The sequence below is a fragment of the Nomascus leucogenys genome, chromosome 23 (genome assembly GCF_006542625.1).
Source record: "Nomascus leucogenys isolate Asia chromosome 23, Asia_NLE_v1, whole genome shotgun sequence".
Classification (NCBI taxonomy): domain Eukaryota; kingdom Metazoa; phylum Chordata; class Mammalia; order Primates; family Hylobatidae; genus Nomascus; species Nomascus leucogenys.
This window is the reverse complement of record NC_044403.1, coordinates 552,074-696,252: the sequence shown is the minus strand read 5'-3', so window position 1 is coordinate 696,252 and position 144,179 is coordinate 552,074. Positions and strand designations below refer to the sequence as shown.

The following is a 144,179-nucleotide window of genomic DNA, read 5'->3' as shown; positions in this document are numbered from 1 at the left end:
TTTCTGGTTGACAATTGGTTGAGTTTATCTGAAGGCCTGGGATCAATGGAAAGAAAATGTTCAGATTAAGATAAAGGATTGTGGAGACCAAGTTTTATTGTGCAGAAGAAGCTCTCAGATAGCTGACTTCAGAGAGAGCAGGTTGTAAAATGTTTCTTATTGCACTTAGAAGGGTGCCTGGCTCTTAGCTGATTATCTCCTGGATCTGGAAAGGAAGGAAGGAAAACAAAGGGGGGAAAGGGGATTCTCTACAGAATGTGGATTTTTCCCACAAGAGACTTCGCAGGGCAATTTCAAGATATGGCAGAGAAACATGTTTTGCGGTAAAATATTTTGATTTTCTTCCTTGTTATGCCAGAGTCGGATTGGAAAGTAAGTCACAATATACAGGATTGAATAAAACCCATCTGATGAGAATTGATGATTTGTAGGGCATGACTCCCCAGACCGCTTAGATAGGAATTTGGGCAAAAAAAAAAAAAAAAAAAAAATTAGAGCTTAGTCCTCATATATCACTATAGGGTACATTCCTGGAGGTAAAATTGCTGGATGAAGTTAACACCATTAGTTGCCTATTTAAAAAATGTCCCCCTCTACACACACACACACACACACACACACACACCATTTTTCATAATAGAACCCTGCTTTTATTTGAAATAGCCATGTGTTCAATTTAAAAACTCACTTTCCCATCCTCATTTGCACTTGTGCTGGTCATGTGACGCTGCTCTTAGCAATAAGATGAAGGTGGTGGTTTCTGAGGATAGTATCCTTTTCAGAATAAAAAGACAAAGCTTATTTGCCTTCTTCTTCTTCCTTTACTTTATATTCCTCTTTCTGCCAGGAATATAAATGTGACTCTGGTGTCACGCGCGTCCGTGTGAAGAGACCACCGAACAGGCTTTGCGTGAGCAACAAGGCTGTTTATTTCACCTGGGTGCAGGCCGGCTGAGTCCGAAAAGAGTCAGTGAAGGGAGATAGGGGTGGGGCTGTTTTATAGGATTTGGGTGGGTAGTGGAAAATTACAGTCAAAGGGGGTTTTTCTCTTGCAGGCAGCGGCGGGGGTCACAAGGTGCTCAGTGGGGGAGGTTCTGAGCCAGGAGAAGGAATTTCACAAGGTTAATCGCTCAGTTAAGCTGGGGCAGGAACAAATCGCAATGGTGGGATGTCATCAGTTAAGGCAGGAATGGGCCATTTTCACTTCTTCCGTGCTTCTTCAGTTACTTCAGGCCATCTGGATGTAAACGTGCAGGTCACAGGGGATATGATGGCTTAGCTTGGGCTCAGAGGCCTGACGTGGGTACAGCAGCTATCTTGTGGCCATGAAACAGAGGCAGAAAAATGAAGACCTATGCACTAAAACGCAGGAAGTCAACGTAATATGTATTAAAATACACCGCAATAAGTGTCTTCTCTTTCCCAAGTCTCGGTGCATAATTATGTCAACGAAAAGAGTCAAACTCTGTAAAATATTTGAAGAAATTTATTCTGCCAGACGTGAGTGATCATGGCCCATGACACAGCCCTCAGGATATCCTGAGAATGTGTACCCAAGGCGAATGGGGTGCAGCTTAGTTTTATACATTTTAGGGAGATATGAGACTTCAATCAAATACATTTAGGAAACACACTGGTTCGGTTCAGAAAGGCGAGACAACTGGAAGGGGGCTGCCAGGTTGCAGGTAGATTTAAACATTTTCTGGTTGACAATTGGTTGAGTTTATCTAAAGACCTGGGATGAATAGAAAGGAAACGTCTGGGTTAAGATGAAGGATTATGGAGACCAAAGTTCTGATTTGCAGAGGAGGCCTTCAGGTAGTGGGCTTCAGAGAGAATAGGCTGCAAAATGTTTCTTATCAGACTGAATTCTGTGTTGATATTAATGCCGGACAGGTATAACGAGGCATGTCTGATCCCCCCCTTTCCATCATGGCCTGAACCAGTCTTTCAGGTTAAATTTTAAAAGTGCCCTGGCCAGGAGAAAGTCCATTCAGATGGTTGGGGGGCCTTAGAATTGTATTTTTTGTTTAGAATTATTGCACAATTCTACTTTCATTTATACGGTATTTTATGAATTACAAGTTTGCTTTCACAAACCTTTTTCTTCCACCTCACTTTATTTTTACAGTGTCTCCCATCCACATGACAAGTATTGGTACTCTTGAAAAAAAAATCTCCCGCAGTACTAAAAGCTAATAATTCATTGATGACTAATTTTGACTTAGTTTGCTTTCCTTCTAACAACTAGCTGAGATGAGCTACTCTAAAAGTATGGGATATAAAGTATGGGAAAAGTAATCTTGTAACAGAGTGTCTTTTGGGAAGGGGTCCATACCCCAAAATAGAAGTACAGGGTAGAGTCCTGTGAGAGCACCAAAGGTCAAAGAAAAGATGCAGTAAATGGGAGGGAAGGAGGCAGAAGGGATGTCTGTGTGTTACTAAAGTCAACTTTTATCTATTCTGAAGTTTTGCACTATAGTCTGTGGGAAATACATTTTCTCTGCATTACTCAGTGTTCCTGCAAACTCAGCCTCTTGAACCACAGATATTGATCTACTATGAAAATGAGAATGCTTGCTTTCATATCCCCCATAAATATTTGTTCCCTACAACCTTCATTATGGAGACATTGGCTTCCACTTAAAGGATAATAAAACTTCTCTTATCTTACCTGGAGGCAGAACCTTACATTCCAGGGTAGGGAACTTCCCCTCCTCCCTAGAAAGATCTGTAGAGAACTATCTCTCCATGAGTTTGCATGTCAAAAGTGGAGAAAAGCCTCAAAGAGGCTAGTTTTATCTTCCCAGTAGAGATAGATATTTAGATTCCAAAAGCTGAGAATCCACAAAATCCTTTCCTTTTTGTTCCTAAGGAAAATGTGTTTACCTTAGGGAACAAAGCTTTTCCCTCTCCTTTGAGGAGAGTCTCTTTCCTATATGAATTCTCAGGCTTGAGGACAACTCAGCAATGTCACTGTGGCTACTCTTACTGCGGTGAGTAAATAAAGCTCTGATCTTTGAGTCCGATACCTGATGTTCCGTCTAGTATCTATTTATTTATCATCTCTATGTGTTTATTTATGACTATGCAAGTAGGGTAAGATCTCACACCCATCACAGTTTCCTTTTTTTTTTTTTAAGAGACAGGGTCTTGCTATACTGCCCAGGCTGGCCTGAAACTCCTGCCTCTAGCAATCCTCCCACATTGGCCTCCCAAAGTGTTGGTATTACAAACATGAGCTACCTTGCCTGGTCCCATCACCGTTTTTGATTTGACATAATACTCCTTTAAAAAACTGGTAAATTATGCTTGCTTCAGCATATATACACATATATGTATATATACATTTGTGTATATATGTATATATGTGTGTGTACATGTGTGTATATGTATATATGTGTGTATATATATGTGTACATATGTGTGTTTATATATATATATATATATATATTTTTTTTTTTTTTTTTTTTTTTTTTTGAGATGGAGTCTCAATCTGTCGCCCAGGCTGGAGTGCAGTGGTGCAATCTCGGCTCACTGCAAGCTCCGCCTCCTGGGTTCACGCCATTCTCCTGCCTCAGCCTCCTGAGTAGTTGGGACTACAGGTGCCCGCCACCGCGCCCGGCTAATTTTTTGTATTTTTAATAGAGACAGGGTTTCACCGTGTTAGCCAGGATGGTCTCAATCTCCTGACCTCATGATCTGCCTGCCTTGGCCTCCCAAAGTGCTGGGATTACAGGCGTGAGCCACCTCGCCCAGCCTAGCATATATATTAAAATTGGATGATACAAAGAAGATTAGCACGCCTCCTGTGAAAGGATGACATGCTGACATGGAAATTCGTGCTCCATATTTTTTCTTAATTGGTAAATTACTCTTTAATAGTGAATCACCCAACATTGTGGGGGTTTTTTTGTTTTTTTTTTTTTGTGTTTTTTTTTGTTTTTTTTTGAGACAGAGCCTCACTGTCTCTCAGGCTGGAGTGCAGTGGCATGATCTTGGCTCACTGCAACCTCCACCTCCTGGGTTCAAGCGATTCTTCTGCCTCAGCCACCTGAGTAGCTGGGATTACAGGCCCATGCCACCACATGCAACTAATTTTTGTATTTTTTAGTAGATATGTGGCTTTGTCATGTTGCCCAGGCTAGTCTCAAACTCCTGGCCTCAAGTGAGGCCCACCTCAGTCTCCCAAAGTGCTGGGACTACAGGCATAAGCCACCGCTCTGGGCCTGTATTTCTAATATATATGTACAAGATCATTTATGTAGTTTACTGCCCCAAATGGAAGAAACGGAGAGGCATTTAGAAAACTTAAATTGATGAACATTCTAAAAATCTATTTGCCTGTGAAGACTAAGCCCTGATTTTTTTTTTTTTTCATCTTGCCTAAATTCCTATCTTAAGGGTCTAGAGAGTCATGGCCTACAAACTATAAATTCTCATCAGATGGGTTTGATTTAACCCTCTATATCGTGACTTACTTTCCAATCTGACTCTGGCATAACATTATGTGACAAAGAAAAAGTCAAAATATTTTACCCCAAAACATGTTTCTTTGCCATATTTTGAAATGGCCCTGCAAAGCTGCCCTTTGTAGGGGAAGATTTGCATCTGTAAAGAATCTCTATTAACATAGCTAGATCTTTTTCTTCCAGGCCCTGCTAATCCTGAAGAGATTATTATATACATGTGCTGCCGAAGGGAGCACTCCTGAAGAGATTAACTAAGAGTCTAGCACCTTTTAAGGTCTGAATAGGAAACGTCTGTCATCTATTCTCTCTAAGGGCAGCCACTATAAGAGTTCAAAAGAAACTTGGTCACCACAATCTTTTTTTTTCTTTTTTTGACATGGAGTCTCACTGTGTTGCCCAGGCTGGAGTAGAGGGGCACCATCTCATCTCACTGCAACCTCCACCTCCCAGGCTCAAGTGATCCTCCTGCCTCAGGCCCCCTAGTAGCTGGGATTACAGGCAGGCATCACTGTGCCCGGCTAATTTTTTTTTTTTTTTGAGATGGAGTTTCATGCTGTTGCCCAGGCTGGAATGCAATGGCGCCATCTCGGCTCACTGCAACCTCCACCTCCTGGGTTCAAGCCATTCTCCTGCCTCAACTTCCCGAGTAGCTGGGATTACAGGCGCCTGCCACCACGCCCAGCTAATTTTTGTATTTGTAGTAGAGAAGGGGTTTCACCATGCTGGCCAGGCTGGTTTCGAACTCCCGACTTCAGGCTATCTGCCTGCCTCGGCCTCCCAAGGTGCTGGGATTACAGGTGTGAGCCAATGAGACTGGCCTAAATGCTGGGATTACGGGTGTGAGCCGCTGCCCCCGGCCTAAGTGCTGGGGTTACAGGCGTGAGCCACCAGGCCGGCCAAATCTCCATAATCTTTTTTTCTTTTTTTTTTTTTTTTTTGAGGCAGAGTCTCCCTCTGTCACCAGGCTGGAGTGCAGTGGCGATCTCGGCTCACTGCAACCTCTGCCTCCCAGGTTCAAGCAATTTTCCTGCCTCAGCCTCCTGAGTAGCTGGGACTACAGGCGCGTGCCACCAACCCCAGCTAATTTTTGCGTTTTTAGTAGAGACAGGGTTTCTCCATGTTGGCCAGGATGGTCTCCATCTCTTGACCTCGTGATCCGCCCACCTCGGCCTCCCAAAGTGCTGGGATTATAGGCGTGAGCCACCGCGCCCGGCCCCCACAATCTTTTATCTTAACTTGAACACTTCCTTTCTATGGATCCCAGGTCTTTAGACAAACTCATCCAATTGTCAACCAGAAAATGTTTAAATTTACCTATAGCCTGGAAGGCCCTCCGACCAACCCCCTCCATACCCCCCCACCTTATCTGCTTTGAGTTGTCCCGCCTTTTTGGACCAAACCAATGTACTTCTTAAATGTATTTGATTGATGTCTCATGCCCTCCCTAAAATGTATAAAACCAAGCTGCACCCAACCACCTTGGGCACATGTTCTCAGGATCTCCTGAGGGCTGTGTCACAGACCATGGTCACTCATATTTGGCTCAGAATAAATTTCCTCAAATATTTTACAGAGTTTGACTCTTTGTCAACACTGTGCACTTCAAAAATGTTCATGTCATAGAAAACAAAGTTTGAGGAACTGTTCTAGATTAAAGGAGCCGAAATAGACATGAGAACTAAATTAAATACGTGAAGGGAGAAGGATCGTTACAGAAGGCATTATTGGGACAATTGGCATAATTTGAATATGGACTATATATTGATAATCACAGTGTATCAATGTGAAATATCCTTAATTTGGTGATTGTACAACAAGAGAATATCTTTCTTCAAGGATAGACACTAAATTATTTAGGCATGTTGGGTTGTGATATCTATAACTTAATTTCAAATGCAGAGAGAGAAAAAAAGCAAATGTGGCAAAATGTTTACTAACAATTAGTGATCTAAATGAAGGGTGTTTCAGTTCATTGCACTACTATTCTTGCAACTTTTCTCTAGTTTATACTGTTTTCAAAATAAAAGGTTTTGTGAAAGAAGGAAAAACATTCCCATCAAGAAAAGCCTAGATCTGATGCTGTGGCTCACATCTGTTAATTCCAGCAATTTGAGAGGCCGAGGCAGGCAGAACACTTGAGGCCAGGAGTTCGAGACAAGCCTGGCCAACGTGGTGAAACCCGGTCTTAACTAAAATACAAAAATTAGGCTGGGCGCAGTGGCTCACCCCTGTAATCCCAGCACTTTGGGAGGCCGAGGCGGGTGGCTCACCTGAGGTCAGGAGTTTGAGACCAGCCTGGACAACACGGAGAAACCCTGTCTCTACTAAAAATACAAAAATTAGCTGGGCATGGTGGCAGGCACCTGTAATCCCAGCTACTTGGGAGGCTGAGGCAGGAGAATCGATTGAACCTGGGAGGCAGAGGTTGCAGTGAGCCGAGATCATGCCACTGCACTCCAGCCTGGGTGACAAAGTGAGACCCTGTCTCAAAAATAAATAAATAAAATAATAAAATAAAATACAAAAATTAGTTAGGCGTGGTGGTGGGTGCCTGTAATCCCAGCGAATCTGGAGGCTGAGGCAGGAGAATTGCTTGAGCCCCGGAGGCAGAGGTTGCAGTGAGCCAAGATAGTGCCACTGCACTCCAGCCTGCATGACAGACCAAGACTCTGTCTGAAAAAAAAAAAAAAAGAGAAAAGTCTAACGTGTCAGGCACTGAGCTAAGCATAAGCCCTAGAGATGAGTAATGGATGTGATATATTCCCAGGCCACAAAATCCAACAGTCTAGTGAAGGAGATATACAAGTAAATTAATATAATGTGACAAAATAAAAAAGGAAGGCTTTTTTTTTTTTTTTTTTCAGAGACAGAGTCTTGCTCTGTCGCCAGGCTGGAGTGCAGTGGCACGATCTCAGCTCACTGCAACCTCTGCCTCCGGAGTTTAAGCAATCCTCCTGCCTCAGCCTCTTGAGTAGCTGGGACTACAGACGCAAGCCACCACACACAGCTATTTTTGCATTTTTAGTAGAGACGGGGTTTCTCTATGTTCGCCAGGATGGTCTCCATCTCTTGACCTCATGATCTGCCCCCTTGGCCTCCCTAAGTGCTGGGATTACAGGTGTGAGCCACTGCACCCAGCCAAGGAAGCCTATTATTTTGGAGTATGATTATGGACGTTTTCTTCACTTGGCCTCTGCAACATCATTGTCTTTATTGATTGATTGATTGAGATGGAGTTTCGCTCAATTTCCGCCTCCCGAATTCAAGCCATTCTCCTGCCTCAGCCTCCAGAGTAGCTGGGATTACAGGCATGCGCCACTACACCCGGCTAATTTTGTATTTTTAGTAGAGACAGGGTTTCTCCATTTTGGTCAGGCTGGTCTCAAACTCTCGACCTCAGGTGATCGATCCACCCACCTCAGCCTCCCAAAGTGCTGGGATTAGAGGTGTAAGCCACCGCTCCTGGCCGTCTCTTTTTATTTATTTTCATTTTTTTATTTTTGGAACGGAGTCTCACTCTTGTTGCCCAGGCTGGAGTGCAATGTCGTGATCTTGGCTCACCGCAACCTCCACCTCCCGGGTTTAAGCAATTCTCCTGCCTCAGCCTCCTGAGTAGCTGGGACTACAGGCACACAACACCACACCCGGCTAATTTTGCATTTTTGTTTTTGTTTTTTGTTTTTTTGAGACAGAGTCTCGCTCTGTCGCCCAGGCTGGAGTGCAGTGGCGCGATCTTGGCTCACTGCAAGCTCCGCCTCCCAGGTTCACACCATTCTCCTGCCTCAGCCTCCCGCACAGCTGGGACTACAGGTGCCCGCCACCAAGCCCGGCTAATTTTTTTTGTATTTTTAGTAGAGACGGGGTTTCACTGTGTTAGCCAGGATGGTCTCGATCTCCTGACCTCATGATCCGCCCACCTCGGCCTCCCATAGTGCTGGGATTACAGGCGTGAGCCACCGTGCCCGGCCTAATTTTGCGTTTTTAGTAGAGACGGGGTTTCTCAGTGTTAGTCAGGTTGATGTCGAACTCCTGACCTCAGGTAATCTTCCCGCCTCAGCCTCCTAAAGTGCTGGGATTACAGGCATGAGCCACCGCGCCCGGCAGGGTACGTTTTTTCTTTACGCTGTATATAAAAGTTTGAGAAACTATCAATTGTTTATAATCAAGAATGAAAACTCCAAAAGGCATCTGGGGTGAGGTTGAGGGTCTGCACAGAGATTATGGAGGAAGGGGACCTCCAAAGCTGTCGCTGGATTCAGGCACTCAACAGATTGGAACACGGCGTAGAGATTTATGGTAGTGTGAAGGTGCTTTATTTCTTATGAATTACTCAGAGATTTTACTATATTTTAACCTGGGGCGGGGAACCCTTCCTTTTTTTGCTCTTTTGAAAATAAGGTAGATTTCTTCAGATGTGGAAAGTATCAATGGCCAATCCGATAGCTTTTCGTTATTTTGTTTTTTTATTTTTGGAGGCAAAGTCTCACTCTGTCTGTTACCCTGGCTGGAGTGCAGTGGTGCAATCTGGGCTCATTGCAACATTTGCCTCCTGGGTTCAAGCAAGTCTCCTGCCTCAGCCTCCCGAGTAGCTGGGACTACAGGCGTGTGCCACCATGCTTGGCTAATTTTTGTATTTTTGGTAGAGACAGGTTTTGCCATGTTGGCCAGGCTGGTCTCAAACTCCTGACCTTGTGATCCACCTGCCTCAGCCTCCCAAAGTGCTAGGATTACAGGCTGAGCCACCACACCTGGCTCACTTTGTGGCATATTTCTAAAAATTAAAAAACTCACCTGACAAAAGAGATACTTTGTGGCCAGGCACGGTGGCTCACTCCTGTAATCCCAGCACTTTGGGAGGCCGAAGTGGGTGGATCACTTGACGTCAGGAGTTCGAGACCAGCCTGGCCAAAATGGTGAAACCCCCGTCTCTACTAAAAATACAAAAATTAGCCAGGTGTGGTGGCAGGCACCTGTAATCCTAGCTACTTGGGAGGCTGAGACAGGAGAATTGCTTGAATCTGGGAGGTGGAGGTTGCAGCAAGACGAGCTCGTGCCATTGCACTCCAGCCTGGGTGAGGACAGTGAAACTCCATCTCAAAAAAAAAAAAAAAAAAAAAAAAGAGAAACTTTGTGATTTACTCCATGGAACAAATATCATATAGAACTGTAACATTTAAAAGTCAGATTTCTGTTTCTAAACTTTAGGTTTATACCTCTTGGCAGATGACTAGATGATTCTTTCCCCATCCCAAGAGTAAGATTCGGCCAACTTGTGTGTGTGTGTTTATCACATGTGATTCCACATTTCAGTTTGTTTCTCTATATTTTTTGTATTTTAAATTGGACAAGTATTACTTTTATAAGAAAAAAGATAATTACTAAAAATAAATGAGAAATACATACACCTGTAGAATTTGCATAGTGTCAAGTAAATGATAAGGGTAGAAAGAGTGCAGAGAAAACAAGGATGAAAACGAAGGTGGCTGAAGAATGCTTTGTGAAGGAGGTGGGATTGAAATGAGCCTTGAAAGCCCGGGCGCGGTGGCTCACACCTGTAATCCCAGCAACTTGGGAGGCTGCAGCAGGTGGATCACCTGAGGTCAGGAGTTTGAGACCAGCCTGGCCAACATGGTGAAACCCCGTCTTTACTAAAAACACAAAAGTTAACCAGGTGTGGTGGCGGGTGCCTGTAATCCCAGCTACTCTGGAGGCCGAGGCAGGAGAATCACTTGGACCCGGGAGGTGGAGGCTGCAGTGAGCAGAGATGGCGCCACTGCACTCCAGCCTGGGCGACAGAGCGAGACTCCGTCTCAGAAAACAAAACAAAACAAAAGCAAACAAAAAAACCAAACGCCGAAACGGGCTTTGAAGAACGGAAGGGATGCAGATGAAAGAGAGGGGAGAGCGCAGGGCGGTTTGGCCGTTCGTTGGACCAGGGTCGGTTCTTCGCTCGCGACCGCGGCCCTTCCTCGGGCAGCAGAAGCGGCGCGGAGGTCGGGGAAGTGGCCTGAAACTTCGGCGTCGGGTGAAAGAAAATGGCCCGAACCAAGCAGACAGCTCGTAAATCCACGGGTGGGAAAGCCCCCCGCAAACAGATAGCCACGAAAGCCGCCAGGAAAAGCACCCCCTCCACCGCCGGGGTGAAGAAGCCGCATCGCTACCGGCCCGGGACCGTGGCGCTGCGAGAGATCCGTCGCTACCAGAAGTCGACCGAGCTGCTGATCCGCAGGCTGCCCTTCCAGAGGCTGCTGAGGGAGATCGCGCAGGAGTTCAACGCCGACCTGAGGTTTCAGAGCGCGGCCGTCGGTGCGCTGCAGGAGGCCAGCGAGGCGTACCTGGTGGGGCTGTTCGAAGACACCAACCTGTGTGCCATCCACGCTGGGAGAGTCACCATCATGCCCAGAGACATCCAGCTGGCTCGCCGGATACGGGGGGACAGAGCTTAAGTGAAGGCCGTTTTTATGGCGTTTTGTAGTAAATTCTGTAAAACACTTTGGTTTAATTTGTGACTTTTTGGGAAGAAATTGTTTATAAGATGTTGCATTTGTACTTAAGTCATTCCATCTTTCATTCCATGTTTCGCTCAGGATGAATGCCAGAAGCGACTGTTCACAGACCTCAGTGATGTGAGCGCTGTTGCTCTGGACTGACAAGTTGCTCATATGCAGAAGGGATGGGTGATAGTTCTTGCTTCTCATGATGCATGTTTCTGTATGTTCATGACTTTCTCGGGTAGCTATTAAGGTACTAGAATTGATAAATGTGTACAACAGGGTCCTTTTGCAATAAAACTGGTTATGACTTGATCCAAGTGTTTAACAATTCGGGCTGTTGAGTCTGACCATACATCTCTGTGATAGAATGTGGGCTTTTTCAAGAGTGAAGATACAAACCTGAACCACAGTGTAACTTAGTTTCCTTTAAAAAAAAAAAAAAAGTAAACCTGGCAGGTATAGAATACACTATGTGCATTTATAATAGCTATTTTATATATTGTAGTGTCAACATTTTCAAATTAAATTTTTTACATTCACAAGTGGTGGTGAGTCTTGTCATTAAGGTGTGTGTAATTTAGAGTCCAGTTGGTTTTCTTCTGACTGCACTTGTTCTCACAGTAGTAAAATGCTATGGGCATCTATACCTTGCATAACTCCTCATTCTACATGTTAACTAACCCTCTAGCTGATAACGCAAACACTAACTGGGGGATTTTCTTTATAAGGGCTCTAGAAAAAAATACGAGTTATTCACACCAGCATCATCTGTTAACGAATATTCTGAACTAGTTAGTGCAGCTTTTCATCGTGTTGTGTGGTTGGTCTCATAACTAGGTTGAGTTTTTCTCCTCTGCTAAGAGGAAACAGTACCGAAGTTCCTTTTCTTGTGGCATTTGTATTATAAAAACTGGTGTGGGGGAGGAGGCCAAAGCTCCGGCCCACTGGACCTCTGCCAGCGAAGATGGTGTTGGGTTAGGTCACATCTGGTTACTGTCCTGGGAAAATCATTTTTATAGAGATGGCCTTCCAAGTGGTTTTAAAATTTATCCTATTGAAGTTTTTAGGTCAATTATGTATGTTGACTAAATTTACAAATAAACTTGTTTATCCAAAAAAAAAAAAAAAGAGAGAGAGAGAGGAAAAGAATCAGAAATACTGGAGAGTAGAAATGCAACAGAAGAGAACTGTAAACTTTACGTTGGGGGAAAACAATTAGTTTGTCTCAAGTGTAGTATTTATGCAAAGGAGAAAACTTTAGGGATGTGGGGCCCACATTGTAAAGAGCTTGGAATTAGGATTTAAGGAATTTTATACTCTATCCTGCAAAATTCAGAGACAAATTTGAGAACTGACTAGCATTTTAACTTGCAAAAAAAGACATGTTAGTACAGAACTAGCACATCTAATTTTTTTAAAAGTATTTGAACCGTAACATGGTGAAATCCCGTCTCTACTAAAAATACAAAAATTAGCTGGATGTGGTGGTGGGCACCTGTAATCCCAGCTACTCTCAAGGCTGAGGCAGGAGAATTGCTTGAACCCAGGAAGTGGAGGTTGCAGTGAGCCGAAATCGCACCATTGCACTCCAGCCTGGGTGTCAAGAGCAAGACTCTGTCTAAAAAAAAAAAAAAATCACAAAGTCAGGAGATAGCTCAGATTGTTATACATTAGTCAACAATTCTGATTGGATAACTTTGGGGTCAGTCTTGATAAAAAGAAAAACAATATGTTTCTGTCTTTTGCATAAAAAATAACTTTATGGCTTATCTTGGAATTCAAGGCTTTCCAAATATTTCTGGTTTTCGTGGCTTATCTTAGAGTGCAAAGCTTTCAGGAATGTCAGCCTTTTCCAGACTATGGTACAGGATGGGCTTGATTAGTCAATATAGTGGGCAGGGCTAGACATGATATTAGTTTTACAGACTAGAGTTCACACTAAACGTCCATAGGCTCCCATAGGGCCACCAGGTAGAGTTGTGCAGATTGTACAGGCTGTGCACTGCACAACTTTTTATGCTATGTGCACAGTGCCCTCTGGAGTTATAAAATGCAAAGTCGGCTGGACGCGGTGGCTCACGCCTGCAATCCTAGCACTTTGGGATGCCGAGGCGGGCGGATCACAAGGTCAGGAGTTCGAGACCAGCCTGGCCAACATGGTGAAACCCCCTCTCTACTAAAAATACAAAAATTAGCTGGGCGTGGTGGCGGGCGCCTGTCATCCCAGCTACTCAGGAGGCTGAGGCAGGAGAATCATTTGAACCCAGGAAGTGGAGGTTGCAGTGAGCCGAGATCGTGCCATTGCACTCCAGCCTGGGAGACAGAGTGAGACTCCGTCTCAGGAAAACAACAACAACAAAAAAAACAAATAAAAAAAAACAAAGTCTACTCAGCCATACCTGGAAGCCTAGAGGCCAGGCAGGTGACACAAATCAGTGAAACCTAGGGTCCATTGAAAGGATTCCAACAAATTTAAAAATAATGGTCAGAGCACTGTGGAATTGTAGTAAAACAAATTTGTAGACTATGTTCAGCCTTGGAGCTCAAGTTTGGGACCTCTGCCATGTAGGGTAGAGGCAGTCAATATTTTTGTCAGGGTAATGATGCAAAGAGTTATGTAAAATAGATTACCATAGAGAAAAGAGGCTACAAAGAAATAAAAAAGTCAGAAAAATATTTCAATAATCTGGGCTGAGGAAACAGGGTCCTGGCCGGGCAAGAGCTATGTGGATAGACATAGAAAGAAAAGAATTAATAGAATGTAGTGATCAGATTCAGGTTTGATTCTGAACCAAATCAATTCAGACTTGATTTCTCATAAGACCAAAAAAAAGAAAGGGAGACCAGAGTAATGCAAGGTTTCGAACTTGGGTCCTTAGGAAAATACCCGGAAGAAAAATATTTACCTTGGAAATAATTTCAGGTTAAAAAATAATCTTTTGACCAGGCGTGGTGGCTCATGCCTGTAATCCTGGCACTTTGGGAGGCCGAGGCAGGCAGATCACGAGGTTAGGAGATGGAGACCATCCTGGCTAACATGGTGAAACCCCTTCTCTACCAAAAATACAAAAAATTAGCCAGGTGTGGTGGCGGGCGCCTGTAGTCCCATCTATGTGGGAGGCCAAGGCAGGAGAATGGCGTGAACTCGCGAGGCGGAGCTTGCAGTGAGCGGAGATCACACCACTGCACTCCAGCCTGGTCAACAGAGTGAGACTCAGTCTCAAAAAAAAAAAATCTTTTAGAATATGATAGTAAAAAATCATGTTTTGAAAGCTTATGCAATGCTGGCCAGGCACGGTGGTTCATGCATGTTGGGAGGCTGAGGCAGGCGGATCACTTGAGGTCAGGAGTTCAAGACCAGCCTGACCAACATGGTGAAACCTCATCTCTACTAAAAATACAAAAATTAGCCAGGCTTGGTAGTGGGCGCCTGTAATCCTAGCTAGTGGGGAGGCCGAGGCAGGAGAATCACTTGAACCCGGGAGGCAGAGGCTGCAGTGAGCAGAGATCGAGCCACTACACTCCAGCCTGGGCAATAAAGTGAGATGCCATCTTAAGAAAAAAGAAAAAAGCACTGGGCACAGTGGCTCACCTCTGTAATCCCAGCACTTTGGGAGGCCGAGGTGGGCGGATCATGAGGTCAGGATATCGAGACCATCCTGGCTAACACAGTGAAACCCCGTCTCTACTAAAAATACAAAAAATTAGCTGGGCGTGGTGGCAGGCGCCTGTAGTCCCAGCTACTCGGGAGGCTGAGGCGGGAGAATGGCGTGAACCTGGGAGGCGGAGCTTGCAGTGAGCCGAGATCGCAACACTGCACTCCAGCCTGGGCGACAGAGCGAGACTCCATCTCAAAAAAAAAAAAAAAAAAGGAAACAGCTTATGTAATGCTATGGCACTGCTCATAATAAAAAATACGTGAGAAAAAAGCAGACAAGAGGAAGACAAAAATTGGAAAAAAAATGCAAAAACATTAACAAAATGTTATTTCTCAGCAATGTGATCATAAGTTATAAAAATTTTCTTCCTTGTACCATGTTTCCAAAATTTCTACAATGAATGTGTTATATTTAAAAATAGAAAAAAATACCTTTAAAGATCCTAGAGGCTTCCCTTTTACATAAGCCATAAATTCAACCTTCATTATTTTGTTTTTGTGGTAACCATTTGTGATAGTAAGTGCTAACAGGCTTGGCTTTTTGGTTTTGGAAAAATTGGTCCTTTTCTTGTGTACTAAATAGAAAGTCCTTGTAATCTCGAGGAGATAAAGATTTAATGTTGCCTAGTGATATAGATTTGTTTTAGGCATTCTTATTCAAAAACTAACTTCAATTGTTTTAATGATTTTTAGAAAAGATGGTTTTCCTTTTTTTTTTCTTTTTTTTGAGATGGAGTCTCGCTCTGTCGCCCAGGCTGGAGTGCAGTGGCGTGATCTTGGCTCACTGCAACCTCCACCTCCCGGGTTCAAGCAATTCTCTGCCTCAGCCTCCCAAGTAGCTGGGATTACAGGCACCTGCCACCATGCCCAGTTAATTTTTGTATTTTTAGTAGAGATGGGGTTTCACCATCTCTGTCAGGCTGGTCTTGAACTTCTGACCTCGTGATCTACTCTCCTTGGCCTCCCAAAGTGCTGGGATTACAGGTGTGAGCCACTGTGCTCGGCCTCTTTTTTTGGAATTAGCTATTAGCCCTTCCCAAGTTGCATTCATAGCTTAAAGCCTATCTGAGCTTTTGCCAAGAACATAAAGATTTAAGCAAAAAGGAATAACAGTATTATTCTGTTTAAGGCCAGGCATGGTGGCTCACACCTGTAATCCCAGCACTTTGGGAGGCTGAGGTGGGTGGATCATCTGAGGTCAGGAGTTCGAGATCAGCCTGGCCAACATGGTGAAACTCCGTCTCTACTAAAATATAAAAATTAGCTGGGTGTGGTGGTGCATGCCTGTAATCCCAGCTACTTGGGAGGCTGAGACATGAGAATCATTTGAACCCAGGAGGCAGAGGTTGCAGTGAGCTAAGATGGCGCCACTGCACTCCAGCTTGGGTGAGAGTGAGACTCTGTCTCAAAAAAAAAAAAAAAAATTCTGCTTATAGTAGTATAAAGTTTTAAAAGATGGCTTCACATAGTCCTGGCATGGTGGCTCACGCCTCTAATCCCAGCACTTTGGGAGGACGAGGCGAGTGGATCACCTGAGGTCAGGAGTTCGAGACCAGGCTGACCAACATGGTGAAACCCTGCCTCTACTAAAAATACAAAATTAGGCGGGCATGATGGTGCATGCCTGTAATCCCAGATATTTGGGAGGCTGAGGCAGAAGAATTGCTTGAACCGGGGAAGTGGAGGTTGCAGTAAGCCAAGATCATGCCATTGTACTCCAGCCTGGACAACAAGAGTGAAACTCCATCTAAAAAAAAAAAAAAAGGCTTCACATATATTTGATGCCAGGCTCATTTGACCTTTAAGAAGAAAAACAGGATGTAATTACAGCAGATTTTTTTTTTTTTTTTTTTTTTTTTTTTTTTTTTTTTTTTTTGAGACGGAGTCTCACTGTCTTCCAGGCCGGACTGCAGTGGCGCAATCTCGGCTCACTGCAAGCTCCGCCTCCCGGGTTCACGCCATTCTCCTGCCTCAGCCTCCCAAGTAGCTGGGACTACAGGCGCCCGCCAACACGCCCGGCTAATTTTTTGTATTTTTAGTAGAGACGGGGTTTCACCGTGTTAGCCAGGATGGTCTCAATCTCCTGACCTCGTGATCCACCCGCTTCGGCCTCCCAAAGTGCTGGGATTACAGGCGTGAGCCACCGCGCCCGGCTTACAGCAGATTTTTTTAAGCTCTATTTTGTGGAGAAGACATTAAGGCTCACAGAGGTAAAGTCTCCTGCTCAGTATCACAGAGTTATCAAATGGTAAAGCAAGAATTTAAGTCAACATCTTTCAAGTAGTACAGTTTTTCTTACAGACTCTGAATTTAAAACCACGAGGACTGTCCTTGGCCCACAGCACTGGACCTCCTTGCTGTGCTGACAGCTGAATCTGTTCATCAACTCACCACCTTTGCCCAGCTCCACGACCTGGTCAAACCCCAGGCTATCACTGTGGTACAGCGGCTCCAGCACCCAGTAAAACCCAAAATACAACAAAGGAGAACAGAAGGTAGCTAACAACTCTAATTTCTTTAATGCACATTTGGTATTTTAAACTTTGCATCATGGTTTCCACACAAGTCCTTCTTCAAAAGACTACAAGAGTCAAAGTCTGAGATAAATAATGAAAATTATAGGAAATTTTACAAGTTTGATGTAATAGTTCACATTCCACCAGCAGAATAATTTTTTCTGTGTGAAAATCTTATACTTAACATAAATGGTTAAATTATGGGAGCACAATTCCTGATAACCTGAAGCAGAACTTGAAGAATTAGCTTCAGTTCCACATGGTTACAGCCTCAAAATTAGTTTTCCCTTCATACTTCTTTTATATTATCCCATTTGGCAGTTATGCCCACTTGCTGCAGGAATTTCTCATTGTTCTGTGATCAGGGGTATTCATTTGTTTTAACTCATGCTATACAGTTCGTCATGCACACATGATTTTTACTTTGAATTTAATTTTGGCTGGATACAGTCTCACACTGTTCTTCACTCATGCTTGGGTTTTTTGTATGTATCATTTTCTTCTGCTAAGATGATTAACTTCTCATGTATACTGTTTGGGTATTTGTTTATACTTTTATGCTATTACCCACACTTCTTTGTTCAGTAAACCCTTCTTACTAGATAACTTGGATATACTAGCAAATAGCTCATTTATCACCCTACTAATCACTTTAAAAGCAATATTGCTTTCTATAAAGTTAATACTAATGTCACATACAATAAATATTTATCAAATGAATGATTAAAGGGATATCAGCTAAGAAAATAGGTATTATAGCTAACTTTGGAGTAGGATGTTACAAAAAGTAGGAAATTCTAATTTTATATATGTATTTATATATACATATATACATTCATGTAAACACATATTTATTTAAAGATATATATTTAAACAAATATATATATCTTGGAGACAGGGAGTTTCGCTATGTTGCCCAGGCTAGTCTTGAACTCCTGGCCTCAAGCAATCCTTCCACCTCAGCCTCCCTAAGTGCTGGGATTTTAGGTGTGAGCCACTACATCCAGCCTAAAATATTTTTTGATGAGCAATAAAAATGGCTTAAGTCTAGTCGTAACTTACAATTTGAAATATTTTAGGATACCAAGCCTAAGCAATAAACTATAAACTTGAAGAATAAGATTTTACAAAAATGACCCTACATGGTAACTTCTCAGAGGAAGCAGTCTACCCTCCTGTTCAAAGCCAATCCCTCCTGTATTATCTATTTCTGTATAACAAATTACCCAGACTTCACAGCTTAAAACAACAAACGTCTATTATCTCACACCATTTCGGATTTGAGGAATCTGGGAGCAACATGGCGGAGTGGTTCTGGCTCAGAATGTCTCATGAGAGTTACAGCCAGATGTCAACCAGGGCTGCCATTGTCTGAAGGCTTAACTGAACTGAAAGATTCCCTTCCAAGCTCCCTCATGCGGTTGCCGGCAAGAAGCGTTAGTTCCTCACCATATGTGCTTCTCCACAGATGGCCCCTGGCTTCCCCCAGAGCAAACGATCAGGGAAGAGAGAGAAAGCAAGCGAAAGTCACCAAGACAGAAGCCACAGTATATTTTATAACCTAACCTCAGAAATGACATAATGCCATTTCTGCCATATTCAATTAGTCACTCAGACCACTGCGGGAGGGGCTGACAAAAGGGCATGACTACCAGGAGGAAGGATCAACGGGGGCCATCTTGAAGGCTGACTACCAAACTTCCCTTGTATTCTTTAGGATCTTCTCCCATCTCTTCAGGAACTTTGCTGCATCCATTACCCTCTTGCTCTTACAGTTTGACTAATTCCTCTTTACTAGTTCCCCTATCTTGGTTCTGGATACTCTGAAACTATATTCTGAGGTTTCACTCTATACCTTCTTGTTTTCCTTGACTCTCTTTTGCCTTGACTAGAGTGACACCATTCTTCCCTGGCTTTTATCCACTGCTGACCTTCTTTCTTTAGCTCTCTATAAATGTTGGTATTTTTCACAATTTAGTCCTCATCTCTTCTTTCTTATTCTAAACACTCTCCCTTTCTTTTTCTATGTCATTGCCCTTAGCTGCCATCTGTATGCTGATGACTTCAAAATGCAAATTCCTAGATTTGTTCTCTTTTTTTAGTTCCATTATTATATCCAACTCCTTGCTCAAGAGTCTGAGAGTCCTACAGGTTTCCCAACTGATAGCTGTGTTGGCTCTGTTTGAGGGGATTGATTACTTCTGAGAGCTTTTGATTAGGAATAGAAACATTTTTTAATAACAGTATTCCAGGCCGGATGTGGAGGCTCATCCCTATAATCCTAACACTTTTGGAGGCTGAGGTGGGAGGATCACTTCGGGCCAGGAGTTCCAGACCAGTCTGGGCAACAGAGGGTGACTCCATCTCTACAAATAAATAAACGAACAAATATTTTAAAAAGTATTTAACTCCAAAATGAGTTGCGTCTGTTTGGTACAATCCCTAGGGCAAAGGCAAGATGGAATATGGAAACAGCAAAAGGTTCCCTTTTTTTTTCAGGGGATGCCACTGACATGTGCACCAAACCATTATTTATAGGTTTAGCTCATCATAAAAGCAGAAGGCTCATCCTAGTTATCAGTTTATGCACAAAACATAAAGGCGCTGCAACCAGCCTCATAAACCACTTCTGTCTGCCAGCACCTTCTTCACATACTTCATGGTGCCTATCCCAAGACTCAGAACCTTACCAAATCCACTCCTATGCAAATTGTTCAAGACCAACTCCTCCCTGGAATGCTCTAGATTTCAGACCTCAATCTCTCCTAAACCAATGTTATGAAACCAAGTTCTAAGAGCTGTGTCCCCCAGGGTGTCTCTAGCATAGACACTCTACATCCTGCAGCTATTGTCCCCGCATTTCTATGATGTAACTGTGCTGTGAGCAAGAGTTCATAATGCAGTGCAACATTTGCATATAATGCAATAATTATGCACTAAATATTATAATTATGGAATAACATCATAAGGCCCAATCACAAGCTACATGCAGCAGTAGCCTGCTCATACACATACAATATCAGAAACTGTTTTCACTTGCAAGTCGATATTGAAACGGTAAAGTTTCCCTGTCCCCCTCGCAGAGCATGCAGTGGGGGTGTAGCTCACTTCTTCAGTGCCTCGCTGCTCAAACCTCTAGGGGAGCATAGGGACGGGCAGGCTGTGGGGCTCCGACCCCACGGCAGTGTCTAGAGGTGAACGTTTACGGCTCCTGAAGCCCCAGTGGGTGTGTATTACAGGATGCTCTTAGTTTACCGTCTTGTGTTAACCAGCTCAATTAGACCCTCTACCTTGTTGCAAGGACAGAGAGCTTTCTGCATCCCGGGTTCTTGCCTTGGTGTACTGGAAGACTCGGATCACGCGTGGACTTGGAAAACGAGTGCCAAGTTTTACTGAGCAGAAGCAGCTCTCAGCCCGAAGGGAGATCGCCTTCTCCTGGAGTTGGGCCACTGGGCCGCCCTGGCTCTCCTCCGACTGTCCTGGCCAAACCCCACCTCCTCCCGCCTGCCGGTGGCGTCCCACCATCCTGCCTGCCAACGTGCTGGTGCCTGCTGTTCTCCTGCTGTGCTCCTCTCAATGACCAGCCACTTGCATCTTCTTCCACCAACGCGTTCCTCACAATGTCCAGCCACTGCGTCGGCCTGCTACGGTCTCCGGTTTTTATAGGCCCAGGATGGGGGCGTGGCAGGCCAGGATGGTGTTGGGAAATGCAACATTTGGGCCGGAAATGCCTGTCCTCACCTAGGTCCGTGGGGGTGGAGCCCTAGGCAGGGACCACAGCTTTCTCTACCCAGCACTTCCCTTCCTCCCTTTTGTATTGTTTAAAGGGACCACAATCTTCCCTTTCCAGCACTCCAGTATCAATATGTACCCTTAATCAGGAACAAAACCTGATGTCAGGTGGATAGATGTTTCCTCTTATTCAAGCTATGAACCTTATTTTCACCAGTGAAATGATTGGCGTTGAGATTGAGCACTCAGAACTTCTCCACATGCTTGAATCTCTAGAGCCTCCCTTCTCAGGCTGATGAAATCATTTCTGTACTTCAAACCCATCTAGTGGGAGAGGCTGCCTAGAAGCCAGTTAGCAGTGCCACAGTTCTAAAGTTTAAAACTGGTCAGGGACCACAAGAAGAAACACATTTCATCCAAGGAAACATCCCTCCCCTCCCCTGCCTTCCCCTCCCCTCCCCTGCCCTACCCTACCCTTCTTTTTTTCTTTCTTTCAACTATAGAGGTGAGGTCTCACTGTATTGTCCAGGTTGGTATCAAGCTCCTGGGCTCAAGCGATCCACCAGCCTCACCCAGCCAAAGTGCTGGGACTACAGATGTGTGCCACCACGCTCTGCTAGAAACGTGGGTTTCGAAACGTTGAAAATTTTCGGCCTGGCGCGGTGGCTTACGCCTGTAATCCCAGCACTTTGGGAGGCCGAGGCAGGCGGATCACCTGAGGTCAGGAGTTTGAGACCACCAGCCTGGCCAACATGGTGAAACCCCGTCTCTACTAAAAATACAAAAATTGGCTGGGCGTGGTGGCAGGTGCCTGTAATTCCAGCTACTTGGGGAGGCTGAGACAGGAGAATCGCTTGAACCCAGGAGGCGGAGATTGCAGTGAGCCGAGATTGCACCACTGCACTCCAGCCTAGGGGACAAGAGTGAGACTTCGTCTCAAAAAAAAAAAAAAAAAAAAAATTCAGGGGACAGCCATGGTGGCTCACACCTGTAATCCTAGCACTTTGGGAAGCTGAGGCAGGTGGATCACTTGAGGTCAGGAGTTCAAGACCAGCTTGGCCAACATGGTAAGACCCCCCCCATTTCTACTAAAAATACAAAATATTAGCCAGACATGGTGGCTGACACCTGTAATCCGAATTACTCGGGAGGCTGAGGCAGGAGAATAGCTTGAACCCAGGAGGTGGAGGTTGCAGTGAGCCGAGATTGCACCACTGCACTCCAGCCTGGGCAACAGAGAGAGACTCCATCTCAAATAAATAAATAATTTAAAAATAAATATAATAAAATTAATTTTTAAACAGAAAGAAAATTGAAATATTTGTACTGAGAAAAATGCCATGTCCAACAAACTTAATGCTAGTCCTAGATTGTTTAGGTAGCTTTATAAAGGCAGGGAGGAAGGAAGGGAAAGAAAGAGGGTAAAAAGAAAAAATACATAAAGGAGGCCTCCTTATCCAGAAATCAATGAGAAAGGTTGGAGGCTTTCGTTCTGGATACCCCAAAACTATCTTTTCAAGTTGATCAACATTCCTTCATCTCATAGTGCTACTTTATATATATTGAGATTGCAGAAATTTATGGCTGATATGTTTGTAGTTTGGTATGTTGAGAATGCTTTCATAATTAAGACATACATACATTTTTTGTAGCTGCATGTAATCTCGATGTTTGAATTTTTGGATGACCAACTGAAAAGAAGACACAAACAATTTCAAACAGTGTCTCTGGTACCAGGACAAACCAGGAACATTCTGATCCTAGAGTTGTTTAAACAAAGACTGGAGAGTACTGCTTTCTTTGGCATACCAGAACCCACAGTGAGATGGTAAATTACTGTGTAACCAGATGTGACCCTCAAGTCCAACACTATCAAAGTATAAAGAAGAATTTCAGTAGCAGCTTGGATTACAACCTCACACATTCCACTGAGCCACTCTGAGTATTGCAAAACACTTATAGGATGCAGGTATTGGTAAGGCGATTCTAATCAATGTCCTAATGTGTTTTTTCAAAAGTGTATTCTTGCAAACCTAGTTTTAAGACATCATGACCCTGGCACGAATCACAAGATCAAAAAAGCCTTCTGAGATTCTGCAAACATGGTATCTCTATCTCCTTGACGTTCTCCTGTAACATTCTAGACAGGCTGTTGAGATTGAGGTAGAGATAGAGTGGGCAGCCTGAAGAAAATTGTAAATGTTCGTAAAACCCTCTGAGGGGATTTGGTGAAGCAGATGGCCCAGACCAAATAAAAAGACTGCCAAGCTGTGTTGGAGGTTCACCTGAGTTTAGAGGGCATGGATTTATTGTGGCTATTGCATACTAGACCCCTTGAGTTTGTTTTCACATTTGCTCCTCATGACATCTAAATATATAAATATAATTTTCCTGATTATGCAGGATTTAAGTCACTGACACAAGCTGCCACCGCTAGTTAGGGTTTTGTGGTTGCAAACAACAGAAAATCACTTTTATCACAAGATAAAAGGGATTTCATTGGAAAAATATGTGGAAACAAGACGGGCAAAACAAAGGGGGAGGTTAATGAACCAACATGTAAAAAACAAAACCAAAGCATTTCACAGGCCTCAGTAGTAGAAAGGAATAGATTGATTATTTAGGACATAGCTGCTTGTATATTGCTTAATATCTTTGGATCACTGCACCCCAGAGCCCAATTCCAGAGAGAGGAGATGGTGGGGAGACACTGTCTACCTTAGCTAGAGTCGTATTCTTAGTTGGGGAGCTGCCTCCAAGACTGGAATACAGCACGGTGCAGATTAAGATGGTTTTGCCAAAGAAAGGAGGCTGGATAACGGTGAGCAAAAACGAGCATATGTCCACTGCAGATCAAATAGCAGAATCTATATTTGTCACATGTGAAACCTAATGTTATATGTTCTTTAGCTAGGTCTGTTGTCGTCTGGATGATTATAGCACAAGTGAAACAGAGGAGTGAGAGATTTGAAGGCGTTAATGCCGGAAATAGTGATGGATAATCACTATACTTCTGAGCTAGGGAAGAAAATGAGGCCAGAAGATAATTTGGAAACCAGGAGAACTGAGACAACGTGGGTTTAAACCAAGTTTAGCCTAAAGCTGCCTTCTCACATATTTAAGTTTGCCCTAAAGGTTTTTCTGTACGTCATGAACTGTAAAAAGTGGAGGTGTAAAGCCCACACCCGTGCCAATCGCTGAGTTTTGGCCAATCAAATTTAGCCAAATGTTCAAACTGTGTTCAAATAAGGCAAATGCCAAGCTGTAACCAATCCATTTGTTTCTGTGCTTCACTTCTGTTTTCTATTCGTCACTTTCATTTTGCCGTCCATAAATCTTCTTCTACCATGTAGCTACGCTGGATTCACTATGAATCTGCTGTGATTCTGGGGGTTGCCCTATTTGAAAATTGTTCATTGTTCAGCTAAACTCCTTTACATTTAACTCAGCTGAAGTTTTTTTCTTTTAACAGTGGTAAGAAATTTCTAAGAATCTTCTGAGATTTTTTTTGAGACAGAGTCTTCCTCTTTTTGAGACATTGTTTCACCATGTTGGCCAGGCTGGACTTGAACTCCTGACCTCAAGTGATTTGCCTGCCACGTCTTCCAAAGTGCTGGGATTACAGGAGTAAGCCATTATGCCTGGCCGAATCCTCTGAGATTATGCCAGAAATTATTATTATATTTTTTGAGACGGAGTTTCGCCCTTTTGCCCAGGCTGGAGTGAAGTGGCGTGATCTCGGCTCACTGCAACCTCTGTGCCCGGGTTCAAGCAATTCTCCTGCCTCAGCTTCCCAAGTAGCTGGGACTATAGGTGCCCACCACCATGCCCGGCTAATTTTTGTATTTTTAGTAGAGTTGGGGTTTCACCATGTTGGCCAGGCTGGTCTTGAACTCCTGACCTCAGGTGACCCACCCGCCTCGGCCTCCCAAAGTGCTAGGACTACAGGTGTGAGCCACCACGCCCGGCCTATTATGCCAGAAATTCTATGATATAAACCAAGCAAGAGGCATGCCACGAGAAACTGAGGTGCTATGAAGGGTCATCAAAGAGCAAATAAAGTTCCAATTGTATTTTAGTTGCATTTATTTATTTATTTAAAATAGAGCCAGGGCCGGGCGCGGTGGCTCATGCCTGTAATCCCAGCACTCTGGGAGGCCAAGGCAGGAGGATCACAAGGTCAGGAGATCAAGACCAGCCAGACCAACATGGTGAAACCCCATCTCTACTAAAAATACAAAAAATTAGCTGGGCATGGTGGTGGGCACCTGTAGTCCCAGCTACTCAGGAGGCTGAGGCAGGAGAATGGCGTGAACCTGGGAGGCGGAGCTTGTAGTGAGCTGAGATCGCGCCACTGCACTCCAGCCTGGACAACAGAGCCAGAGTCTGTCTCAAAATAAAATAAAATAAAATAAAATAGAGCCAGGTACAGTGGCTCACCCCTATAATCCCAGCACTTTGGGAGGCTGAGGCTTGAGCCCAGGAGTTTGAGACCAGCCTGGGAAATATAGCGAGACCCTGTCTCTATAAAAAAAATTTTAAATTAAATTAGCCAGGCATGGTGGGACATGCCTATAGTCCCAGCTACTCTAGAGGCTGAGATAGGAGGATCACTTGTACCCAGGATATTGAAGCTGCCGTGAGCTATGTTCACGCCACTGCACTCCAGTCTGGGCAACAGAGCAAGACCCTGTCTCAAATGAATAGAATAGAATAGAATAGAATAGAGTAGAGTAGAGTGGAGTGGAGTAGAGTAGAGTAGAGTAGAGTAGAGTAGAGTAGAGTAGAGTAGAGTAGAGTAGAATAACCATACTGTCATTTATTTTTATTTTTTTGAAAATACAGATGGGAGCTGGGCATGGTGGCTCATGCCCATAATCCCAACACTTTGGGAGGCCAAGGCAGGAAGGTCCCCTGAGGTCAGCAGTTCAAGACCAGCCTGGCCAACATGGTGACACACCATCTTTACTAAAAATACAAAAATTAGCTGGGAGTGGTGATATACACCTGTAGTCCCAGCCCCTCAGGAGGCTGAGGCAGGAGAATCACTTGAACTCATGAGACAAAGGTTGCAGTGAGCCAAGATCCCACCACTGCACTCCAGCCTGGGTGACAGGGCAAGACTCTGTCTCCAAAAAAAAAACAGACAGGGTCTCACTAAGTTAGCCATGCAAGTCTCTAACTACTGGCCTTAAGCAATCCTCCTGCCTTAGTCTCTCTAAGTGCTAGGATTACAGGCATGAGCCACTATGCCCAGCCATTTTTATGAGACAGGGTCTGGCTTTGTTGCCCTGGCTGGAGTGCAGTGACACAATCTAAGCTTACTGCAATGTCTGCCTCTTGGGCTCAAACCATCCTTCCATCTCAGCCTCCTGAATAGCTGGGACTACAGCTGTGCAACACCACGCCCAGCTAATTTTTTTGTATTTTTGGTAGAGATGGGGTTTTTCCATGTTGCCCAGGCTGGTCTCAAACTCCTGGCCTTAAGTGATCCTCTCTCCTTGGCCTCCCAAAGGCCAAGGATTACAGGCACACCTGGGATTACACTGTTCAACCACTGGCTTAAGAGAAGCAGAAAGTCTTCTCAATGGTTCAAAATTCATTTTATGTTCGACAGGCCTTCTGCAAATTGAGACTCTGAGCTCTTTAGGGTAGTGACTGTAATTCTTCCTAGACACAGAAGGCCAGCAAGGTGATTGTCACAACAGCACTGAGCAAAAGCCATTACATATTAGTAGCCAATGAGAAACAAGATTCAGGACCCTGTAGAGGAGAGCACTCTCATATGCCAGCAAGCAGAGTGGTGGGAGGGGAGCTTGGGTGCATGCTATCCATTACAGCCAGTGGGTGGCTCTGAAGTCTAAGTAAGATGAACACGCACTGCTGTACTGGTTGGCACCTAGGCAGTAAGTAACAATTCACTAGATACAATTTTAGGTGGAACTACAGATTTGAAAAGTTCCGGGATGCAATATAATATCTATGGGAGCATTGCTATTAACATGAGAAGTCAGTATCTTGGAAACAAGTAGGGTCCCCTCCCCTGGAATATTGAAGAGATATGAAGACCGTATCTTCAAGTACCTGAGGGGAGACCTAATACAACGAGTTCTGTGGCTTTCTGCCAGACCTGGTGCAGGGAATCCATGAAATGGTCAGGCCTCCTGCTCCGCTTGGGGACCCATAGCCAGAAAATGTGTTTTGGGTTCTAATACAGTCAGAAGTATCAGAAGTACATTAATTATTTGATTTACTGAAAACTCAGGCCAGCTGCAGTGGTTTACATCTGTAATCCCAATGCTTTGGGAAGCTGAGGCTGGAGGATTGCTTGAGCCCAGGAGTTGAAGACTAGCCTGGGCAACATAGGGAGGCCCCCATCTCTATAAAAAATAAAAAATTAGCTGGGCACGGTGCTGTGCACCTGTAGTTCCAGCTCCTCGGGAAGCTGAGGTGGGAGCATCCCTTGAGCCCAGGATGTTGAGGCTGCAGTGAGCTATAATCACACCACTCCAACCTGAGTTGGAGACTGAAAAATAAAAACATAAAGAGAGAGAGAAAGAAAGAGGAAAGAAAGATAAATTAAAAAAGAAAGAAAGAGGCCGGGCGCGGTGGCTCACGCTTGTAATCCCAGCACTTTGGGAGGCCTAGGCGGGCAGATCACGAGGTCAGGAGATCGAGACCACGGTGAAACCCCGTCTCTACTAAAAATATAAAAAAATTAGCCTGGCGTGGTGGCGGGCGCCTGTAGTCCCAGCTACTCGGAGAGGCTGAGGCAGGAGAATGGCGTGAACCCGGGTGGCGGAGCTTGCAGTGAGCCGAGATCGCCACTGCCCCAGCCTGGGTGACAGAGTGAGACTCGTCAAAAAAAAAAAAAAAAAAAAAAAAAAAAGAGAAGCATACCAGGAAATCTGGACAGAGTCTCCCTCCCAGGCGAGTGCAGTGGGTGATCTCAGCTCCTGCACCTGCCTCCCAGGTCAAGCATTCCTGCACAGACTCCAGTAACTGGGATGTCTCGCTCTGTCGCCCAGGCTGGAGTGCAATAGCACGATCTCAGCTCACTGCAACCTCTGCCTCCTGGGTTCAAGCAGTTCTCCTGCCTTAGCCTCCCAAGTAGCTGGGATGACAGGCATGCAACACCAAACCTGGCTAATTTTTGTATTTTTAGTAGAGACAGGGTTTCTTCATGTTGGCCAGGCTGGTCTCGAACTCCTGACCTCAGGCGATCTGCCCACCTCAGCCTCCCAAAGTGCTGGGATTACAGGCTTGAGCCACCGTGCTGGCACATGCCATAACTATTAAAAAAAAACAAAAAACAAAAAACAGCTACTCAAGATACTTGATAGCTTTTTGTTGAGCAAAGAAAAAATGAAAACTCTATTGATAATGGCATTTATAAATAAGAATGTCTGAAGATTATTTTATGAACTGACATTATTTTTTCTTCCCATCCCTTCTTCCCAAAGAACTGCCCTTTATGACTCCAGGGAATGCCCTCAAACAAGAGTGCTAGCAGAAACCTAGCGGCAAACTGTCTTAGGTTCGAAGATACGTGACTAAAAGAAATGAAAAAGTGAGCTGATAAAAAAAAAGGAGCCATCTCACTGAACCAGATCACAAGTCAGGAGATGAGACATGGTAAATGATACCTTCTCTACTAAAAATAAAAAATTAGCCAGGCGGGTGGCAGGCACTGTATCCAGCTACTGGGGCGAGGCAGGAGAATGCTGACCTGGGGTGGAGTGCAATGAGCTGAGATCGTGCCACTGCACTCCAGCCTGGGTGACAGAGCGAGACTCCATCTCAAAAAAATAAAAAATAAAAAAAGGAAACTATCTCAGAGGAAATTTGCCATTTATGAGAAAAGTAGAGCATAGTTAAAATGAATCTTCCGAGTTATGGGGAAGAACAGTATCTCCATCCCTTATGTTTCCAGATGCAGCAACTTCAGGTAGGTGAGTGGCTTTCTACCTCACTGCACATTGGTTCCCTGGGTGGCTTTGAACTGTGAGATTGGCTGAGAATCACTGAGTATCTCCCTGTTCCTCATTCACCCCTCCCCAGGGAAACAGGAGTGAGCAGTCAGACATGTGAGTTGGGAAGAACAGACTGAGCTCAGCCCTTCCTCCACCTTTCTAGACCTGTGTGTTACAGGGAGTGCATCTGCTTCCTATGACCCTGCCTTTGCTGAGAAGCCTGTGCTTTTCAGCTGTGCCAGCAACCAGGTGGGGATGTCTGGGGAAAGTGTGAGCCTGCCCACTTGGCCACATCTTCCAGCTGACTTTATTAACGTGATATTTTGATGCTCACCTATCTGACTCCTGTATTTCTCTCAATTGATTCTGAAATCAAGAGGAAGAAAGATACTATTTATTAGCCCACCAAAGAAGGAATTTCTGGCTGGTCTAAACTCTTGCCCCAGACCCAGGGACCCTGGGGATATGACCTTAGATTTACCTTCTTGCCACTCTGCTCCCCAGAATGTATTGATACAAGATAAACTTGGAATGCTAGCAGGTCAGATTGCCCCTGGCTTACAGAAGCATTCATTGTGAAACCCCTGATTGATGAGTTGCAGCTGCCCTGTTAGGCATGTGATTTAGCACTTTCTCCCAGAGGCTACGCAACAAGCATGGACTACACATAGGTAGAGAATGGAAAGGGTGGCTGCCCAGAGGTCAAGTCTTCCGCACATGCTTCAGCCTCACCTCTTGCAACTGAGCATGCTGTGTGGTGGAGGGGCATGGAAGCTGCACCCAGCATTGCCAGACATCAGAAGGTCTCTGCTGTTTAGCCGTGTGCATTGTTTACCGTGTACCTTTTAAGGCTAAGTAAACTGTGACTTGTGAGTCTTTTTTTTTTTTTAAATCAATTTTGATCTTAGGACCAACAGATATTGAGTAACACATGTAGCAAATAGTCCACTAAATTCCTACACCTGAGTCCTGCCCTTCAATAATTGGATTATTAAAGTTGTTTGCTCTATCACTTACTTGTAGTCAATGCTGTAGGTTAGCTCACCTGTCACTCATTCCAACTCTTATTTCAATTTTCCTTCCTTCTTTAGAGAAGGAGGAAAGCTAAAAACTTCCCTTCTCAGATTTCCTTGTAGCTAGAGGTGGTCCCATGACTCAATTCTGGCTAACAAAATGTAAGCTGAATTTTGCTGGTACTGCCTCTTCCGTTTCTTTTTTCCTGCCTGGAACCCGTGAGGATGCCTGAGGCTCAGCAGTCATTGCTAAGCATGGTAGTGAGCAGGACACTAGGGGTCAGTTTCCTTGCTGGCATTGTTGAGGCCATCACAATCAGCCTTGGGCCTCCCGTTCCCAGATTTCCTGCTATAGGAGACAGAGAGATCCCTTACTTGTTTAAGCAGTCAAGTGCAATTCTAACGGATATATTTATAAATTCAATTTCCACGTGTGGTAGGCAGAATAAAGGTCCCCTAAAGATGTTTGTGTCCTAATCCTTGTGACCTGCAAATATGTTACCTTACATGGCAAGAGGGACTTTGCAGGTGTGACTAAATTAAGGCCTTCAAGGTAGGGGGAGTATCCTTGATCCTCCAGGCAGGCTCAAGGTAATTGTAAAGGTCCTTACAACTGAAAGAGGGAAGACGAAGGGGGTGTCAGAGAAGGAAATATGACAACAGAAGTAGGGTCAGAGAAACGTATGTTGCTCGCTTTGAAGAAGGAGAAAAGGGGCTGTGAGCCAAGGAATGTGGGTAACCTCTAGAAGCTGGAAAAAGAAAGGAAACAGATTCTTCCCTAGAGCCTCAGGGAGGAATTCAGCTCTTCTAGTATCTTGGTTTTTCGCCTAGTGAGACCTGTGTCAGATTTCTAATCTACTGAACCATAAGATGATAAATTTGTATCGTGTTAAGTGACTAAATTTGTGGTAATTTGTTACAGCAGGAAGAGAAAATTAATACTCTACATTATGACCTTTTAATATAAAATTATGAGGTCAAAATAAATTTTTTCAGTGCAAGACTCCTCTAGTTTTTAAAATCAAGACCAAGCAAAAAAAGACATAACTCTTTTTTAGAATTAAAAAAAATCCCCACAAACCTAGAAAAAGACTGATTTTTTTTTTTTTTTTTTTAAGACAGAGTCTCACTCTGTCACCTAGGCTGGAGTACAGTGGCGTGATCTGGGCTCACTGCAACCTCTGCCTCCTGGGTTCAAGCGATACTCCTGCTTCAACCTCCCTAGTTGCTGGGACTACAGGCATGTACCACCATGCCCGGGTAATTTTTGTATTTTTGGTAGAGACAGGGTTTCACCATGTTGGCCAGGCTGGTTTTGAACTCCTGACCTCAGGTGATCCACCCGCCACGGCCTCCCAAAGTACTGGGATTACAGGCGTGAGCCACTGTGCCCAGCCAAGACTGAAATTTTTATAGCATGGTAACAACTAAACACCAATGCTGGTTTTAAACCTGTTATAATTGATCAGTGATAGCTCCTTCAGCAAACACACCTAGGTAACAGCAAATGAACTTCTGTAACCCATGCTTTTATGACTGATTTTCCAAACTACTCCTGCCTCAGTAACCAATACTCCCCATAACAAACTCTTCTCATAAAGCCTGTATTTTTTTTTTTTTTGAGACAGAGTCTTGCTCTGTTGCCCAAGCTGGAGTGCAGTGGCGTGATCTCGGCTCACTGCAAGCTCCGCCTCCCGGGTTGACGCCATTCTCTTGCCTCAGCCTCCCTAGTAGCTGGGACTACAGGTGCCCGCCACCACAGCCAGTTAATTTTTTTGTATTTTTAGTAGAGACAGGGTTTCACCATGTTAGCCAGGATGGTCTCGATCTCCTGACCTCGTGATATGCCTGCCTCAGACTCCCAAAGTCCTGGGATTACAGGCATGAGCCACCACACCTGGCCAAAGCCTGTATTTTCTTTAACGAGACTGATCAGCATAGCTTTGGGGTGGTGATCTCATCCTTTGATATACTGTACATTTTTCCTAAACAAAGGGAGACTTCATTTAACAAGGGTCAAGGCAAATACAGAATATCTAGTAGATAAAAGCAGAGTACCAAGTTTTGTACTATTCCATGAAGGGAGGTAGGAAAGTGGTATATGATAATTTGTTTTAATTACGTGAAGAAATAACTTTATATATTGGTTTGAAACTCTTGATTTTTTCCTATGTTTTTATTTGAAAAACAAAAATGCTAAAAATGAATAAAATCCTTCATGATCCCACTGTGTCCGGAATTGGTGGGTTCTTGGTCTCACTGACTTCAAGAATGAAACCGTGGACCCTCGCGGTGAGTGTTACCGTTCTTAAAGGCGGCGTGTCTGGAGTTTGTTCCTTCTGATGTTCGCATGTGTTCGGAGTTTCTTCCTTCTGGTGGGTTCGTGGTCTCGCTGGCTTCAGGAGTGAAGCTGCAGACCTTCGTGGTGAGTGTTACAGCTCATAAAAGCAGTGTGGACCCAAAGAGTGAGCAGTAGCAAGATTTATCCCAAAGTGCGAAAGAACAAAGCTTCCACAGTGTGGAAGGGGACCCGAGCCGGTTGCCACTGCTGGCTCGGGCAGCTGCTTTTATTCTCTTATCTGGCCCCACCCACGTCCTGCTGATTGGTAGAGCTGAGTGGTCCGTTTTGACAGGGCACCGACTGGTGCGTTTACAATCCTTGAGCTAGACATAAATGTTCTCCACGTCCCCATCACATCAGTTAGATACAGGGTATGGACACAAAGGTTCTCCAAGGCCCCACCAGAGCAGCTAGATACAGAGTGTCAATTGGTGCGTTCACAAACCCTGAGCTAGACACAGGGTGCTGATTGGTGTGTTTACAAACCTTGAGCTAGACACAGAGTGCCAATTGGTGTATTTACAATCCCTGAGCTAGACTAAAGGTTCTCCAAGGCCCCACCAGAGTAGCTAGATACAGAGTGTGGATTGGTGCATTCACAGACCCTGAGCTAGACACAGGGTGCTGATTGGTGTATTTACAATCCCTGAGCTAGACATAAAGGTTCTCCACATCTCCACCAGACTCAGGAGCCCAGCTGGCTTCACCCAGTGGATCCTGCATCGGGGCTGCAGGTGGAGCTGCCTGCCAGTCCCACGCGTGCGCTCACACTCCTCAGCCCTTGGGTGGTCGATGGGACTGGGCGCCGTGGAGCAGGGGGTGGTGCTCGTGGGGGAGGCTCGGGCCGCACAGGAGCCCACGGAGGGGGTGGGAGGCTCAGGCATGGCGGGCTGCAGGTCCCGAGCCCTGCCCCGCGGGAAGGCAGCTAAGGCATGGCGAGAAATTGAGCGCAGCGCCGGTGGGCTGGCACTGCCGGGGGACCCAGTACACCCTCCGCAGCCGCTGGCCCGGGTGCTAAGTCCCTCATTGCCCGGGGCCAGCAGGGCCAGAGGCTGCTCCGAGTGCGGGGCCCGCCAAGCCCACGCCCACCCGGAACCCCAGCCGGCTCGCCGCACGCAGCCCCAGTTCCCGCTCGCGCCTCCCTCCACACCTCCCTGCAAGCTGAGGGAGCCGGCTCCCACCTTGGCCAGCCCAGAAAGGGGCTCCCACAGTGCAGCGGTGGCTGAAGGGCTCCTCAAGTGCCGCCAAAGTGGAAGCCCAGGCAGAGGAGGCGCCGAGAGAGAGCGAGGGCTGTGAGGACTGCCAGCATGCCGTCACCTCTCACCACCATCTTCATATTTGAAATATTTAAAAAAGTAAAAGTCTTCCCCTTATCTCCTTTCTAGCAATCCCATCCAACAGATGTAATTGCTATTAATAATTCTAGCCAGGCGTGGTGGCGCACACCTGTACTCCCAGCTACTCAAGAGGCTGAGGCAGGAGAATTGCTTAAACCCAGAAGGCAGAGGCTGCAGGGGGCTGATATTGCACCACTGCACCCCAGCCTGGTCGACAGAGTGAGACCCTGTCTCAAAAAAAAAAAAAAAGTCGTGTGTATCCTTTCAGATGTATACTTAGGCACGGGGTGTTATAATAAACCTATTTTAACCAACTGCCATAGTTGCTGGGGCCTTTAGAACCTGTTTTATGTAATTGGATATAGTTTAGTAACTTCAGCATGCTTGTAAGCTTCTTGAGAACAACAGCCAGGATACACTAATCTCTGTATAACAGATAATATTAAATAATAGGTTTCCAGCAAATACTGACTAATTGAATTAAGAATTAGGAGTTTCTCTAATAAGATCCCACTTAATCTCTGGTATAAGAATATAATTTGTGGTCCTAAAGAGATGTGGGTTCAGATACTGGGTCCAACTGTAGTAGCCTCTCTGGCATCTGAATGTTTAAAGTTCTGGGACAGCCTTGCTCAAAGAATAGTCAGCTGGTGGTCTATCAAGTAGTCAAGAGAGTTTGGCCATTTCAGAGGAAAAAAATAAAGAAGTATAATAATTTTGTTCAAATACATTTTATCAATGTGAAATTAAGAATTATTTTTGGCTGGGTGCGGTGGCTCACGCCTGTAATCCCAGCACTTTGGGAGGCCGAGGCGGATGGATCACGAGGTCAGGAGACCGAGACCATCCTGGCTAACATGGTGAAACCCCATCTCTACTAAAAATACAAAAAATTAGCTGGGCGTGGTGGTGGGTACCTGTAGTCCCAGCTACTCGGGAGGCTGAGGCAGGAGAATGGCATGAACCCGGGAGGCGGAGCTTGCAGTGAGCTGAGATCGCACCACTGCACTCCAGCCTGGGTGACAGCAAGACTCTGTCTCAAAAAAAAAAAAATTTTTTTTTACAGAAAGTCTGCTGTATTGTCAGTGTATTATTTATTTTTATTTTTTTGAGACAGGCTCTCACTCTTGCCCAGGCTGGAGTACAGTGGTGTGATCTCGGCTCACTGCAAGCTCCGCCTCCCAGGTTCACTCAAACCTCTCACCTCAGCCTCCTGGGTACCTGGAACCTCAGGAGTGTGCCACCATGCCCTGCTAATTTTAAAATTTTTTGTAGAGATAGGATCTTGCCACGTTGTCCAGGGTTGTCTTGAACTCCTGGGCTAGAGCAATCCTCCCCTGTTGGCCTCCCAAAGTGTGGGATTACAAGCGTGAGCCACTGTACCCAGTCCATTATTTATTTTTAAATTAGATGTGACTTTCATAAGACTCAAAATTGAAAAAGGTTAAAGATAAACAGTATAAGGTCTCCCTCTAACCACATCCGCTAAGCCAGTATTGATCAGCGTGTGTATCCCCTTACAGAGATATTTTACAATATACAAGAAAACACACACACACACACACAAATACACACACATTTTGCTCCCCTCCCCCCTTTTTTTTGAGACGAAGTCTCGCTCTGTCACCCAGGCTGCAGTGCAGTGGCACGATCTCAGCTCACTGCAACCTCCACCTCCCGAGTTCACGCCATTCTCCTGCCTCAGCCTCCCGAGTAGCTGGGACCACAGGTGCCCACCACCATGCCCGGCTAATTTTTTGTATTTTTAGTAGAGATGGGATTTCACCGTGTCAGCCACGATGGTCTCGATCTCCTGACCTCGTGATCCACCCATCTTGGCCTCCCAAAGTGCTGGGATTACAGGCATGAGCCACCACACCCGGCTCATTTTGCCCCTTTTTACACAAGCAACATAAGCTATGCACTTTTCTGCACCTTACTTGTTCCATGAAACAGTATATCTAGGACAATGGTCTCCTACCTTTTTGACAGTAGGGACTGGTTTTGTGGAAGACAACTTTTCCGTGGATCAGGGTGGGGAGGGATGGTTTCAGGATGATTCAAGCGCATTACATTTATTGTGCACTTTATTTCTATCATTATTATATTGTAATATATAATGAAACAATTATACAACTCACCATAATGTGGAATCAGTGGGAGCCCTGAGCTTGTTTTCCTGCAATAAGATGGTCCCATATGGGGGTGATGGGAGACAGTGACAGATCATCAGGCATTAGATTCTCATAAGGACACTCAACCTAGATTCCTGAATGTTCTGGTCACGATAGGGTCCGTGCCCCTATGAGAATCTAGTGCCACCGCTGATCTGACAGAAGGTGGAGTTCAGGTGGTAATGTGAGTGATGGGGAGGAGCTGTAAATACAGATGTAGCTCTACTTGCTTGCTCACTGCTCACCACCTGCTGTGGGGCCCACTTCCTGACAAGCCACAGACCAGTAGTATTGGGGACCCCTGGTCTAGGACTCTCCTCCCTTCCTCCCTTCCTTCCCTTCTCTCTCTCTCTCTCTCTCTCTCATCTAGGACTCTTTCTTTCTTTCTTTCTTTCTTTCTTTCTTTCTTTCTCTCTTTCTCTCTTTCTCTCTTTCTCTCTTTCTTTCTCTCTTTCTCTTTCTTTCTCTCTTTCTCTTTCTTTCTCTCTCTTTCTTTCTTTCCTTCTTTCTCGCTTTCACTCTCATCTAGGACTCTCTTTCTCTCATCTAGGACTCTTTCTTTTCTTTCTTTTTTTTCCTTCCTTCCTTCTCTCTCCCTTCCTTTGTTCCTTCCTTCCCCCTCCCTCCCTCCCTTCCTGCCTCCCTCCCTTTCTTCTTTCTTTCTTTCTTTCTCTCTCTTATCTAGGACTCTCTCTCTTTCTCTCCTTTTTTTTTTTTTTTTTTTTTTTTGTTGAGATGGAGTATTGCTGTTGCTCAGCCTGGAGTGCAATGGTGTGATCTCAGCTCACTGCAATCTCTGCCTCCTGGGTTCAAGTGATTCTCCAGCCTCAGCCTCCCAAGTAGCTGGGATTACAGGCATGCACCACCATGCCTGGCTAATTTTTTTGTATTTTTAGTAGAGACGGGGTTTCACCATGTTGGCCAGGCTGGTCTCAAATTCCTGACCTCAAGTGATCTGCCCGCCTTGGCCTCCCAGAGTGCTGGGATTACAGGTGTGAGCCACCGCACCTGGCCTCTTTCTCTCCCTCCCCTCCCCTTTCTTTCAATTTTTAGCAGAGGTGGGGTTTTACCATGTTGGCCAGGCTGGTCTTGAATTTCTGGCGTCAGGTATTCTGCCTGACTCGGCCTCCCAAAGCATTGCGATTACAGGCATGAACCACCACACCTCCTGGCCTAGGACACTTTCCATATCAGTAGACAAAGAACAGCTTCATTCTTTTTCATAGCTGCAGAGAATTCTTCTTTTTTTTTTTTTTTTTTTTTGAGACAGAGTCTTGCTGTCACCCAGGCTGGAGTGCAGTGGCGTGATCTCAGCTCACTGCAAGCTCCACCTCCCGGGTTCATGCCATTCTCCTGCCTCAGCCTCCTGAGTAGCTGGGACTACAGGCGCCCGCCACCACGCCCGGCTAATTTTTTGTATTTGTAGTAGAGACAGGGTTTCACCGTGTTAGCCAGGATGGTCTCGATCTCCTGACCTTGTGATCCGCCCGCCTTGGCCTCCCAAAGTGCTGGGATTACAGCCGTGGGCCACTGCGCCCCCGGCCAGCTGCAGAGAATTCTTTAATGGATACAAAGATTGTTTTCTTAATTACAAAGAAGGTTTTAATAAGTAACTTTGTACAGATGTCAATTTAGGCTTTCCTCTTTGTTTTGACTAGTTTTCTATCATTTCCCTTCTTCATCAAACGTATGTTGACTTTTTATTTCTTTCTGTTTGAACTTCAAAATCAGGCTGTCTCTTTTTTTAAAAAATCCTTAGGATTTGGGAGAGGAGTTATTATAAATTAATTTAGAAAGAATTGAAGTTTTATCATGTTGAGGCATCCTATATTATCAAGTTATGCCTTTTCATTTGTTCAAACCTTCTCTTTTTTTGAGACAGTCTGGCTCTGTTGCCCAGACTGGAGTGCACTGGCGCAGTCTTGGCTTACTGCAACGTCTGCTTTCTGGTCTTAAGCCATCTTCCACCTTAGCTTCCTGAGTAGCTGGGACTAAAGGCTCAAGCCAGTAACGCCCGGCTAATTTCTGTATTTTTTGTAGAGACAGGGTTTCACCATGTTGGCCAGACTGGTCCCAAACTCCTGAGCTCAAGTGATCCACCCACGCTGGCCTCCCAAAGTGTTGAGATTACAGGTGTGAGCCACCACGCCTGGCTGCAAACCATCATTTATTTCCTTTAGTAGCGAGTTTAAAGTTTTCTTCGTTTAGATTTTGCACATTTATTGTTAGATTATTCCCAGAAATCACTTTTCTGTTGTAAATAGAGGTTTTTGAACTGCTTATTGTTGTATATATGAAAATGATTGATTTTGACTGTTAATGTCATGCTTGTCCACCTGAATTCTCTTATGATCTATAAAATTTTGTGTTTTTCTCTCAGGTTTTTCCATGTATATAATCATATCATCTAGAAATAATTTATAAAATTACCACATCCTTTCCCTGTAAAACCATTTTTTCCCTTTTTTTATTTTCTGTTTTTATTTTATTTTATTTTTTTTGAGATGGAGTCTCGCTCTGTCGCCCAGGCTGGAGTGCAGTGGCGCAGTCTCGGCTCACTGCAAGCTCCGCCTCCTGGGTTCACGCCATTCTCCTGCCTCAGCCTCCTGAGTAGCTGGGACTACAGGCGCCCGCCACCACGCCTAGCTAATTTTGTTTCTGTATTTTTAGTAGAGATGGGGTTTCACCGTGTGACCTCCTGATCCACCCGCCTCAGCCTCCCGAAGTGCTGGGATTACAGGCGTGAGCCACCGTGCCCGGCCTCTAGGTTTAACTTTTAAAGGAACTCCCGAACTGTTTTTTACTACCATTTCATATTTCTACCAGCAATTTCCATGGGTTCCTATTTCTCCACAACCTCATCAACACCTGTAATTGTTTTAAAAAATTATTATACGGCTGGGCCCAGTGGCTCACACTTGTAATCCCAGCACTTTGGGAGGCTAAGGTGGATAGATCACTTGAGGTTGGGAGTTTGAGACCAGATCGGCCAACACAGTGAAATCCTATCTCTACTAAAAATTTAAAAAATAGCTGGGTGTCGTGGCACATGCCTGTAGTTCCAGCTATTCAGGAGGCTGAGGCATGAGAATTGCTTGAACCGGGGAGGCGGAGGTTGCAGTGAGCTGAGATGGGATCACACCACTGCACTAAAGCCTGGGCGACAGGGTGAGACTCCACCTCAAAAAAAAAAAAAAAATTAAAAGTTAAAAAAAATTATAGTAGCCATCTAGTGGGTATGAATTAGTATCTCCGTTTTGATTTGTAATTCCCTAATGATTAGCGGCATTGAGCATCCTTTCATATGGTTATTGGTCATTTGTTTGTCTTCTTTGAAGAAATGCCTATTCAAATCCTTTGTCTTGGCCTGTGGGTGGCTCATGCCTGTAATCCTTGCACTCTAGGAGGCCGAGGCAGGCAGATCACTTGAGGTCAGGAGTTCAAGACCAGCCTGGCCAATGTGGGGAAACCCTGTCTCTACTAAAAATAAAAAATAAATTAGCTGGGCGTGGTGGCAGGCGCCTGTAATCCCAGCTACTCCAGAGGCTGAGGCAGGAGAATCGCTTGAACCTAGGAGACGGAGGTTGCAGTGAGTGGAGATTGCACCATTGCACTCCAGCTTGGGGAACAGAGCAAGACTTCATCTCAAAAAAAAAAAAAAAAATCCTTTGTCAATTTTTTAGTTGGGTTGTCTTTTATTGTTGAGTTGTTAGAGTTCTTTATATATTCTAGATACAAGTTCTTTTTTTTTTTGAGACGGAGTCTCGCTCTGTCCCCCAGGCTGGAGTGCAGTGGCACGATCTTGGCTCACTGCAAGCTCTGCCTCCTGGGTTCACGCCATTCTCCTGCCTCAGCCTCCCGAGTAGCTGGGACTACAGGCATGCACCATCATGCCTGGCTAATTTTTTGTATTTTTAGTAGAGACGGGGTTTCACGGTGTTAGCTAGGCTGGTCTCGATCTCCTGACCTCATGATCCCCCTGCCTCGGCCTCCCAAAGTGCTGGGATTATAGGCATGAGCCACCATGCCCGGCCAGTGCAAGTTCTTTACCAGATATATGACTTGCAAATATTTTATCCCTTTCTATAGGTTGTCTTTTGAGTTTCTGGATAATGTCCTTTGTAGCACTAAAGTGTTTAATTTTGGAGTAGATCAATTTTTCTATTTTTTTTCTCTTATAGTTTGTGTTTTTGGTGCCATAACTAAAAAATCATTACCTAATCCAAGGTCACAGGGATTTACATCTATGTTTCCTTCTAAGAGTTTATAATTTTAGTTCTTATGTTTAGGTCCTGATCCATTTTGAGTTAATTTTTGTATATAGTGTATGGTACTCAGGTGCCAAATTCATTCTTTTGTATGTAGATATCTAGTTGTTCAGCACCATTTATTGAAAGATTATTCTTTCCTCCATTGAACTGTCTTGGCAACCTTGTTGAAAATCAATCGATGCAAGAGTCTGGGTTTATTTCTGGACTCTCAATTCATAGTCCTCAACTACCTGTCTATTCTTATGCCCATACTACAGTCTTGAATATTACAGCTTTAAGCAAAGTTTTGAAATGGGGAGGTGTGAGTCTTTCAATTTTTAACTTTTTCAAGATTGTTTTGGTTATTCAGGGCCCCTTGCAATTCTATATGTATTTGAGGATCAGCTTTTACATTTCTGAAAAAATTAAAAAGGCTGTTGGAATTTTGACAAGGATTGTGTTGAGTCTGCAGATTAATTTAAGAAGTACTGATATCTTAACAATATTAGATATTCCAATCCATGAAAACAGATGTTGTTTCAATTAGTCTTCTTTCTTTTTCTCTTTTTCTAGCTTCTCTTTTTTGTTTTAAGTAGGATCTTGCTCTGTCACCCAGGCTGGAGTACAGTGGCACGATCATAGCTAACTACAAACTCAAACTCCGGATCCTCCTGCCTCAGCCTCCTGAGTCATTTCTTTCAATGATCTCTTTTTCAGTATGAGTCATCCATTTCTTTTTGTTTGTTTGTTTCTTTTCCTTTTTTTTTTTTTTTTGAGACGGAGTCTCACACTGTTGCCGGGGCTGGAGGGCAATGGCACGATCTCAGCTCACTGCAACCTCCACCTCCCAGGTTCAAGCAATTCTCCTGCCTCAGCCTCCAGAGCAGCTGGGATTACAGGTGCCCGCCACCACACCCAGCTAATTTTTTTGTATTTTTAGTAGAGATGGGGGTTTCACTATATGGCCCAGGCTGGTCTTGAACTCCTGACCTCATGATCTGCCTGCCTCGACCTCCCAAAGTGCTGGGATTACAGGCGTGAGCCACCTTGCCTGGCTGAGTCATCCACTTCTTTTGTTAAATTTATTGCAAACTATTTTATTATATTTGATGGTATTATAAATGGAATTATTTTCTTAATTTTATTTTTGGATTGTTCATTGTTACTTTATAGAAATACGACTGATTTTTATATATTGATCTTGCATCCTTGCACCATTCTGAGCTTGTTTATTAGCCCTAATGGATTTTTTGTGGATTGTTTAGGGATTTTTATCTCATCTGCAAAAAAAGATAATTGTCCTTCCTCTTTTCCAGTCTAGATGCCTTTTATTTTATTTTCTTGCCTACTTGCCTTGGCTAGAACTTCCAGTTCAATTTTGAATGCAGGTGGTGACAGCAGGCATTGTTGTCTTGTTTCCAATAACTTTTAACTTCTTTTTTTTTTTTTTTTTGAGACAGAGTCTTGCTCTGTCGCCCAGGCTGGAGTGCAGTGGCGCAATCTCGGCTCACTGCAAGCTCCGCCTCCTGGGTTCACGCCATTCTCCTGCCTCAGCCTCTCCGAGTAGCTGGGACTACAGGCGCCCGCCACCACGCCCGGCTAATTTTTTGTATTTTTAGTAGAGATGGGGTTTCACCGTGGTCTCAGTCTCCTGACTTTATATACATACATACATATGTATGTATATAAACAAATATGTATATGTGTGTGTGTTTGTTTTGTCTTGTTTTGAGACAGGGTCTCACTGTGTCACCCCGGCTGGAGTGCAGTGGCAACCATAGCTCACCACAGCCTCAATCTCCTGCACTCAAGTGATCCTCCCACCTCAGCCTCCCAGGTAGCTGGAACTATAGGCACGCATCATCATGCCTGGCTAAATTTTTTTTAATTTTATTTTTAGTAGGGACAAGGCGTCACCATGTTGCCCAGGCTGGTCTTGAACTCCTGGAATCAAGGAATCCTCCTGCCTCAGCCTCCCAAAGTGCTAGAATTAGAGACGTGAGTCACCACACCACCTACCTTTATATTTAAGCAACAGTTTGACTGCATACAAAATTCCTGGGTCACATCTCTTTGCTGCAGGATTTTATTGGTATGTATATATAATGTCTTCTAAGAACAAATGCTGTGGAGAAATCTGAAATCAGCCTGTTTTTCTCATTATAAGTGATTTATTCTCTGGCTTTTAAATAATTATTTTTGAAATCTAATAATTTTATCAGGACACAGATTGCTCTTGACTACTTGGAATCTTTTTTAGTAATATGCCATTTTACATTTTTAGACTCATGTTTCCTTTTTCTCTGAAATTTTTAAAAAATTATATTTTAAATTTGTTTCCCTGTTTCCTTATTTTTTTTTTCTTCTTTGCTTTCAAGATCTGTGGGTATGTGCTTCTCACCAGTTCTGGGAAATTCACAGCCATTATCTCTTTACACATCGCCTCTACTCTTTCCTCACTATCTTTCTAATTGAAACTAAGTGTATGTTAAATATTCTTGATGCAGAACTGCTGGGCTCCAGGCTAAACTTCACCCTCAAGCCTGGAACCTCAGTCCTAAGTGAAAGCAGCTGACCCCATTTTTCTACCCAAATGATTGCTTTTTTTGCCTGCCCCACCCCCTGTCCTATGCCTATAAATACCAGACCAGCTAGCAGAACAAAAGGAAGAAAAAGAGCAACCCCAGCAGCTGATGCAATTGGTCAGGGATACAAGCTGCTGAACATCAAGAATACATGCAGCTGAGCATCGGAAACTACAGATAGACACAGCTTCAGAGAAAGATCACTTTCTTCCCATACCGTCCCCTTTCCAATTCCCCATCCTGCTGAGAGCCACTTTTATCACCCAATACAATCTTCCGTATACACTACCCTTCAAAAAGTTTATGTGACCTAATTCTTCCTAGACACTGAACAAGAATTCAGGTGTCAAGAAGGGCAGGTGCAGAAGGCTGTCAGCCTGGGCCGTTAGCCATCCACGGACTGCAGGCTGAGTGAAACGAGCCACCCCAGTTCCTGCCCACAAAGGGGGTCAAGGTCAAGGGAATTATCCTGTCTCATTCTCGTCCTATCTTACATATCTTTTAACCTTTTTTTCATATTTTCCATTTCCTTGTTTCTCCCTGCGCATTCTGGATGAGTATTTAGATATATTTTCTGGTTCACAAATTCTCACTTGAGTTATCTGATCTGCTAGTTCATCCCTCCACTGAGTTTTTACCAGTACCTCTCCATCCCCCGACCTCATTTTTTTTATTTTTTTATTTTTTATTTATTATTATTATTATTATTTTTGAGACGAAGTCTCGCTCTGTGGCCCAGGCTGGAGTGCAGTGGTGTGATCTTGGCTCACTGCAACCTCCTGCCTCAGCCTCCCAAGAAGCTGGGATTATAAGGCACACACTGCCACACCTGACTAATTTTTGTCTTTTTAGTAGAGATGGGGTTTCACCATGTTGGCCAGGCTGGTCTTGAACTCCAGACTTCAAATGATCCACCCTTTGGCCTCCCAAAGTGGTGGGATTACAGGCATGTGCCATCATGCCTGGCTAATTTTTGTATTTTTAGTAGAGACGGGGTTTTGCCATGTTGACTGGGCTGGTCCCAAACTCCTGACCTCAAAGGATCCACACGCCTTAGCCTCCCAAAGTGCTGGGATTACAGGTGTGAGTCACCCCATTATATTTTTAATTCCTAGTTCTTTTTGGATTGTTTCCAAAATGTTTCTGTTCATTCCTGTTTCTAGTTGAACGCTCACTTTTTAAATTATATGCTTTATTTCTTTAAATACTTCATACACAGCTGTTTTATGTCGTATATATGTAATTATAATTCGAATACTAGAAATATTGGAGAAATCTACATCAGTTGTTTCTGCGGACTCTCACAGTGATTGCCTTCTTGTGTGTTTGGTAATCCTGTTGGTGAGTTGATGGTTTCATCATCATCTGTGGGACTCCCCTGTACCAAACTTGGAAAGTTCTCCTCCAGACAAGGTTGGTTTTCATTCCTGTCTGTCATGTTGAGGCTCAGAAACCAATTCCCCAAAATATGGCAGTTTTACATCCTGAACTAAGAAGACTCAAGGTCTCTCTGATCTACCCACCCCTCAACAGCTCTTCCAAAGAAGCTCAAGTTCCTTTACCTGCCTAAGATCCAGACCCACCAAGGAGGACAATAATTTTCTTCCCTTCCCTGGGAAACCTGCCCGATTGTCCTGTAGAAGTGATGTTTATGGTTCCTTTTAATAAACATAGAAATTTATCCTCCTGGTCTTAAAACTTGAGAAAATTACATCTGTCTTATCCGAGTTGCTTTCTCAGAAAAGAAACCATCAGTCCTCCCAGATAGTATCAAGGAGCTGAAACTTACCAGATCATCACATCTGGACAAGGAGAGCCAGACCCCTCACCAATCATGATTGCCTGCTTCCTGTTGACCACTTTCTCTTCTTTACCCCTCCCTAAAATTCCCTTTTTTCCACACATAGTTACATTTCTTCCCTGCTATACAAATCCCAAATTTTAGACAGTCAGGGAGTTGGATTTGGGACTGATCTCCCATCTCCTCTGCTGCAGCACTGGATTAAAGCCTTCTTCCCTGGCGATACTCATTGTCTTAATGATTGGCTTTCTGTGAGGGGAGCAACAGGACCTAGACTGAATCTCAGGTGTTTTGGTAACATCTGTAAGACCGAAAATGTAACCTGAACAGACCCTATTTCAAGATAATGACTGATTCTCTCCAACGATCATTGAAATTCCAAAGAGAACTACCTACAAGTTAATTTCTGTTCCTTGATCCAGTCATTCTCCCTAGTAATCATTTATTACCCCTCATCTAATCTAATCCCAAATCCTAAATCTAATGAAATATTTCTAAAATCTGTACCCCAATGCCCTCCCACACTCAACCATTCCACTTACTTTGTAATTTAGAGAGGCCTAAATTTTGTTAAAATAGAGGCACAGCTAATAGATGTTTGTTACACTTTCTTTCCCTTTGACATTTTCATCTACCAGGCATGATTACTTACACACAGTCCTTTTTTTTTTTTTTTTTTTTTTTGTGATGAGGTCTTGCTCTGTCGCCCAGGCTAGAGTGCAATGGTGCGATCTTGGCTCACTGCAACCTCTGCCTCCCGGGTTCAAGCAATTCTCCTGCCTCAGCCTCCTGAGTAGCTGGGATTGCAGGCGTGTGCCACCACGCCCAGCTAATTTTTTGTATTTTTAGTAGAGGCGGGGTTTCACCATGTTGGCCAGGCTGGTCTCGAACTCCTGACCTCAGGTGATCTGCCAGCCTCTGCCTCCCAAAGTGCTGGGATTACAGGCATGAGCCACTGCCTGGCCAACACGGTGAAACCCCACCTCTACTAAAAGTACAAAAATTAGCCAGGCATGGTGGCACATGCCTATGATCCCAGCTACTCAGGAGGCTGAAGCAGGAGAATTGCTTGAACCCAGGAGGCGGAAGTTGCAGTAAGCTGAGGTTGTGCCATTGCACTCCAGCCTCAGCGACAGACTGAGACTCCATCTCAAAAAAAAAAAAAAAGAAAAGAAAGAAAAAGAAACAACGATCCTTAAGTCATGCAGACTGCCTTTGTATTTTCCAGAAGTTGTATCAACTGAGGAGTTCAAGCAGTTTCAATCACCTGGGAGCTCACCTCTTAAGCTGTAGGCATTGTTGAATGATAGCCCATCATTGTTCTCTTGTTTGCTTTTCTATAATTGCGTATTGTTCAGGAGTTATGTAACAGGCAGTCGCAAGCACTGTTGTGAAACCTGAGACTGATCGCTGAGATATTTTTCAGACTTTGCCGTCAGGTGAATCAACTGACACCAGCTTGAACAGTGACCTGTGACTGCAACAAAGGAACTGACTCAACTGGTCCTCTGATCACTCCCCTGCAGGAAATGACTCAGCACATGAAGACAGTTTCAACACTGCTATGATTTCATCCCCCAACCAATCCACAACATCTGTTTCCTAATGCCCTACCTGCCAAATCATCCTTAAAACCCTTAGCCTCGGCCGGGCGCAGTGGCTCACGCTTGTAATCCCAGCACTTTGGGAGGCCGAGGCGGGCGGATCACGAGGTCAGGAGATCGAGACCACAGTGAAACCCCGTCTCTACTAAAAAATACAAAAAATTAGCCGGGCGTGGTGGCGGGCGCCTGTAGTCCCAGCTACTCGGAGAGGCTGAGGCAGGAGAATGGCGTGAACCCGGGAGGCGGAGCTTGCAGTGAGCCGAGATCGCGCCACTGCACTCCAGCCTGGGTGACAGAGCGAGACTCCGTCTCAAAAAAAAAAAAAAAACCCTTAGCCTCTGAATTCCTGGTGAGGTGGATCTGAGAAATGTATCCCATCCTCCTCACTCTGTTGCCTTTTGCAATAATCAAACTCTTTCTCTGCTGCAACTCCTGCTGGCCCAGTGTTTTGGCTTTATCCGTGCAGTGGGCAAGAACCAGTCAGGTGGTAACAATTCTGCTTGTTACTTTTGGGTGATTTCCCCTACAAAAAGGAAAAATACTAACTTTGAACTACTATATTCAATTCTTAAGGCCTTCTATATTCTTAGTGATAATGTCATTTTTGAAGATAACATATTTCAAAGTACAGTAGCTTTGAAGTATATTTGTATTTTGAAGATACATGTACTTGAAAAATTGAGTTTGGCAATGTGTTTCCACTAACATTAATTTACCAGGTAAGGCCGGGCGTGGTGGTTCATGCCTGTAATCCCAGCACTTTGGGAGGCCGAGGCGGGCGGATCACGAGGTCAGGAGTTCGAGACCAGCCTGGCCAATATGGTGACACCGTCTCTACTAAAAATACAAAAATTAGCTGGGCGTGGTGGCTCGCGCCTGTAGTCCCAGCTACTCGGGAGGCTGAGGCAGAAGAATCGCTTGAGCCTGGGAGGCAGAGGTTGCAGTGAGCCAAGATGGTGCTATTGCACTCCAGCCCGGGTGACAGAGCGAAACTCTGTCTCAAAAAGAAAAAAATTTACCAGGTAAAAGTCATCTTGGCTTAAAATATTTTCACAACACTTTAATTTTTCATGTGGCTACCAGTGTGGCCTTATATCTCCAATGTTTTAAAAAAATGTTATCGGCCAGGTGCGGTGGCTCAGGCTTGTAATCCCAGCACTTTGGGAGGCCGAGGCAGGCGGATCACGAGGTCAGGAGATCGAGACCACAGTGAAACCCCATCTCTACTAAAAACACAAAAAATTAGCCGAGCGTGGTGGTGGGCACCTATAGTCCCAGCTACTCGGAGAGGCTGAGGCAGGAGAATGGCATGAACCCGAGAGGCGGAGCTTGCAGTGAGCCGAGATCGCGCCACTGCACTCCAGCCTGGGCGACAGAGCAAGACTCTGCCTCAAAAAAAAAAAAAAATGTTATCGACTCCTGCCTCAGCCTCCCAAGTGGCTGGGACTACAGGTGCCCACCACCACACCCGGCTAATTTTTTGTATTTTTAGTAGAGACGCGGTTTCACTGTGTTAGCCAGGATGGTCTCGATCTCCTGACCTTGTGATCCGCCCGCCTCGTTCTCCCAAAGTGCTGGGATTACAGGCGTGAGCCACCACGCCCAGCCTTCATTTCGATTTCTAACAAACCCTGAGCTCTGGTAAACCAATTAAATTTTTCATTTCTAAAACAAAACAGCATAGTAAAAAATTAAATAATTCTTTTGCTAAAGTCAGAAAGGGGCCAAAACTACAGATATCCATTCAGATTTGCACTTCTTATATCCTAAAACAGACAGTTCTCACTGCTGTCAAAAGGTTTGTAAAAACCTGATGTGAAATTATTGAAAATATGCTCAGAGAGAAAGCAAAACACATTGCTACTGGCAAATTACATTGTCAAGTGACTCATCTGACATTGCATAACATTAGCAGCATTCACTATGAAAGAGGAATTACGGTCTTGTGTGCATGCTAGCAAATATCCTGTTCAGAATTGGATGAAGCCACCGACACTTGCCATCTGCCACAAAACATCCCCTATCAAGCTTGCCAACCATCTTTATCTTGCCAAATTTAATGATTTGTTCTCTATCCATATCACAGTTCATTTCTCAGTAGTAGCTGACCATTACTTTCTTTTTGAAACACTTTCTTCTTGAAGTTTTCCTGAAGCCACACTGTTTCCCCTCTTTATCACTGGCTGCTCCTTGTCAATCTCCTTGCTAGTACCCGCCTCTTTTTTCTCCTCATCTTCTAAATATTAGGACTCTCTAGAGCTGGGTCCTTGATGCTCTTCTGTTTTTTGTGTATATTCTTTCCCTATTTAATCTCAGTCAGTCCTATAGCTTTATGACAAGCATGGATTCCCAAATGAATACCTAGAGCCCTGTTTTCTTCCCTGAACTCTGAATTCATATATGATTTGCTGCTTTATTATTATTATTATTATTATTATTATTATTATAGATGAGGTCTCACTACATTGTCCAGGTTGGAGTGCAGTGGCTATTCACAGGTGTGATTGTAGCACACTGCAGCCTCGAACTCCTTGACTCAAGTGATCCTCCTGCCTCAGCCTCCTAACAGTAGCTGTGACTACAGGTGCATGCCACCCATAGCAGGCTAATTTTTAAATTTTTGTGGAGATGGGGGTCTCACTGTTTTGCCCAGGCTGGTCTCAAACTCCTGAGCTCAAGCAATCCTCCTACCTCAGCCTCAGTAACTGGGACTACATCCATGTTCCACTGCACCAGGCTCCAGTTACATTTTGACTTCTCCACGTGGATGTTTAAAATGCTTCTCAAATTTAACATATCCTAAAGATAATTTTGTGTCTCCCCACAAAACTTGCTCTTTTTGCATTCATTGCTGTCTTAGTTAATGGTACCACCATCCATACTGTTTCTTTAGTCAGAAACCTTTGAAACATCCCAATTGGTCTTTCTGATTTTCTCTTTGTTTCACAACTTATTCTTCACAGACAGGATACTCCAAACAGTACCCAAAGCCATTGCCTCTTACACTTTTCAATCTATAAAATATACATACATAAGAGTATATAAAATATATTATAAAGTAAATATCCATGTATCCAAACACACAGGTTTAGAACTGGAACACAGTATGCAAAAGAATAATGTTGGATCCCCTACCTCATGCCATATACAAAAATTAACTCAAAATATACCAAAGATCTAAATGTAAGAGCCGAAACTAGAAAACTCTTCACAGAAATCATAGGTGTAAATCTTTGTGTCCATGAATTTAGCAAGGATTTCTTAAATATGGCCTCCAAAGCACAAGCAATCAAAGGAAAAAAACAGATAGGTTGGACTTCAACAAAATTGAAAATTTTCATGCTTCATAGAAACGGAACACTTTCAGGACATCATAAGACCTCTTCCTGCTCACATTTCCTCCCTTTCTGCAAAGATAAATGCAGTTCTTTGTGTGCATGTATTTGTGTGTGTGTGTGTGTGTGTGTGTGATGATCATTCTCTTGCTTTAATTTTATCTCATACTTATATCCATAAGCAATATCACCAATATTACAATGTAAACAATATAGTTTAGGTTTTACCCGTCTTCAAGTTATATAAATGGAATCTCATTGTATTTTTTTTTTCTGCGACTTGCTTCTTTTTGGCTCAATATAATGTCTGTGAGCTTCATCTGTCCTTCTGCATATAGCTGCAGCTCTGTATAGAATTTCGTATATTGTAATTAATATCATAATTTATTATACTCTTTAATGGACTTTGGGGTGTTTTCAGTTATTATTAGTGCTACAATAAACACTTTGATACATGCTTCCTGGCACTTACATGCAAGAGTTTCTCTAAGATATATATCTAGGAGAATGTAGACATCAGACTGTCTAATAAACTTGAAGATGCACAGCCTTTCTTTTCCAAAACGGTTATAACCAGTTTAACACTCTACCAAAGGGTGAGTTTCCATTGGTATTGTCAAAGTTTCTTGAGAGCGTCAGATTGTTTTTCCTACTTTTACCATCCTAGTGGCTTGTACAGTTTTTTGGGGGGAGTTTTTTGGAGACGGAGTCTTGCTGTGTTCCCGAAGCTGCAGTGCAGTGGCTATTCACAGGCATAATCATATTGCACCATAGCCTTGTTAGATATGAGCTCTAAATTTCTTTTCAAAGAATTAATGTCAGTATGTTCAATTATTTGCCTTCTACTTTTAAACTTAACTTCCTCGTAAAGCTACCTTTTTCGATCACCTACTCCACCCTAACTCATTCTGATTACCTGCTACCTGCCCTGCCCTGACTCCTGCCAAAGCACTCACCCTGTCATTCTCTTTAAATTAGCCAATCGGAATTAGTTTAGCCTGTGAGGTCTAACCCTAGCCAATAGGGGAACCATACAGCAACAGGGGCCACGTGTGTCAGGGATAAGAACCCCTTCCCCTCCCTTATCCAAGTGTGCGCTCACCATTGCTCCATTTGTAAGGGCACACCCTTCTATTGAAGTACCTTGTCTTGCTGAGAATTAAAAAGAAAATTTTGTATTCGAGTGCTATTTCTTTTGTGGCATCGAACCTTTATATATAACAGCCTCAAACTCCTGGGCTTCAGTGATCCTCCTGCCTCAGCCTCTAGAGTAGTTGGGACTACAGGCGCCTGTTACTGCCACTGGCTTTTGTACAAGTTTTTTTGTTGTTGTTGTTTGTTTTGTTGTAATTTTTTTTTTTTTTTTTTTTAAACAGAGCCTTGCTCTGTCGCCAGGCTGGAGTGCAGTGGCGCCATCTTGGCTCACTGCAACCTCCGCCTCCTGGATTCAAGCGATTCTCCTGCCTCAGCCTCCTGAGTAGCTGGGACTACAGGCGTGTGCCACCACGCCCAGCTAATATTTTGTATTTTAGTAGAGATGGAGTTTCACCATGTTGGCCAGGATGGTCTCAATCTCCTGACCTCGTAATCTGCCAGCCTCGGCCTTCCAAAGTGCTGGGATTACTGGCATGAGCCACCGTGCCCAGATTTGTACAAGTTTTAACATGTGAAAGTTCGTTTTTTGTTTTGTTTTTTTGAGGCAGAGTCTCGCTCTGTCGCCAGGCTGGAGTGCAGTGGCGCGATCTCAGCTCACTGCAACCTCCACCTCCCAAGTTAAAGTGATTCTCTTGCCTCAGCCTCCCAAGTAGCTGGGACTACAGGCGCGCGCCACCACGCCCGGCTAATTTTTGTGTTTTTAGTGGAGACGGGGCTTCACCTTGTTGGCCAAGATGGTCTCAATCTCTTGACCTCGTGATCCGCCCACCTCTGCCTCCCAAAGTGCTGGGATTACAGGTGTGAGCCACTGCACCCGGCCAACATGTGGAAGTTCGAACATGTATTTCCCTGGTTGATTAACAAGACAGAACATTTTTCATATGCTTTTGACCATTTAGATTTCCTCTGTGGGGAAGTGCCTGCTTAAGTATTTTGCTGATTTTCCAATTGTGTGTGTGCGTGTTTTTATCATATTGATTTGCAGTACCTTTTAAAATCTAGATACACATCCTCTTCAGTTATTTCTGTTACATATATTTTCCCCAAAATTAATCTATTAAAAATGCATATCAGATCCTGTCATGTCCTTGTTCAGAGCAACCCTCCAACATTCTCCCAATTGCACTTAGCTGTAACCAAATCTCTATGATTCTCAAGGTCCTATGTGATCTAGTCCCTGCCTACCTCTCTGTCTTTATCTCCTTCCCTAAGCTTCAGCAACACTGGCCTTCTTTTCCTTCCTCAATTATGTGTGTGAGACAGACTTGCACTCCCTCTTTTGCACAGTCTGGACAAGTGCCAGTTCTTAGCGAATGCTCAGTTGCACCCCTGCACTTCTGCAGGAAGTTGAAAGGCCCACCTGCAATGTGCATAACCTAGATCTGATAAAATGTTTTCTTGCAGTTGTGCAAAACCAGGAAAAAAAAAAAAAACAACGAAAATAACCCCACCCATAAAAAGGTAAGAGAAAATTAGGTAATATCTATTGCTAAGGCTTATATCCAATGGAAAATCACCAGTTTAAGTAGTAGACAAGATGGCACACATTAGGAGAATTACTAAGTATAGAAGAAGCTCTATAAGCCGGGTGTGGTGGCTCACACCTGTAATCCCAGCACTTTGGGAGGCTGAGGCTGGAGAATCACTTGAGGCCAGGATTTCAAGACCAGCCTGGGCAATATATTAAGATCCTATCTCTACAAAAAATTACAATAGGCCGGGCGCGGCGGCTCACGCTTGTAATCCCAGCACTTTGGGAGGCGGAGGTGGGCAGATCACGAGGTCAGGAGATCGAGACCACGGTGAAACCCCGTCTCTACTAAAAAAAAATACAAAAAATTAGCCGGGCATGGTGGCGGGCGCCTGTAGTCCCAGCTACTTGGAGAGGCTGAGGCAGGAGAATGGCGTGAACCCCGGAGGCGGAGCTTGCAGTGAGCCGAGATTGCGCCACTGCACTCCAGCCTGGGAGACAGAGCAAGACTCCATCTCATTAAAAAAAAAAAAAAAAAATTACAATAAATAAAATAAGAAGCCCTTCAGATGAGGCAAAATCCCACCTAATCCTGGCTGCAGGTCTATTGAAGGCCACATATTCTGAGCAGCTTGAAGCCTAGGAAAACTGCATTCCTGGGAAAGAAACACCAATAGGAAATATCCCACCTGAAAATATAGGGTATTTTTCTATCTTCCATTAGAAGTTCGGTACTTAAGTTCCATACCGTTTTTTAACAGATTAACAATAATTAAAGGTCTATTATGAAAATTTTTCATGAATCTGACCCAGTCAAACCATTCTTATAATTCATATCAAGCTTGTCTTGTCTCAAAGTATTGCATTACTATTATTCTTTTTTTAAATGGCAGCTTTATTAAGGTATGATTCATATACCATTCAATTCACCCATTTAAAGTATATAATATATTTTTAGTATATTCACAGAATTGTGCAATTATCACTACGATCAATTTTAGAACACTTTCATCACCCCAAAAAGAAACTTTGTACCCCTAAGCAGTACATTTGCTCTTCTTTACGCACCCCACAGATTGCTAGTCCCCAGATTTCACAAGTCTGACAATTTCTCGGCAAATCTCAAGTAAAACATTGCCTCTCTAGAGAGACCACCTTACTACCCCATTTAGTTCTTCCCTGACTCTGTGGAGGGTGGTGCTTGGTGTTTATAGTCATTCCTTCTCCCTTCCTCTTTTTTTTTTTTTTTTTTTTTTTTGGAGACAGAGTCTCGCTCTGTCGCCCAGGCTGGAGTGCAGTGGCACAATCTCGGCTCACTGCAAGCTCCGCCTCCCGGGTTCACGCCATTCTCCTGCCTCAGCCTCTCCGAGTAGCTGGGACTACAGGCGCCCGCCACCACGCCCAGCTAATTTTTTTTTTGTATTTTTAGTAGAGACGGGGTTTCACCGTGGTCTCGATCTCCTGACCTCATGATCTGCCCGCCTCGGCCTCCCAAAGTGCTGGGATTACAAGCGTGAGCCACCGCGCCAGGCCTCCTCTTCTTTTTTAACAGAATCCTGATTTTGTTCAGGTATCAGATGGCCATGTGCTATAGGGGTATTCAGACTCATGCCCATCCTGAGGGATGAATTATGATTGATCTAAGTCATATCTCATTTCCCTTAGTAATGATTGGTTTAATCATAGCAAGTGCCATAATACTGAGGATGCTGCTGTGAGTTCTTCTAGGCAAAGATTTTGTGTTTTTAACAAGAGAGATGTGAGAAAAATACAAGTACATGTTACCTGCCTCCAGAATCTTTGGTGTTCTCCTACCCTACCCTACAGTGTTATATTTCATTCAACAAACAGCTAAGTGCTTAGTACGTGACAATGCATTGTTTATTTCTTAAACAGTGGCAACAACAAATGCTTGAGAATCAGAAATATACTCAATTTTACTTTCTGTCTAACACGTCTAATGCCAATGCCAGCTATCACATGCGTATTTCACAAGTAAAATGGAGTAAGTCAAATAAGAGGCTCAAAGTGAAGCAATGAACTAGAATTTTCCTAAGTTGCATCCTCAGTGCAAGGATGTATTGCTTGGACCTGCAGAGCCATCTTGAAAGCACGAAAGGAGAACTCGAGGGAATCACAGAGGTTCTGAGCGGGAATTATAATGTCATTAAGTCACTGAACAACCAACCCTGGAACTATCCTATTCTGACCTCCCTCCTCTTATTCTGACCTCCCTCCCTCCCTTCCTCTCTTCCTACCTTCCTTCTCCTTCCTTCCTTCTCTCTCTCTCTTTTTATTTTTATTTTTTTGAGACAGTGTCTCACTCTGTTGTCCACTGGAGTGCAGTGGCACAGTCTTGGCTCACTGCAGCTTTGACCCCCCAGGCTCAAGCAATCCGCTCACCTCAGCCTCCTAAGTAGCTGGGACCACAGGCATGTGCCACCACACCTGGATATATATATATATATATATGATATATTATATTTTTTTTTTTTTTTTTTTTTTTTTTTTTTTTTTTTTTTTTTTTTTTTTTTTTTTTTTTTTTGTTTTTTTTTTTTTTTTTTTTTTTTTTTTTAAGATATGAGGGTTTTTCCCCCATATTGGCCCCAGGCTGGCATTCCTGACTTTTCATGTGAGATAAAAACCTTATTTTTTTTCTAGGACATAACCAAACACAATACTATTTGCAGTGGAAGGCTTCGTGGTTTGTGGCGGAAAGACTCTTAGTTGGCCCCACGATCCTTGCCTCCCCTTATGTGATCCTTTCCCCTTAGTGTTGGCAGGATGTGTAGCTTGCTTCTACCTGAAAGAAACAGTAAAGATGATGGGATGTATGTGATTGTGTGTACATGACTGGGGTCATGTTACATAAGATGGTAGCACCCATCTTTCTCCCCCTCCCCCAGTTTAGCTTTGAGGGCGCAGATGGCCATGTCAGAGGACTCTGCATGGCAAGAAATATGGGCAGCCTCTCAGAGCTGAGGGCAGCCTCCAGCCAACAGCCAACAAAAAACCTGAAGCTCTCAGTCCTACGACCTCAAGGAACTGAATTCTGCCATGAACATGAGTGAACTTGGAAGTGAGTCCGTCCCCATCTGAACCCAGGTGAGACTGCAGTCCTTGATGACAGCTTGATCGTGGCCTTATGAGACCGTAAGCAGAGGACCCAGTCAAGCCATGCTCAGACTCCTGCTACTTGGTAAATGTGCATTATTACAAAACAATGAAATGCTAATAAAGGTATGGCTATTCATACCTTTTCCCCCTAATTTTTAAAATTTATCAATAAAAATTATTATTAAAAAATATAAATAGGCTGGGCATGGTGGCTCACACCTGTAATCCCAGCACTTTGGGAGGCCGGGGTGGGCGGATCACCTGAGATCAGGAATTCAAGACCAGCCTGGCCAACATGGTGAAACCCCGTCTCTACTAAAAATACAAAAATTAGCTGGGCATGGTGGTGGGCGCCTGTAATCCCAGCTACTCGGGAGGCTGAGGCAGGAGAATCACTTGAACCCGGGAGGTGGAGGTTGCAGTGAGCCGAGGTCGTGCCACTGCACTCCAGTCTGAGTGACAGAGCGACACTCCATCTCAACAAACAAACAAACAAACAAACAATCAAACAAACCAAAAAAATATAATTTAAATAGCTTCACTGTCCTGTTCACCTGTTCAACTCCTCATTCCTCTTCCCATTCATTAATTGATTCCACATTTATCCACTCTTCACACAGAAGAGTCTGGGCAGCAAACACAGGGAAAGTCTTTTGGCTTCAGAGTTTTTTGGGCTTCCAAATTGCAGATAAGGGACTGTGGGCTTTTCGTATATAGCCATAGAATCGCTGGGGGATGGAATAAGACACTATCTGTAAAGGCTTGGAACAAGATTCAGCACACGGGAAGGGCTCGATAAATAATAGCTGTTATGGTGATTAGAATTAGAACTCCTGGGGCGGGTCTCTCTGACTGCTCTGTTATTCCTTGCAAGTCACTTCCTTTCTCTGGGCCTCAGTTTCCCCTTTTTTTTTTTTTTTTGAGACGGAGTCTCGCTCTGTCACCCAGGCTGGAGTGCAGTGGTGCGATCTCGGCTCACTGCAAGCTCTGCCTCCCGGGTTCACGCCATTCTCCTGCCTCAGCCTCCCGAGTAGCTGGGACTACAGGCGCCCGCACTGCGCCCGGCTAATTTTTTGTATTTTTAGTAGAGACAGGGTTTCACCGTGGTCTCGATCTGACCTCGTGATCCGCCCGCCTCGGCCTCCCAAAGTGCTGGGATTACAAGCGTGAGCCACGGCGCCCGGCCGAGAATTTCTTGAACCCAGGAGGTGGAGGCTGCAGTGAGCTGAGATCACGCCACTGTACTCCAGCCTGTGTGACAGAGCAAGACCATGTCTCGAAAACAAACAAACAAACAAACCTGTTTTCTACTATCAGCTCACCCTTGAATTATTTCCTGGGCAAAGCCAAGGACTTCCCCAGGCTAAGCCCCAATTTTGGGGCTCACTTGTCTTGCATGGGTATCATTCCCCTTCTTTAAAACTTCAATACTGTCATTTCGTTTTGAATAAGATTCAAAGTCAGGTGTGCGAGTGAGTGTGTCCGTCTGTGTGTGTGTGTTGCTTCTTCACAGCCCTGATGCATCAAAGTCAGTTTGGTTTTTTTTTGTTGTTTTTTTTCGTTGTTTTTTTTTTTTCAGAGATAAGGTCTTTCTCTGCTCTGTCAAAGACTTCAGGAAGAAAAAAAGAAAAAGAGGGCCTCACTCACTCTGTTGTCTAGGCTACAGTGCAGTGGCATGATCATAACTCACAGCAACCTCAAACTCCTGGGCTCCAGGGATCCTCCCACCTCAGCTCTGACTACAAGCATGAGCCACCATGCCTGAATCAAAGACAGTTTGTTTGGGGGGTTTTTATTGTCTTTTTTTTTTTTTTTTTTAAGATGGAGTCTGGCTCTGTTGCCTGGGCTGGAGTGCAATGGCACGATCTCGGCTCACTGCAACCTCCACCTCCCAGGTTCCTGCCATTCTCCTGCCTCAGCCTCCCAAGTAGCTGGGACTACAGGCGCCCGCCACCACACCTGGCTAATTTTTTGTATTTTTAGTAGAGACGGGGTTTCACCGTGTTAGCCAGGATAGTCTCCATCTCCTGACCTCGTGATCTGCCTGCCTCGGCCTCCCAAAGTGCTGGGATTACAGGTGTGAGCCACCGCACCTGGCTTCTTTTTTTTTTTTTGAGACGGAGTCTCACTCTGTCACCCAGGCTGGAGTGCAGTGGCATGATCTTGGCTCACTGTAACCTCCACCTCCCGGGTTCAAGCAATTCCCCTGCCTCAGCCTCCCAAGTAGGTGGGACTACAGGTGCGCACCACCACACCAGGCTAATTTTTGTATTTTTAGTAGAGACGGGGTTTCACCATGTTGGTCAGGCTGGTTTCGAACTCCTGACCTCAAGTGATCTGCCTGCCTCAGCCTCCCAAAGTGCTGTCTAGCGGTCCGGCCGCAGGGGTTATGCAGGGATGCACCGAGAAGTAGTGAGGAGAATGATGAAAGAAAGACACAGAGAAGCGGGATTAGGAGGGACGGTCCCCTGATAGGGAAGCGACCCAAGCTCTGGTTTATTCAGTGCTTTTATACATGCCAGGGGTCAAAAGTCCACACAATAATTGTTTTTGTCTTCAATTGATGCGGCCTCCGCAGTCTGTCCTGTGCTAACCATTAACTATGAAAAGCCATTCACAGCGCTTCACTGATCTGGTAAGAACAGGAAGCTACCCGTAACAGGATCTTCAGTGGTCAGGTCCTTGCCATGCCACCTACTTCCCCGTCTGCAGGCTTTGCCAATGCGTGGGAATGTGAATTTGGCTCCCCACAGTGCTGGGATTACAGGCATGAGTCACTGCGCCCAGCTGGTTTTTTGGTTTTTTTTTTGAGATGGAGTCTGGCTCTGTCGCCCAGGCTGGAGTGCCGTGGCACCATCTCAGCTTACTACAACCTCTGCCTCTGAGGTTGAAGAGATTCTTGTGTCTCAGCCTTCTGAGTGGCTGGGATTACAGGCACCTGCCACCACACGCCAGGCTAAATTTTGTATTTTTAGTAGAGATGGGGTTTTGCCATGTTGGCCAGGCTGGTCTCAAACTCCTGACCTCAAGTGATCCACCCGCCTCAGCCTCCCAAAGTGCTGGGATTACAGGCGTGAGCCACCAGGCCTGGCCCAAAGACAGTTTTTTGATCGTTAAGGTTTTACCTGATTTGGGCCCAGGCTCAGCCAATCCCATTTCCTCCTACTCCCTCCTCCATTCAGCCACACTGACCTCCTTCTGTCCTTCAAATGATACCAAGCACATTTTTACTTCAGTGTCTTTCTTTTCCCCCTGTCTCTAAATCTCTGCATAGCTGCCTCCTTTTTAATCCTCAGATCTCAGCAAAAGTGTCACAGCGTTGGAGAAGCCTTCCCTGACCACCTGAGCAAAAGTAAATCTCTCTCTTTCTCTCAATCCATCCTTCCCATCTTGTTCTTTATAGTTCGTATCTCCACATGCTGTTTTGTTTGTGTGCTTTTCTATCTCTCACACTAGAATGTAAGCTCCTAGAGGACATATTCATGTACTGATACATCCCACCTGGTACGTAACAGGTATTAAATATTTGTTTGAATGAATGTAAGTAATGGGGTTTGAAAGTGTGAATATCTGACAGAAATACCAGGCATTTGATTCCATTGCAATGACCAGTAATTGTGAGTTAGGAATTATATAACTTTCTAAAAATAAAAATAACAAGTGAAGCTAATCAAAAAAAAGACAGTGGTTTAAGCTGTCATTGTACTGGCTCCCAGCATCTTAGTGAAAGACCACAACTGTCATCCCTCTCACTGTTATGAAATTATAATAGGCTGGGCATGGTGGTGGCTCACGCCTGTAATCCCAGCACTTTGGGAGGCTGAGGCGGGAGGATCACCTGAGGTCAGGAGTTGGAGACCAGCCTGGCCAACATGGTGAAACCCCATCTCTACTAAAAACACACAAAAAATAGCTGGGCTTTGTGGCCGGCTCCTATAATCCCAGCTACCTGGGAGGCTGAGGCAGGAGAATCGCTTGAACCCAGGAGGCGGAGATTGCAGTGAGCCAAGATCACGCCACTGTACTCCAGCCTGGGCAAGAGCGTGAGACTGTCTCAAAAAAAAAAAAGAAAGGAAATTATAATAATTATTATTTTGGCTCAGATGAAGCTATTCTTATTAATTTTCAAAATGTTTTTGATATTTAATAGCTTTACCAAAAAAATCAGTCATCTATTGATGAGTTACATATTCTCCAAATTCTCTCCTTCTCTACTCTGGGTTCTGAGAAGCTGACTTTTATCGACCACATAAACGGGGATGCTTTGAGCTCTAACTTCTGGTTGGCTGAAGCAATGACAGCCAACAGCAGGACATCAAAAAGGGGATGAGGAATGGAGCTTGAAGGATATTCCCGTAGCCCCTTCCTGGCTGGATCACAACAGGCTGGCTAGGTTGCCTTATCAGGCTGAAACCGCCTTTGCAAAATTATCACTGAGACAGTGAAAGAGATCTAACTTAACCGACTCCATCTTGCTTCTAACCTCCTTGTTCATTCCTGGGCATAGGCTGAACTAACTTTGAGAGAAACTTATAGTTTAAAACAAAGATGATAACAGCCCTTTCCCAAAGCAGACCTCCTTCTTGGCTGGGGACTAGATTCCCTTTGTAGGACTAACATTAGCTACAAGATTAGAAATTATGGTTTAAGAGTCATGCAACTGGAGGCTTCAAGATTTTCTTCAGATATCTCAGTGCTTGAGATATTTTGCAGACCCTGCAATTGCCGGATCAGCTGGCACCGCCCAGATGGATAAACTGGCTAATCTGATCTTGTGGCTCTCACCCAGGAAGTGACTCAGCACAGGAAGACAGCTTCAACTCCCTATGATTTCATTTCCGACCTGACCAATCAGCACTCCTGGGTCACTGGCTTCCCCCAACCCACTAATTTGTCCTTAAAGATTCTGCTCCTGGCTGGGCGTGGTGGCTCACATCTGTAATCCCAGCACTTTTGGAGGCTGAGGTGGGTGGATCACCCAAGGTCAGGAGTTCAAGACCAGCCTGACCAACATAGTGAAACCCTGTCTCTATTAAAAATACAAAATTAGCCGGGTGTGGTGGCACATGCCTGTAATCTCAGTTACTTGGGAGGCTGAGGCAGGAGAATCACTTGAACCCAGGAGGCAGAGGTTGCAGTGAGCCAAGACAGCACGACTGCACTCCAGCCTAGGTGACAGAGCAAGACTCTGAAAAAAAAACACAAACAAAAAAAAACTCTGCTCCCCAAATGCTTGGAGAGACTGATTTGATAATAATAAAACTGTCTCCCGCACAGCTGGCTCTGTGTGAATTACTCTTTCTCTATTGCAATTCCCCCGTCTTGATGAATCAGCTCTTTCTAGGCAGGGGGCAAGGTGAACCCCTTGGGTGGTTACAAATTCAAAGGCCACAGTTCCTTTCAGGTGGCTTCACCTGTGGTCACTCTGGCAAGGTTTTGGTTTTGCCCTCCAGGACTAGAAGAGGTAAGGGCTTCCTGCTATTGTAGCGTTACAGTACTGAACTACCCTTACCCTTGCTCTGCCCTAACTCTGTCCACACCTTTGGGAACAGCTCATTTATTAACATCTCCTTGCTTCTCCTGTTTGAACTTGCCCAACTCTTAACCTGCTTGGATCCTAAGTCATCCATTGTATGACTCAGACTCCCGAGAATTTGAAAGTCACAGATCTCTAACCTAGAAACAAATTAAAGCAAGTGTTTCTAGCCAATGGGAAATTTTAACAATGTATAACAATCCATGAGCATGGGCACTGTTATTTCCAATTTGGAGTGTGATATTATAAAACAAGCTATGAAAAGAAACTAAATAAAAAGAGCATGTGTTATTTTCTCAAAGGACACCTTGAGAGTTAAGAGCAATCCTATTTGAAAATAACCTACACATGGTAGGATAATAAAGTAGGGGCTCACCTAGCTTAGCTCCATTCTGTTCCTGTGAAAGCACACATTCATATAAATAAGATATACTTGTTTTATATATATTTATTATATTTTAAAACATGGGTCCACATACAGCTCATATATTACATTATGAATTAACAGCATGATTTAAGAAAAGTAATTTTGTTAATTATTTTTATAAAACAAACCCAGAGGCTGGGCGCGGTGGCTCACACCTGTAATCCCAGCACTTTGGGAGGTCGAGGTGGGTGGATCACAAGGTCAGGAGTTCGAGACCAGCCTGGCCAATATGGTGAAACCTCGTCTCTACTAAAAATACAAAAAAAATTAGCCAGGCATGGTGGCACATGCCTGTAATCCCAGTTACTTGGGAGGCTGAGGCAGGAGAATTGCTTGAATCCGGGAGGCAGAGGTTGCAGTGAGCTGAGATCGCGCCACTGCACTCCAGCCTGGGTGACAGAGCGAGATTCCGTCTCAAAAAAATAAATAAATAAATAAAACAAACCCAGAGCAACAATCTATGATAACGTTTACTTTGTATGGTAGCTATGGTAGGAAGTGGAGGAGATTCTGAGCTAGAAACTATATTAAAGTGGGCACAGCAAACAGAGAGGAGAAAAGGAAAATATCTTGCCCTTAGCCTAGCCCTGCCTACAAATCACTTAGGATACACGAGAAAAGACTTTCATTCCCAATAACTTTGCATTCAAAGATAAACCATGAATAGCGGGAACCTCCTAAAAGCCTTGACTAACAGGAAATCCTAAAAGCTTTGCCTCCAGAGATAAGCCACTAAAACAAGAACATCCTGTTTTCCTTACCAAAAAACAGGAACATCTTGTTCTTATCCAATTGGAATGAACTGCCATATCTGAGCTATAAATATCTGCCATTTCATCTGAGCTATAAATTCCTCTATTCTATTTAGCGAGCCACTCTCTGAAAGTCTGATTTTCTTGAACTGCAAGTGAAAATGTCTCTCTGTGCTCATATTTGTCTTTGAATTTTATTTTGACAAAGCGTTCCTGAACTGATTTTTGGGGGGAGAATCCTGAAGTTGGACGCACCCAGGGCTGGCTTCATGGGTGGGCAAAATGTGCAGTCACACAGGCTCCACCCTGGGTTTAGTGCTCTGCTTTCACCATCTTAAAATTCGTAATTTTTTTGTTTTTGAGGCAGAGTCTCACTCTTGTTGCCCAGGCTGGAGCACAGTGGTGCGATCTCGGCTCACTGCAACCTCTGCCTCCTGGGTTCAAGCGATTCTCCTGCCTCAGCCTCCTGAGTAGCTGGGATTACAGGCACCTGCCACCACACCCAGCGAATTTTTTTGTACTTTTAGTAGAGACGGAGTTTTGCCATATTGCCCAGGCTGGTCTCGAACTCCTAACCTCAGGTGATCCGCCCACCTCGGTCTCCCAAAGTGCTGGGATTATAGGCGTGAGGCATGTGCATTTTAGCTTTCTAGATCAGGTGAGGGCACATGGGCAAATGGCTCAAGGGTCAAATCCAGTCCACCGTCTGTTTTTGCATAGCCTGCAACTTAAGGATGGCTTTTACATTCTTCAGTGGCTGAAAAAGATCAAAAGATGAGTATTTCATGACAGTTGAAAATTACATAAAATTCAAACTTCAGTGTTTAGGATAAGGTTTTATTGGAACACAGACCCACCCATTCATACTGTATATGGCTAATTTTAAGCTACAAGTTGAATAGCTGTGACCAAGCCAGCATGGCCCACAAAACCTAAAATATTTCTTGTTTGGCTCTGCGAAACTAAAAGACAACAAAGAAAGATTTCTCCAAAGATACTGAGTTTCTTTGGGAGTGAACAAAAAGAATTATAATCCAAGATGTACAGCTATGGCAAGCCACAGGTCTGGAGAAGGGAAGAATAGGGGGAAGATTTTACTGGTAAAGGAGGGAAGTTCACATAAACGTCTTGGAAACAAAGTTGATTGGTTCCCGAGGCTCAAATCAAGAATTGGAGTCCGTTCATTGGTGGAGGTGCTGCTGCTGGGCCAAAGGTCCTTTCGACAGTATCTTATCTGAACTGCTGCAGTTTTAAAGAATATTTAGCAATAAATCTTGTCATAGAAATGTGCGCATATTTGCAAAATAAGCAAGTTGTGCAAAACATTTAAATGCATGAAAGATGTGCAGAAATTGTGGGTTTTTTGGTTTATTTTTTAAAATCTTTGAGGCAGTTCTTTCTTTTTTTTTTTTTTTTTTGAGACGGGGTCTTGCTCTGTCGCCCCAGGCTGGAGTGCAGTGGCACGATCTCGGCTCACTACAACCTCCTCTGGGTTCAAGCGATTCTCCTGCCTCAGCCTCCTTAGTAGCTGGGATTACAGGCGCCCGCCACCACACCCGGCTTTTTTTTTTTTTTTTTTTTGTATTTTTAGTAGAGACGGGGGTTTCACCACGTTGGCCAGGCTGATCTCAAACTCCTGACCTCGTGATCTGCCCGCCTCAGCCTCCCAAAGTACTAGGATTACAGTTGTGAGCCACCGCGTCCGGCCTTGAGACAGTTCTTATCTCAGACATATGAGCATGAGTTCCCTTCCTTTCTGGTCTCTGAGCTCCAATTTGTCTGGGTCTGACAATAGTTACTTCTCCTGGAATCTGCAACTTTCAGAGCACTTTATGGAAAAAGTCGGCCAATCCCTGCCCTACATTCACTCTTGATCACTCTCCAGTGTAGCCATCCCAAACTACTTGCAGACCATCCTTTTATCTCTGATCTGTATCCCACCCCCCCAACCATGGGTGCTTCCATAGAACTAACCCCATCTAAGCATTTAACAGTTATTCTAATTGCCTTTTTACTTGTCTGACCCAAGTGTTCGCCACTCAATCCTCAGCACCCAGCACGATCCCTAGCTTAAAAAAGGAACCCAGCATATAAACAACAGATTAATCTACAAGGAAGAATGAGGGGGTTGGGGGGAGCACTAAAAAGCAGCAAGTACTCTGCAGCAGAACCAAAGAGAAAATTCTACCTAAAGGTGCCCTTTCTTCGGGATCCTTCCTAATTTGAATACAGGTTCCCTTCTCCTCCATGACGAAATTCTTAGGGAGGTTACTTGTTGGTACGCAGTGTCCTCATCTATAAAATAAGGCTAAATAATTACGACTTCACCGGATTATAATCAATATGGTTAAGTATTGAACTAAGGCATAGAAAGCACGTAGCTCAGTGCACGCTTCCTAGAAGCGCTCAGTAAACTCGGATCCTCTAACACGCTCCGTTTGATGTTAATGGAGTCCGTATCCGAGCGGGTCTCCAGTGCGCATCGCCAAGGGTATGGCCCAGCATCCAACGCATCCTTTTAGTAAAAGCAGCGAATTCTCAGGGCTCCCTTCGCCCCAGGAGAGTTCTCGGCTCGCGACATCGCGGCGGGGCTGCGCGCTGGGCTGAACTCCCGAGAAACCTCCTGCGGCTGAACCCGAGCAGACGCCCGCCAGGTGAAAGAACTACAACTCCCGTCACGTTGCGTTCGAGTTTAGGGCCTCTTTATGTTTTATCACACCCGGCCTCTTCCGCGCAGCCCTCAGTGGCTCCGCCCCAAGGGGGGGCTCTCTTCTTTCCTTGTGGAGTCCGAAGCGTGGCCACGCCCCGGTCACCGGAAAAATCCGTGTGACGTCACAAAAACCTACGCGTCGCGCGGTGGGCGGGAGTTGGCGGACGGTCCCTGGCTGGGTTCTGGAGGCCCTGGGACCGCGGAAGAGGTTGCAGACGCTGCAGCGATGCCTCGCCCACGGCGGGTCAGTCAGCTCCTGGATCTGTGAGTCTACCCTGTCCCGCCTCCCTTCGCGCCGCCCCAGCACCTCCTCCAAACAGCCAGGCCCTGCGCTGCTCTTCCTCCCCGCCCCTTTCCCACACGCCCGACCTCTGAAGAGGCCCCGCGTGTGTTTCTGTCCCTGGGTTCCTGATCTGTCGTTTCCTGGGTGAGGACAGTTGTGCCAAGTGGGTCTCTTGGCGGGCTTGCGCCTCCGACACTCCGCTGCGCGATGAGTGTCCCTTCCTCAGTCAGCCTTGACAGCTCGGCGCCCCGGCTGTTGCCGGCAGTGGCCTGTCTCTTAGCAGCTAAAAGCCTTGGTAGAAAAAAACACGACACTAGATGAGGTTCTCAAAAGCTTCTAGCAGAATTCCACCCCTGCAACTGGAATAAACGTTGACAGACCCTGGGATAAACGCAGCAAAGTGGTTAAGACCACGGATCCCTGGCTGAGATTGCTGGGTTCAGCCCCCGGCTCTGCCATTCACCAGCCACGTGACCATGGACGGGTAACGTAACCTCTCCCTGTGCCTAGGTTCTTTATCTACAAAATTTCTGTGATAATAGCACCCATCACATGGAGTTGTCCTGAGGGATAAATTTAACACATGCAAAACCCTTATAAGGATGCCCAGCAAATAATAAACACCACTAAGTGTTACTATTATTTCCTACCAGAAATTGTACGGAAATGGAAGTTACAAGGGCAATTGCGTCTCTCCAGGAGCTTTCAGTCCGTTAATATTGCCATGTAAATAATAGACATCTTAAGGATAAGGAGAACAATCTCCTTAATCTACGGAAGGCTTTCTAAAACGATGGCATCTGATATTTTACATTAAACTTGGGAGGCCAAGGTGGGAGAATTGCTTGAGCTTAGGAGTTCGAGACTAGCCTGGGCAACGTGGCGAAACCCCGCCTCTACTAAAGATACAAAAATTAGCTGGGCACGGTGGTTCACGCTTGTAATCCCAGCACTTTGGGAGGCCGAGGCACTTGAGATCAGGAGAGTTGGAGACCAGCCTGGCCAACATGGCAAAACCGCGGCATGTACTAAAAATACAAAAATTAGCCAGGAGTAGTGGTGGCGCCTGTAGTCCCAGCTACTCCGGAGGCTGAGGCGGGAGAATCGCCTCAACCCAGGAGGCAGAGGTTGCAGTGAGCTGAGATCGCGCCACTGCACTCCCGCCTGGAGGACAGAGCGAGACTGTCTCAAAAAAATAAAATAAATAAATAACTGTAATATATGCAGAATAATATCACAAGCGGGAGATTAACAAACTTTTGAAATTTCTAATAAGGAAAAGAATAGAAGAAAGCTTTGTCAAGGGGGTTATGTTTGAACATTGGTAATATCTGACAGTTGCAAATGGGAGGAAATGCATCGGAGAGAGTGCCGCGCGGTGGCTCACGCTTGTAATCCCAGCACTTTGGGAGGCCGAGGTGGGCGGATCACGAGGTCAGGAGATCGAGACCACGGTGAAACCCCGTCTCTACTAAAAAATACAAAAAAAAAAAAAAAAATTAGCCGGGCGTGGTGGCGGGCGCCTGTAGTCCCAGCTACTTGGGGAGGCTGAGGCAGGAGAATGGCGTGAACCCGGGAGGCGGAGCTTGCAGTGAGCCGAGATTGCGCCACTGCACTCCAGCCTGGGCAACAGAGCGAGACTCCATCTCAAAAAAAAAAAAAAAAAAAAAGAGTAAAGGTTTGACAGGCAGGAAAGGTAGAAATATGAGAGAAGACCAGAAAGTAGCACTCCAGTGTGAATGGAAGATACAATATGAATAGCATAGTAGTGAGACATAAAGCCAAGTCACTGGGAGTAGAATCTTAGGGACCAGGATGAAGGAAGAGCATTTCCCCTTTTAGTCATGGGGAGCTATCAAAGGTTTTAGAACTGTACGGTGAGCAGAGAGAGATTTGAATTAGGCAGAAATTGGAAATAGGGAGACACTTAGAAGACTGTTACAAAATCTTAAGAGGTGAAGAGCCCAAACCAGGAGACACGTGAAGATGTTCTTTGCAGAATTATTTCTGGTGGCATGAAGCTGGAATAGGAGAGTTACCATGGAATATTATGCAGCTGTTAGAAAAGCAAAGGGTAGGCCACGCATGGTGGCTCACACCTGTAATCCCAACACTTTAGGACCCTGAGGAGGGTGGATTGCTTGAGGCCAGGAGTTGGAGACCAGCCTAGGCAACATGGCAAAACCATGTCTCTACCAAAAATAAAAAGTTAGGCAATCTCATAAACTGGCCTCAAAATAAATAAATAAATAAATGAAAGAAAAGCAAAGGATGGATATTCACATGGATAGAACTTTAAAACACAGTGCTTAGTGAAAAAAAGAGGAAACAGACTAGCAATGTTAAGAAAAATTCTTCAGAACTTGGGGCTAAGACAAAGGGATGACTACATGATCTTCATTGTCATGCTAGAGTGTGGTCCCTATGTAAAGGTCCATATTTGCCCTTAGAACCTCATTTTGTACCCTTCTGGGACAAGGTACAGTCTGAGACTGTCAGTTGGTCAGTAACAAAGTTACTGGTTTGTAACAAAGTAAGAAGCTTGAGCCAGACTAGTAATTAACTGTGTCACTAAGCACACAATTTAGTCCAGCTGATGAGGCTTTCTCCATGAAGGAAACAGGGCTTGGTTTATGTTCTTGCATAAATTCCCTATCTCCTCACTGATCAGCACTTTAACACTGCCTTAGAGAATCCTTTGGATCTGGGACATGAATAGTTTTGAATAGAGGGACCACGGAAAGAGAAGAATTAGAAATTACTCTTTTAGCTGGGTGCCGTGGCTCACGCCTGTAATCCCAGCACTTTGGAAGGCCGAGGCAGGTGGATCACCTGAGGTCGGGAGTCGAGACTAGCCTGACCAACATGGAGAAACCCTGTCTCTACTAAAAATACAAAATTAGCCGGCTGTGGTGGTGCATGCCTGTAATCCCAGCTCCTTGGGAGGCTGAGGTGGGAGAATCGCTTGAACCTGGGAGGCAGAGGTTGCGGTGAGCCGAGATTGCACCATTGCACTCCAGTTTGGGCAACAAGAGCGAAACTCCGTCTCAAAAAAAAAAAAAAAAAGAAATTACTCTTTTAGTTTTTAGCTTCATTGACAGGTAGAATGGTGATTAGACTATTATGGAGGAAGAAGTGTCTTACGGGGAAAATGAATCAGAGTATCCAGTAGAAATATCAAGCAGGCAGTTAGAATATAATTTTGAATCTGAAAGAAAGATCAAGGATTAGGCTGGGCGCAGTGGCTCACGCCTGTAATCCCAACACTTTGGGAGGCCGAGGGAGGCGAATCACTTGAGGTCAGGAGTTTGAGACAAGCCTAGCCAACATGGTGAAACCCTATCTCTACCAAAAATACAAAAAAAAGTTAACCGGGCGTGGTGGTGCACACCTGTATTCCCAGCTACTTGGGAGGCTGAGGCAGAAGAATTGCTTGAACCCAGGAGGCGGAGCTTGCAGTGAGCCAAGATGGTACTACTGCACTCCAGCCTGGGCAACAGAGTGAGACTCCATCTCTAAATAAATAAATACATAAATAAAATGAAGAGAGATCAAGGACTGAAACTAAGATTGGAGGTATAACTTTTTAGATGATAGGAAGCCGTGGTTAAGTTTAAAAGAGGGCGATAGAGAGAAAAAAAAGAAAGTCAAGGACAAAATTTTATGTAACACTTACATTAGAAGCAGTCCATGTTGCCAAAACTCTTTTATTTGTTAGATCAATTCACCATATGATGAATTGGCCAAATAGTAATAGGTTGTTTCTTTTAAGTATAAAACGTAGAGTAACTAATACTGGTTGGGATATCCACCCGTCTCCCCAATTGTTTTACAGCTTTTAAAGATTTTAAGTTTTAGCTGACTTCTTTTCATTTTGTCTTGAAAAATGAGACTGCCTGTGCCAACTGTGGGGCCTGAGAATCAACATCACTTATGTCAACCTAACTTTTTGCTCTAGGAAATCTTTGCAAATCAGTTTATCTAAATAAACAGCTATCAGGACAAACATTTTGATTTTGAGGACAAACATTATGTTTATTTGGACAGATTGCTCATCAAGGCTGGCTTCTCGTGTCCATCCGTTTTAAACTACTAAGTCACAAACTTTGCCTAATCCTTACCCATTCACCACTGTAGGGGGAGAACCACCCACTTAAACTGGTGGCGTTTATATCCCAGAACCTTATGTGTGTGTGTGTGTGTATATATGTATATATATATATATATATATATATATATATATATACTCTTGCCTAACTTTCCTCTGTTGAAATGCTACCAAAACCCCATCAAGAGGATCTCCCTTGCTGTAGTAAATGTAATATATGATTTGACAAATTTAATCAATTTGTTTGACCAGCAGGATTTCTGGATGGGCTTTGTGGCCATTTAATAGTCCTCCCAGAATTTTAAGAACTATTTGATTTGTTTCTGTCCCAACTCCCTGCTATTGCAGCTGGAGGGAACTGGAGCAGAAAGAGGAAACCCTTTACTTTGGGAAACACATGGTACAGCGTCTGCACTGCTGAGCTCTGAGAAGAGTATACTAAAGGGCTAAGATGAAAAAGACTGAGAGAAAAAGGTGGCGGTGGGGGGCAGAGAGCCATGTTGTAGGAAAAAGGTTACGTATTGAAATATACCTGAAATCTGCATAAAGCAAAATACAGTAGTCTCTCCTTATCTGCTGTTTTGTTTTGGCAGTTTCAGGTATCCGCAGTCAACCATGGTAAAGAAAAATATATATATATAAAATGGAAAATTCTAGAAAGAAACAATTCATAAATTTTAAATTGTGCGCCATTTTGAGTAGCATGATGAAATCTCACGCCACCCTGCCCTGTCTGCCCAGGATGTGAATTCTGCCTTCGTTCAGCATATCCATGCTGTCCATGCTGTCCATTTATTAGCCTTCTTGGTTACCAGAGCTATTGTCGCAGGGCTACTGCATTCACATAACCCTGATATTACTTAATAATTGCACCAGAGCACAAGAGTACTGATGCTAGCATATTGTTACATGTATTTTTTATTTTTCCACCCAATCCCTGCAGATATTGTTATAACTGTTCTATTTTATTGTTGTTGTTCATCTCTTACTGTGTCTAATTTATGTATTAAACTTTACCACAGGTATGTATGCATAGTAAATGCAGGGTATATATAGGATTTAGGATTCAGTACTATCCATGATTTCAGGTGTCCACTGGGAGTCTTAGAATGTATTTCCCATGGATAAGGGGGATCTGCTATATAACAGGAGTGATTGTCAGTCACTTCAAATGCTTTACTTTTCTCTGATCCCCTACTCACAGAGGTCACGTGCAAGAGGAACAAGAGCACTTTTACAAAGTTACACAGACTTTCCTTGTTTCCTTGCTTGACTGGTGTGGGTCACTCTAGGGGTACTTGGTGAGCAGTGTCCTCAACCAAGTGGTAGTTATCTTCGTAATCTAGGGCAGAAGTTGGTAAACTTTCTGTGAAGGGCCAGATAGTAATATTTTCAGCGTTGTGGGCTACACACCCTCTGACACAGTTACTCAGCTCTGCCACTGTAGAACACAAGCGGCCACAGACAACACATAAAGGAATGGCAGCAGCCTGAGGATGATAAGGGGTGTGAAATATCTGTTGAATACCTTGACCATTGGCTCATTATTGAGCAACCTTTGCAGTAAAAGACCTATCATTGTCAGAGTGAAAGTGGTCTGCTTTGGGAGGCCAAGGTGGGTGGATCACGAGATCAGGAGATCGAGACCATCCTGGCTAACATGGTGAAACCCAGTCTCTTCTAAAAATACAAAAAATTAGCCAGGCATAGTGGCGGGCGCCTGTAGTCCCAGCTACTTGGGAGGCTGAGGCAGGAGAATGGCCTGAACCCAGGAGGTGGAGCTTGCAGTGAGCCGAGATCTCGGTGGTCTGGAAAACCAAAAACATAACACACTTTGATCAGTGTGGCTGGAGTTGGTTGATCAGACTGAAACCATGAAACCATAACCTGAAAAAATGTCAACAACTGTAACACATTAACAGTAGCCCCAGGGGTGGTGTGCGTGTGTGCGTGTGTGTGCGTGTATGTGTGTGTGTGTGTCAGTGTCAGTCAAAGGCCGTGTTCCAATAAAATTTGATTTCTTTTTTGTTTTTTGAGATGAGATCTCACTCTGTTGCCCGGGCTGGAGTGCAGTGGCCCGATCTCAGCTAACTGCAACCTCCGCTTCTCAGGTTCAAGTGATTCTCCTGCCTCAGCCTCCCAAGTAGCTGGGATTACAGGCATGCACTACCATGCCTGGCTAATTTTTTGTATTTTTAGTAGAGACAGGGTCTCACCAGCTTGGCCAGCCTGGTCTTGAGCTCTTGACTTCAAGTGACCTGCCCGCCTCAGCCTCCCAAAGTGCTGGGATTACAGGTGTGAGGCCACCTTGCCAGGTGTAAAACTTGATTTCTAAAAACCAGCAGCTGGCCAGGTTTGTCCCACAGGTCATAGTTTGCTGACCCCTGATCCAGGTTTCAGTACAACAAGAGAATCCAGGTGGCTGAACCAGAATTAAGTTTGAATTTCCTAAGTTCCCTTTTGCCAGACTGCCACCCAGAGAAGGTACCAACCAGGCTGGCTTGGAGTCATTGTTTGGAGAAAGCAAGCTGCACGTCATGCCCAGGAATTGTCAGAGTGGAATCCCAGAATTTCAGACTAAGTCTAGCGAACCCTCCCCTTTTCATCCTGATCATTATATAGGAGGTGGCCAGGAGACTATGAACCCTTTCAGGGTGCCTTTTTTGTGACCAAACTACCTTACTAAGATGCATAGACCAGGAGAGTGTGAAGGAGGTAGAGTCAGAAATTTCTTTTAGTGGATTTTTTTAAAGTCTGTTTTACTTCTTGTTCGAGCCAACAGCCTAAGGATGATAAGGGGTGTGAAATATCCATTGAATACCTTGACTATTGGCTCATTGGTGAGCAACCTCTGTGCAGTAAAAGACATATCATTGTCAGAGTGAAAGTGGTCTGGAAAACCAAAAACATAACACATTTTGATCAGTGTGACTGGAGTTGGTTGAACAGACTGGAACAATGAAACCATAACCCAAAAAAATGTCAACAACTGTAACACATTAACAATAGCCCCAGGTGTGTGTGTGTGTGTGTGTGTGTGTGTGTGTGTGTAAGGCGACTTGTCAGAAGTAAGAGGGACCACACCCCATGCAATACGGTCTATTTCACTGAGACAAAACAGGTTGACTTTTGAAAGGAAGCACAAGACCAGCATGCAATGGTAGCATCAGATACATGTAATCTTTACTTTGTTCCTAGGCCATGATGGCAGATGTTGTTGCTATGTGCAGTGTGTTGTTGCAGTGTGCAGACTGCTGATCCTGGCAGCAGTGGCAGCCGTCTGGATGGATACTTGATTAGTAGCGTCATTGCAGTCTATTCCATTAGAGAATGAGCCATTACCATGGACATCTGTCTGATTCTCAGCTGTGATTTGTTTTCACAGTTCACAGTCCTAAAGAGGAGTGTCTGTAATCCGCTAGTTTGTTTTCTTCCAAGTGGCAGACCAGGTAACATTGTCAACAGCCCAAGAGTCAGTAAAGATATAATATGCCTTGACCAAGGAGGTGTTGTTTGTTGACTAAGACAGATATTGGCAAACTTTGTAGGCTCCACCTACAGTGTCACTTTAGCCTCTCTTCCCCACTGAGGACTTTACCCAGACCCCATCAGTTGCATTTAGTTGCCTTTTTCCCCTAAGGGATCAGAGACCAAGGAGCTTAATGTGTGCCCAAGTTATGAATTATAGCAACAGCCAACAGGAGACTGCTGTTCACCAGCTGGAAGTGTGGGGAATGCAGAGTGGCAGGGAGGCTGGCTCACAGGGAATGCCGAGGGTGGTGAGGATGATACTTCCCTCTTGCTGTCCACTCCTGTATTGATGCCACCCCAGTATTGATGCCACCCCAGTATTGATGCCACCCCAGTATTGATGCCACCCCAGTATTGATGCCTGAGCATCAGATACCCAGCTTCCTCCCCTGGGCACCTCCCACTGAGCATCCAAGCCCAGAAGTCCTTCTTTTTCTGCCCCAGTGGAAACCACTACATTTTGCTCCACAGTTCTTGATAATTTTGGCCACCCGTATGCCCAGCACCCCATCATCCTCACCAATCAAATCAGACTGTGGCAGGAGCCAGATATATAAGCAGCTGGCTTTGCACTGTTAGGCAAAGCTCTGCATTCACTTTTGTTTTGAGAGACTGCTCACCTGTGGCTCAACCAAATAAACGAGGCTGGTCTCAAACTCCTGGACTCAAGAGATATTCCCACGTTGGCTTCCAAAGTGCTGGGATTATAGATGTGAGCCACTACACTTGGCCTACAATTCTGCTACAATTTGACTTCTAAGCATATACTCCATTGAATTGAAACTGGGTACTCAAATACTTGTATATGAATGTTCATAGCAGCATTATTCACATTAGCCAAAGGTGGGAAAACCCAGACAGATGTCCATCAATTGATGAATCAATAAACAAAATGTGGTCTATTTGTATAGTTGAATGTTATTCAGCTGTAAAAAGGAATGAAATACTGACACATACTACAATGTGGATGAACCTTGAAAACATGATGTTAATTGGAGGAAGCCAGACACAGAGGGCACATGTTGTATAAATCCAGATAAATCAATAGTGACAGGAAGCAAATTGGTAGTTCTGAGGTATTACAACCCATAATTGGTATTTGTGAGAAAAAGGAGGAATGGGGATTGACTTTTTTTTTTTTTTTTTTGGAGACAGAGTTTCACTCTTGTTGTCCAGGCTGGAGTGCAGTGGCACAATCTCAGCTCACTGAAACCTCCTCCTCCATGGTTCAAGCCATTTTCCTACCTCAGCCTCCCAAGTAGCTGGGATTACAGGTGCCCGCCACCACACCTGGCTAATTTTGTATTTTTAGTAGAGATGGGGTTACACCATGTTGGTCAGGCTGGTCTCGAACTCCTGACCTCAGATGATCCACCTGCCTCAGCCTCCCAATGTACTGGGATTACAGGCGGGAGGAGCCACCACACCCAGCAGGGACTGATTTCTTTTTTTTTTTTTTTTTTTTTTTTTTGAGACGGAGTCTCGCTCTGTTGCCCAGGCTGGAGTGCAGTGGCGCAATCTCGGCTCACTGCAACCTCCGCCTCCCGGGTTCACGCCATTCTCCAGCCTCAGCCTCCCGAGTACCTGGGACTACAGGCGCCCGCCACCACGCCCGGCTAATTTTTTGTATTTTTTTTTAGTAGAGACGGGGTTTCACCGTGTTAGCCAGGATGGTCTCGATCTCCTGACCTCATGATCCGCCCGCCTCGGCCTCCCAAAGTGCTGGGATTACAGGCGTGAGCCACCACGCCTGGTCCTGATTTATTAATAGAGATAAGTTGTCTTTTGGGCTGGTGAAAATGTTTTAGAACTACATACAGGTGGTAGTTGTACAACATTGTAAATGTATAAAATGACACTGAAGTGTACACTGTAAAATGATTAATTTCATATTATCTTTTATCTCAACTTTTTAAAAGAAAAAAGAAGTAAAGCAATGTATATTGACAATGTCAAATGACAACAGAATGGAAAAATTAAATGTAGTATATTCACACAATGAAATATATGTATACACACATAAATGTATCATCTATCTATTATAACATATATTGAGAACGAAATGAACTGTGGCCGCATGCAACCACTTGAATAAACTGCACAAACCTAAGGTTCCATTGTATAACCATATTTACTGTAATTCATTCTACTTACTGTGGATGGTAATTTGAGTGGTTTTTAGTTTTCTCTGTTACAAACAGTGCTGCTGTGAGTTTTGTTGTCTACATCTTCTGACTCAAAAGTGCAAGGCTTTCTAGGGTTCATACCTACAACTGGAACTGCTAGATCTTAGGATCTATACATCTTTAGCTTTACTAGATAAGGCCAAACAGTTTTTCAAGATGCTCGTACCAAATTACATGCCTACTCTCAATGTCTGAGAGTTCCTTGACTGCCACCTTGACCAACATTTGATGTTCTCCACACCTTTCTGAAGTCTTCGAAGTCTCCAAAGAGATATGGAGGCTTTTGATAAAATGCTACATAAGTTCTTACAATCACGAGATCTACCGTGAGCCGTACAAATAACATATTGTATATTCCAGAACAAATATAATAATTTTATGTGTATATAATTGTACATATTTTTACTTCCCTAACAAAATGTCTAACCTTTTCTCTACATTTTTGAAATTTCTGAAAAATTTGCATTTCTGATCCTGGTGATGCTTAGGAAAGATTTTATATCATTAAAAAGAAATTGGGAGGTCACTTCCAAGATGGCTAAATAGGAACAGCTCCAGTCTACAGCTCCCAGCGAGATCGATGCAGAAGATGGGCGATTTCTGCATTTCCAACTGAGGTACCTGGTTCATCTCATTGGGACTGGTTGAACAGTGACTGCAGCCCATGGAGGGCGAGCTGAAGTAACTGCAGCTGGTTGAACAGTGACTGCAGCCCAGGGCAGGGCGTCGCCTCACCTGGGTGCAAGGGGTTGGGGGATTTCCCTTTCCTAGCCAAGGGAAGCTCTGAGTGACTGTACCTGGAGGAAGGGTACACTTCTGCCCAAATACTGCACTTTTCCCACGGGCTTCCCAATCGGCAGACCAGGAGACTGCCTCCTGTGCCTGGCTCAGCAGGTCCCATGCCCATGGAGCCTTGCTTGCTGCTAGTGCAGCAGTCTGAGATCGACCTGGGATGTGGGAGCTTGGCGTGGGGAGGGGCGTCTGCCATTGCTGAGGCTTGAGGAGGCGGTTCTGTGCTCACAGTGTAAACAAAGTGGCAAGGAAGCTCAAACTGGGCGGAGCCCACCACAGCTCAGCAAGGCCTCTAGATTCCACCTCTGAGGGCAGGGCATGTTTGAACAAAAGGCAGCAGACAGCTTCTTTTTTTTTTTTTTTTTTTGTGAGACAGAATCTTGCTCTGTCACCCAGGCTGGAATGCAGTGGCGTGATCTCCACTCACTGCAAGCTCCACCTCCCGGGTTCACGCCATTCTCCAGGCAGCAGACAGCTTCTATAGAATGAAATGTCCCTGCCTGACAGCTCTGAAGAGAGCAGTGGTTCTCCCAGCACAGCGTTTGAGCTCCGATAACTGACAGACTGCCTCCTCAAGTGGGTCCCTGACCCCCGTGTAGCCTGACTGGGAGACACCTCCCAGTAGGGGCCGACAGACAGCTCATACAGGTGGGTGCCCCTCTGGAACAAAGCTACCAGAGGAAGGACCCAGCAGCAATATTTGCTGTTCTGCAGCCTCCACTGGTGATACCCAGGCAAACAGGGTCTGGAGTGGACCTCCAGTAAACTCCAACAGACCTGCAGCTGAGGAGCCTGTCTGTTAGAAGGAAAACTAACAAACAGAAAGGAATAGCATCAACATCAACAAAAAGGACATCCACACCAAAACCCCATCCATAGGTCACCAACATCGAAGACCAAAGGTAGATAAAACCACAAAGATGGGGAGAAACCAGAGCCAGAAAGCCTGAAAATTCCAAAAACCAGAATGCCTCTTCTCCAAAGGAACACAGCTCCTCGCCAGCAAGGGAACAAAACTGGACAGAGAATGAGTTTGATGAGTTGACAGAAGTAGGCTTCAGAAGGTTGGTAATAACAAACTTCTCTGAGCTAAAGAAGCATGTTCTAACCCAACACAAGGAAGCTAAGAACCTTGATAAAAGGTTACAGGAACTGCTAACTAGAATAACCAGTTTAGAGAAGAACATAAATGACCTGATGGAGCTGAAAAACACAGCATGAGAACTTCATGAAGCATACACAATATCAGTAGCCAAACTGATCAAGCAGAAGAAAGAATAGCAGAGATTGAAGATCAACTTACTGAAATAAGGTGCAAAGACAAGATTAGAGAAAAAAAGAAGGAAAACAAACAAAGCCTCCAAGAAATATGGGACTATGTGAAAAGACCAAACCTACGATTGATTGGTGTACCTGAAAGTGATAGAGAGAATGGAACCACGTTGGAAAACACACTTCAGGATATTATGCGGGAGAACTTCCCCAACCTAGCAAGACAGGCCAACATTCAAATTCAGGTTGAACAATGAGAACACATGGACACAGGGAGGGGAACATCACACACCAGGGCCTGTCGGGGGGCTGGGGGCAAGGGGAGGGAGAGCATTAGGACAAATACCTAATGCACGCAGGGCTTAAAACCTAGATGACAGGTTGATAGGGGCAGCAAACCACCATGGCACATGTGTACCTATGTAACAAACCTGAACGTTCTGCACATGTATCTCAGAACTTAAAGTAAAATTAAAAAAAAAGTTAACTATAAATCTTAGTTACCAAGAAATCCCAGTTTCTGATACTGCCTCTTGTGAATTAAATTACACTGTTACACTGAATTAAATTAGACTGTAGACAGATTAGAAGGTACCACGGAAGAGTCTTGAATTAAAACAAGTTTAAAGTAGCTTGACAATAGAGAAGAATTTATCTAATCTTTCTTCATAAAGAATGTGTTTATTCAGGAATACCATTTGACCCAGCAATCCCATTACTGGGTATATACCCAAGGGAATATAAATTATTCTATTACAATGAATGTTTGTTTATTGCACACATATGTTTATTGCAGCACTATTCACAATAGCAAAGACATGGAACCAACTCAAATGCTCATCAATGATAGACTGGATAAAGAAAATGTGGTACATATACACCGTGGAATACTATGCAGCCATAAAAAGAAATGAAATCATGTCCTTTGCAGGGACGTGGATGAAGCTGGAAGACATCATCCTCAGCAAACTAACACAGGAACAGAAAACCAAACAACGCATGTCGTAAGTGGGAGCTGAATGATGGGAACACATGGACACAGCATGGGGAACACACACTCCGGGGCCTGTGGTGGAGGGGAGCAAGGGGAGGGATAGCATCAGGACAAACAGACAATGCATGTGGGGCTTAATACCTAGGTGAATATCCCGGAACTTAAAATAAAAATGTAAAAAAAAAATCAGTTCCTGGTGGTTTGTAGGTCAAAAAGTAAAAGTGAAACAATAAACTTAGTGAATTCTTCTAGAAGAAAACATAGGAGAATATCTTCATGAACTTAGGACAGGGAAAGTTTATAAACAGGACAAAAAATCACCTCCTTTAATGGAAAACACTGATAAATTGGACTATATTAGAATGTACTTCTCTTCAGCAAAAGACATGATTAAGAAAGTGGAAAGGCAATCCACAGAATAGGGGAGTATATGTGCAACATATGTAACAAACAGAAGGTTCATAACCAGCCTATAACAGGAATTCCTATATATCAGTAAGAAACATAATTAACCCAAAATGAAAGAGGGCAAAATACTTGAGTAGATACTCCACAAAAGAGGATATCCAACCAGACAATAAAAAGATGAATGTGTACCCTTATTAATCAGAGATTGCAATTTAATGCCACATTGCATTGCTATTCTATACCCACTAAAATGACTACAATTTAAAGGACTAGCAATGCCAAGTGTTGGCAAGGATATGGACCGCAAGAATGCTCATTCACCAATGGTAGGATTGTGATTGGGTACAACCACTTTGAAAAACTGGCATTAAGCTAAACATATGCCTACCCTGTGAGCCAGCAGTTCCACTGCTAGATACATATACTCAGTTGATACGTGTATACCAAAAGACATGTCTAAGAATATTCATATTGATATTCATAATAATAAAGAGTTATAAACAACCCAACTGTATATTCACTGTAGAATAAATTGGGCAAACAACAGAATATTACACATTAGTGAAAATGGAAATGAATAATCTATAGCTACATGCAACAATGCAGATAAATTTCATGAACATAATGTTGAGCAAAAGAAACGAAGGGAAAATGATGGAGCAATACTGAAATCAAACAGAATAGTCTCTAAAGTGAAAAACATGAATACGGATAAAGAGAGACATTACTTAATGATAAAAGGAATATTCCACAAGAAAATATCATGAATTTGCAACTAACACCAGTCTTACAAAAAGGAAACCTGTCATGTAGTTTAGTCAAATTTAGTCACGTTAGTTAATGAACTACTCTTACATTTTATAAATACAGAAAACAGCTCAGAGTGTGGTCAGGTGGCTCAGACCTAACAGAGGTTTCCTTATCCCAGTGGATTTTGTAGAATACACTGCCAGTCTCTTGTCTGTCATTCATCATGGCTTCTTCTGATATCCGGGTGAAAGCACTGGAGAAGTGTGCCTCAGGCTAGGCTTCTGAGCTGATTCTCAGACACCATGAAAAGAATCCATCCCAGAGTTCCTTATTTCCCCTCCAAAGAAGAAAGCTCTTTCCCTGGAGGAAATTCAGAATAAATCAGAAGCTTCAGAAGAAAGACACAAGCCCTGCGAAGCTGAGATCTTGAAGCAGCTTGCTGAAAAATGAGAGCAGGAGAAAGAAGTGCTTCAGAAATCAATAAAAGGACAGCTTCAGTGAAACAGCAGAAGAGAAACTGGCCCACAAAATGGAAGCCAGCAAGGAGAACAAGAAGGCGCAAATGTCTACCACACTGAAGTGTCTGCAGAGAAAGATAAGCACATTGAAGAAATGCGGAAGAGCAAAGAATCCAGAGATCCTGGTGATGAGGCTGAAGCTGACTAATTTGTTCTAAGAACTGACTTTCTCCCCACTCTTCTTCCTAAATATCCAGACTATACTGGCCAGTGTCATTTTATTTTTTGCTCCTGACAAATATTCTAGAAGCTGATGTAGGACTAGATGGGTAAAGCCAGACCGTACAATGTTGTTTTAGGAGCTAAAGGGAAGAAACTGGAAGAGTTTTACTCTTTTTCTAAAATGTTGGTCTTTCTAACATAGCTATTTTTCTCGTTGCATCTTTACTACTTCAGTACAGTTGGGTTAATGGCTAGTACTGTACTGGCTGGTGAAACATATTTGTGAAAAGAGTATGTAGTGCCTTCTTTTGAACTGTTGGATACTGAATATTTGTTCATTTTTAATCCCAATTGTGTCCTAATTTTACCAGATGCTACTGGACTTGAATGGTTAATAAAATTGCAGTGTTGTTGGTGGCAGTGACTTCTTTCTATTCAGGTAATAAGTTAAAAAGATCCTCCTAGTTTATATTTGTTTCAGGTAGAGCTTTTAGGTCAATGGAAATAACCAGCACACGCATGACTGCAAAGTCCCTGCTTTTGAGTTTCTTGCTGCAGAGTTGTTTGTATTGTCTTCTTCTACAATCATTGCTTTGTTTCAATGCCTGGACCCTGATCAGCTGTTGCTGTATTCTTTCAAATGTTTATTTGCAAACAATCTTTTTTGTTCTGTGTTCCTGTTTAAAAAGCAGATTAAGGCCAAGCGCAGGGCTCATGCCTGTAATCCCAGCAGTTTGGGAGGCCAAGGGAGGAGGCCCACTTCAGCCCAGGAGTTCAAGACCAGCCTGGGCAACATATAGAGACCCCATCTCTACAAGAAATACAGAAAATTAGCTGATTGTGGTGGTGCATGTCTGTAGTCTCAACTACTTGGGAGGCTGAGGTAAGAGGATCACTTGAGCCTTGGAGGTTGAGGCTGCAGTGAGCTGTGATTGTGCCACTGCACTCCAGCCTGGGCAACAGAGTGAGACCTTGTCTCAAGATAAATAAATAAAAATTTTAAAGGCAGATTAAAGGCACAAATGGTGTTTCTAGAGAACAATTTAGAGGGAATCTTAAGATCCTAGTTGGAGATACCTGGTGGCTTGCTTGCTTTATGTTACAGGTGGAGGTGTATTCTAATACTTTCCTGCCATAGAAGCTATAATTTGAGAATTGGAAATTTTTTTGGCCTTTTTTCTTTACCCCTGACTCATAGTACAGCTTTGAGAATATCATAATATTAAAAAAGCTTTCCGTGCTGCTGTAGCAGCTCCTGTGAAATGATTTAAGGTAACTTTATTTATATTTTAAAAATCAATAATTTATTTATAGATATATATATTAGTATTAAAAGTATATAATTAAATAATGGACAGGACCTATTTTTAAAACTTTATGGTAGTAATTGTCTCTACAAAGAGAGATACGTAGAGTAAACCAGGCAAGTATATAAAAGGGGCTTTAATTTTATCAGAAATTTTTTTTTTTTCTTTTTTTGAGACAAGGTCTAGCTCTCTCACCCAGGCTGGAGTGCAGTGGCACAATCACAGCTTACTGCAGCCTCACCTCCTGGACTCAAACAGTCCTCCCACCTCGGCACCCCCATACCCCAGGTAGCTGGGGCTATAAATGAATGCCACTACACCCAGCTAATTTTTGTATTATTTGTAGAGACAGGGTTTTGCTATGTTGCCCAGGCTGGTCTTGAACTCCTGGGCTCAAGTGAACCTCCTGTCTCAGTCTCCCAAATTGCTGGGATTATAGACACAAGCCACCATGCTCAGCCTTAATCAGAAATGTTTTATGTCTTGAGATGTCTGACACAAATATGATAAAAGAGTAACAAAATTCTGGGTGTGAGGTACATAGATGTATATCATCCTGTTTTATATTTCTGTATTTTTGAAATTTTTTATTATAAAACAAGCAAAAACTTGCAGAAATGAAAACTTGATTTTAAATTACAAATATCATAAACTAGAAATTCCACATATTTAGTAGAAAAATAAGAATATAGTAGAATTAGATAATACTGTAAATAAACATATATACATTAAACATATTTATGTGCAAACACATATACATACATGGAGAGAGATACTTATACACATATATATATAACACACAGAGAGAACATTACATCTCTCATGTAGATAATATACATTCTCTGAATATATAGAGCATGTATTTGGCCACAACAAAGAGCTCTTACAAATTTGTCAACAAATAACAAAATGGTCCTCAAAAAACTAAAAATAGAACTACCCTATGATTCAGCAGTTTCACCACTGGGTAAATATCCAAAACAAAATAAATAAATATATAAAGGAGATATCTGCACTCTCATGTTTATTGCAGCACTATTTGTAATAACCAAAATATGGGCCGGGCATGGTGGCTCACACCTGTAATCCCAACACTTTGGGAGGCCGAGGTGGGTGGATCACGACGTCAGGAGTTTGAGACCATCCTGGCCAACATGGTGAAACCCTGTCTCTACTAAAATAGAAAAAATTAGCTGGGCGTGGTGGCATGCACCTGTAGTCCCAGCTACTCAGGAGGCTGAGGCAGGGGAATTGCTTGAACCCAGGAGGCAGAGGTTGCAGTGAGCTGAGATTGTGCCACTGCACTCCAGCCTGGAAACAAAGAAAGACTCCGTCTCAAAAAAATAAAAATAACCAAAATATGGAATCAACCTAAGTGCCCATCAATGGATGAATGAATAAAGAAAATGTGGTATAATACATATACACGATGGAATATTATTCGGCCATTAAAAAATAATGAAATCTGCTGGGTACGGTGCCTCACGCCTGTATTCCCAACACTTTGGGAGGCCAAGGCAGGCAGATCACGGGGTCAAGAGTTCAAGACCAGTCTGGCCAACATGGTGAAACCCCATCTCTACTAAGAATACAAAAATTAGCCGGGCGTGGTGGCATGTGCCTGTAATCCCAGCTATTTGGGAGGCCAAAGAAGGAGAATTGCTTGAACCCGGGTGGCAGAGGTTGCAGTGAGCTGAGATCGCACCACTGCACTCTAGCCTGGGCGACAGAGCAAGACTCCATCTTGAAAAAAATAATAATAAAATAAAATAATAGTGAAATCTTAGTCAAGTGTGGTAAGCGTGCCTCTAGAAGCCGAGGCACGAGGATCTCTTGAGCCTAGGAGGTTAAGGCTGCAGTGAACTATGATTGCACCACTGCACCCCAACATAGGCAACAGAGCAAGACCCCATCTCGGGAGAGAGGGAGGTAGGGAAGGAGGGAGGGAGGGACGGAGGAAGGGAGGGAATGAATGAATTCTGTCATATGCAGCAGCATGGATGGAACTGGAGGTCATTTTGTTAAGTAAGCCAGACACAGACAAATGTCACATGTTCTCATTCATATGTGGGAGCTAAAAAAAAGTGGATATCATGAAGATAGAGAGTAGATGGGTGGCTAACAGAGGCTAGGAAGGGTAGGGGATGGTGGCATAGAGAGAGGTTGATTAATGGGTATAAATACACAAATAAAAAATAGTGTTCAGTAGATGGGTAGGGTGACTATAGTTAACAATAATCACACTTCAAAATTGTTAGAAGAGAATAACTTGAATGTTCTAGCATAAACAAAAGATAAATATTTAAGGTGATGGATAACCCAGTTACCCTGATTTGATCTTTACACATTATATGAATGTATCAAATTATCACATGTACCCTGAAAATATGTACATCTATTATGTATCAATTTTTAAAAATAACAAAACAGGCAAAGATATGTATAGATTGTTTATAGAAAAGCATATCCGGATAGCCAGCAAGCTCATGCAAGGATGTTAAGTTTACTGGTAATTAGAGAAATACACATTAAAGTAATAGTGAGACATCATTTTCACCTGTTAGGCCTTCCAACATTTAAGAGTAGGTGATCTTGAAAACATAGTGCTGAGTGAAAAACTAAACAAATCTATGACAAGTCCCATGTTTATAAATTAGAAATGCATGCATACAACAAACATGTTAAAAGGAAATATACAATGAAAGGATACACATTAAACATGAGAATGGTTTCCTAGAGGGGTGGGGAATGGGAGTGGGAAATGGAGATAACAAAGAAATGGAAAGAATAAATAAAATTAAAATTAAATATAAAATAAATAAATAGAGCCAGGTGCGGTGGCTCACGCCTGTAATCCCAAGTCAGGAGTTTGGACCATCCTGGCCAATATGGTGAAACCCCATCTCTATTAAAAATACAAAAATTAGCCAGGTGTGGTGGTGCACGCCTATAGTCCCAGCTACTTGGGAGGCTGAGGCAGAAGAATTGCTTGAACCTGGGAGGCAGAGGTTGCAGTGAGCCGAGATCATGCCACTGCACTCCAGCCTGGGCGACAGAGCGAGACTCTGTCTCAGAAAATAAATAAACTAGCCATAATATCTATTGCTGGAAGGATGTAGGGGGAAAGGAGCTTTCTGACACTACTGATAGAAATATGAAGTGTTTTCCAGACTTTCTGAAAAATAATCTGGCAACATATCCTAGAAATAGTGGTAATGCTTGTCAGCATACAAGTCACTAAATAGATCATCCGTACTGTGAAATATGATGTGGCCATTGAAGGAGAATCAGTACTGTGTCGGATGCCTTGAAGGGATTTCATAAGATACTGAATGAAAGACGGTGTATAAAAGTAAGTGTACTGTGGTGCCATTTTAGGAAACAATGACCCCTCCCCCACACAAGCCTTTAAACGTGTGTGTGTGTGTGTGTGTGTGTACAAGAATAGAGAAAAATAAGAATATATGCTACATTGGTGTGGTGAGCTAAACTAATGGAGGGGGAGGGACAAGAGAGGAAACTGTAGGCAACCAAAAGAGGAAAAAGAAAAAATTAAAATTGCACTAAAAAATTAATCACAGGTATATGATCACATTCACTCATGAATGTAAAATTTTGTATATGTGGGGATATTTGTAGACAGAAATTAATAAGATTTGTATTTATTTCTTTAAAGTATGAGTTTTTCAGGTGGTTGGAATTTCAGGCCACAGATAAGATATGTTGGTCATGAGATTCTTGGTTGTTGCCTGATAACTCTACTTTCTGCCTGTACAGCCCTGGCACTGAGTGTGATATCTCTGTGATTTGTAATATTTGCTGAATCTTTGTGGTTATGGTTCTTTCTCTAGTGATTTCATTATCCACATAGTTTTCAAGAAAAATAGTGAAGACAAGTTTGCTGGATTAACAGACAAAACTTTTCAATTAGTGAGTCCCAATATAATGCTTATTTAGGAGTATGTGTCTTAGAAATTAGACACTTAGGAAAAACACTCTTGTTTGTCATTTAAAATGCATTTTGATAAATGAAGTATGCATAGAAAAAAATTGTAGAGGAAGAGCATCTTGTCCGTAATTTAACACAGACTAGGTTTTTGAAGCTTACAGAGCTAAAGTTGTAAATATATTATTAATATAAAATGTATATACTTTTTTTTGAGACAGGATCTTGCTGTGTTGCCCAGGCTGGAATGCAGTGGCACAATCACAACTCACTGCAGTCTCGACCTTCTGGGCCCAAGCGATCCTCCCACCTCAGCCTCCCAATTAGCTGGGACTACAGGCCCACATCACCATGCTCAGCTAATTTTTGTTTTTTTTTTTTTTTTTTTTTTTTTATAGAGACAGGGTTTCACTATGTTGCTCAGGCTGGTCTCGAACTCCTGAGCTCAAGCCATCCTCCTGCCTGGGCTTCCCAAACTGTTGGGATTACAGGCGTGAGCCACCACACCCAGCCAAAATGTACAGACTTTTATGAAAGGGCTAAGTGCTAACAAATAGCATTAAGACAAGTGTTAGGAATCAGTACAGGCCGAGTGTGATTTACTATATTGTATTTGTATTTCAGATGCCTTTGGTGCTTCATGAAGAATATTTCCAGATATCTCACAGACATTAAGCCTTTGCCTCCCAACATAAAAGATAGACTGATTAAAATAATGAGCATGCAGGGACGGATAACAGATTCAAATATAAGTGAGGTAAGAGTATGAATAACTGTAAAGCAAGTATATTATATTTTCTGTTTAGATATGGTTTTAGATTTTTGGAACAATGGTATATGGTAAGACTGGTAATCATTTTCAATTTTTTTTTTTTTTTATACAGGGTCACGCTCCATTGCCCAGGCTGGAGTACAGTGGTGCAATCTCAGCTCACTGCAACCTCCGCTGCCTGGACTTAGGTGATCCCTCTTCAGCCTCCTGAGTAGTTAGGACTATAGGTGTACACCACCATGCCTGGCTAATTTTTGCATTTTTTGTAGAGACAGGGTTTCACCATGTTGCCCAGGCTGGTCTCGAACTCCTGAGCTCAAGTGATCCATCTGCCCCAGCCTCTCAAAGTGCTGGGATTACAGGTGTGAGCCACCATGCCTGGCCCGCATTTTAGAATATTATAAAGTGTAAGGGTTTGTTTTTTTCCCTTCAGGTAACCAAAATGTCCATATGTAATTATCAGGCGAACCTGCCCCCAATATTTCAATGTAGGTTCTTTCTATTTTCCCTAAGTGTCGGCTGGTCTGAGAAAGAAAGAGTACAAAGAGAGGAATTTTACAGCTGGGCCACTGGGGGTGACGTCACATATCGGTAGGACTGTGATGCCCACCTGAGCCGCAAAAACAGCAAGTTTTTATTAAGGATTTCAAAAGGGGAGGGGTGTACGAACAGGGAGTAGGTCACATGCTTTAAGGGGCAAAAAGCAGAGCAAAGATCACATGCTTCTGAGGAAACAGGGCAAGGACAAAATCAGAACTCCTGATAAGGGTGTATGTTCAGCGGTGCACGTATTGTCTTGATAAACATCTTAACAGAAAACAGGGTTCGAGAGCAGAGAAGTGGTCTGACCTCAAATTTACCAGGGCTGGGGTTTCCCAATCCTAGTAAGCCTGAGGGTACTGCAGGAGACCAGGGTGTATCTCAGTCCTTATCTCAACCGCATAGGACAGACACTGCCAGAGCGGCCGTTTATAGACCTCCTCCCAGGAATGCAATTCTTTTCCTAGTGTCTTAATATTAATATTCCTTGCTAGGAAAAGAATTTAGCAATATCTCTCCTACTTGCACGTCCGTTTATAGGCTCTCTGCAAGAAGAAAAATATGGCTCTTTTTGCCCGACGCCGCAGGCAGTCAGACCTTATGGTTGTCTTCCCTTGTTCCCTAAAATTGCTGTTATTCTGTTCTTTTTCAAGGTGCACTGATTTCATATTGTTCAAACACGGGTTTTACAATCAATTTGTACAGTTAATGCAATCATCACAGTGGTCCTGAGGTGACGTACATCCTCAGCTTACAAAGATAAGAGGATTCAGAGATTAAAATAAAGACAGACATAAGAAATTATGAAAGCATTATTTGGGAAGTGATAAATGTCCATGAAATCTTCACAATTTATGTTCCTCTGCTGTGGCTCCAGCTGGTCCCTCCATTCGGGGTCCCTGACTTCCTGCAACATGTAATGGTTCCTAAAAAATCTTCTACCATTGTCTCAGTTACTTCTCTTGTGTCAACTAGAGTCGTGGAGACTGAAAATCCAAGCAAAAAGGTTTATTGGTGGTTTTAGAATTGAATTCAAGGAACACAGCTTCCAGAGGCATCTGAAATCACGTCCTAACTATTTAATTCATATGTCCTAAGAGATATATGAGGTCTTTTAAAGAGAAAGATGGGAGAGGGTTATCAAACAATTCATTAGTTAGAATAAGTGTTTCTAGGCAGAAGTCCTTGATTCAGGGGTTTGGAAAAAGTTCAGTCATCAGCATAGCATAGTCTTTTCACAAGTGGCAGCAATTTTATCTGCAGCATCAGCAAGTATATTCTACAGTCAAGCAGTTGCAGAATGATATTCAGGAACAAAATGGTGTTGTTCTGGTCAGCTCCCATTAGCCTTCCATACATACTTGTCTTCATGGTACCTGTACCCTTGACCTCCATGTTTTCAAAGAGTTTAAAACTTTTTGGTCAAGACTCGCAATAAGAAATATACGTTACATTGTGACTGTAGTATACAAACCACACTTAGGTGTAACAGTATAATGTGTAGTACATTTTGGTCTTTTCTATTTAATTTTATTCTATTTAGTCTTATTTTACTGAAAGAATATTGATCACAGTCTGCTAAACTGATTTTGTAATCCATTCACGGATAATGACCAGTAGTTAAAAAATCACTCTTCTCATCTATACTGTTCTTTTTTCAACTGCTATATTTTTCATATTTAATATTTCCAATTCACCTTTTTATGGTTTCTTGTTTTATCTTATGAATCTTTTCTTATTTCTTTTAGCATATCATTATGCGTATTAATATATTTGGCCTCTCTGTTCTAATTCCTCTGCTCCTGATGGAATCAGTAATCTTTGTTTTTCTTTCGAAATAGTGGTGCTCTCTAGGTGTCTTGTTTTGGCCTGTGAGCATATCTCTGTATACTCTCTGGTAGTGGTAAGAGTAAAGGAGGCCAGACCCAAGTCTGTTTCAGCCCTATTGAGCCGACATAGGGGGTGGAGGCCTGGAGAGGGGCTGGAGTGATGAGCTCCAAGGCAGAGAGCCCCAAGCACTAGAAAAAGATAGTTAATCACTCTTCCTTCTGCTAAACAGCCCCTCAGCTGGAGGCTTAACCTCCAGCCCCTAATTTTTAAAGGTTATTAAATAGCGGAGTAGATAATTTCCTTCCATACTACTCCTGTGTTATCTTTTGTATTTTTGCTATTTGTGTTTCAAAAAGTGAAAATGCTAGTTAGTAGTTTCTACACGACTTACATTTAAATATTGTCTTTGGGTTTGCAGCCACCACCACTCTGCAACCATCTAGTCTGCAGAGACTAGAACTGCCAATTGCTGTTGGGGGTGAGCGGCAACTATCCAGGCTGGCGGGATGGTGGTAAAAGAATTTACCAAGACAGTTGTAGGTAAAGAAAGGCAGATTTTTTTTTTCTTTTGTTTTTGAGACAGAGTCTCGGTCTTTCACCCAGGCTGGAGCGCAGTGGCACAATCTCGGCTCACCGCAACCTCTGCCTCCCAGGTTCATGCCGTTCTCCTGCCTCAGCCTCCTGAGTAGCTGGGACTACAGGCGCCCGCCACCACACCCGGCTAATTTTTTGTATTTTTAGTAGAGACGGGGTTTCACCATGTTAGCCAGGATGGTCTCGATCTCCTGACCTTGTGATCCGCCCACCTTGGCCTCCCAAAGTGCTGGGATTACAGGTGTGAGCCACCGTGCCCAGCCAAGAGAGGCAGATTTATTAGAGAAAATATGAAAATACATTGCAAGGGAGCAACGGGCAGAACCAGCAAGAGAGGACCAAACTTCCAGGAGACAAAGGCTTGCTGGGGATTTTATAGAATGGAACTTGGGCTGACTGACAACACCAAGGTAGCAGGGAACTAACTTGCATCCTTCTGTCAGCCGAGGTGGTTGATGATAGATCAAAGTGTTTGGTGATAAGCAGGAGGTTTATGAGTTTTGTGTGTTGTCTGCGCAGGAGGGCTATATGTTCTGGGCCATAAAGAAAGGCAGACCTATAGCTTATCTGCTTCTTCTTTTTGTTTATATGTTCTGGACCATGAAGAAAGGCAGACCAATAGCTTATTTGCTTTCCCCTTGTCCTGCCAGCCTGACTCCTTTTCCCTAATTAGGACTCCACAATTGCTCTGACTTCACTTCACCTTCTGCCTAAAGCCTGTAATCAAGAGGAAGCAAGCTCTGATGATAGCACTCCAGCATATGTTTTTCTGTGGTTTTTGTTTGTTTGTTTTTTGTTTTCTTTTTTTGAGACAGGGTCTCACTCTGTCACCCGGGGTAGAGTGCAGTGGCATAATCATGGCTCACTGCAGCCTCAACCTCCTGGGCTCAGGTGATCCTCCCACCTCAGCCTCCTGAGTAGCTGGGACTACAGGCACCCACTACCACACCCAGCTAATTTTTGTATTTTTTTTAGAGACAGGGTTTCACCATGTTGCCCAGGCTGGTCTTGAACCTCTGGGCTCAAGCAATCCGTCCACCTTGGCCTCCCAAAGATCTAGGATTATAAGCGTGAGCCACAGTGCCCAGCCTACATGCTAGAGCATGTGACTAACCCTGTGACTTTACATTGGAATTGCACTTCAACCTGTCTTTAATATTTCTTCTGCATTAACCTGATATATCTTTATTATAACGCTTTATTTTCTTCATGTTAGCTTGCATTTGAACATAGATATCTTAGTGGTGTAGTTTGCTTGGCTCTGTGGAAGTAGAATAATATCTCTGGATTCTTATTGCTGATAGTTCTGTTGAAGTATGTAATGTTATATGTGACTCATAGATGAACCATAATGACACTGTAGAAAAATGGTGGTTTTCTTCACTTTTCCACCATCTACATTTCTTTCTATCCCTTTAGCTTATCCTTCAGTGACTTAGGTTTTTGTTTGATGGCAATCCTTACCATTTTCTAAACCTAATTTTAGCTGAATTAAAAAGGAGGGGTGAAGAGGGTGAATGAGATAGAAAAACAAGACATGATTTTTCTGGGTACTCTCCCTCTAGTGTCCATCCTTAACAAGAGTCCTGCTTATGACATTATTCAAAAAGCCAGATACAACATCTGTTACAAAGTGACACATCTTTGGATGGCTGTTTTTGAAGTATTTCATAAGTCTTTTTATACTCTGTGGATGGAGAAGGCCTTTTTAAACATGATACTAAAGTTGGAAACCAATAAAAAAAAGGTGGATGGATTTGATTACATAAAAATACAGACTTCCTTATGGCAAGAAGAAAAAAAAAGAAACAAAGTCAAAAACTTGGAAAAATATTTACAATATGTATGAAAATCTAGGGGCTTTTTTATCTTGACAATATAAAGAATCCCTCCAAACCAATAAGAAAAAACAAAACCAAATAAAAAACCAGAAGAATCAGGAAATACTCAGAGGAAAAAATACAAATCTCCAATAACATATCAAAGGATATTTAACCTTACTAGTCATCAAAGTGACAGTTCGCCTTTCAGTTTGGCAGAGACTTTAAAAAAATCCCAAAACCCAATGTTAGCCAATAGTGTGGAGAAACTGTCACTTTTATCTCCTGCTAGTGAGAGTGTAAATTGATTTAAAAAAACCTTTTAGAAGGACAGTTTGGCATTATTAAAAATTCTAAAGATTTGCTTATTATTAATTCAACAATTTACTTCCTGTAGAAATCTCAGGAAGATAATAGAAAAGTACACACATATCTTCATTATAATATCATTTATGATAATAAGCATAGTTATGTATAGCATATGTTATAAGCAAGACACCTTTACTTGTCGCAACATATCCCGTTTTAGTAATAAGGCTAGTAAAGCACAGAGAGAAAACTGAACTTGATGGCAATCGTAGGGTTCCAGCTTGGGCAGTCTGCCTGCAAAGCACATGTTCTTAATCATGGCACAACATTGCCTACCTAAAGCAACCTAAATGTTCAACTCAAGTGTTTGCCAGTGTAGGATGCATTTAATAAGTTATGGTACTTGCAGAAAATGGAATAATATACAACCACAATCTATTGATTTTATAAAAAGTGCTCATCTTATATGTGATCTGATCCTGTTGTTCTTCAAAGGGTTTTTTAAACTCAAAAAACATCAAAATGAATATATACAGCCATAAAATCATGTCCTTTACAGCAACATGGATGCAGCTGGAGGCCATTATCCTAATGAATAAATGCAGACACAGAAAACCAAATATCGCATGTTCTCACTTATAAGTGGGAGCTAATCATTTGGTGCACACAGACATAAAGATGGGAAAAATACACACTGGGGACTTCAAAAGGGAGAAAGGAGGAAGGGAAGCAAGGGTTGAAAAACTACCTGTCAAGTACTGTGTTCACTGTTTGGGTGATGGGTTCAATTGAAGCCTAAACTTCAGCATCATGCAGTATATCCCTGTAACTAACCTGCACATGCACCCCCTGAATCTAACATTTTTAAAACGCTAATATAATTTTATCTCTGGGTATTGGTATTATGGGTAATTTTAGTCATAGAGGTTAAAAGTTGAGGCTTTGGAATTAAAAGGACCTGGGTTCCAATCCCAGCTCGGCTCCTTTTGGCTATGTTTTTTATGTTGCCAACTTAAGCTCTCAGGGTCTTAATTCCTGATTTGTAAAATGGCAATGACCAATCCCTTGGGGGCGGGGATGGTGGTGGTGGTGGGCAGTGGAAAGAGAGAGAGAGAGAATATTAAATAACATAATGTAGGCCAGGCACGGTGGCTCACGCCTGTAATCCCAGCACTTTGGGAGGCCGAGGCGGGCAGATCACCTGAAGCCAGGAGTTCGAGACCAGCCTGACCAACATGGCGAAACCACATCTCTACTAAAAAATACAAAATTAGCCAGGCGTGGTGGTGCATGCCTGTAATCCCAGCTACTGGGAGGCTGAGGCAGGAGAATCGCTTGAACCTGGGAGGCGGAGGTTGCAGTGAGCCGAGATCGCGCCATTGCACTCCAGCCTGGGCAACAAGAGTGAAATTCCGTCTCAAAAATGAAATAAAATAAAATAAAAAATAATGTATATGACACTTAGTACCCTTCCTGGTAAGCATCTAATAAATAGAAATCTTTATTCTTATAACTTATTATAATTTTTCTAAATTGAATGTTTTACAATAATAATACCTTATTTTATTTTCAGAAAGGTAAAGCCATTTCTATTTTGGAAAAAAAATAAAAGACAGAGAAATACTCACAGGAAAGAGCTCAGAATGCTTAGGAATTAATCTGTTATTTGTCAACCTCAAGAAAACACCCAATAATACTGGGGTATTGTATTAGCTCCCAAAAATAATGATATAGAAGGTAAATGTTCTAGATAAGCAGTACTAGCGCTCTGTAAGCACTTGGTACACAAATGATTAAAGACTCATACTTCCTAAGCACAGAGGCCCATAGGGAGAGTCTCTAATGCTAGCAGCTACCAGAAGATTCTTACTCACTGCCACATTGGTTAAGCTTCTCAGGTCTACGGATCCTTCCCCTGAATCAGCCATCTCAACAGTGCTTTGTGTCCCAAGAAGGACTTTGCCAGCACTGAAAGCTGCACCTCCCGCTGGAAGTAGACGTGGTTTTCTCCTGCTTTATGTGTCTGTCTCCACATGGATATGCTTCTGTATTCTTTGCTGTATTTTACATCAGACACTTGTCTGTTATGACTACCAAAACACTGAATATGGAATAAATATTTGTATTTATAGAAAGACAGAATTTTTTCAAAATCACTTATTTGTTACAGATTTTACATCCTGAAGTTCAAACCCTAGATCTACGGAGCTGCGATGTATCAGACGCTGCTCTCCTGCACCTGTCTAACTGCAGAAAGCTGAGGAAATTAAATTTAAATTCTTCAAAAGGGAACCGAGTTTCTGTAACTTCAGAAGGTATGTTTATGAACACTGAGTATGTTGGTAGATTACTATTCACTATCTGGTAAAACTGTGGAGTAAGGGAGAAAATACGTCAAAAGAGAGTATGAAGAAGTCAAAGAAATATAAATTATATTTATCAGTAAAAACATTCAGACTAAGAAAATAATCCAAGTTAGAATTCTTACTTATGATCAGTGCTCAAAGTTAAGAAGGACACTGGGTAAGTCACTACCTTGTATTTTAAACATATGTAAAATACACATGGGCAACGCTAGGTGGCTTATGCCGGTCATTCCAGCACTTTTTTAGCTGGGAGGCTGGCAGACTGCTTGAGCCGAGGAGTTCGATACCAGCCTGGCCAGCATGGTGAACCGCCCCCGACCCCTGCCTCATCTGTACAAAAAATACAAAAGTTAGCCAGGCATGGTGGTGCGCCCTGTAGTCCCAGCTACTTAGGAGGCTGAGGCAGGAGAGTCCCTTGAGCCTGGGAGGTAGCGGTTGCAATGAGCTGAGGTTACACCACTACTCCAGCCTGGGTGACGTAGGGAGACTCTGTCACAAAGAAATAAACAACAGGGCCAGGCGCAGTGGTTCACACCTGTAATCCCAGCACTTTGGGAGGCCAAGGCAGGTGGATCACCTGAGGTTAGGAGTTCGAGACCAGCCTGACCAACATGGAGAAACCCTGTCTCTACTAAAAATACAAAATTAGCCAGGCGTGGTGGTGCATGCCTGTAATCCCAGCTACTTGGGAGGCCGAGGCAGGAGAATCGCTTGAACCTAGGAGGTGGAGGTTGCATTGAGCCGAGATTGTGCCATTGCACTCCAGCCTGGGCAACAAGAGCAAAACTCGCTCTCCAAAAAAAAAAAAAAAAATAGGCCAGGTGTATTGGCTCACGCCTGTAATCCCAGCACTTTGGGAGGCCGAGGCTGGTGGATCATGACGTCAGGAGATCGAGACCATCCTGGCTAACATGGTGAAACTCCGTCTCTACTAAAACTACAAAAAATTAGCCAGACATGGTGACATGTGCCTGTAGTCCCAGCTACTCGGGAGGCTGAGGTAGGAGAATCGCTTGAACCGGGGAAATGGAGGTTGCAGTGAGCCAAGATTGCGCCACTACACTCCAGCCTGGGCAACAGAGCAAGACTCTGTCTCAACAAAATAAATAAAATTGGCCGGGCGCGGTGGCTCACGCTTGTAATCCCAGCACTTTGGGAGGCCGAGGCGGGCGGATCACGAGGTCAAGAGATTCAGACCACGGTGAAACCCCGTCTCTACTAAAAATACAAAAAAATTAGCCGGGTGGTGGTGGGCGCCTGTAGTCCCAGCTACTCGGGAGGCTGAGGCAGGAGAATGGCGTGAACCCGGGAGGCAGAGCTTGCAGTGAGCCGAGATTGCACCACTGCACTCCAGCCTGGGCGACAGAGCGAGACTCCGTCTCAAAAAATAATAATAATAAAAATAAATAAATAAATAAAATTAAGATTAAAACTAAAAAAAAAAAAAAACATGGATACATATGTCTATATTTTAAATATTTTGCCTGGTATAGTGGAACAAGAAATGGCCAGTTCATATTTTGTTAAGGCTTTTTTGATGCCATATTACAAAAGAATTAATCATCAGATTAAATTTAGTAGGTACTCTCCTATCAGTTTGTGTAATGCATAGTTTTTTATAGCTAGACAAACTACATTGTTCAGTGTCACTATTACATCAGTTAGTGAATCTTTACCTTTTTTCCCCTCTATAGACCTCTTTTTTTCAATATTTGGTTTGCATTAATACTTATTTTTATGTATTTATTTAAGACAGTGTCTTGATTTGTCACCCATGCTGGAATGCAGTGGCACAATCTTGGCTCACTGTAGCCTCAACCTCCCAGGCTCAAGCGATCCTTCCACCTCAGCCTCCCAAGTAGCTGGGACTGCAGGTGTGCACCACCACCCCCTGCTAATTTTTTATTTTTAATAGAGATGAGGTCTCACTATGTTGCCCAGGCTTTTTTTTTTTTCAATGTAAGAAAGAGGGACTTTTTTGGCCTACTTAGGATTCTGGAAAATCGTGTGGGTAGTTGAGTATATTTTGCAGTCATCTTGGTTAGTGAGTCAGGATATTCATAATATTGCAAACACACATAAGTTTTAAAATGTTTACATAAATAATAACTCACAAAAAAGAACTTCTCCAATAAAACCACATTTCTCTACACTCACACCACACTTCTGACAGCAAATGTGTGGGGTTTTGTCACACCAAACAATTCTCCAACTCTCTGGACACCAGCTGGGTGCGCTACAATTTAATTCAATTCTGACACTATCTACCTGGAGTTAGCATCAGATCCCACAAGTTAAGGGCTCAGTCCCACAAGACTATCCCCACTTCAGATGCCAGTTGCAAGGCCAGGCCTCTGGTACATATGATTGACCAACTATAAATGGAGGGTTTCCATCACCTCCTCCCCCATTCAATAATTCGTCAGAATGGCTCACAAAACTCAGGGAATCACTTTTGTTACATTTACCAATTTATTCTAAAAGATTATAAAGGATACAGATGAACAGCAAGATGAAGAGTACATAGGGTGAGGTCCGGAAGCGCAGGAGCCTCTGTCCCTGTGGAGTTGGGATACGCCGCCCTCCCAGCATGTGGATGCATTCACCCGCTCAGAAGCTCATCAAGTCTCCTTGTTCAAGAGGTTTTTTGTTTGTTTTTTCTTCTTCCTTTTTCTTTTCTTTTTATTTTTTTGAGACAGAGTCTCACCGTATTGCCCAGGCTTCAGTGTAGTGGTGCCATCTTGGCTCACTGCATCCTCCACCTCTGGGTTCAAGTGATTCTCCTGCCTCAGCCTCCGGAGTAGCTGGGATTACAGGCGTGTAACACCACGCCCAGCTAATTTTTGTATTTTTAGTAGAGACGGGGTTTCACCATGTTGGCCAGGCTGCTCTCAAACTCCTGAGCTCAAGTAATCTGCCCGCCTCGGCCTCCCAAAGTGCTGAGATTACAGGTGTGAACCACCACGCCCGGCCCAAGTGTTTTTATAGAGCTTAATCCCCATCCCCTATTCCCTGCCGTCCCTGACCCCCACCTCGCCAAAGGTCTGTGGACGGAGCTGAATGTTCTAACCCTCTACTCACTTGATTTTTCTGCAGACAGGCCCCACCCTTAGGCTATCTAGGGGTCCCATGCTGTCACCTCATTAGCTTAAACTCAAGTATGATCAAAAGGGGCTTATTATGACTAACAAAAGGCACCCCTGTCACTCAGGAAATTCCAAGGCTTTTTGGAGCTCTGTGTCAGGGACTGGGAACAAAGATCAAATATAGTTCTTATTGTATCACAACTTCCATGCTGGACACTGATAAATAAAATAACTGGTCTTAAGAAAAAAAAAAAGTTATTTCTTAAGATATGGAAAACAGTAAAAATGACCTACCCATGAATTTACCATCTTCCCTTCTGTGTATTTTGCCCATAAAGGTATCTTTTAACAGTGCTACCATGTTTGTTCATGACCAAAGGGCCCAGGATCCCCTAAGTACTCTTTTATTTATGTGCACCCATCTCCAATGTGCACTTATATCAGCTTAACTGGATTTAAAGACTTCTTTTTTTTGACCCTCAGGAAAATGTAAGATTGGTCCAGGCTAACAGAAGGAGCATGGTGGTAGAAAAAAGATGCACTTTTGAGAACAGAGTCAAAGTGGAGCGAGAGAGAACGCAGAGGCATAGCTATAAATTTCTAACCGTAAGCATGAAGATCATGACTGAAACCATTTGGGCAGTTTAACTTTTGGTTTCCCTCCAAAGTCCGCTAGAAAAGTAATTTGATTACTTGAAAACTTTTGTTTTAACCAAAAGGAGAATCGCCTTGTATTTCACTATCTAATTGGGTTCTGAATGACTTTTGCCTATTTCCTAAAAGCAATTCAACCTGTGGACAATAAAGCCTTGCCATTAATTGCAGATACTACAGACTGTGTAGAGAATTCCTGAAACATTCCAAAAGAGTTCTGAATAATGACAGCATCACTGGAAAAATCAGTATTTCCTCACAGGTGGACTACTTTGAAAAGGGCTAACACTGAATTGGTGATTGCTAAAATGAAAATCAGTCACATTTCTCATGTATACATATACACACATGTAGCTCATTGATATATAATTATATTTCCCCCAGGAATAAAAGCTGTGGCTTCATCTTGCTCATACCTACATGAAGCTTCTTTGAAAAGGTGCTGCAATCTCACTGACGAAGGAGTCGTTGCTCTTGCACTCAATTGCCAGCTGCTAAAGATCATCGATTTAGGTGGCTGCTTAAGTATTACTGATGTGTCCTTACATGCATTAGGAAAAAACTGCCCATTTTTGCAGTGTGTTGACTTTTCAGCTACTCAGGTAAATGACATATAGGCTTCAGACATACAGACTATGCGTTTACCAAATGTATTTTCATGACTAACGAGAACATATCATAATGAGTTCATTTTGTTTTGGTTGAAACTCTTGACCACTTCATGCTTTTAGTGGTTAAGTAATTGCGATATATTTTGGCATATTCCTCTCAATTAAGTAACAAGGGTGAAAGGTACATATGGCTAAAACACATGTTTGATGAATGGGAGGCATTAAGACTATATCTAAATAGCGAATACATTTTGGAAAATTCTACTTCCGTTGTCTGGATTCATGGACTGTGTTTCTTTTTCCCTTTGCTTAGGTATCTGACAGTGGTGTGATTGCACTTGTTAGTGGACCTTGTGCGAAGATATTAGAGGTAATTTTAAAATAATTATAAAGATGGTGGTGAAATTATGTTGAAAACCTAGCAGATAACCAATGCTTTATCAATTACGTATTTTAGGGACTTTGTTGGTGAGTGTTCTATCTCTTTATTGCCAGAGTAAATAAAAACTGTTAAGTTAGGATATAAAGTAAAGGTGCTTTAAAAGAAAAACTCGTTTTACTTCCAATAAAAGGCCTATTTCCCAGAAGTTTTAGCTTCTAACAGATTTAAGAATCATCTTATTATGGATGAAGATTATGAATGTTTATCAGTGTAAAGTGATATTATTTATAATAGGATTTCAGGTCTTAATGATATTTCTACCAGGAGTACTAATTCTGTTGACATCCTGTCATCCTATTTTTCTTGATAGCTACATTGTACAATCATTAAAAAAAATTTTTTTTTTTTTTGAGACGGAGTCTCACACTGATGCCCAGGCTGGAGTGCAGTGGCATAATCTCGGCTCACTGCAACCTCCACCTCCCAGGTTCAAGCACTTCTCGTGCCTCAGCCTCCCAAGCAGCTGGGATTACAGATGTGTGCCACCTGCTAATTTTTGTATTTTTAGTAGAGACGGGGTTTCACCATGTTGGCCAAGCTGGTCTCGAACTCCCGACCTCAGGTGATCCGACCGCCTCGGCCTCCCATAGTACTGGGATTACAGGAGTGAGCCACTGCACCTGGCCTAAAAAAGATCTTAAATTTGTGTTCATCCTTTGAATTGAATCACGAATGCACTTGTAACCTATTTCTAAATATACTAAGAAGCCTTTTATCCCAGGATTTTGGTTTCTGTCTTCCCCAGTTGACAAGTGGTTTAATATAACTGTGCTATTTAACAGTAAGCCACATCAAATCCTTTTTGGAAGTAAGCAGGCTATAAATGAATTTTAAAAATGTTAGTAAAAATAACCATTTTAATAGGACACAGTGGTACATGCCTGTAGTCCCAGCTACTCAGGGAGGCTGAGGCAGGAGGATCCCTTGAACCCAAGAGTTGGAGTCCAGCCTGGCAACATAGTGAGACCTTATATCTTAAATAAATAAATACTTTTTTATTTTAATTTTTATTTATTTATTTATTTATTTTGAGATGGAGTCTTGCTCTGTCGCACAGGCTGGAGTGCAGTGGTGTGATCTCAGCTCACTGCGACCTCCATGTCCCAAGTTCAAGCAATTCTCCAGCCTCAGTCTCCTGAGTAGCTGGGACTACAGGCATATGCTACCACATCCAGCTAATTTTTATATTTTTTTATTAGAGACAGGGTTTTGCCATGTTGGCCAGGCTGGTCTCAGACTTCTGACCTCAGGTGATCCGCCCCCCTTGGCCTCCCAAAGTGCTGGGATTACAGGTGTGAGCCACCACGCCCTGCCATAAATACATTTTTTAAAAAGCCAACTATTGGAATGACAATGCCGTGTTTTTTCCAAAATATTTATCCTTGAGTTGTTGCCCAAATAGATTCTTTTTTGTGATTTTATATATCTGGTCTTGGTAGCATATATATATTTTAAATATTTTATTAAGAAATTACCATATTAGGCTAGGCATGGTGGCTCACGCCTATAATCCCAGCACTTTGGGAGGCTGAGACAGGTGGATCACCTGAGGCCAGGAGTTCAAGACCAGCCTGGCCAACATGGAGAAACCCCATCTCTACTAAAAATACAAAAATTAGCTGGGCGTGGTGGCAGGTACCTGTAATCCCAGCTACTTGGGAGGCTGAGGCAGGAGAATCACTTGAACCTGGGAGGGGGGAGGTTGCAGTGAGCTGAGATTGCACCACTGCACTCCAGCCTGGGCAACAAGAGCGAAACTCCATCTCAAAAAAAAAAAAAAAAAAAAAGAAAGAAAGAAATTACCATATTTATTATTATACCAAGTTTTGAATTCCAAATTGCATCCTAAATGCAGGAGCAGTAATTTTTGGTATTTTAAGTGCAAACATATGTCGAGCACTTACTGTTATGCCAGGCTGTATACTAACTGCCTTGCATTCACTAGGTTATGTAATGCTTACAACATTATCCTGTAATTACTATAATTTTAAATAAAGTTATCAGTTAAATTAGTTTATCACCTTTAAATAAAACCACCAAGAAGTTAGTTGTTATGCATGATAGTAAATATACCAACCTATTTACCTCAACATTATAAAATTGAGAGCACCAACCAAAGTAGAATGAGAAAAAAATGGAATAACTAGTGTGTTGGTGATTATTGTGCCATATCATTACATTTTTTATTTTTTCAGTTTTCCAAAGATTATTCCAAAGTGCCAAAACATTTTAATGGAAATGCCTCTAAAATTTATTAGAACTGAATGCCTTCCTTAAACAAAGGAGAGTGAATATACTTAAAAAAAAATTGTTTTGTTTTATTTTGTTTTGTTTTGTAGAGACAGGGTCTTTTTATGTTGCCCAGGCTGGTCTTGAACTCCTGGCCTCAGTGACCCTCCTGTCTTGACCTCCTAAAGTGCTGGAACTATAGGTGTGAGCCACAGGCTTGGCCTGAGCGAATATACTTTAACCTTTGGTTTATAGCATCCTCTGACTCAAATTGAAGGACAAACTTAAATTTTGGTTTTTGAGACAGGGTCTTGTTCTGTCACCCAGGGTGGAGTACAGTGGCGCTATCATGGCTTACAGCAGCCTTGACTGCCCTGGCTCAAGCAATCCTCCCACCTCAGCTTCCTGAATAGCTGGCGCTACAGATATGTGCCCCCACTCCTGGCTACTTTTTTATTTTTTGTAGAGACGGGTCTTGCCATGTTGCCCAGGATGATCTCGAACTCCTGGACTCAAGCAGTTCTCCTGCCTTGGCTTCCCAAAGTGCTGGAATTACAGGTATAAGCCACCATGTCTGGCCTACATTTTTTTTTTTTTTTTTTTTTTTTGAGACGGAGTTTCGCTCTTGTGGCCCGGGCTGGAATGCAATGGTGTGATCTTAGCTCACTGCAACCTCCATCTCCCGGGTTCAAGCAATTCTTCTGCCTCAGCCTCCCAAGTAGCTGGGATTATAGGCAGCTGCCAACATGCCCAGCTAATTTTTGTATTTTTAGTAGAGCCATGTTGGCCAGGCTGGTCTCAAACACCTGATTTCAGGTGATCCACCCTCCTTGGCCCCACAAAGTGCTGGGATTACAGGTATGAGCCACCGCACCCAGCCCTAACTTTTTCTTTTTTTTTGAGATGGAGTCTTGCTCTGTCGCCCAGGCTGGAGTGCAGTGGCGCAATCTCGGCTCACTGCAAGCTCCGCCTCCCGGGTTCACGCCATTCTCCTGCCTCAGCCTCCCGAGTAGCTGGGACTACAGGCGCCCACCACCATGCCCAGCTAATTTTTTTTGTATTTTTAGTAGAGACAGGGTTTCACCATGTTAGCCAGGATGGTCTCGATCTCCTGACCTCGTGATCTGCCCGCCTCGGCCTCCCAAAGTGCTGGGATTACAGGCGTGAGCCACCGCGCCCAGCCAGCTTTTTTTTTTTTTACTAACTACTCTCATAGGTAATGCGGAGGCCTACCTGTCATCACATTTTAATCTGTTGCTTTTAATTTGTTCTATTGTGGGAAATTAAGTTATTAATGTTGCTAAATTATTTATAATTTGGAAATCAATTTGATTAAAGGTCTAAGGACCTTTCCTAAAGATTGACAAGAAGCTGAATGCGGTGGCTCACTTCTGTAATTTCAGTACTTTGGGAGGCCAAGGCAAGTGGATCCCTTGAGCTCAGGATTTCAAAAACATCCTGGGCAACATAGTGAAACCTTGTCTCTATGAAAAATACAGGCTGGGCGCGGTGGCTCATGCCTGTAATCCCAGCACTTTGGGAGGCCGAGGCGGGCGGATCACCTGAGGTTGGGAGTTTGAGACCAGCTTGACCAGCATGGAGAAACCCCATCTCTACTAAAAATACAAAATTAGTGGGGTGTGGTGGCGTATGCCTGTAATCCCAACTACTCAGGAGGCTGAGGCAGGAGAATCGCTTGAACCCAGGAGGCAGAGGTTATGGTGATATGGTGAGCTGAGATCACACCATTGCACTCCACCCTGGGCAACAAGAGCAAAACTCCATCTAAAAAAAAAAAGAAAAAAGAAAAATACAAAAATTGACTGGACATGGTGGCTTACGCCTGTAATCCCAGCATTTTGGGAGGCCGAGGCAGGTGGATCACATGAGGTTGGGAGTTCAGAGACGAGCCTGACCAACATGGAGAAACTTCGTCTCTACCAAAAATACAAAATTAGCTGGGCATGGTGGTGCACGCCTGTAATCCCAGCTACGCAGGAGGCTGAGGCTTGAACCTGGGAGGTGGAGGATGCAGTGAGCTAAGATCGCGCAATTGCACTCCAGCCTGGGCAACGAGAGCGAAACTCCATCTCAAAAAAAAAAAAAATTAGCCAGCGGTGGTGGTGCATGCCTGTACTCCCAGCTGCTCCAGAGTCTGGGGTGGGGAGATCAATTGAAGTTGGGAGGTTGAGGCTACGGTGAACTGTGCTTGCACCACTGCACTCCAGCTTGGGGAACAGAGTGAGACCGTGTCTCAAAAAAATTATAAAATTAAAGAAAAAAAAGATCAACAAGCACTTAGTACAAACTTATGTTACAGCATTTAGCAAATATCATGATCGTTTCTGAAATCTCTGTTGATCATTGTGCTCATCATTTTGTTCATTTTATCCTTAGCTTTTAATACAATTCCAGATATGTGGTAGTACCTCAATAAATGTTATCACATTCTTAGCCTTATATTACAGTCATTTCATAAGTTTCTTTAATCCTTATAATTAAAATTTAATTTGCTGTATAAAATTTCATTTATTAATAAATATTTATTAAGCATTTACTGTTCTAGATCCTGGCATATCAGAGAACAGACTGTCCATATAATGTAACATACTTTACTTGTTTTTTATTGTTGGTAATTCAGATTGTTTCTGGTTTTTAGCTATTAGAAATACTTATATATTGGGACAGTCACTTTTCCTGCCATTGCTATAATGAATTCCCAAAAATGGAACAAATGGATTAATAGGTATGCATACTTTTTTAACAGTCCTAAATTGTTTTCCATAAAAGTTATGCTATGAGTATGCAATTTCAGTAAGACCCTAATCTGCCAGAAATATTTTCTTTTTTTAGTGCCTTAATTTAATGTGTTTTTTTTGTTTTGTTTTGAGACAGAGTCTCACTTTGTCACTCAGGCTGGTATGCAGTGATCTCGGCTCACTGCAACCTCCACCTCCCGGGTTCAAGCGATTCTTCTACCTCAGCTTCCCAAGCAGCTGGGACTACAGGCACACACCACCACGCCCAGCTAATTTTTGTATTTTTAGTAGAGATGGCGTTTCACTGTGTTGGCCAGGCTGGTCTCAAACTCCTGACCTCAGGTCATCTGCCCGCCTTGGCCTCCCAAAGTGCTGAATTTGTTCTTTTTCTAAAATAATGTTACAGCTGGGTGCAGTGGCTCACACCTGTAATCCCAACACTGAGAGGCTGAGGCGGGTGGATCACTTGAGGTCAGAGTTTGAGGCCAGCCTGACCAACATGGTGAAACCCTGTGTCTACTAAAAATACAAAAATTAGCCAGGCATGGTCTCACACGTCTGTAATCCCAGCTATCGGGAGGCTGAGGCAGAAGAATCACTTGAGCCCTGGAGGCGGAGATTGCAATGAGCCGAGACTGCTCCATTGCACTCTAGCCTGGGCAACAAGATTGAAACTCTGTCTCAAAAAAAAAAAAATAAAGTAAAATAAAATAAAATAATGTTACATCTAAAGCCCTGCTCAATTATTCTCCCTTTCTGCCTTCAGAGGTAACCACTATCCTAAATATGATTATGTATCTCTCCTTGTATGTTTGGATACCTTTTCTTTTTTTTCTTCCTGTGGACCCTGCTCAGACAGAAATGGATACTTTTTCTATTATGTATAAATCCATAAATAAGATATAGCCTTGTTTTATATGTTTTCAGATTTTACATAATAGCTTCATAATATATGTCCCTTTACAATTTGTGTTATTCAAAATTATGTTTTCTGAAATTTTTCAGGTGTAATTGAGGTATAATTTACATACAAGAAAATTCACTCATTTTATGTGCATAGTTGGATAAATTTTGGTAATTGTTATACAGCCATATATAACCGCCACCACAATTGATGTATAGAACATTTTCATCACCCTAAAAAGTTGTCTGTTTTCTCTGTGGTTTTATTTTGTTGTTTTTGTCTCTGGTCCTTTGTAGTTGATCCCCTTCTGTGACCCTCTCTTAGGCAACCACTGATTTACTTTGTCATTGTTTTGGCTTTTCTATAATTGTATGTAAATTCAATTTTATATAAATATAATTTTATATAATGGAATTCTGCAGAATATAATATACTATTTTGGTTTTTATTTCTTTCTTTTACTTCCTTCACTTAGCATAGTGTTTGTGAGATTGATCCATGTTGTTGCATATGTTAATATTTCATTCTTTTTTTTTTTTTTTTTTGAGATGGAGTCTCGCTCTGTCGCCCAGGCTGGAGTGCAGTGGCATGATCTCGGCTCACTGCAACCTCCATCTCCCAGGTTCAAGTGATTCTCCTGCCTCAGCCTCCCAAGTAGCTGGGACTACAGGCACGTGCCACCATGCCCAGCTAATTTTTTTGTATTTTTAGTAGAGACGGGGGGTTTCACCATGTTATCCAGGATGGTCTCGGTCTCCTGACCTCATGATCCACCCACCTTGGCCTCCCAAAGTGCTGGGATTACAGGCGTGAGCCACCACACTCAGCCCCTTTTTATTGCTAAGTAGTGTTCCATAGTATGGATATGCCATAATTTATTTATAATTGTACCATTTGATGCAAAGATAAATAGCTGGGACTTAATTAAATGTAAAGAGCTTTTGCACAGCAAAAGGAATAGTCAGTGGAGTAAACAGAAAACCCACAGAATGGGAGAAAATCTTCACAATCTATACATCTGACAAAGGACTAATATCCAGAATCTAGAACAAACTCAAACAAATTAGCAAGAAAAAAGCAAACAGTCCCATCAAACAGTGGGCTAAGGACATGAATAGACAATTCTCAAAAGAAGATATACAAATGGCCAACAAACATGAACAAACGCTCAACACCACTAATGATTAGGGAAATGCAAATCAAAACCACAATGCGATACCACCTTACTCCTGCAAGAATGGCCATAATAAAAAAATCAAAAAATAATAGATGTTAGTGTGGATGTGGTGAACAGGGGACACTTCTACACTGCTGGTGGGAATGTAAACTAGTACAACCACTGTCGAAAACAGTGTGGAAATTCCTTAAATAAGTAAAAGTAGAAGTACCATTTGATCCAGCAGTCCCACTACTGGGTGCCTACCCAGAGAAGAAAGTCATTATACGAAAAAGATACTTGTACACACGTTTATAGCAGCACAATTTGCAATTGCAAAAATGTGGAACCAACCCAAATGCCCATCAATCAAGAAGTGGATACAGAAACTGTGGTATATGTACACAATGGAATACTACTCAGCCATAAAAAGGAATGAATTAATGGCATTGACAGCAACCTGGATGGGATTGGAGACTATTCTTCTAAGTGAAGTAACTCAGGAATGGAAAAGCAAATATTACATGTTCTCACTCATAAGTAGGAGCTACACTGTGAGGATGCAAAGGCATAAGAATGACACAGTGGACTCTGAGGACTCAGGAGGAAAGGGTGGGAAGGAGGTAAGGGGTAAAAGACTAAAAATCGGGCTGAGTGTATACTGCTTGGTTGATGGGTGCACCAAAATCTCACAAATGACCACTAAAGAACTTACTTATGTAACCAAATACCACCTGTTCCCCAAAAACCTATGAAAATTTTAAAAAAACTTAAAAATAATTTTATCATTTGATGGACATTTGGGTTCCAATTTTGGACTGCTACAGACATTTGCATACAAACCTCTGTGTAGACATATGCTTTCATTTTTCTTGGGTAAATGCCTACGAGTGAAATTGCTGGGTCATATAGCAAATACATGTTTAGCTTTATAAGATACTACCATACTGTTTGTCAAAGGGTCTGAACTAACATGTTTGAGATTTATGTCTATCAATACAAGTAGATATTTTTCATTTTAGCTGTTTTCTCTTATTCTATTCTATTTATAAAGGATTGATTTTCCCATTCTCCACTTTTTTTACTATTACAAGTAATACTGCAAAGGGCATATTTATAAATTGTTTCCTTGTGCACATGTAGAAGAGATCCTCTGTAGATCAACAACTGGAATTGCTGGGTTCTGGGGCATACTCATCTGCGCTTTAATAGCTATTGCACATTACTGTATAAAATGGTTGGGCATTTAACTTTTTAAGCTGCTCCTTCCAAATTACTTCAGACTTATATTGGTCTTTTCTATATACTTTTTTTTTGCAAGTAGATATCTGGTTCTTTTTGTATCAGAATGTTTCTCAAAATTGTTCATACTGTTATTATAGATCTTTGTTTTCATTTGACTTTATTTTCTTTATTTTTGCACAGGAGATTCATATGGGACATTGTGTAAATCTGACTGATGGGGCTGTCGAAGCTGTCCTTACTTACTGTCCTCAAATACGTATATTACTCTTCCATGGATGCCCCTTGATAACAGGTCAGTGCGATAGATTGCTTGGGTTCAAATTCTGCCTTCATCTTTTACTGTGTGACCTTGAGTACATTACTTAACCCATTTTATTGTTCAGTTTCCTCATCTGTAAAACAGGCATAATGAGAGTACCTACCTCATAGACTTAGTCATGATTATCTGACAATTCTTTATTTTATTGTATTTTATTTTTATTTTTTGGGAGATGGAGTCTCGCTCTGTCACCCAAGCTGGAGTGCAGTGGTGCAATCTCAGCTCACTGTAACCTCTGCCTCCTGGGTTCAAGCAATTCTCCTGCTTCAGCCTCCTGAGTAGCTGGGACTACAGGCGCATGTCACCATGCCAGGCTAATTTTTTTTGTATTTTTAGCAGAGACGGGATTTCCCCGTGTTGCCCAGGCTGGTCTTGAACTACTGAGCTCAGGCAATCCGCCTGCCTCAGCCTCCCAAAGTGCTAGGATTACAGACTTGAGCCGCCGCGCCCAGCCTCTGACAATTCTTTATATGGTGGCCTTGCACACAGTAAGAGTTCAATAAATGCTGGTCATGATAATGATAAATGAAGGTGGTGGTGGTGGCCAGTGCTCAATAAGTGTTAGCTATGAAGAGGATTATGATGACAGCAGTGGTTGTGTTCATGATATTGAACATGATGCTTTATGTAAACAATAAGAAAATTTCAAGTTTATAATATTACATCTATCGAATACACTAAATGACTTGTTAACTATTATCAAACTGCAGACATTAGGATCAGAATAGCTGGGCATGGTGGCTCATGCCTATAATCCCATTACTTTGGGAGGCCAAGGTGGATCACCTGAGGTTGGGAGTTTGAGACCAGCCTGACCAACATGAAGATACGCCATCTCTACTAAAATTACAAAATTAGCCAGGCGTGGTGGTGCGCACCTGTAATCCCAGCTACTCGGGAGATTGAGGAACTAGGGAGGTGGAGGTTGCAGTGAGCTGAGATCGCTCCATTGCACTCCAGCCTGGGCAACAAGAGCGAAACTCCATCTCAGACAAACAAAAAGGCAGAGTAATTTGGACTCTTTGGCTAATGTGGCTCTTCACTGGAGGAGATCAAAATAGCAATAGCCCATTTTGCCTGTATAAGAGCCATGGTATATATCCTCCTACTCTAGAAACCATGGCACCCTTTCATATTACCCCTATAATAGGTCCACACCGTAATATAAACTGGATCTAACTTGTAAATCAGTAGTCATGCCCAGTCCTTCCACCTCATTTTTCTTATTACAGTCTAAACAATTCTTCTTTTTTTTTTTTTTTTAAAGACAGAGTCTCGCTCTGTCGCCCGCCCAGGCTGGAGTGCAGTGGTGCAATCTTGGCTCACTGCAACCTCTGCCTTCCAGGTTCAAGTGATTCTCCTGCCTCAGCCTCCCAAGTAGCTGGGACTACAGGCACACGCCACCACATCCAACTAATTTTTGTGTTTTTAGTAGAGACGGGGTTTCACCATATTGGCCAGGCCAGGCTCCTGACCTCATGATCCACCCGTCCCAGCCTCCCAAAGTGCTGGGATCACAGGCGTGAGCCACCATGCCCAGCCAGTCTAAACAATTATTCTGTAGGTTAAGTTATTATCCTGGAAGTTCCTTTGACAACTTCTCTTTTATTTTTAGGAAGTCCCTTTGACAACTTCTCTCTTTTATTTTTAGGTTGCCAGCCTTAACCAAGGCTGTAACCATAGATTGTATCTGGGTATCAGTGACATCTGTAGTGAACATTAGATCTTTATGCAAAGACATTTCCTAAGAAACTAGAGCCAGCAAGGACACTGGTCGCCGGGTGCGGTGGTTTATGCCTATAATCCCAGCACTGTGGGAGGCTAAGGTGGGTGGATCACTTAAGCCTGGGAGGTCGAAGCTGCAGTGAGCCATGATCACCCCACTGCACCCCAGTCTGGGTAACAGAGTGAGACCCTGTGACAAAAAAAGAAACTGTTAACTGGGCTTAGCTCCACAGAAAGTTGTAAAGGAACAAGAGTAGGAAAAAAAATGTCATTATATACCCCTTTGTATCTTTTGAATTTTATATCATGTGGATTATTTTTAAACTATTAAAAATTAATTGGTTGGACGTGGTGGCTGTCAGCACACAGATGATCCCTGAGTTAAAATGATCAATTTACAGTTTTTCGACTTTACAATGGTGCAAAAGCCATATGCATTCAGTAGAAGTCATACTTCAAGAACCTATGCAACCATTTTTTTCACTTTCAGTATAATATTCAATAGATTACATGAGATAGTCAACATTTTATTAAAAAATAGGCTTTGTGTCGGAAAATTTTGCCCACCTGTAGGCTAATTTAAGTGTTCTGAGCATGTAGGCTAGGCTAAGCTATGTTGTTCAGTAAGTTAGGTATATTGAACACATTTTCGACTTTGTGTATTTTCAACTTATAATGAGTTTATCAGGGTGTAACCCCATCATAAAGTGAGAAGCATCTGTAGAGAGAAGCAACAACTACCAATTTTCTTTTTTCCTTTTTTGAGGCAGAATCTCACCCTGTCACCCAGGCTGGAGTGCAGCGGCATGATCTTGGCTCACTGCAACCTCCACCTCCCGGGTTCAAGTGCTTCTCCTGCCTCAGCCTCCCAAGTAGCTGGGATTACAGGCTTGCACCACCCTACCCAGCTGATTTTTGTATTTTAGTAGAGACAGGGTTTTGCTATGTTGGCCAGGCTGGTCTTGACCTCAGGTGATCCACCTGCTTCAGTCTCCCAAAGTGCTGGGATTACAGGCATGAATCACCATGTCTGGCCTAAATACCAGTTTTCAAGTCTGGAAAATATACTGGAGTGGTTAATCAGATTTTCAAACCAAGGAGTCTTTTGAGATAAATTGTGTCATTATGGAGATCACTAGTAACCAAAGATATGTTAACAGATCATGGATTTAAGATAAATGCCTAGTTGGTTTGATTTCAGACACCAGGAAGGCTTAATCACACTAAATGAGTGCAATGAGCTTAATCACACTAAATTATTGCAATGAGCTGAGATCACATCATTGCACTCCAGCTTGGGCAACAAGAGTGAAACTCCGTTTCCAAAAATAAATAAATAAATAACAAATCTGGTTGAGCATTCTTTTTTTTTTCTTTCTTTCTTTCTTTTTTTTTTTTTTTCTTTGAGACTGAGTCTCGCTCTGTCGCCCAGGCTGGAGTGCAGTGGTGCAATCTCGGCTCACTGCAACCTCTGCCTCCCAGGTTCAAGTGATTCTCCTGCCTCAGCCTCCCAAGTAGCTGGGATTACAGATGCCCGCCACCACGCCCGGCTAATTTTTGTATTTTTAGTAGAAATGGTGTTTCACCATGCTGGCCAGGCTGTTCTCGAACTCCTGACCTCAGGTGATCCACCCGCCTTGGCCTCCCAAAGTTCTGGGATTACAGGTGTGGACCACCACGCCCAGCTGTTTGAGTGTTCTATAATGGAAAAAATGTGAAAGTCATGGTATTAACTAAATTTTCATCTAAGAGCCTGGGAAGAATGATCCTTCAATGGACAGCTTTGGAGGGACCAAGGGAGACAAAAGTAGAGTTGCTGTTAATGTTGAACCTTAAGAGCCATCCTTGTTCAACATACAAATTAAAATACATTATAGGCCAGGCGCAGTGGCTCACGCCTGTAATCCCAACACTTTGGGAGGCTGAGGTGGGCAGATCACTTGAGGTCAGGGGTTCAAGACCAACCTGGCCAACATAGTGAAACCCTGTGTCTACTAGAAATACAAAAATTAGTCAGACGTGGTGCTGGGCGCCTGTAATCCCAGCACTTTGGGAGGCCGAGGCGGGCGGATCACGAGGTCAGGAGATCGAGACCATGGTGAAACCCCGTCTCTACTAAAAATACAAAAAAATTAGCCGGGCGTGGTGGCGGGCGCCTGTAGTCCCAGCTACTCGGAGAGGCTGAGGCAGGAGAATGGCGTGAACCCAGGAGGCGGAGCTTGCAGTGAGCCGAGATTGCGCCACTGCACTCCAGCCTGGGCGACAGAGCGAGACTCCGTCTCAAAAAAAAAAAAAAAAAAGTAAAAATGGTGTTCCATGAAAAAAGTAACTAGTTCAGTTCACAACCCTGAAAGGGTCTCAGACTATAGAATATGCAGACTACACTTTGGGAACCACTACTTTATGGTAAAGAAAAATTATCAGTCAACTTCAACATTTGCAGCAAGAATAGCATATGATTTTCAGGCCAGGTGCGGGAGCTCACGCCTGTAGTCCCGCACCTTGGGAGGCCAAGGCAGGCAGATCACTTGAGATTAGGAGTTTGAGACCAGCCTGGCCAATATGGTGAAACCTCCTCTCTACTAAAAATACAAAAGTTAGCTGGGCATGGTGGCACACGCCTGTAATCCCAGCTACTCTGGTGGCTGAGGCACGAGGATCACTTGAGCCTGGGGGCAGAGGTTGCAGTTAGCCAAGATTGTGCCACTGCACTCCAACCTGAGTGACAGGGTGAGACACTGTCTCAAAAAAAAAAAAAAAAAAAAGAAAAAAAACAAAGAATAGCATACCCCTTTCAAATCACTTCTTATATTTTTGTGTAGCTGCCAGAAGTGGTGGAAGTAGACATTGAAATGGCAGCAGTTCAAAATATTTGGAATAGAATAAAAATATTTTTGATCTGGAAGATCACAGTTGGTAAATGCTGGACTAGGTGTTACTGTTACATAAATGGTCTAAAAATGACCTTTGGGGCCCTGTGTTGTTTACTTCTTCACAGCAACCAGGACTGTTAGCTCAAAAGCCCATCGTCACCAAATCAAATTTTTACACATCCAATTGTTTAAGTATAGCCTAAATAACCAAATTGTTAGCCATCTATCTAGAGCCCACCTGCTTTACATACCCTGCAAACTACACTCAACATCTACTATCCATAAATAAAAACCCGGGGCTATAAAAGACCCCAACCCACTGCTGCCCTTTGGAGCTCTCTAACCCAGAGAGACCCCCCAGATCTTGCTGCTAAACAGCGTCATGACACATACACCCTCTCTCTAGTCCTCCAGGAATTCTCTTACCCTCCCCCTTCTGAGTTGTGGCCGCCCTACACTGTGGTTGCCTTTGGAAGGTCTCATGCTGTGAGGGACTTCCCAGCATACAAACCTGTCAAAGCGCTGTCCAAAAAGAGCTTGTTGTGTCCCACTGCCACCTTGTGGTCACATCTTTTTCTTTGTTCTGCCCTGAAATCCTTCAGATTCACTACAGTTACATGATATGCCATAACATAAAACAAAAAGTGTTTATATGTCCAAAAAGTTTGTGAAGTGCAACACGCCACTATTATGAATGTTAATTTGTCAAAGGCTCTGAGAAATACTATAGCTAAGAAACTGTTTAACTTCATTTGTCCAAGCATTTCCAAATTTCTAGCACAGAACACTTTTTTGATTAACCTAGCCAACTCCATCACATTTTATTATTTTTCTGATCCCTGATTTCACAGAATAGGAAAGTGAGATATTGAAATGTTATTTGTGTCAGGTGTGGTGGCTCATGCCTGTAATCCCAGCACTTTGGGAGGCCAAGGTGGACGGATTGCTTGAATGCAGGAGTTTGATACCAGCCTGCGCAACATAGCGAAACCCTGCTTCTATAAAAAATTTTTTTAATTAGCTGGGCATGGTGGTGCACACCTATAGTCCCAGCTACTTGGGAGGCTGAGGTGGGAGGATCGCTTGAGGCCCCAGGAGTTGAAACCAGCCTGCGCAACATTAACTGAGACTCGCTATCTAATGAAATAATAATAGTGCTAAGACTAACACTAAAATCTTAAGATATAGTAAAACGAGTACTGATCCCATCCCCGCCATCTCTCCAGAACATCGAATAAATCACTTAACTCTTTTTTTTTTTTTTTTTTTTTTTTTGAGACGGACTCTCGCTCTGTCGCCCAGGCTGGAGTGCAGTGGCGCAATCTCGGCTCACTGCAAGCTCCGCCTCCCGGGTTCACGCTATTCTCCTGCCTCAGCCTCTCTGAGTAGCTGGGACTATAGGCACCCGCCACCACGCCCGGCTAACTTTTTTTGTATTTTTAGTAGAGACGGGGTTTCACCATGGTCTCGATCTCCTGACCTCGTGATCCGCCCGCCTCGGCCTCCCAAAGTGCTGGGATTACAAGCGTGAGCCACCGCGCCTGGCCTAAATCACTTAACTCTTATGGATCTCGACTTTGCCTTGTGCATAATGGCCAATTATCATACCATTGAGAGATCTAATACTAATAATAATGCAAGAGGCTGGGTGTGGTGGCTCACGCCTGTGATCCCAGAACTTTGGGAGGACAAGGCCGGTGGATCACCTGAGGTCAGGACTATGAGACCAGCCTGACCAACATGGTGAAACCCCATCTCTACTAAAAATACAAAAATTAGCCAGGCGTGATGATGTATGCCTGTAATTCCAGCTGCTCGGGAGGCTGAGGCAGGAGAATCGCTTGAATGCAGGAGGCAGAGGTTGCAGTGAGCCAAGATCACGCCACTATACTCCAGCCTGACCAACAAGAGCGAAACTCCATCTCAAAAAAGATAAATAAATAAAATAATAATGCAAGAGTTCATATAACATATTCTACCTTGAGTCATCACATCAAAAAAATTTTTTTTAAATAGTTCATATAAAATGGCTTTTATTAATAAACTTTCTTTAAAGAGAAAAAAGCTGAAGAAATTTTAACTACCCAGATCATTTCTACTCTTCCCACTTAACCATCAGTACCCCTAAATCTTCTATAATGATATATTTTTGCTAACATTATTGAATGGAAGTAAAGTGGGCTAACATGTTCATCTTATATTTGATTTTTAATTTCTTCTTTTTCCAAGGAAGATAAATGCTGGTTGTGTTTGAGGGGGTTTTTTGTTTGATACATGGAAGCCCTTTCTTCTTTCATGACACCTTATATGATTCCTCTTACATATTCATGTGGTTGCTCACATATGAGTATTTGAGACAATAAAATTTATATTCTATAGAAAGTATTTACTATACTTGCATATGCATGTGCAATTATGATATTGTTACCCTCAAAGCAACCTGACTCCCAGATTAGCACTGCTCACTGTAATTTCCCATCAGATCTCCTGAATTAACCTATTTTCTCAACTATGTTTCTAAGTATTTATAAAATTTCTTAACCTTAGTCAGACTAAAACATAACTTCACATTATGAATTAGGACTTGAAACTGTTAGAAGTACTCCGAGTTGGTTTCTGCAGAAGAGATAAAAACTAAGCTGCTATTAGAAATATGAAAATTATGGTTTTGGCTGGGTACGGTGGCTCATGCCTGTAATCCCAGCACTGTGGGGGGCCGAGGCAGGTGGATCACCTGAGGTCAGGAGTTTGAGACCAGCCTGGCCAACATGGTGAAACCCCGTCTCTACTAAAAATACAGAAATTAGTCCAGCGTGGTGACGGGCGCCTGTAATCCCAGGTACTTGGGAGGCTGAGACAGGAGAATCGCTTGAACCTGGGAGGCGGAGGTTGCAGTGAGCCAAGATCGCACCACTACACTCCAGCCTGGGCAACAAAGAGCAAAACTCCATCTCAAAAAAAAAAAAAAAAAAAGAAAAGAAAATTATAGTTTTATAGATGTTATAACAGCATGAAAATAATTTTTAAACTCACTAAATCTTTTCTTTTTTGAGACGGAGTTTCACTCTTTGTTGCCCAGGCTGGAGTGTAGTGGCGCGATCTTGGCTCACTGCAACCTCCACCTGCCGGGTTCAAGCAATTCTCCTGTCTCAGCCTCCTGAATTCGGATCACAAGCAGGTGCCACCATGCCCGGCTAGTATTTCGTATTTTTAGTAGAGACAGGGTTTCACCATTTTGGCCAGCCTAGTCTCCAACTCCTGACCTCAGGTGATCTGCCCACCTTGGCCTCCCAAAGTACTAAGATTACAGGTGTGAGCCACTGAGACTGTCTTAAAACTTACTAAAGCATTTTAATTCAATTAGGTCTTCAATGATTATCAGTAAGTTCAACTTACATACTTTTGCTAATCTCCTACAACAGACATGCATTGCCATTTCTCATAGTTATCTAAGCATGTTTGACAGTATTCAAAGACATGGAGGATTTTAGAAGGGCAATAAAGCAGTTAGAGAGTCCTTATGTTTTACCCTGAGAGGCAGGAGAATCCAACAGGAAATCTGCCACGTTCAATTTAGTCGACTTGAATTTTAATCTTATCTGAGGATGAGTTTCAACCTGATTTAAAGGCAAGTTCTTTTTTTTTGAGATGGAGTCTCACTCGGTCGCCCAGGCTGGAGTCCGGTGGCACCATCTCAGTTTACTGCAACCTCCGCCTCCCAGGTTCAAGCGATTCTCCTGCCTCCGCCTCCTGAATAGCTGAGATTAAAGGTGGGTGCCACCATGCCTGGCTAATTTTTTTTTGTATTTTTTTAGTAGAGATAGGGTTTTGCCATGTTGGCCAGGCTGGTCTTGAACTCCTGACCTCAGGTGATCCACCTGCCTCGGCCTCCCAAAGTGCTGGGATTACAGGTGTGAGCCACTGCACCAAGCCAGCAAGTTCTTTACTTAGATTCTGGATAATATAGATGTCAAGATTTACCACAAAGAGCTAAAACAGTATTTAAAATTTTTATTTATTTATTTATTTATTTATTTATTTATTTATAATTAGAGACGGGGTTTCGCCGTGTTGGTCAGACTGGTCTTGAACTGTTGGGTTCGAGTGATCCACCCACCTTAGCTTCCCAAAGTGCTGGGATTACAGGCGTGAGCTGCCATGCCCAGCCAAAACAGTATTTTAAGACCCAAGTGGTTTGCTTCAGGGTTTCCCTTTAATTAAAGCTGATTCCTTGCTTAAAGGATAACTCATGGCTGGGCGCAGTGGCTCACGCCTGTAATCCCAGCACTTTGGGAGGCCAAGGCGGGCGGATCACGAGGTCAGGAGATCGAGACCATCCTGGCTAACACAGTGAAACCCTGTCTCTACTAAAAATACAAAAAATTAGCCAGGTGCAGTGGTGGGCGCCTGTAGTCCCAGCTACTTGGGAGGCTGAGGCAGGAGAATGGCGTGAACCCGGGAGGCGGAGCTTGCAGTGAGCCGAGATCGCACCACTGCACTCCAGCCTGGGCGACAGAGCGAGACTCCATCTCAAAAAAAAAAAAAAAAAAAGGATAACTCTTTTTTATTTCATATTTTTCTTAATTCTATATAATTTTTTCCTTGTTATTCATTCATTACTAATCCTGCATGACATGTTTATTTTTGCCAGATCACTGTAATGAAACATTAGGACTTTGATCATTATTTGTAAAAATGTGTTCAGCTGTACTTTTTTCACTGTGTGTTCTATAAAAATGTCTAAATTACATTTTCCTTGAACATTTGAAAAAATACTTTGTTAAAAGTTTGTATTTTTTGGATGGGTGCGGTCGCTCACGCCTGTAATCTCAGCGCTTTGGGAGGCCGAGGTGGGTGGATCACAAGGTCAGGAGCTCGAGACCAGCCTGGCCAATATGGTGAAACTCCGTCTCTACTAAAAATACAAAAATTAGCCAGGCGTGGTGGCGGGCACCTGTAGTCCCAGCTACTCGGGAGACTGAGGCAGGAGAATCACTTGAATCCAGGAGACGGAGGTTGCAGTGAGCTGAGATGACACCATTGCACTCCAGTCTAGGCGACAGAGTGAGACTCCGTCTCCACATAAAAAAAAAAAAAAGTTTTATTTCCCATAGTTTCTTCTTATTCTTGGTGTTCCAAGTGCTCCTGCCATGAATCTTTCAAAAAATGCTCTCCATCTATATTGTCATAGATTTTTACAGAGGTGGTCAACAGTTCCTTAGAGGTTGGGAGGCAGAAAGGTATACCTTTCCTCACCCATCATAAGGATCAAGGCTGATGGTCCTATACGAAAAGGGAGGCTAATAAGAGAAAGGTGTAACAGGTTTATTTGGTCAAAGATTTATAGGAGACTTCAGAAATGAAGAGCCAAACACCCAGGGAAAACTGCTTGTTTTTATGCTTAAGAAGCATGGACAGCCATGTAGAGATGTGACTGGAAAAGAGAATGAACTAATAGTAAGAGCGGAGAAACCCAGCAAGGCCTGTTTGTTCAGATTCTTCTTGGCCTTTCTGTGTGACATTTCTTTTTCCAGGGTATAGGGCAGGGCCACTCTGGAATGAGGGCCTTATGATCTCCTATCTGACAAGGGTACATCAGAGAATTTCTTTATGGCCAGTTCCTAGGCAGAAAGGCTGGGGAAATTTAGAGTAATATTTGTAGATTTTATGTCTTCCTTTGGGGAAAAGGGTTCTAGTTTCTGTGACCCACCTTGGGGAAGAGGAATCCTGGTTTCTGTGACTCACTTGCAGAGAATGAAAGGTAAGAGATAGTAGGGCAGGAGGTCAGAGACCTTGGTTCTGAGGCAGATTCTGAGGCCTTCCAGTGTCCTTTAGTTCAAAGTACTCAGCATGCCAAAGTGCCATACTTTGGGGAATCCTTTTCTGAGCCCCAACAAGGTCATCTATACAACTCCCTCATTTTAAAGATAAGGGAACAGAGATACAATTGATTTAAGTGGCCTGCCCCGCATCGTAGAAATAGTTGATAGAACTGGAAGTAAAACCTAAGTCATCTGAAACACAATCTATAATTCCTTCCTGAGCCTTTAGTGTAAAGTGGTTTAACTGTTACTAGGGTAGGGAAACCAATAGGAAGGTGACATCAAGCATCAGTCGGGTGATTAGCATAAATGACCCGTTAGCCCTTTTTCAGTCTGGAGAGTATGTGTTTCTTTTTTTTTTTTTGAGACGGAGTCTCGCTCAGTCGCCCAGGCTGGAATGCAGTGGCGCGATCTTGGCTCACTGCAAGCTACGCCTCCCAGGTTCACGCCGTTCTCCTGCCTCAGCCTCCGGAGTAGCTGGGACTACAGGTGCACGCCACTACGCCCAGCTAATTATTTTGTATTTTTAGTAGAGACAGGGTTTCACCGTGTTAGCCAGGATGGTCTCGATCTCCTGACTTCGTGATCCGCCCGTCTCGTCCTCCCAAAGTGCTGGGATTACAGGTGTGAGCCACCACGCTTGGCCAAGAGAGTGTGTGTTTCTATAAAATGTTCTGCCAAGAGATTATGAAATACTTAGCGACCCCGTAGTTTTTCCCTGTAGCATAATAAAGGCATTCAATATTCTTATTTAAACCCACAGTCCTGAATACTCTATCTTCATGGGAAGAAGCTGCCTAAGGAGACTGTAATATGATACTACCATCTGGCATCAAAAATTTTTAATTACATAAAAATGTTACATGCTTACTACTGGAGGGAAAAGCATCTTCCTATAATGTGCAATAGTGAATTCAAAACAGTAAAGTGACAAATGTAGAAAGAAGACAAATATTTATATATGTTTGATAACATATTCACAACTTGGAAAGATGCCAAAATGATTGTAGACACACCAGCTAAAATGAAATTGGGAAGTGTTGGCCAGGCACGGTGGCTCACACCTGTAATCCCAGCACTTTGGGAGGCCAAGGCAGGCAAATCACGAGGTCAGGAGATCGAGACCATCCTGGCTAACACGGCGAAACCCCGTCTCTACTAAAAATACAAAAAAATTAGCCCGGGGGGCCAAATTCTGGCTAATTTTTGTATTTTTAGTAGAGACGGGGTTTCGCCATGTTGCCCAGGCTGGTATCAAACTCCTGAACTCAAGCGATCCACCTGCCTTGGCCTCCCAAAGTGCTGAGATTACAGGTGTTAGCCACCTTACCAGGCCCCATCTTACTGATTTCTGCAAAAAATAAAAAGCCAGCTTGTATTTTGATATGAATTTCATTGAATCTGTAGGTAATTTGGGAAATACTGCTATCTTAATAATATTAAGTCTTCCGGTTTGGATTTCTTTGTTTATTTAGGTCTTTAATTTCTTTCAATAATGTCTTATAGTTTTCAGAGTATAAGTTTTTCACTTTCATTTGATTTATTCCTAAGTATTCTATTCTTTTTGATGGTAACATAAATGGAGTTATTTTCTAGTTCATTTTTGGATTATTCATTGTCGATGTATAGAAATACATTTGATTTTTATATATTGTTCTTGTACCTTGCTGAACTCATTTATTCTATTCTTTTAGTTAATTCCTTGGGATATTGTATACACAATATAACATCTACAAATAGATAGTTTTACTTCTTCCTTCTAACCTGAATGCCTTTTCTTTTTCTTGCCTAATTTCTATGGCTAGAACCTCTGGTACAATGTTGGATAGAAATGGCAAGAGTGGACATCCTGGCGGGTAACGGTGGCTCACTCCTGTAATCCCAGCACTTTGGGAGGCCAAGGTGGGTGGATCAGGTCTCAAACTGCTGAGGTCAGGAGTTTGAGACCAGCCTGGCCAGCATGGTTAAACCCCGTCTCCACTAAAAATACAAAAAATTAGCTGGGCGTGGTTGTGGGCACCTGTAATCCCAGCTACTCGGGAGGCTGAGGCAGGAGAATCACTTGAACCTGGAAGCCAGGGTTGCAGTGAGCCGAGATCACATCATCGAACTCCAACCTGGGCAAAGAATGAGACTCTGTCTCAAAAAAAAAAAAGTGTGGATATCCTTGTCTTGATCCTAGGGAGAAAACATTTAATTTTTCACTATTAGCTATAGGTTTTTCTTGTTTGTTTTTGAGACAGGGTCTTGCTCTGTTGCTCAGGCTGGAGTGCAGTGGCGTGAACACACTCACTGCAACCTCTGCCTCCCAGGCTCAAGTGGATCCTCCTACCTCAGGCTCCCAAGTAATTGGGACTACAGGCATGTGCCACCACACTCAGCTAATTTTTAAATTTCTTTTGCAGAGACAGGGTCTCACTATATTTCCCAGGCTGGTCTTGAACTCCTGGGCTCAAGTGATCCTCCCGCCTTGGCCTCCCAAAATGCTGGGATTATAAGCATGAGCCACTGCATCCTGCCAGCTATGGTTTTTCATAGATGCCCTTTATCAGGTTCAGGAAGTTATCTTCTATTCCTAGTTGGTTGAATGAGCATTGGTTTTTGTCAACTGGTGTTTCTTTTTGTTTTTTTTTTTTGAGACTGAGTCTTGCTCTGTTGCCCAGGCTGGAGTGCAGTGACGCCATCTCAGCTCACTGCAATCTCTGCCTCTTGGATTCAAGCGATTCCCCTGCCTCGGTCTCCTGAGTAGCTGGGATTAAAAGCACCCATCACCATGCGTGGCTAATTTCTTTTTGTATTTTTAGTAGAGACAGGGTTTTCCCATGTTAGCCAGGCTGGTCTTGAACTCTTGACTTAGATGATCCACTCTCCTCGGCCTCCCAAAGTGCTGGGATTGCAGGCATGAGCCACTGTACCCAGCCCAATGTTGTTCACTTTAAATAAGCAGAAAGGAATGCAAGGAATGTGGTAGTTTCTAGAAGCTAGAAAAGTAAAGGAAGTAGATTCTCCTGTAGAGCCTCCAAAAAAAAAAAAAGATGACTTTCCTCTAAAAAGTAATGCAGACCTGCCCACACCTGATTTTAGCCCAGTGAGACTCATTTTGGAATTCTGACCTTCAAAACTGTACAATAACAAATTTGTTGCTTTAAGCCACTAAATTTGTGGTAATTTGTTACAGCAGCAATAGGACATTAACACAGTATATTATACTAATTGATTTTCAGATGTTAAACTAACCTTGCATTCCTATGACAAATCTCAGTTGGTCATGGTATGTAATCCTTTCTTCTAGTGGCTGGATTTGGTGTGCTGGTGTTTTGTTGAGCATTTTTTAGTCTACATTAATAAAAGATCCTTGTCTGCAGTTTTCTTTTGATGTGATGTCTTTGTCTGGCTTTGGTATTAGGGTAACACTGGCCTCACAGAAAGAATTGGAAAGTGTTTCCCCCTTCTTCTATAGCCCCCCAGTTTTGTCATGGTTGCCATTTAAATGGTATGTCTTTGTCCATTCTTTTACTTTCAACATAATTTGAACCTATCTTTGATTGAGATTTCCTCTACAATAACCAATAATATTTTTATGACCATGAATAAAACTGCATTTATCTTACTAGCTGCTTTTTTAAAAAATTGTAAACCTTTGTTTTCCCAATGATAATAACTTTTCATTTCTATACACTCTCTGGTTCTCTTGCTGGCAATAAACCTTGGTATTTTTGCTTAATTTTGTTTAACTTCAAATAAAATTTTGTCACCGTATATGTTGGGCCCATTTTTTTTTTTTTTTTTTTTTTTTCTACTGATCTGTGAAATCTGTCCAGGAACCACCAAATTACAGGATTTCCAAGACTGAGTTAGAGATATGTTGTACATAAAACATAGGTTGTATCTATGGAAACAAGTTTATTAAACTTATAAGTAATATTTAAACTAACAAAATTTTATCAGTATTTTTGCTTTAATTCAGATTTTTAAAAGACATCCTAAAACTAGGATGGAAACCATATCAAAATCATGACTGTACATTGTGAAAAACTGAAAACATCTAAATGTCCAATAATATAGATTGGTTAAATTACAGTGTATTTATATAATGGTTATCTATTTAAAATCATGCTTTATAATAGTATTATACAGACATGGAAAAATGTTCAACTACGGGTCAACTTGTCACATTCTGGTGACTACTACCTCCTCTAACCCTTTGGGTGTGTTGCAGCTTCCCAAGGTGGTTTAACGTACCTACTGGCTTTCTTTAATCCTACTTTTTTGGTAAATATTCCCTTCATTAAATGCTGTTCAGTCACCCCACTTTAGTGAATCATCTATTTCCGGCTCAGATCCTGAAAAAAGTTATTAACCATTAACACAGGTTAATGGTGAAATTAGACCATTACTCTGGTTGGTGGAATTATGGTGAAATTACAGAGAAAACAACAAATGCCTGTGTTTTTTTTTTAAACAAGTAATACCATGATAGGTGCACTACACCTAATAATAGTGAGGGCTACCATTAATTAATTATTAGTGAGTTAGTTGTATATTGCGCTTTATAGATCACCTCCTTTAATCCTTTAAATAACTGTGTAATAATTAACATCACCTCCAGTTAGACATGAGGAAACATTAAACATTTTTTATTGTAAATTAATATATTGTCATTGTTTTCTTTTGTAGACCATTCCAGAGAAGTGTTGGAGCAATTAGTAGGCCCAAACAAACTAAAGCAAGTGACATGGACTGTTTATTGATGCTTTTTTGAAGAAAGATGATCAATGCTTATCAAAACTGCTTTCCCAGGAAACCATCTATAGAGATTTGCATCCTACTTAATGTTAACACTATTTTTAATTATTTTATTAAGTTATAACTCTCAGAGAATTAGCTAAGTCTTGGTATGTACATGGTTTGTGCTTTACTCTTAAACATCTTAATAGTGCTATTATTCTGTATCTGTTGGATGAGTCATTATTTTTGAAATGATAATCCTAGCATGAACTCTGATCTATGGTGTTGGATTCTGTTTCTTAAATAACTTTAAAATTAACTGTTTTCCCTTGAGAGTTCCTTCTCCTATGTAGGTATTTGAGCTATTGTTGTAAGTTTACCTGTAAGTATAAACCTTGGGAGAATCTAAGTAAACATATTTCTAAAAGCATAGTTACCTTCCTATTTTCTGGCTCTTACCTTCCTGGAGTATTTAAATGCCCATTTGCCAAAAGCAGAGCTGAACATCAAGCCTGTTAATTCTTCAAAGAATTTAGGTATTTGTTTCACCAAAATGAAGTGACTTATTAGCCATTCAGCGTATTCGTATTACAGAGGCTCTTGCCCAGCCACTTATTTCATTGATTTTTATGGCTACTCTTCCCAATTACATTTTATTCATCTGTAAGCTTTCCTTCCTTAGCAAAACTGCATTTGAAAATGTGTAAAAATGAGTAAATACAGAATATCACTACAGAGACTTGTATCCTCAGCTTTATTGATTTCACATTGTGAAATAAACAGCAAAGGTCTTAGTTTTCAAGTGAAAACTTTCGGTAATCACAAAATTACCTGACACCATGCTTAAACCAACCCCCAAATTTAGCATATTCATTTTGCCATGAGCCTGTCTTGAGATTTTCTTAAAAGATTTCTTATTTTGCCTCTGATGTAGTGAAAAACGGGGTAAGTATGCTAACTTTCTTGTATATGATGTTGGGGGGGTACTTATTCAACTCCATTTCTTGTCCTTACAAGATTTATAAATGTGGTATGTTTATAGTGTGGATATATATGTTGCCACTGCAAAGGTGGTGCATATGTTTATATGTGCAAAATGGGTAAGGCCTGTTCTATCTATGAAATTTTTCTAAAGACAAATTCAATAAAATTTAATACTGAATATTTAACCAAGTCAATCGCATTTTCCTCTTTTTGCAGAAACTACTTTCAACATCTAAATTGTGAGCTTCGCCGGGCGCGGTGGCTCACGCTTGTAATCCCAGCACTTTGGGAGGCCGAGGCGGGCGGATCACAAGGTCAGGAGATCGAGACCACGGTGAAACCCCGTCTCTACTAAAAAAAAAAAAAAAAAAAAAATACAAAAAAATTAGCCGGGCGTGGTGGCGGGCGCCTGTAGTCCCAGCTACTAGGAGAGGCTGAGGCAGTAGAATGGCGTGAACCCGGGAGGCGGAGCTTGCAGTGAGCTGAGATCGTGCCACTGCACTCCAGCCTGGGTGACAGAGCAAGACTCTGTCTCAAAAAAATAAATAAATAAATTGTGAGCTTCTTTGGGTCTATGAAGGATTTATCTTCCTAAAACAGTTTGCAGTTTGATCTTTCTCCTTTTTTATGTTGCTAGTTGTATTAACTATTTCTCACCACTCTGTAATCTGTACCCCATCCAGTACCCAGTATTCCCTATTACCCTTACTTTTTTCTCCTTACTACCTATCACCATCTGACGCCTGTTTTTTCATTTGTTCATTATGTCTCCCTACTCTAGAACACAAATTTCATAAGGACAAAATATTTATCTTTTTTTTTCATTGCTGTATCCCCATATCCCCAGTGCCTAGAACAGCGCCTGTTATATAATAAGCAAATATTCATTGAATAAGTAAATATGGAAAGAAATAAAGGAGGAAAGAAAGAAATATCCAGTAATACCCAGCATGGCCAATGTAGCAAGACTCCATGTCTACAAAAAATACAAAATAAAAACACTAGCCAGGCATCATGGTGGTGCATGCCTACAGTCCTAGCTACTAAGGAGGCTGAAGTAGGAGGATTACCTGAGCCTAGAAAGTTGAGGCTGCAGTGAGCATGGTCACATCGCTGAACTCCAGCCTGGATGAGAGAGCAAGACCTGTCTCAAAACAAAACAAAACAAAAAACCCAACAACAACAACAACAAAAATCTACAGTCTCTAGTCTGATTTATATTTTCTAATATAAAGAGACTAGAAGTCATCATTCCCATCCTCACAATAAGAAAAAAGCTCAATAAACTGAAAAATCAACAACACTTAGATCCATTAGAGAATTAAGGTTAAAGAGAAAATGCCTCACAAATTAGAAACGAAAATACAAAGAACCATATTCCTGAGTTGCTGGAGGCTCCATGTGGATGGACTTAAGAATCAAAAGCTCCAGCCTGGCACAGTGGCTCACACCAGTAATCCCAGCACTTTGGGAGGCTGAGGCGGGTGGATCACCTGCAATCAGGAGTTCGAGACCAGCCTGGCCAACATGGCGAAGCCCTGTCTTTACTAAAAATACAAAAATTAGCTGGGCATGGTGGTGCATGCCTGTAATCCCAGCTGGATGTGGTAGTGCATGCCTGTAATCGAGCTACTCGGGAGGCTGAGGCAGGAGAATCACTTGAACCCAGGAGGCGGAGGTCGCAGTGAGCCAAGATCGCACCATTGCACTCCAGCCTGGGCGATAAGAGTGAAACTGTCTCAAAAAAAAAAAAAAAAAAAAAGAATCAAAAGCTCCAGGAATCTGTCCATAAACGTTATCTAACCAGGTGTGGCAACCCTGCAGTCACTCTGAACCTATTCTGCTTTTGGGAGCTGCCCAAGTCACAGATTGTTCTTTGCTCAATTAAACTTTGTTAAAACAAACAAACTCCAGGGGGCCCACTCCTAGGGGAGACACCACACTTTCATAGTTTTACCTCCAGGATACCTACCAGGTTCTCAGGGTGAGGATCAGAGAAAAATCCCCTCTTCTGGTATGAGGATGGGGAAAGTAACCATTTTGAAATATGCCCAAGCATTCAATTCTCCTTAACAAAAGCCAGTTCTCAAGGGAAACTATTTTACCAGAGCCTCGCTGACCTGGGGGAAAGGAAGCACCCAACTCCAGCCACCCCTCGCCGGACTCCTGTCCCACCAAAGGGACAAAACAAAAGCTGAAAGCACTTGCGAAGGTCACAGCAGGGGCACAGGCTGACTTAACTGACTGAGAATCACAGGACTATAGAACATCCCTTCTCCCATACCTTATCACATCAACTAGGCTACTGTATAATAACAGGGAATTACAGGTTAAAAAAACTGCAAGCTTCAGACTCTAAGAAGGAATCTCTAGGGAAACTCAAACATAACAGAGGAGACTATAGCAAGGACACTAGAGGAAAATTTAGCCTGTAATATGTACACTACAGCAAACAATAGCCCTACCCAGATTTTGAAACCTCATGCTACCTTAGTTTACTTGTTTATTTATCCAATAAATCATGTCTAGCTATCAACAAAAAATTACAAGGCATGCTAAAAGACCAAAAAACAGTCTGAAAAGACAAAACAAGCATCAGAACCAGACTCAGATATGGCAGACATTTTAGAATATCAGGTCATAAATTTAAAATAACGCATGCAAAGGGCTCTAATGCGAAAAGCATACAACATGCAAGAATGATGGTGACGTAAGCAGAGATAGAAGCTATAAGGAAAAATCAAAAGGAAGTGATAGAAGTAAAAAACATTGTCAGGCTGGCATGGTGGCTCACACCTGTAATCCTAGCACTTTGGGAGGCCAAGGTGGGTGGATCACCTGAGGTCAGGAGTTTGAGACCGGCCTGGCCAACATGGCAAAACCCCGTCTCTACTAAAAATACAAAAATTACCCAACATGGTGGTGCACGCCTAAAATCCCAGCTACTCCAGAGGCTAAGAGAGGACAATCGCTTGAACGGGGGAGGTGGAGGCTACAGTGAGCCGAGATATGAGCCACTGCACTCCAGCCTGGACGACAGAGCTGAGACTCCATCTCAAAAAAAACAAAAGCCCAGAGTTCGAGGCTGCAGTGCCCAATGATTAAGCCTCTGAATAGCCACTGCATTCCAGCCTGGGAGCAAAGTGAGACTGTCTCTAAAAAAAAGAAAAAAAATATGTATAGTCTTCTACGTTTTGTTTTGTTTGTTTAATTCAAAGTTACATCACAGTTGTTCTCAACTACAGAAACAGATCCGGCTACAGTGTTTAATTCTTCTCCATTACTTAAATTAAATGCTGCCACCATTGAGTATGGCATTGTATAATCATATTCCTTCAGCAGTTAAAATAGAAAAAAAATGCAGATAGAGATGTGTATAACTGGCATGCACAGAAATACAGAACCAGTTACATGACAAAAGTAAACAAAACTCTAAACCTTCATATTTTAAAAACAAGATTTTCCATTTAACAAGAATTACATTCATTAAACTGGAGAGTATCTCCTATAGAGAAAACTTTTAGAGTCAGATCCAAACATTACTATATTCATACTTGGAAGCACTTTGACAACTCAAGGCTGAAAATCCCACACTGTGCTTGTTGTCAGTCCACTGTTTTCCTGCCTAGTAGGCTCCAAAAGTGAGTATTCTACCACTTTGTGCAGGTGATGCTGAATGCTGTGTCCACTGAACTGGGGCCGCCCGGGGTCACCAATCAGTACTCGAGTTCTATAGGTCCAGAAGCACTTCTTCAGCCACGGATGAAGACTATCTGCAAGGTCTTCATCATAAAACATATCGCCAAGAACAACAAGGTCCCACTTATCTTGTTCCAAATTCAAAATGTTTTGGATTAAAATAGGAAACGGATTCAGTCTGTTCAATTCACAATTTAGTGTAATAGCCATTCCTGCAACTTAAAAAAAAAAAAAAGCACAAAATGAATTGGTATATGCTAGGCTGTTATAATTCCATGTTGATTAAATAATTTAGAAGATCTGCTAACAATATATTTTCTTCCTTTTTGATGAAAGTTGTTTTTTAAAGTAAAGAAGTATAAAGGTTATCCCAATATAAGCTATACCACAATTTCCAAATACATGACTGGATATCCTGAAAACAAACAATTCAAAACACCTAGAAATGCTGGGACTTTTAGGAATATTTGCTGATTTCATTAACCAAAAGATTTTGTTTTTTTACTGTGGACAGGGAAACAAGACTTGGGCTTGATACAGCATGGCAATAAATTAGAACTGAGACCCCTTGGCTGGGCGCAGTGGCTCACGCCTGTAATCCCAGCTACTCGGGAGGCTGAGGCAGGAGAATCACTTGAACCCAGGAGGTGGATGTTGCAGTGAGCCAAGACTGTGCCACTGCACTCCAGCCTGGGCAACAGAGTGAGACTCCATATCCAAAAAAAAAAAAAAAAAGAACTGAGACTCCTTTATAAAATAAAGGTTTTCAGTTTTCAGCCAGGCGCGGTGGCTCATGCCTGTAATCCTAGCACTTTGGGAGGCCAAGACGGGCAGATCACGAAGTCAGGAGATTGAGACCATCCTGACTAACACGGTGAAACCCCATCTCTACTAAAAATACAAAAAAAAAAAAATTAGCCAGGCATGGTGGCAGGCGCCTATAGTCCCAGCTACTCAGGAGGCTGAGGCAGGAAAATGGTATGAACCCAGGAGACGGAGCTTGCTGAGATTGTGCCACTGCACTCCAGCCTGGGTGACAGAGGGAGACTGTGTCTCAAAATAAATAAATATATAAATAAAACAATAAAAAAAATTAAAATAAAATAAAGGTTTTCAAGGACTATATTCTCACTGAAAGGGTAGACCAGAAGAAAATCAGATCAAATAAAAACTCACCTGTCTCAGCCTGGGTTCTAATGGAATAAAAATAACCCTCAAAGACAGGCCAATACTCACTTGGGTTTGGGGTCAAATAAACACTATTTACATATTTCAGGAAATTCCTAGCCCATAAATTAACATAAGTGCTCCCTCCGGGATGTCTGGCAGACGCAAATCCTCTTGGGAAAAATGCACAATCTACTCAGACCTCAGGGGATTCCTACAGATAATGTCCCAGGGCACACAGATTCACAATGTCCGATCACAAAATACGTATAACGATAAGCGACCACACTGAGCACGTGTACACATTTATCCTGGAGAAAAAAAAAAAGATGAGCCTTAAATATTTTCAAATGTGAATCCTTACTAGGGTCTATGTCATTGGCCAAGATCCTTGATGCCCCACTCATCTTAGCAGCAATAGCTGTAGCTCCGCATCCACTCCCAAGATCTAATACAGATTTTCCTCTGACAACATCAGGATTATCCAAAAGATACCTAAATTAAAAAGAAAGGAGAAACATGTCTCAGAGAGATGAGGAAAAATAAATGTTGGGAACAGGCCCCCCAAAATCTGGCCATAAACTGGCCCCAAAACTGGCCATAAACAAAATCTCTGCAGCACTGTGACATGTTCATGATGGCCATAACGCCCACGCTGGAAGGTTGTGGGTTTACCGGAATGAGGGCAAGGAACACCTGGCTCACCCAGGGCAGAGAACTGCTTAAAGGCATTCTTAAACCACAAACAATAGCATGAGCGATCTGTGCCTTAAGGACATGCTCCTGCTGCAGATAACCCAACCCATCCCTTTATTTCAGCCCATCCCTTCATTTCCCATAAGGGACACTTTTAGTTAATCTAGTATTTATAGAAACAATGCTGACTGGCTTGCTGTTAATAAATATGTGGGTAAATCTCTGTTCGGGGCTCTCAGCTCTGAAGGCTGTGAGACCCCTGATTTCCCAATTCACACCTCTATATTTCTGTGTGTGTCTTCAATTCCTCTAGAGCCGCTGGGTTAGGGGCTCCCCAGCCGAGCTGATCTCAGCAAATAAGAGGTATCCAAAAAAAGAAAAAAGAAAAGGAAAAGAAAGAAAAGAGATGTCTTTAGGTTGACAGGACAAAAGAAACAGTGAAACGTAGAAGAATTGGTCCAACCTTGGCAAGTTTGGTCTGACTAGAGTGACACGAAAAGTCCATCTCCAGAGCTGGGCAGAGGTGGAAGAAGAAAGGACCTAGTCATTTGGTCTTTCTCTTCAGCAGGTGTGAAGCACAGTACCACACAACTGACTGATTATGCTATTCAAGTCAATTTTTTTCAAAAAAAAGTTGTAGGCTGGGTGCGGTGACTCACGCCTGTAATCCCAGCACTTTGGGAGGCCAAGGTAGGTGGATCAATTGAGGCCAGGAATTCAAGACCAGCCTGGCCAATCTGGCAAAACCCCATCTCTACTAAAAATCCAAAAATTAGCCGGGCATGGTGGCGTGTGCCTATAGTCCCAGCTACTCAGGAGGCTGAGGCAGGAGAATCACTTGAACCCAGGAGGCAGAGGTTGCAGTGAGCTGAGATTATGCCACTGTGCTCCAGCCTGGGCGACAGAGCAAGACTCCATCTCAAAAAATAAAAATAAATAAAAAATAAAAAATTAGCCAGGGATGGTGGTCGGTGCCTATAATCTCATCTACTCGGGAGGCTGAGGCAGGAGAATTGCCTGAACCCGGGAAGCAGAGGTTGCAGTGAGCCAAGATTGCACCACTGCACTCCAGCCTGGGTGACACAGCAAGACTGTTTCAAAAAAAAAAAAAAGTTTCAAAAAAAAAAAAAAAAAAGAAAAGAAAAAGTCTCAGGCCAGGCGCGGTGGCTCACGCCTGTAATCCCAGCACTTTGGGAGGCCAAGACAGGTGGATCACACGGTCAGGAGATCGAGACCATCCTGGCTAACACGGTGAAACCCCGTCTCTACTAAAAATACGAAAAAATTAGCTGGGCGTGGTGGTGGGTGCCTATAGTCCCAGCTACTCCGGGGGCTGAGGCAGGAGAATGGTGTGAACCTGGGAGACAGAGCTTGCAGTGAGCGGGATTGCGCCACTGCACTCCAGCCTGGGTGACAAAATGAGATCCTGTCTCAAGAAAAAAAAACAGGATGAGAGCAATCATTCCTTCACCCACCCTGAGACATCTACCTAATTAACTCTTCTTTACTCCCTATTTTCGAATATTCACCTTATGTAGAGCATAGATTTACTGGGCACTGACTAAAATCTCACAAGGATGTAATCATTTGCCTCACTGCCTATCCCACCGTTTCCTACATGCCTTTTCCTCTTTAAAGAAATTTGTAGCCAGGCGCAGTGGCTCACGCCTGTAATCCCAGCACTTTGGGAGGCTGAGCAGGTGGATCACCTGAGGTCAGGAGTTCGAGACCAGCCTGGCCAACATGGTGAAATCCCATCTCTACTAAAAATACAAAAATTAGCCAGGTGTGGTGGTGGGCGCCTGTAATCTCAGCTACTCAGGAGGCTGAGGCAGGAGAATTGCTTAAACCCAGGAGGCAGAGGTTGCAGTGAGTAGAGATCAAGCCATTGCTCTCCAGCCTGGGTGACAGAGTGAGACTCTGTCTCAAAAAAAAAAAAAAAAAAAAAAAAAGAAAAAGAAAAGAAATGTATAAATGGCCAGGCATGGTGGCTCATGCCTGTAATCCCAGCACTTTAGGAGGCAAGGTGGGTGGATCACCTGAGGTCAGGAGTTCGAGACCAGCCTGGCCAACAGGGTGAAACCCCGTCTCTACTAAAAATACAAAATTAGCCAGGTGTGGTGGTACATGCCTGTAATCCCAGCTACTTGGGAGGCTGAGGCAGAGAATTGTTTGAACCCGGGAGGGGAAGGCTGCAATCTGCTGAGATTGTGCCATTGCACTCCAGCCTGGGCAACAAGAGCAAAACTCCATCTCAAAAAAAAAAAAGAAAAAGAAATGTATAAATACTGTGCCTCCTATAAACCTCTTAGAAGGGCACAGGCCACAAACTTTTCTGGGACTTGTATTTTTCTTGGGCTTAACACACCTCGACTGGTTGAGACTCATGCCTCAGTCTCTCATTTGGGCTGACAAAGTATTAAATACTTAGTATGTTCCAGAAACTACCAAGCACCAGGAATTAAGACTGACCAAATACTGCTAAAACAAAGACTAAAATTAAGTAAACTCAATCCAAGAGTCACTGTCGCCTCTTGACTCCATCACAGAGTGATTTTCCTGCTGCTTGAAATGTAGTATAATGACCTCTCTGGTAAAACTCAAAGTCCAATTCAACCAAGGAATTTGGACTGGAGCTAAATAGTTACCAAACAAGTGAAGATGGATGGAGAAACGCTGAAATAACAAATTTCAGCTGACTCTTGATCTGAGGATTGGAGTAATAAGGAACAGTGGGTACTATTGAGGCAGGAGAATGGCAGAGGAAGTCAGGGGTGAAGGGGACCCGTTGGACATAGGCTAGCTGAAGCAATACCAAAAGCAAAACATACAAGATAGCAGAAACAGGACATATGAAATAAGACAGTAAGCAATAAGAGATAAGGGAGTAAGCAGTGAGTTGGAACATGCAAGATAAGGAAAATCAGTGGAAGGGGCTTGCAGTAGCAATTTGGTTACAAGAAATAAAAGTAAAGATGAGCAATTTTGTCAGAAAAGATAAAATAAGGTTAAGCAAGGATGCACAATTAGCTTATGAGAAATAAAGTGCGGTTTAGGCACAATGAGGGAAAGGCAAGGATGAGCAATTCACTTATGAAAGATAAAGTAAGGTTAAGCAAGTGAGGAAAAAACATACAAAAGGCCATGAACTGTAACAAACCAGGGCTGATACCACTCACAGGTCAGCCTGATCCTTTGCTGATTGCATTGTGCTTAACAAACTGTTTGTTGCCGGGTGCAGTGGCTCACGTCTGTAATCCCAGCACTTTGGGAGGCCGGGGCGGGCAGATCACGAGGTCAGGAGATCGAGACTATCCTGGCTAACACGGTGAAACCCCGTCTCTACTAAAAATACAAAAAATTAGCCGGGCGAGGTGGCGGGCACCTGTAGTCCCAGCTACTCAGGAGGCTGAGGCAGAAGAATGGCGTGAACCCCAGGGGGCGGGGCCTGCAGTGAGCCGAGATCGCGCCACTGCACTCCAGCCTGGGCGACAGAGTGAGACTCCGTCTAAAAAAAAAAAAAAACAAAAAAAAAACTGTTTGCTGCTTTGCTACTTGTATGTGTCATGTCCAATTCTTTGTTCATGGCACCAAGAACCTGGGACTTGACATCAACCAGTTAACACTATGGCAAAGTGGAGGTATACATGCCCTGTCTAAATAGTTGCTACTGCCAGGCACAGTGGCTCATGCCTGTAATCCCAGCACTTTGGGAGGCCGAGGCCGGTGGATCACTTGAGGTCAGGGGTTCGAGACCAGCCTGGTCAACATGGTGAAACCCTGTCTCTACTAAAAATACAAAATTAAGCCGGGCACAGTGGCTCACGCCTGTAATCCCAGCACTTTGGGAGGCCGAGGAGGGTGGATCACGAGGTCAGAAGTTCGAGACTAGCCTGATCAACATGGTGAAACCCCATCTCTACTAAAAATACAAAAATTAGCCGGGCGTGGTGGCACGAGCCTGTAGTCCCAGCTACTCGGGAGGATGAGGCAGGAGAATGGCGTGAACCCGGGAGGCGGAGCTTGCAGTCAGCTGAGATCACACCACCGCACTCCAGCCTGGGTGACAGAGTGAGACTCCATCTCAAAAAAAAAATAATAATAATTTTTTTTTGGTAGAGATAGGGGTATCACTATGTTTCCTAGGCTGGTCTCAAACTCTTAACTTTAAGCTGTCCTACTGCACTGGCTTCCTAAAGCACTGGTATTACAGGCACTGCACCCAACAGAAGAGGGAAACTTTGAGCAGCCCACTTACTCACAGCTACTGTTTTATGGGAAAAGAAGCAACTCTGGAAGGAATGTGAGGTTTATGGAGCAACATTCACTGAATTAAAGGAGAGTGGAAGGACTGAGTGTTTAGCTTCCATCTAGGAACTCTGCAATGGTCATGCGCTATGAACCATGAACCTCCTAACAGGTGAGATTTCTGGATGACTTATAGCTATCCAGGGTCTTGACAGCTGACTCTAGGATTTCTCTTGGGGAGACAGCTACTTGGGAAAATAGCTTGATAAGCTTGGGTTACAACGGGAAATTATGCAACAAGGCAACCAAAAAATATGGTTAACCTGAGGCTAGGCTCAGAGGCTCATATCTGTAATATCAGCACTTGGAGAGGTTGAGGAGGCCAGGAGTTTAAGACCAGCCTGGACAACATAGCAAGATCCTGTCTCTACCAAAAAAAAAAAAAAGAAAGAAAAAAGAAAACAAGAAGACTTTGAGTTTTGCTGGTTTCTGTTTTGTTTTGTTTTGTTTTTGAGACAGGCCAGGCGAGAGTGCATTGGCAGGATCACAGCTTACAGCCTCAGCCTCCCAAAGTACTGAGACTACAGGCATGAGCCACCACGCCCAGCATTGCTCTGGTTTTTTGTAGAGGCTGGAGTTGGAGGGAACTGAAAACAGCAAAGATCTGTAGCGCCTTAAAGGTTTCATTAGGGTAGTACCTAGACAGGGCTTGGCCTCCCGGCCAGTAGATTGCCCAGTAAGGATCACTGTGGGGCCACAGGTCAGCTCTCTCCCACCAGAATTTGCATGTGGGGGTCAAAAGCCGCAACTGGATTTCAGGGGTGAGGCTGCCACTGCTGGTGACTTCAGTGTTCTCCTCCAGAAAAGCCTTTATCTCAGGGTCCAAAAAGCTTCCAGCTCCTCTCCAGGGACACTGGCCACAGGGAAACAAGAGAAGACCACTGCTTCGCAGAGCCTGCAAGAGGAGACCACAGTGGTTCCTGGGTGCTTTCCAACCTAGACTCAAAGCCATCAGTCCTTTCCCCAAACACAGGTTCTGTCAATGTTCTGTGGATAATGGCTGCTTCTCAAGGAGAATGAACAAGGGTGTGTCTCCCAACTTGATCTCAGGCAGAACCTCTGACTCTGAAAAAAAAAAAAAAAGTAATACTGAGAATTCTGAGGAAGAGCAACATTTCTAGATCCTATTACATAACAGGAAAATATTGGCTGGGTGCGGTGGCTCACGCCTGTAATCCCAGCACTTTGGGAGGCCAAGGCGGGTGGATCACGAGGTCAGGTATTCAAAACCAGCGCGGCCATCGTGGTGAAACCCTGTGTCTACTAAAAATACAAAAAATTAGCCAGGCGTGGTGGTGGGTACCTGTAATCCCACTACTTGAGAATCGCTTGAATCTGGGAGGCGGAGGTTGCAGTGTGCCAAGATCACACCATTGCACTCCAGCCTGGGCAACAAGAGTGAAACTCCGTCTCATAAAAAAAAAAAAAAAAAAAAAAGAAATAAAATATTACAGTGTAAGCTCTGTATCTGATTATTCACATGTGCAAGTTCTTTTCAGATGAAAGCTTTGGTGCATCAATTGGGAAAATCCAATCTTTTTAAATGATACTTTTCACAAGAGAATCCTTTTAGTAATTTAACACAACAAATATACAAGCATTTGATTTTGAAAGAATCCTCAAGAAAATGCCTCTTACAGGAAATCATCATCCTTCAGTATCCTCAAGTGATTGGTTCCGGTATCCCCTGCTTCCAGGATACCACAATCAGAGGATACTCAAGTCCCTTATATAAAATGGCATCATATTTGCATATAAACTAGGCATATGCTGTGGTATACTTTAAATCATCTCTGGATGACTCATAATACTTAATACAACGTAAATGCTATATAAATGGTTGTTACACTGTATTTTTGTGTTATTTTTATTGTTGTAATTTTGTATTGGTATGTTGTTATATTGTGGGCCAACTGTACCTTTAAAGTTCTTTCATAAATTTAACAAAGTAGGCCTGCTTGGTAACTGTGAACAAAATAACAGAAGTCTTCTGTCTTCAGGAAGCTTATATTCTAGTGGTGGGATAAAGTAGTTAACAGGGCAAACATGGTTTTTGCCTTTATGAAGTCTAGCCAAGAGTTCTGGGGGTTAATGAATTTATAATTGTCCGTGGGCAGAGATATATTAATACAAATTATATTGACTACTCTATTGCATTAAAGATTGTTGTATCATAAAACAATGCAATCAAGACTCAGGTTTTTTCCTTTAAAAATACTGTATGGATTTAATTGTAATAAAAGAACATCAACTCCTAAATCTCTTTCTGTAAAAGTATCTGATGGTTCGATTTTACCAAGCCTAAACTGAAAAGATTTGCTCCAACAGAAAAACACCTGTGCTACTGATCACTAAGATTTGTTTAATATATATATATATATATATATATATATATATAAACACCCGGATAAGAATAAATGAGAATGAGGAACAACAACTTAAACACAACTTATACACCCAGTTGTTTGGGGACCTCGGATCTCTTCTGCATAAATGTTTTAAATGGTCTTAAATCCACGAAAGTATTTAGGGGTCAAAAATCCAAATCCCTACAAGGGGCTGGACATCATAAATGAGTGATGCAGGCTGGCTGTAAAATAACAGAGGGGCTGTGGCAAGCTGGAGACTGTTTTCAAACAGTTCAAAAGGGCTAGGCAGGACATGCTGCCAGATCCTCCGATTTCTCAAAATCATCAAAAAAATCTAGATACTGACACATTAGCCTCCACCTTTTTTTTTTTTTTTGAGACAGGGTCTCTGTCGCCCAGGCTGGAGTGCAGTGGTGTGATTTCGGCTCACTGCAACCTCCGACTCCCAGGTTCAAGCGATTCTCCTATCTCAGCCTCCCGAGTCCTGGGATTACAGGGGCGTGCCACCATGCCCGGCTAATTTTTGTATTTTTTTTTTTTTTTTTTTTTTTAGTAGAGACGAGGTTTCGCCATGTTGACCAGACTGGTCTGGAACTCCTGACCTGAAGCGATCCTCCTGCCTCGGCCTCCCAAAGTGCTGGGATTACAGGCGCGAGCCACCACGCCCGGCCAGCTTCCGCTTGTAAACATCAGCAACTCATTTAAATATCAAAACACAGGGCAGGCCAAAATGCACGTCAGGTCACACATAGCCTGCGACCTCAGCGCAGACTCCAGTGGGTGTTAGTTACCCCACATCAGTGTCCTGGGACCGCAGGGGTCTCTCAGGGCCTGGTATCCCGCTAGAATCATTCTGTGAAGCGGTACCAGGCTGTCACTTGAATCACACGACGCAGCCTAAAGTTTAAAGGGAACGCAGAGCAAACAGAGATAATTTGGGATTTGGATCCCATGTCACTTAGATCGGCGCTTCCCTCTCCCGTCCCAGCACCGATGAGGCACGGGTTATGAAGCATGTGACTGTGGTGACCACTTGGCATTTCTCTTAATGAGAAGGAGCTGACGGGATGAAAAGCTACGTTCCAGGACGGGTAGACGGCGGCGTCATTTTCCTCCAGAGGCGGGGTGGACTCGATCTTACAGGGGCAGGCACCGTCCTCCCTCTCTCCTTACCTAGCTTTGCTGACACCGCCCTCGGAAGTAAAGCACAGGGCTCGCCTGTCGCTCGCCCTGGCGAGTCTTCCCGCTCGTGCTTTACACTTCCGGGGTCCCGCTACCAAAGCTGAGCCACGCCCTAGCAGCGTGCTGCGGCCCGAGAGGGGGCGGGACGGACGGCGGCCCTTCGCGGCCCCGCCCTTTTTCCCAGCAGCGCTTTCATCTCCTCCACTTTCTTAAAGGGACAGAAGCGCGAAACCAAAGGGCACCCTGACCTCGCCTGGAAAATAAGAGAACGTTAAATCTGTGTGCAATGTTTGTAGAATTTTGATTTCTAAAAAGTTCATTCTGAAACTATGCAACACCTACTATGTGCCAGTCGCACTGCCAGGCACCGGGCATAGAGTGGTGAGCAACATAGACACAGTATATTAAAAAAAAAAAAAAAAGACACAATATAAGCCCTTTGTGCTGCCTACATTCAACTGCGATTAAATTATAATGAATGTCCTTTCTTGTCTAATAATTCATAAATTCACTATCAATTTATTTGCAGCCTATATCACTCGAGTCTGGATCTACATATATCCACCTTTCAACTGGACCCACATCCCACTGGCCCAACTCAACACTCAAAGTTAACTCACCATCTCACCTGAAAACAATTAAAACCTGCTCTGGCGTGCTAGAGGGGGAAAAATAGTCCAAAACTAAGAAACAGGAAAATCGTGTTTCTGCATTTTAGTTTGCAGTTTGAGAAATGCACTGGCACCTGCCTGTTCAAAATTAGAATTTGTCGCTTGGGTTCTGCGCTCCTGCCATGGGTGTGACAGCTTTCTGTCTTTCCATGTAAACTGGAATCTTTAGGAACTGCTACAAGGAAAGGAAACTTTGTGCTTCCAGTCAAGAGCCCCAGATGCAGCCTTATGATTTCCTTCTTAGTTGAATGGTGTATTTGCTATATTCTTGTTGATAAGCTATACACCTTGCATTTCACAGTATTCTGCCTTAGATTTCCTGTGTAATAACTGATAGGCTGTTTATGAACTGCATTCATCCACTTATGAGCTGCTTTTTTCTTTTTTTTTTGAGACGGAGTCTCGCTCTGTCGCCCAGGCTGGAGTGCAGTGGCGCAATCTCGGCTCACCGCAAGCTCCGCCTCCCGGGTTCACGCCATTCTCCTGCCTCAGCTTCCCCAGTGGCTGGGATTATAGGCGCACAACACCACACCCAGCTAATTTTTGTATTTTTAGTACAGACGGGGTTTCACCATGTTGGTCATGCTGGTGTCGAACTTTTGACCTCGTGATCCGCCCACCTCGGCCTCCCAAAGTGCTGGGATTACAGGTGTGAGCCACTGCGACCGGCCAAGACTATTCTTTATATTGCAGCTTAAATGATTTTTTTCTGAAACTTAGATTCCATAGTCTAGAAAAGGCCTACCCTTCCTGTAGTCCCAGATAAAGCATGAAAAACAGGGATATATGGATTTTCTTTTCTGTCGTTTGGTGTTGATGCGTTGTAGTTTCTCAATAGAAAGGACCTTCTAGATTTTAACAAAATTGACCCACATACATCCAAGCAGACTTGTGACTCATAACAATTTGAGCTGTTGTCTATCCTTGTGATTTTTTTACTTTAAATACCTGGCCTACATTTTTGTTTACAAAGCCAGTTCTCTAATAATTGGTCCCTCTTGCAGGTGCAAGTAAAAAATTCTATTCCCTACCCAACTTTGTCTTTAAGGGTTTTTTGGGTTTTCAACAAGTTATTCAATTACACTTATTAGCTGTATGATCTTGGACACATTACTAAACCTTCTTAATAATCAGTTTCTTCATCTGTAAAATAGTGATGATGATAATAACAATGTTTTAGGAAGATTTAATAAGATAAAAGCACATCTGGTTTAGCGCAGTTCCTGGCATGTAGTAAATGCTTGCTAAGTGTGCTATTACAGTGATGATCATTACTAGAAATACAGAGATAGTGTTGATGGGCAGCAGATCAGGTTTTCAGTTAAAGGTGAGAGGATCAGACTTGAATTTTAGAAAAATGTTTTATGCTGCAGGTAGCAAAGAGTTAAAGGAGGGACAAGACTGAAGACAAGGAAACCGCCATTGGAGGATATTATGGTAATCCAAGCAAACAGTAATGGAGGCATAACTAAGGTAATAGGGATGGAAAGAATTGGAACATTTGAAAATGATTAAGGATGAGCTATTAGCAGGACTTGGAGACTAATTAAATACACTCGTTTAACCGTAATGCTAGCCAATCTAAGGGCAAGATCGTTTCTCTTGCTCCACTCGATTGGCCTGTGCTGTTCATCAGCAGGCTATCTGTGTTCTCCCTTGCTTAAAACCTGCTCTAGCTCCCCAGACCTTCAATGGTACAGCCGGATTCCTGACCACAGCTTTCTGGGGCCATGCTGATCAGTCCCGACTTAACCTATCCTGCCTCTTTTCAAAACATTCCTCTTCTCCCCTCTCTGCTGCAATTTGTTTTCCTCCCACAGCACCTTGTTCTCTCATCCCTAGGCCTTGTTGAAGACAGAAAGCTGCCACTACCTCCCACCCCTAACCGCTCCTCACTGTCCAAACCACCTACTCGTCCTTCAGAACTCAGCTCAACGTTAAGGTCGTCTGAAAAGCCTTCCCCAACATGCCAGCCTACACGCTAATGTTCCTATTTTCTTAGCTTCCTATGGGCATGTACAACAAGCATATCAAGCAGAACTGTCACTGCCTAGACTTGAAAGCAGATCATCTCATTCCTCTTTTAGCCTCTGGCACAGACACTCAATAAATTCTGTTAAATGAAAGAAAAGGCAAATACATGAGTAAAATAACAAACATTACATATCAGTATCTCATTTTAAAAATTTACTTTTAACAGCTTTATTGAGGTATATTTGACATAGTTTCACATGGGCAACTTTGCATGTTTACAGAGTACAATCTAATGTCCTGACATATGTATTGTCAACCCAAATGAGAGACTGACGCAAGAATCTCAATCAATCCAGGTTTATTGAGCCAGAGCTTAAAGGTGTGCCCAGGAAAACCCTGAGTCACAGAAACAGGAGTCTGTGGCCTGTGCTCCTTGGGAAAGACTTCAGGAGACTCGGTATTTACACATTTCTTTAAGAGAAAAGACATGCAGGAAAAGGGAGTTAGGCAGTGAGGCAAATGATGACATTCTGGTGAGATTTTAATTAGTGCCCAGTAAATCTACGCTATACATGAGATAAGGCAAACATTCGAAAATAGGGAGTAAAGGAAGAATTCATTATTCAGACTTCTCAGGATAGGCAGAAGAATAATGGATCTCATCTTTGTTTTTGCACTTGGGAAGATAAGGCTTATAATTGACACAGTCAGTGTGAAATTTACCAGACTTTAGGTTCCTGGACAAGAAGTTAGACTTAAATCGCAGACTTAAAGTGACAGTTGACATGTCCTTGTTTATGGGAGGGTTTATCATACACCTTGAAAGGTTTAGGAGCCAGGAAAGAATTTTCTCATGAGCGATTTGTGAGGGCAGTCATCTGGAAATGCCTGACACCTTTTCCTTTTGTAGGGATCTGGCTAATGTATAGTGCTTTGACACAAGGTTGTAAAGTAAGCAGGCTTAACTTTCCCTTTGGCATAATGAGTTTGGGGGTTTTGAGAGTTTTTATGTTCCTTTACAGTATATACTCATGAAACCATCACCAAAATCAAGATAGTGAATATATTCAGTGCTCCTGTGTAATTCCTCCCTCCAGTTCTTCCCCCACTTTTTTTTTTAATCTTTTTTTCTTTTGTTTGTTTGCTTGTTTGTTTCATGAGACAGAGTCTCACTCTGTTGCCCAGGCTGGAGTGCAGTGGCACGATCTTGGCTCACTGCAACCTTCTCCCGGGTTCAAGCAATTCTCATGCCTCAGCCTCCCGAGTAGCTGAGACTACAGGCACACACCACCACACCTGACTAATTTTTGTATTTTTAGTAGAGACAGCGTTTCACCATGTTAGCCAGGCTGGTCTCTAACTCTTGACCTCAAGTGATCTGTCCGCCTCAGCCTCCTGAAGTGCTGGGTTTACAGGCGTGAGCCACGGCACCCGTCCAGTCCTTCTCCCTTCTACCACAACGATTCTTGGCTTTCTGTTGCTACAGATTACTTTGTTTTTTCTAGATTTTCATATGCATGCAATTGTATAGAGTTTATACCGTTTTTGCCTTATTTCTTTCACTCGTAATTATTTTTATTCATCCATGTTTCCTGCATCAATAATTCACTCCTTTATATTGCTAAGTAGCGTTTCATTGTATGTATAGATAAGCTCCCATGTTTATCCATTTACCTGTTGATGGACATTTGAGTTCTTTCTTTCTTTTACTATTACAAATAAAGCTGTTTTGAACATTTGTATACAAGTCTTTGTACAGACTTACGCTTTCTTTCCTTTGCATAAATACCTAGGAGTGCAATGGCTAGATCATATGGTAGGTATATGATTAACTGCAAACTCTTTCTAAAATGGTTGTGCCTGCTGGGCATCGTGGCTCATGCCTGTAATCCCAGCACTTTGGGACGCCAAGGTGGGAGGATCGCCTGAGGGTCAGGAGTTCGAGAATAGCCTGGCCAACATGGTGAAACCCCGTCTCTACTAAAAATACAAAAATTAGTCGGACATGGTGGCGTGTGCCTGTAATCCCAATTACTCAGGAGGCGGAGACAGGAGAATCACTCGAATCCGGGAGGCGGAGGTTGCAGTGAGCCGAGATCGTGAAACTGCACTCCAGCCTGGACGACAGGGTGAGACTCTGTCTCAGAAATAAAATAAAATAAAACAAAATAGTTGTGTCATTTTACATTTCCACCATCATTGTATGAGATTTCCAATTGCTCCACATCCTAGCTAACACTTGCTATTATCTGTCTTCTTTTTTTAATTTTTTTTGAGAAAGAGTTTCACTCTGTCACCCAGGATGGAGTGCAGTAGCGCTGTCTCAGCTCACTGCAACCTCTGCCTCCCAGGTTCAAGTGATTCTCCCACCTCAGCCTCCCAAATAGCTGGGATTACAGGCACCCACCACCACACCCAGCTAATTTTTTGTATTTTTAGTAGAGACAGGTTTCACCATGTTGGCCAGGCTGGTCTCAAACTTCTGGCCTCAAGTGATCCACCCACTTCGGCCTCCCAAAGTGCTGGGATTACAGGCCTGAGCCACCGCACCCGGCCTCTCCCTAGACTTTTGAAGGAAGTTTGTAGTTTTGGGTTTTCTGGAGCTTCAGCTTCCTTCTAGCTTCTCTCTACCAAACTGCCCTTGCAACAAATCTATGGTACCGTGTCTGTGTAAATTTGTGTGTTTCCTTTTTTCAGTTCCTTATCTGCAGTTTGCACTTGCTGCTCCCTGTTAGTAACCAGGCAAACTTGCAAGCACAGGTCACTGAGTCACACCTAAACATCCGACAACTGACACTATATAAGACCAGTTGGCTACAAAAGGGAATCCTCACTCCCTGCAAAACCCAGAAATCTTCAGCTAACTAAGACTGTGGTGCCATCTACTGATAATTTAGCTTAACATCGGCCAAGTGTGTTTCAGCTAAAATGGTAAAAGCAAAAACAAAACTGAAACTTAAACAGTTATGTATCAAGAGCAAAGATTCTCACCCACAATGTTACTACACACTGGAACTTTTTTTTTTTTGAGACAGAGTCTCGCTCTGTAGCCCAGGCTGGAGTGCAGTGGCACGATTTCGGCTCACTGCAACCTCTGCCTCCTGGGTTCAAGTGGTTCTCCTGCCTCAGGCTCCTGAGTAGCTGGGACTACGGGCACATGCCACCAAGGCCGGCTGATTTTTTGTATTTTAGCAGAGACGAGAGTTCACCGTGTTGACCAGGCTGGTTTCGAACTCCTGAGCTCAGGCAATCCGCCGGCCTCGGCCTCCCAAAGTGCTGGGATTACAGGCGTGAGCCACCGCGCCCGGCCTGGCACATATCTTTAGTTGTAAGATATGATGGAAATACTTATCACTGGTAATAAATAGTTCAGGCTTAAAGCTTAAGAAAGATTTGGTATAATCTATAACACATTCTTTCTCAATCGTTCTCCCACACACACGTGCACACTCCACAACTAACCCACTAGCAAATCCACAACACTGTCTACGCAGAATCTGACCACTTTTCACCACCTGCATTGCTTTCCTCTAATATAAATCACCATCATCTGTAGCCTGGATTGTTGCTGATGGGAGGATAAATGCTCCTCTACTCCCTGGGGATCGTCTAAGGCTAAGTCTGAGAATTAAATGAACATAAACCAGATTAACAGAAAAGCATACAAGTGTTATTAAGTTTTACTTGCACATGAAGCCTCCCACAAGATGAAAGGGGCGACGACCTGAAGAAAATGGCCAGAACAGAAAGCTTTTATACCTTTTAGACAAAGAAATGATAAATTTATGAAGAAATGATAAGACAAAGAGATTTGGACCGGGGCAGTAAATTGTGGAGGAATCACTAGGAGATATATGGTGATGAAGCGGCTACACTGTCTAGGGTATAAACCTGGGGTTTGTCGTCAGGGGCCAGGAAAATTTAGGACACGGACACACACAAGGAGTGTAGGAGCAGAGGTTTAATAGGCAGAAGAGAAGGGAAAGAGAAACAGCTTTCTCTGCAGACAAATGGATCTGTGAGCGGAAAGGACCAGCAGGGAGTGGAGGAGCCGAGTTTTATAGTCAGGTCTGAGGAGGCGGTGTCTGACCTACAGACGGCTCACAGATTGGTTCGATCCGGTATGACGTGTATATAGTGCGCGGGGGAAGCCTGGTGACCCCACCCTAATCTTATTACGGAAATAGACGTTCTAGTGGATCGGCGCCATTTTGTCTGCTCCTTACAGTACACGTGGCTGACAGAGGGAAGGGAAGATGGAGCCTCCAACTGGAACGTGTACTCCGAAGTTCCTCCCGGCGTTCACTCGTGCAAGCTCCCAGCTTGCTTCTCTATGTCTGCAGCTCGACTTTACAGGATGCTCTTTGTTGGAAAATGATTTGGGGCTGCTTTTCATGAAAAAGAAAAGCCTTACTGAGGACTCCCACACTCCTACTATCTGCCTAAGTGATTTCTTCTAAACTCCTGTATCAGTGAAGTGCAAAGCTAGTAAAAGGTAAGTGTTCGTTTAGTAAGTTTATCTGTACAGGTCCATTGTAGCATCAATTCCTAGTCTCTGGAGATAAGGGTTATTTTCTCTTTCTACTAAAGGATCACTGCAACCCGGGAGGTGGAGGTTGCAGTGAGCCGAGATTGCGCCACTGCACTCCAGCCTGGACGACAGAGCAAGACTATGTCTCAAAAAAAAAAAAAAAAAAAAAAAGGGAAGGCATCTTTCTCAAAGGAATTTTTATGGCTTCCTAAAGGTAGGAATGGACACGTCAGTGGGGAGGGCAAAGCAACTCCATTCTGAATGCTAATCCATGTTGGTTTCTGATTAACCCCAGTTCCAGGAAGTCTTCTAAGACTTCCAGTTTATCTATTGTTCCTTGTGTAAGAGCACGTACTGACTGTAAATCCTGCCCGGCCTTGATGTTATCATGCTTAAGTTGTTCTCCACGTCCCTTTGAATCACTCCTCTCCTGGGGTATATAAGCCGTGGGTTTGAGGGGTAACGGTGCAGGGATCCACCATCTTGTCTCACTGCTTCCTGAGATGCAGACATGGCTTCTGTTCTAAGTCCCTAGTAAACGTTTCCTCCTAAGAAACTGGATGTGTCAGCCTCTTTCTTCTGCCTCTCAGCTTCCTCGGCCGCAGGTTTGCATAGACCCTGCCCACTGTGAAACAGTGAGCTAGCTCTTCCTGCAATGACAGTCTCTCAAGTACCTTCAGGTTGAAATAATCAGTATGCCAAACTGGCATATTTGGGGGTGGCATGTCCTTAACTCTTTCGTTGCAAAGGTCTTTGAACTAACCTCCTTATCCCTCCTTGCTTCCTTTGGTCTATTCTCAACAGAAAAGCCAGAGTGATTCTTTAAAAAAAAAAAAAAGTCAGGTCATTTCAATCTTCCACTCAAAACCCTCTAGTAGTGATACTGGAAAGGGATCACAATTCAGATCCCGAGAGAGGGTTCTTGGATCTCATGCAAGAAAGAAATCAGGGCAAGTCCATAAAGTGAAAGCAAGTTTAAGAAAGTAAAGAAATAAAAGAATGGCTACTCCAAAGACAGAGCAGCCCCAAGGGTTGCTGGTTGCCCATTTTTTATGGTTATTTCTTGATGATATATGCTAAACAAAGGGTGGATTATTTATGCCT

The 144,179-nt window shown here is 43.1% G+C and overlaps 3 protein-coding genes, 1 non-coding gene and 1 pseudogene across 9 annotated transcripts; 4 read left to right on the top strand and 1 right to left on the bottom strand.

Annotated features, from left to right (window-relative positions):
* Positions 1 to 3,751: 3,751 nt before the first annotated feature.
* LOC115832961 lies at positions 3,752 to 3,857 on the top strand. The gene has a single exon (XR_004028374.1). It is a non-coding gene; the product is annotated as a U6 spliceosomal RNA (small nuclear RNA).
* Positions 3,858 to 10,486: 6,629 nt separating this feature from the next.
* Positions 10,487 to 10,918, top strand: LOC100607088 (histone H3.3). The gene has a single exon (XM_012503581.2). The coding sequence runs from the start codon at positions 10,508 to 10,510 to the stop codon at positions 10,916 to 10,918; it is 411 nt and encodes a 136-aa protein (XP_012359035.1). The 5' UTR covers positions 10,487 to 10,507.
* A 53,601-nt stretch (positions 10,919 to 64,519) lies between these two features.
* AMN1 (antagonist of mitotic exit network 1 homolog) lies at positions 64,520 to 122,667 on the top strand. Of its 5 annotated transcripts, XM_030804551.1 has the most exons (8): positions 64,573 to 64,717; positions 85,335 to 85,467; positions 92,746 to 92,890; positions 97,066 to 97,283; positions 97,606 to 97,662; positions 106,208 to 106,319; positions 118,572 to 118,668; positions 121,444 to 121,529. In XM_030804551.1, the coding sequence occupies exons 1-7, from the start codon at positions 64,680 to 64,682 to the stop codon at positions 118,643 to 118,645; spliced, it is 777 nt and encodes a 258-aa protein (XP_030660411.1). In that variant the 5' UTR covers positions 64,573 to 64,679; the 3' UTR covers positions 118,646 to 118,668; positions 121,444 to 121,529. The 5 variants fall into 5 exon arrangements, with proteins under 5 accessions (XP_012359027.1, XP_003277846.1, XP_030660411.1 ...); XM_012503573.2 differs by lacking the exon at positions 118,572 to 118,668 and having other exon boundaries at positions 64,520 to 64,697; positions 121,444 to 122,667; XM_003277798.3 differs by lacking the exon at positions 118,572 to 118,668 and having other exon boundaries at positions 64,520 to 64,717; positions 121,444 to 122,667.
* Positions 78,645 to 79,443, top strand: LOC100606744 (annotated as a pseudogene).
* Positions 122,668 to 124,968: 2,301 nt separating the features above from the next.
* Positions 124,969 to 136,070, bottom strand: ETFBKMT (electron transfer flavoprotein subunit beta lysine methyltransferase). 2 transcript variants are annotated; one of them, XM_012503572.2, is made up of 4 exons: positions 135,891 to 136,070; positions 132,987 to 133,413; positions 127,709 to 127,839; positions 124,969 to 126,395 (listed from the first exon to the last, which is right to left on the bottom strand). In XM_012503572.2, the coding sequence occupies exons 2-4, from the start codon at positions 133,298 to 133,300 to the stop codon at positions 126,052 to 126,054; spliced, it is 789 nt and encodes a 262-aa protein (XP_012359026.2). In that variant the 5' UTR covers positions 133,301 to 133,413; positions 135,891 to 136,070; the 3' UTR covers positions 124,969 to 126,051. The 2 variants fall into 2 exon arrangements, with proteins under 2 accessions (XP_012359026.2, XP_030660410.1); XM_030804550.1 differs by lacking the exon at positions 135,891 to 136,070 and having other exon boundaries at positions 132,987 to 133,610.
* Positions 136,071 to 144,179: the final 8,109 nt, after the last annotated feature.

What these genes read in the sequence shown, in the direction of transcription:
- AMN1 (XM_003277798.3), top strand. Translation starts at nt 64,680, where the DNA reads ATGCCTCGCCCACGGCGGGTCAGTCAGCTCCTGGATCT. An exon ending in CTTGTGCGAAGATATTAGAG is followed by an intron (nt 97,663 to 106,207) that starts GTAATTTTAAAA and finishes ATTTTTGCACAG; the next exon opens with GAGATTCATATGGGACATTG. An exon ending in TGGATGCCCCTTGATAACAG is followed by an intron (nt 106,320 to 121,443) that starts GTCAGTGCGATA and finishes TTTCTTTTGTAG; the next exon opens with ACCATTCCAGAGAAGTGTTG.
- ETFBKMT (XM_012503572.2), bottom strand. Translation starts at nt 133,300, where the DNA reads ATGGCTTTGAGTCTAGGTTGGAAAGCACCCAGGAACCACTGTGGTCTC. An exon ending in GGAGGCCAAGCCCTGTCTAG is followed by an intron (nt 127,840 to 132,986) that starts GTACTACCCTAA and finishes TTTTTAATTTAG; the next exon opens with GTATCTTTTGGATAATCCTG. An exon ending in GGCCAATGACATAGACCCTA is followed by an intron (nt 126,396 to 127,708) that starts GTAAGGATTCAC and finishes TTTTTTTTTAAG; the next exon opens with TTGCAGGAATGGCTATTACA.
- LOC100607088 (XM_012503581.2), top strand. Translation starts at nt 10,508, where the DNA reads ATGGCCCGAACCAAGCAGACAGCTCGTAAATCCACGGGTGGGAAAGCC.